The 144,179-nt window shown below is 33.7% G+C and overlaps 1 protein-coding gene across 1 annotated transcript; it reads left to right on the top strand.

Moving 5' to 3' along the window:
* The first annotated feature begins 37,865 nt into the window (after positions 1-37,865).
* LOC106614848 (uncharacterized) lies at positions 37,866-79,727 on the top strand. Its single transcript, XM_036371050.2, has 10 exons — positions 37,866-38,665; positions 47,043-47,114; positions 56,984-57,081; positions 59,041-59,248; positions 62,502-62,660; positions 64,322-64,450; positions 67,107-67,241; positions 69,281-69,430; positions 74,499-74,588; positions 78,920-79,727. Exons 1-10 carry the CDS (start codon positions 38,200-38,202, stop codon positions 79,150-79,152), a joined length of 1,740 nt encoding a protein of 579 aa, XP_036226943.2. The 5' UTR covers positions 37,866-38,199; the 3' UTR covers positions 79,153-79,727.
* Positions 79,728-144,179: the final 64,452 nt, after the last annotated feature.

Genomic DNA, 144,179 nt, shown 5'->3' with positions numbered 1-144,179 from the left:
GAGTTGAAATCCAGGTGACTGTCTGTCCGTCCATCTGGGTACAGTGAATCAACAAAGAAAGCAATAATAAATACAGCAGCAATAAATGATGCTTTTGATTCGAGAATTAGTACCAACTGTATGTCCATATACTTGCACAACACTTGACGTTGAATGTTGGTGGTATGTCAAGCAAAATCGGCGCTTTTCAAAGTCACTTTCGAACATAATACTTTAAGGCGATTCAAAACGTTGGCTCCTAAAATTTTTACGCCTTTATGAAATTGAAATGGGCTTATATACTTGTATGGTATTTATCATTCAGCTATGCTGCCACAGGCTTGATTAGAAGGCGAATTGAGCCAGACTTCCAGCCATCCGCTTGGTATGGTGGGAGATAGAGGTTTCACAGTTTTATCACTGGCTGGCTGACTATGTTGCCTCTCTTAGAGATTGATCAGAGCACCAGAAGGAAGTGGAATATTTACTGTACCGCATACCGATAAATTTTCTGTTTTTTCTTCTCCTCTCACTGTTTACTATACCCTTCTTCGAGTTTTTTTCCTTTGTTATATTTTCTTTCATCTGTTTGAATGTGTTGAATTGTTGTGAATTTGCTTTTGTTTCGGGTATTTTGTGATTTTTTGTTTCTAGTAAAATATGATTTTTATCAAATTAACAATTCAAAATAACTTTTTGCATTTCATGTAACACAAATTTCTTAACATGTTAAATTTAAAGGCTAATAATCCAATACCTGTCCTAATTGTAGTGAGTATTTAAAAATATTTACCATATAGTTTTTGTTTTAATTGTCATCATATTTTGGCATTTTTTAAACTATACACGTATGTAAAAGCCGGTCATCATTGGTCATCATAAGGATAAATCATAGGATATAAAGGATTAATTATAGAAAATTTGTAGTAAATTTGTAAAACATATTATTATTATTTTTTGTTTTAAAGGCATTGTTAAATACAATTTTGTTTCATACATTTAGACAAACGGCCATCGAAATTAAGCTGTTCTTTAAAATTCTCATAATATGAATAACAATAAAAACTAATATATTGCTGCGGGTATTTATTTACCGTTAAGTAAGATAATTGCTACATAAAAATTATAATTCTTTTTCACAGAAATATTAAATAGCTATTATCACTTTACTTTAAAACTTTTTATGAAGGAGCTTTACAAATTTCCGAAGTTTTTGCCACAACATTTTTCATAAAAATTTATTTTTAAGAAAAATACAGTAAAAACTTAAAAAATATTTCCAATATATATACTTATATACTTAATTCGAATTAACGCAGGATTTGAAAAATTGGCATTATCAAATAAACAGAAGTTCGTGGATATTCAATTTCGTTGTATTTAATGTGCCATATGTTTTCGCTTACATAAACTTAGATATACGCCCCGAGTTTCTCGTTTTGTATAAAAACCTAAAACTTAGCTTTAACATACCTAAATAATACTTTAATTCCTTATATATTGATTTCTTTTATTAATTCATTTATATATGCCCCATACCCTCCATTGTTATTATGCACTAATAAACTAAGCGATAAATACTCTAATCTATCAAAGTCTCCAACTTTTTGCAATGAAGGACAAAAATATTTTTCGGAAAACTCAGCAATCTGTGAGGAAAATTCTGAGATAATTCCACGCTATTACATGCTATAGATATATATATCTTCAACTTGACATGTGGCTAAACATTAAAACAAATATTCGAGTAAATCATCTGTAGCCAAACTGAATGGTTGTAATTGAAACAACAATGGCAGGCAGTAGGCTCACTATCTTTATAATAATAATCACGCGAAGAAAGTGCTGATGAAAGGCATAAACTTATTAGTGGATAGTGGTGACAATTGTCATAGACAATTAAAACATTCTGAAAAGTTGGAAATGGGCGGTAAGTAAAGACATACACTTTTTTAGTGGTCTATTGACAGTTTTCAAATTCGTTAAATCGCTTAACTTGGCACAAATGGCTGGCGTATGATATTTTCATATTTTCAGGCATCTGTAAATAATGTTTAAACTTCGCAAAAGCTGATTGTTGATTTAATATTCCAAGCCAACTAAACAATTTATTTCTTTCCCATCATTATAACTCCAAAAATATACTGCCTTTAGAACAGCTTTCGAAAAAAGAAATTGCACAGTTATGAAAAGTTTGAGCAAAATGTATTTTTATTTTTACATTTATAATAAATAAGTACTGTGTAACTAATGCTTGAACAGGGATTGTTAGATATCATACGAGTACAACCCATCAACAAGGTAAGAGGTTAAGTGCATATAGGTATGTATACTTCACTTAAACTGTACGAGAATAATTATATAATTAGTCAAAACTAAATTAATTTCATACCAACGTTTCACTATTTAATTTTATTTATTATTATTATAAGATATGTGTGCAATAAAGTACAAACGTACGCACACAAATTCCGGTATTATCGTAGATACAGAGTGGCATGCGATGCTGTGAAGATACAATATATGTATAATATATAAATAATCATTAAATTGAGTGCTCTCACCAAACTGTACACGCGTAAAGACATTAATATTTCATGCCACTATGCGTTCTGCCAAATCACGTTTGTGCACCTTGCAGGTACCCAACTTCTACTTATTTTTCAAGTAGTTGCTAATTATTAAAAATACCAAACGTTTGCGCCTTCATTAATTGTTACTAGATATCGTTTAGTTGGCACTGTAAGTTTGCTCCACAAGTATACATGAGACTACTATTACTCATACGCCCTGTAGCATATGCGTTAAGTAAACAATCAAGTGTTTGCTATATTGGAGCATAAATCGCGTGTTACCGCAATACATTCTTCACTTCAAATGTATTAAGCCATAAATAATGTAATAAAAAAATGCATACTTTTTAGCAAAATGTTGCAAGAGTATAAAATGAGTATAAAAATGTGTTATAATATGTTATAATTATTTTGCTTTTGTGTTTATCTGCTGTTATAAGCACGTTGCGTTATATTTCAGCATTCTACTAAATTTTTTTAGCTAACATACAAATATGAGTACTTATTCACGATATTATATCTTTCGAGTTTTACGCTGAGTTTTTAAGGCTTTATTTAATGACGAAAGGATTTACTCACGTTTGGAGCAATATTGTTTAAGCTTAAACCGTCGCCTAAATAAAATTGTAGAATACATTCGCACATTTAATTTTTATTCTTATGCACTGCGTAGTTTATGTTAATTAAAAAAATTAATTTTTATAGTTTCGGAATTTTGTTTGAAGGTTACATGTTTATTAAAGAAAAAACAGAAAATTGCAGTTTAATGGGGAATGTTTATTATCATTCGAAAGAACATTCTTTGGCATTTATTTTTTCAAGATTCTCTTTTTCAAATGTTGGCCTTGACTACGTCTCAGATGGTCCGTCTATTGAGTCCCATTTTCGAAGACTCATTCGAGCATTTCTACTGGTAACTGGCAAATGACATGCGCGATGTTTTGCTCTAAGGTGTGAATCGAACCGTGATTATTCGCATAGACTTTAGACATTGCATACCTTCACAGGAAAAAGTCTAACAGTGTGACATCACACGATCTTAGTGGCTAATTGTCCGACCGCCCTTGAATCTCTTCAGGTTGCTATTCGTCCCAAATGCGGCAATCTATCTTATTTTCATACCCATTGAGCCAGAAATGGGTCTCATTGCTGAACGTTATGCAAGTGTTAGACTTTCAATGATGAAATGCCAAACAATACTGAACAAAAATAACATGACAGCTTGACACGACTCATACGTGATCTGTCAAAAAAAAGCTATTGAAAAAAGTACCTTTACTTAGATCACTCGTTATTAGGTAACAAATTAAGTGCCGACCGATTTCCAATTAGGAATAAAAAATGCTGGGCTTGCATTGGTAGCAAACAGTATAATATTTTAGGAAAGACCTTGCATCAATCAGAAACTGACAGAAACTCATTTGTGAACTCGAGTCACAATTAAACTCAACTAATACAAAATGTCTATAGCCTTTTATAAAGGAACCATAGGTCTAACCTGTTTTATAGTGTACAAGTCCTACTGAGCTTTTTAGCTAAAATACTGATAATATTCATGTTTTGTACAATGTAGTGTCTGCCCTAAAAGTTTGTGATGCTCAATCAAATTCAGAGATAATAGGTTTACGTCATGCAAAAAAAGAGGTAGTTAATAGGTAAGAATATTGATAATAACTTTCGTACTCAATATTACACATTAAATATGCATCTATGAAAATAAACAAACTCAACGTTTAATACTTCGCCCAACATTATCCCACATATATCGAGATATACGCTGCACACGTTGGAAAACCTAAGCGCTGAGAGTCAACCGCCAAGTGGGTAAAACCTAATAAATGTATTCAACCAAGTCCATTCAAAGTCCATAGGATGACGCATAGATGACGATTTTTTTCATATTTACTTTTGTTATTTAGTACTAAAGTAAAGCAATTTATGTGTGGGTGCCCCTGAGCTCACAGTTGACTAAAAACAACAACGAGTTGATGCTTCAGAGGTGTCTTTGGTACTGTTAAACCGCAATAAAATCGAATTTTATCATCGATATGTGACAAAAGATGAAATACGGCTTCACTACACCATAATCTAGAAAAGGGTCAGCTGGTTGGACGAACCAAGTCCAGCGAGCAAAGGCGCAACAGTCGGCTGGGAAGGGGATGACAGCTAAATTTTGGCATGCAATCAGAATAATATATATCGACAAACTCCTTAAAGTAACCACCATAAACAGCGATTATTACTGTGGACTTCTGGATAAATTTTGTCTCACCTATCTTACGGGACTTTTACATGTCCTGTTATTTATACAAGTATACTACTTATTTTGAGGTAGTGAAGTGTTTGTGTATTCCTTTTCAACAGCTTAGAGTAGATTTGCTCACTGCGTTCAAAGTAGTTTCATTAACTAAGTAAAGTTATACTTTTCCTCTATGAGAAAAAGCAAACAAAACACTTTTGTGTATTCAGTTGAAATGTGTGCAGGCGATTGTTTTAGTATGAATCATCTGTTGTTGCTGTAAGCCACGAACTATAATATATACAATAAATTTATAATAGTTTCCGCTTCGTGCGCTTCCGTTCTATCATTACTTTGTATTATTATTGATATACCTAAGTATTGACTGTGTGCTACGCCTTATTTATTCTATTGAATATGCTTGGGAAAACCAGAATTTAAAGTCCGTGAAAAGCGGTGCAAAATATCTCCAATAATTGAAAAATATGAAATATTTTTTCGCTCAAGTAAATTAAAAAGAAATTCAAGCGACCGGAAGTGACTCAAAGAAAACATAAGAGGATGTAGTTTAAATAACCTGGATATTCCAAAAAATCTTTCACACCATTTTCTATTAAAACAAAAAACAAACTATCAGTGACAAAATACGCCTATGTCTTGTCTTTTCCTTGTCGGCCATACCAACAAACTACAAATATTATATTTATACTTGTAATGTACTCAGAACTGTTTGTATACATTTTAGGTTTCTTCATAAATATCTACTGAATATATAGTTTTTCATTCTCTTCTTCTTAAGTTAAAAATACCAATTACAAAGATTGGTAATAAAATGATTTTGTAAGAGTTTATTCTAGGATTATTTGGACATGTAAATTGCCCTATAATGAATCAAAAACATTTTTTTTTAATACGAATTAAATAATATTCATATATAAAACCAGTAAGGAAGGGCTAAGTTCGGATGTAACCGAACATTTTATACTCTCGCAAAGTCAAATGGTATACTCGTTTGAGATTTCTTTGTGGATTGACTGATATTTTCGGTAGAAGGTCAACTATAGGCACTGGGGTCCACATATTTAGTACTTAGGGGTTTGAACAGTTTTGGTTCGATTTAGACAATTTTTGGCCGCAAGGTGGCATACTTTAATTGCATTATTCACGCAAAGTTTTACCCCGATATAATCATTGTTACCTGATTTGCATAGTGGAAAGTGAAAGAATCAGATGGAATTGAAAATGGTGTTACATGGGAAGTAAGCGTGGTTGTAGTCCGATTTCGCCCATTTTCGCACTATGACATAGAAACATAAAAAGAACGTTACGCACCGAATCAGTTGAGCAGATCTCAAGATATGGGTTTTCACCTCAAAGTGGGCTGTGCCACGCTCACTGACTAATTTTGAACGCGGTTCCTATAAAGTCATCTTATACCATCTCAAAGATAAAATTTAATGTCTCTGGCGTGTTTAGTGCTTGATTTATCGCGCTTTTAGTAGTTTTTAACAGTACCGTTATATGGGGAGCGGGCGGAGTTGCCACCCGATTTCAACTATTTTCACACCGTCAATAGAAATGCTAAAAACATTTGCTTCTAGTGAATTTTGTTATTATAGCATTAGCGGTTTAGAAGATATGCACATTAAACCTATTAGAGGCGGGACCACGCCCACTTTTAAAAAAAAAGTTTTAACTGCAGATGTCCCTCCCTAATGTGATCCTGTGTACCAAATAACAGTCTTGTATCTTATTGCGGAGCTTAGTTATGGCAAGTTATTTGTTTTTGATTAATGGCGTTTTGTGGGCGTGGCAGTGGTCCGATTACGCCCATCTGCAATACCAACCGTCTCACGGTACCAAGAAACATGTCTACCAAGTTTCATAAAGATATCTCAATTTTTACTCAAGTTAGAGCTTGCACAGACGGACGGACGGACGGACGGACGGACAGACAGTCACCCGGATTTCAACTTGTCTCTTCATCCTGATCATTTATATATATATAATCCTATATCTAACTCGATTAGTTTTAGGTGATACAAACAACCGTTAGGTGAACAAAACTATTATACTCTGTAGCAACAGGTTGCGAGAGTATAAAAAGATGAAGAGAACTTTAACCGCTGCTCAACACTTCCTCTTGGGTATATTAAAAATATTTTTCATTTGTTCACATTGGTTTTTGCCTACCACAACGTACTGAACTTGTACAGTTTTCTACACTTATATTCTGGGTATATTTTACATCCCCATTTAGTACTCTGCAAGCTGTCTTCCTGCGCAAGGAGAAAACCGTAATAGGAAATGTCCAGGGAAGCACTCACCATTTGCCTGTCGAATACTCTTACCACGTTTGCCAAACACCATTCTGACGTCTATACGATAATAATAAGAAAAAACATTAACTTCGATTGTGCCGAAGCTGGAATACTCTTCACAATTTAAGAAGTTTCCAAAAACTTGAGCTTATGTGCCAGCTATATGACATAGAAGTCTGATCTAGGAAAGTTTGTCAAATATTATACCGCCGCCTATGACAGCTAAAATATATGATATGGCGGTCCGTACTTAAAAATTTGTAAAAAGATTGATGTAGAGAATAGATTTATTACCATATTAAGAAACACAATACATTTTGATACAGTTAGCCCTTATAAAAATCAGGAAATTTGTGCACTTGAGTTCAGTGATATGCAAAATTTAGACTTAAAGCATTTAAATCCCGAAAAAAGCCAATTTATAAAAAGTTTATTACAAGAATATAACGATTTATTTTTTGAGGAAGGAGATAAACTTTCCTCTATACATGAAATTAATCATAAGATAATTACAACGGAAGACAAACCTATATATTCAAAAATCTATAGGTACCCACAAGCTCATAAATCGGAAATTCAGAGGCAAATAAATGAAATGTTAGATCATAATATAATAAAAGAAAGCAATTCTGCTAATAACAGTCCTTTTTGAATTCAGTACTCCGAGACTATATAAACAAAATACGTGTCGTCTACTTAGATGAGATCCTGATTTTCGGTACTTCTTTGACAGAGCATATAGAAAATATGAGGAAAATCTTTGGAAGGTCAAAAGAAGATAAACTGAAGATCCAATTAGGAAACTGTAGTTTCTTACAAAAGGAAACTGACTTTCTGGGCCATATATTAACGAGTAATAGAATAAAACCAAACCCAAAAAAGGTGAAAGCTATACAAAAACTAAAGTTGCCCACTTCCCAAAAACAAATAAAACCGTTCATAGGTATTACAGGTTTCAAGGTTCACCAAGGACTATTCTAAAATCGCTTACCCGATGGTAGCATGTTTGAAAAAGAATGCAAAAGTTAATATTTATTTTATTATACAACTGCAACTTAAGGATATTATTATAGATCCTCCCATTCTAAGATATCTAATTTCCCCCAAAAGATTTAAATTTATTACCGATGCTAGTAACTTTGTTATTGGAGCAGTCCTGACACAAGATGATCACCCGGTTTCATACGCTTCGCGAACATTGAATGATAATGAAAAAAATTATTCCACTATCGAAAAGGAATTATTGGCGATAGTGTGGGGAGTAAAGTATTATAGACCTTATTTGTTCGAGAGAGTGTTCGATCTAAAAACAGATCACCAACCACAAAGATATAAGCCAAGTCCCAGACTACAGCGTTGGCTAGTACAATTAGGAGAGTACGACGTAAAAATTAATTATATCACCGGCAAAGAAAATAAAATAGCCGATTTCCTAAGTCGAATTGCAGGCGCTGAAATAAATATGGTTAATTCCGACTATTTGGGAATGACTATAGAAGAAATGTTACATATTAAAAATTTAAATACTGGGGAGTAATAAGATCAATCAATAGATTCCATGGAATTTTAAACTAATCACTCTTAAGAGAAAAACTCTCAAAACCACTTCACAACCCTTGACACAGTTGTAAACCGTTTTAAACAACAATTAATTTTAGTTGAAACGAAAAAAACGAATCAGAAAAAATCTTTAATAATAAACGTGTTTTTGTAGATAAGGAGGACGTTAATTGTGATAATGTAATTAATATAGTGAGAACATATTTTGAAAAAGGAAAGGTCGCTATACAAGTATAATCTGAACTTAGTGATACTGAATATAACGAATTAAAACGAGTATTCTAAACAATCAGGATATCTCTTTTGTAAACTTTAGTTATTTTCCCAAAGATATTGAAGAAAAATATGTACTGAAGAGGCAGATATCGTTTTTTCATAAAAATGAAGTAGGACATTCAGGAATTATCCCAACTTACAAGGGAATGAAATACAAAGTTTATCACCCTCAGCTAAAAATTAAAATTCACGAAATAATAAATAACTGTGACATATGTAGTGGAGGCAAATATGACCGAAATCCTATCAAAGTGAAATTTCAAATTGCGGAAACACTCAACACAGTAAATGAAATTGTCCATATAGATACCTACGTTAACAGTTAACAGCAGAAGGCTTAATGACTATGATTACAGATCCACTGGGTTTTACGATGATACACTATACAACATATGGTAAAAACAGAAGAGATACAAAACATTTTAGAAGATTTCACAAAAAACCTACAAATGTCAAAGATGGAAGTATTTAAAAAGAATATGCTTTTCAAAGAACTAGAGTAATTAGCAACAAAAGTTAAATCCACAACCCCGAGGAAAATTCATAGAAACAATAGAGAATATGGTATCGAAATTCATAAAAACTAAATAGTAAATGGAATCGGATCGGTATACAACTGATTATTCGATTTGATGGATGATTCAGACAAACAGGAAATCGAGGAAGAGGTGAATAACCACAATTTAATAGAAAGCTCCAATATACAAATTATTATCAACAGTAATTTTAATAAGCCCATGAATACTCTTAAAACAGTAATAGAAGACTATAGGAAGAAAATCTTAAACGCACTTAACACATTTAGTAAAGAATGGGAACAAGAAACATTATTTTACGATAGCTTACATAAACTTTCATTTATAGAAAAAGAGATAGACCAGATTCAAAACGACGTGGCATCCGCCAAATATAATAAACTATTTCCAAATATTTTAAGCAATGAGAAGATCGAATATTTTGAAATCGATTTTTATAAACTGAAGTTGGCTAGAATAGGTCTAGTGATCTATAATAACAATACTATTGTCGTTTGTGTAAAAATACCACACAGTTGTGTAACTGCAGGCTTGAACTTAATATCGGCACTACCGAATAAAAATTATATAGAAATCAATCAGCCAAATGAACTTGTAGTACATTTAAACAATATAAACTATATTAAAATATAAAAAGTAAAAGATGTATCTTTTCTAACACATTTTCAATACTAATTTTGTAAATACAAAAAAAGAGTTCTATGAAAAATACCAAATTCAATTAGACAAAAATAAATTAAATTAAGTGTGATAAATATGGAAAAATTCGAAAATGTAAAGGAGATAGAAGAACTTCACTTCCATAAAAAAGTTTCATATGGAATAAGTATAACAATCATTTCAGCTATTGTAATATTTATAATTGTAATTTCTTTGTGAAATTATTAACAAAATCACTAAAACAAATTCTGATATTGAATTACTTCAAATTAAAGAAAATACGGAATTAAGTAACGAGATCCAGGAGAATCTCGCATTAAAGGTTGGAAGTCGTCGGATACTCGTCACATTCCACACAAAAACTCAAAGCACATTTCCACAAAAAAAGATACGTATCTCAGCATCAAATTGAACTAAAAGTTTACATTCCGACACATCAATAAGCATATGCACTTACTTACAAACACAAAACATTTATCAGAACACACAAAATATACACAATTGCCTATTTGGCATTCAACATTAAATTTAGAAATAAGCATACAAAAATAGCTCGTACGAAGTCAGTCTTCAATTAATGGAATAAACACGGTAAAACTTAGGCTCGTCTTTTAATTTTGTTTCTCACGCGTCGATAAAAAGCTCACTGCGCTAGCCGCAAGAGCTACAGACATAGTTTCAAAAAATTTTCAATATTCCAATTTTGTACGGTCTATTCGGAATTTTATAAATTAGTATCTAAAGACCCTAACGTACATTTTCCATTGTAAAAACTAAATAGTATAATTAAAAAAATTTCTAACATGAAGTTTTTCTTATCAAAACAAGGCACAGGGAGCAACCATTTAATCTCCACTTCTTTTGGCTGACTCAATTCATAAGTCCTAATATTGCAAAAAAATACTAATATCATTCAGTCATTCAGTTCAGAAGATAGTTTTGTTTATTGAATGTGAAATTATCTAGTTTTGGCAAACGCTAAATTAGTAAATGCTGCAATTATAGACTTGTATATTTTATTGAGAAAAAGTAGAACGCTCGCAGTCTATGGGCAACTGTAATGTAGCAATCTCAAGTTTATGTGTCCAAATTGGCGAATAAGTGCAGCTATTAAAATATGTATACGCTAGATTTTCAATCATCAACTTGCCATATTATTCAAACAGACCTTCGAAGTTTTTAACTTCATATGTTAATGTATAAGAAAGAAAACGTGACGTATGAAACGTGCAATATGAAAAAAATATTGTTGAGTATATGTTGTATTATGTGATACACTGTTTCTTGTGCCATTCAACAATATACGATTGCACAAAACTTATTTACCATATGTACGCGAAAATTTTCAAATGTTGATTTACTTGCACGTAAACCTGCACAAAAATAAAAACAAATCAAGAGAAAAGAGTGCCCAGAAATAATAAAAGGATTCGTGTTTAAGTTTTATCTATACGGCAATATAGGAGTATGAACAATAACAACAAATCATATGCTTACTAAAAAGGGAACAACAAATAAATAAAAAGGATACAACTTTAAACACTCAAAACCTATATATTACACCAACTAAATACAAATTTATTAAGAAATGCCTTAAATACATAAAGTTCTCCTGAGATTATTAAATGGTTCGTCCAAAATTCACTGCATCTTTAATCCCACCCCGACTACACTCCGTCAGTTTTGTCTTGTTTGAATGAACAGAACTATTCTACACTTTTTAGACATAGACAAAAAGCAGCAAATGCTTTGTATCTAAAGTAATATGGCGCGAAAATGCAGCGTAACAAAATGTAGATACGAGGTTTGAATAACCCTTTCCCGTTAATAATTTAAAACATTAACTAAATTCATAATATGTCATATTGTTAAGGCGATGATTAGTAAAAAGAGAAGAATAGAATAGAAATCGTGCAGTTTCAGAACTTAACTCTTTCTTTAGAGTTAATTAGAACATTTTTCAGAAACAATATACAACACCCAAAAGTCGACAGCTACATTTGTAATATATTTTTTATACATATTTGCAACAGCACTAGCAACGTGTATAACGCAATGAAAACAAAAGACAGATAATATTAGGTAAAGTAAAAAGTTCGTTCGGTTTTTTATTGATTTTTTAAAAGATGATAACTTTTTGTACATTTGTCCGATTTAAGTCAAATAGGCGCCGTTTTGTTCGTAAACTTGTCGCCCCCTCGTATACCCCTCTCGTAGAAGACTGCGTTCCTATTGCCAAAAAACTCGGAGAGCCAATTTTCACAGGCCTCTCTTGAGGCCAACTTCTCACCATTAAGCGCGTTCGCCATGGACAGGAAAAGGTGGTAATCACTTGGTGCCAGGTCCGGACTATAAGGTGGGTGCATTAGAACCTCCCATCCGAGCTCCAGGAGCTTCTGGCGAGTCACCAAAGACGTGTGTGGCCTGGCGTTGTCCTGATGGAACACAATTCGGCCTCTGTTGATCAAAGATGGCCTCTTCTGGATGAGTGCTGCCTTCAAGCGGTCAGTTGTTGGCAGTAGAGGGCCGAATTGAGCCTTTGACCATAGGGGAGCAGCTCGCAGTAGTTGATTCCTTGTCCATCCCACCAAACACACATCAAAAACTTCCTGGCCGTCAATCAGGTCTTGGCCACCATCTGGGCCGCTTCCCCGAGCTTCGACCACGGCCGTTTGCGCTCGATGTTGTCATAAGTGATCCATTTTTCATCGCCAGTCACAATCCGCTTCAGAAACGGGTCGATTTTGTTGCGATTCAGCAGCGATTCGAAGATGGAAATTCGGTCCATCATGTTCTTTTGCGTTAGTTCGTGTGGCACCCAAACATCGAGCTCCTTTTTGAATCTAAGGTTATGCAAATGGTTCCAAACGGTTTTCTGGCTTATCTTTAGTTTCTCAGCAATTAAATAAGTGCTCACGTGACGGTCTGTTTCCACTATTTCCATGATTTTATCATCGAAATTACCGGAACGGAACCTAGCAAATCACATTTGTGCTACACGTTCAGGCCCATAAACTAAATTAATGTTTTTCGCCGCTTTGGCTGCTTTTTCGCTTTGATCGAAGAAAAATTGTAAAATTTAGCGTTCTTTGTTGGTGTCCATCTTTGACGAGCGCTCACAAAGAACTGAGTAAATCAATCGAAAAACTGTCAAAGACAAACTTTTAGCGAGAATAAACGCGTTTTCAGCGCCGTATAGTATGACATGATGCGACACGTAACTCTAGTACTGTGGACAATAACGCCATCTCTTAGATAAAAACCGAACGAACTTTTTACTTGACCTAATATTATAAATAAGCTTATAAATAACTTAAAATTGTGTACACATATGTAAACTTTACGATAATAAATTGCTCTTAGTGAAGTTTTAAATTTTCGTAGAAGCATATATCTGCTTACTTGACAACCATAACAGTGTCATGAAATTTATAATTTTCGCGCCCGCATAGATATTTTTCTCATCTCCTTCCCATGTTATTTTCTGTTTTATTTTCTATCTTAGTACCAATTGTTTATCCACTGCTTTACGCGCGAAATGACAAATTGCTTTCTAAACTTTCCATTGTATATGTATATCTTGTTCTACCTGTGATATTATTGTGACTTTAGCGCCACAACCAACACTAGACGCCTGCGGTGCCATGAAATGACAAATGCACGTTTGACAGCCGGCGTGAACTGTGAAGTTGTACTAGTTCACGCTACGCTGCAACTAGTTTGTTATTTGCTGATACTCTCATACACAAACTACACAAATAGCACATAAGATTGCAGACGTTTTTTGCTAGTTTGTACTTGTGTGTATTTGTTTCCATTTCACATCTAATTACATTTTTAATATTTTTCTTGATGGGAAAAAGTACCGTTCAGGCCAAGCAATGGCTTAAAAAATTTTTTGAAGATTCAGCACCAATACAAACCACAATAAAACGTTGGTTTTCTGAATTAAAACGTGGTCGCAGAGACACCAATATTGCAAAACACAGTGGACGTCCAGATGAGGCTGTAAAACGAGAGACATAAAAAAAATACTTGTGAAACTCGCGTACTGCCACGGTAAAGCTTTGCATAGCATTTTTTATCAACTTATGCCATTATAATTATTTATTAATTTTTATGCAGTATTTCTTTTTTTCTTTGATATTAATTCAAGTTACACTTTTTGAGCGTGGTGACCAATAAGAAAACAAATTGTTCTCTTTTATTGAATAAATGCGAAGTTAATATTGTTCAAAATATTTTTATCATCTTCCAATACATGTGGGTTATTCAGAAATTTTTAACATTGAAACTATAGGTTTATGGTAACTGAAATAAGAAACATAAGTTTGAGAGTTGATATCCTCCAAATATCTGGAAAATACACCTACAATGGTGGTCCCAAATTTTATTGTCAATTCTTGTGGATAATTATTATTGATGTTGAAATCGCCGTCCGAGATAAGTGGAAATTTATTACCATAGATAATCTGACTGAAATACATAATTTCAATTGTATTGTCAATTCAAACGAGATACTGTTTCCAAAGGTGGGGTAGCTATTTACCCAAATAATAAAAATGTTACTAATTTTATGACTCCGAATAATGAATAATTTATCTTTTGTTAATTAAATTTGTATCAAATTCCATATTTTTATTTATGGAGATATGCGAAAATACGCCTAAAAGTATGCAAACCAACATGCGCATACTTTGTGATCGTGTTAGGTTTATTTCCGTTACGAAATTTCTTGATTCATTCCCCGCGCTCAAAGTCCGCGATAGAAACTATGCAATAGCTTAAAAACCACAAAATCGTTCTGAATGATCAGAAAGTGAAGTTGCTTGATATAGTTGACATTGTAAGGATTTAAAAGAGCGTGTTGGCTTTATATTGCATCAGCATTTTTCCATTAGAAAGCTCTATTCAAAGTGGTTGCCGCGTTTTCTGACTGTTGAACAAGGACAGCAACGTTTTGATGGTTCTGAGCACTGTTTGGCCATGTTTAAACGTAACAAACTGGAAGTTTTGAGTCGATATGTGCTATTGGATGAAATTTGGACCCATCACTTTACTTCGGAATCAATCCCGAAAGCACAATATTAAGTTGGAAAGGTTATGGATATGAAAGGTGTAATATTCATCTACTATCTCAAAGAAAAAAATGTTTTTTCATCAAGACAACGCACCGTGTTACAAGTTAATCAAAACAATAACAAAAAAGCATGAATTCACTTTGAATTACTGCCGCAACCATCTTATTCTCCAGATTTATCTCCCAGCGACTATTGGTTGACCGACCTCAAAATAATGCTCGCCGGTAAGAGACTTCGCTCGAATAAAGAAGTTATCATTGAAACTGAGGCCTATTTTGAGGCAAGAGACAAATCCTTCTACAAAAGCAGTATTGAAATATTAGAGCGGCGCTGGAATGATTGTATTGCTCTTGATAGACATTATATTGATGAATAAAGCCAATTTTGAACAAAAAAAAACCGCGTTTTCTTCGTTAGGCCTGGCTATTTTCAGCTCTACTATTATATCTATATATATGCTTAAAAGTCATGTTCTTGTATTAAAAGTATCTATAAATTTTACAAGACTCACATAATTTCTCCAAATATTCTTATGGTTATAGTCAAAGTATTAACAGATGGGTATAACTTATAAAAAAAAAAACCTTATTGCAATGATCTGCTATTTCTTAAACTTGTTATGTGGTTGATCACTTAATACAAAATTCAAAAGTTTAATATCTTTAAGGTTTCATACAGCCGTAAATAATTCTCGAAAATATAATATTTTGTATCGTTTTCCAACTAGTACTACCAACAACATGCAATTATAACACTTTTTTTACCTTTTGTGATTGTCGTCTAATAGTAACTTTAGTTAGCCGACCGTTTAATTGTAGACGGTGATGTTGCTGTTTCGTTCGCATGTTAAATAGTGTTTAATCAAAAACTATAAAAAAGAGAAAATTCTCACACTACGGTATTTCCACGAGCGAAATTTGAATTGCCGGAAGCAGCATGAAGTTGAGAACTGGCAGGTATTTTTCGCCCACTTACCATGGCGGTGTGTAAAAATTTGCAGGATACCATTTTCGCAAGGCAAAGAGCGCCTAGCTGCCGGAGGCATCATGAAGATGAGCTTGCATTTGCTTTTGCATTTGCAGCGACATTTGTGGTTGGTTTAAACTCCACTTGATGGTTCGTGGTTACGGTGCAGCAAGTTTGTCGTACAACTACAGTATAACTATAAAAGTGCATATTTGTGCGCATGTGTGTGTGAGTTTTCCTGCATACACAAGTTAATATTTGCATGTGTAAATGTTTCTGTCGAGTCTGTGTTTTAATGAGCGCGAAATAAGGTATTTCACACTCGTTGGTAATTTGTTTGCCAACAGCGAGGAGGCGTATTCATATTGTTTCGTTGTTTTACCATTTTTCGACGTAAGAACATACGATTATATACACATGAGTATGCAGATATATTTCTAAAATTTAATTTGTATCTTTTCTATATCAGGCGTTTGACTCAGATGGAATCTATTAATGGGACATTTTTAGATAAACTCAATACCGGGTGGCAGGTAAAGTGTTTTTGAACTCGAAGTATCTTTCGTCCTCAAATCAAAAGGTACTACAAAAACTAATTAAATTATTCAAATGTTACCATAAGTGGTACACTTGCGGTAGGTACTTACAGGAATCTTTCAGATACCCAAAGATTTTACCCACATTCAAAATATGGCTTCTGAACTTGCAACATATGCAGAAAGTACAGGCAATAAATTCGGGTTGAAAAAATTGGAGCATTTTAATGTAAAATAAATTTAAGAATTAAATACTCATTATGCCTCCTATAAAGTTAATGCCGTGATTATACCTACAACCTCTAGTGGAATGTTCCTACTGAACCTGGGTGATAATACCATTCCTATCGATCATTAGCCATAGTGTTTCAACTATTCAAGATTATGCTCTTCACACACATGTATATGGAAACATTTATGCTGCAGTCATAAAGTTGCATGAATCAACAGATTCCATTGTTGCTGTATTTTTATTTCTAATGCCACATTTTATGTTTGATCTTCAACTTTAATTCAATTTTAAGTTTCCTTCATCTTTCTCTTCCTTTTGCTTTAAAGTTTCTTCTTGAGTGCTGTCAGTAGTTTTTAAATTCACACGGGTCGCATTAGCACCGCCAAACGTAGAACTTCAATTTCACAATTTCAATAATGCTCCTGCTCGTTATTATTTCTTCTCCTCAGGATGCAAGTCTTCACCCTTTCTCCCTAGAAAAACATTACACAACACAGTAGTTAACTTCTTTAGCTATTTTATCATCCCATCAACAACAGCTACAGCAGCAACAAGTATACCTGAAGAGGTTATTTTTTATTCGGTAATATGGGAGCGGCGCTTGGCGGTGACAAATTATTTAACCCAGCTCCATATGTGGTGCCTTTTTGGCTTGTCGCTGATGCCTTCCCTTCGTCATTTAACATTTGATTGTTTAAGTTATATGAACGATAATGTTGCCATATTTATATTTTGGACTATTTTCATAAAGGGAAATGACTTTACACTTGTAACTTTACATCTGTATGTATTTTTTACAGGAGTAAGTGCATATCTGAGTAACTGGATCGCTAAATCGATATCTTAAGTGAGTTTAGCAATAAATTTTGTCACTGGCATTGCGTTAGAGTTTTTCTTTGGCTGGACACTGCGAAAATGTTCAAAATAGCAGAAAATCTTCAGAAAGGGAAGCACAAAATTACGTTTTGGTACGTGCTTGCAAACAGATAAAGAGGAATATTCAGCTTTAGTAAATACAGAAATTTGTGAAAAGTGAATACATATACATATTTATAAGCGTAAGTGGTAATTTAGCCTTGATAGTTATGTAAGTACATCTTAGCGCATAAATGGGTGTAATTTGGCTAGTTGGCAAAAAGCTGTGAACAGTTGCCGGCATACGCAAGTAGTATTGAATTGTTTTGTGAAAATAAGATCCAATATTTGTGGAAAATACCTTCAGTTATAACGCAAGATTCCTAAATATTATTTCAGCACCTTCTACCAAACGAGACTCAATAAATGGTGTAATAGACAAATTACTGCTTAGAAGATGTTTATTATTTTATTTCTTATTCATTTTCAATCAGATTTCGGGGACTTATCTACGATATTAAGTTTCCATTCAAAAACATTTTTTTGTGAAACTACTTGATTATCTACAATAACAGATTATAAATTTTTTTTTTAATAACTGGGTGCTTGCCATAACTAGCTATAATAACTAGGTCATTCAATTAATATGGCTATTAAAAGTTTATTTTGCTAAAGTCTAATTCGATAGACTTTATAATTTTTATATTTTCATTTTAGAAAATCTAAATAACTAAACTTATAGATCCCTTACGAGAACTTGATTTCGTTCGTTCAGTTTATACGGCAGCCATATGCTATAGTGGTTCGATATTTGCCATATCTTGGGGAGAAACGGGCGTGCACAAAATTTTAGATTCATGTATGTACAGACAGACAGACAAACATGGCTAAATCAACTCAACCCTTTACGCCGATCATTTATATTTATACTTTATAAGGTCTCTAACGTTTGCTTTTGGGTGTTACAAACTTCTTGACAAATTTAATATAACCTGGAAATAAAAACCCTAATATATACCACAAAAATGTATGTGATATTTGTTGAACTATTTTCTTCCTGCATGTTGAGTAAGATATTTAATCTAAGGTAAAACCAAACAGAAAAAATTTGTCCAACTAAAAATTTATTTCCAACGACAAATTTCCGTTCACGAAATACCGTAGTTCATAACTAATTATAGCGCTGCCATATCTTATTTTGTATAAGCTCAAAACATTTGTGGGAACCCCGACTGATTGTTTTAAGTAATCAAAAATTCAAATTTTAAAAGTATTCTTTTTCTGATAGATCGTTTTTTCGTATCAATACACATTCTTAAAGTGGTAAAATTAACTTTATTAAAATTAAAATTTTCTTTCACAGGCGTTACTAATAACATTGCATAAAAAATATGTTAAACACTTATTTTCAATTTCAGTACTTATAATTTTTGTTACTACAAATCACCTTTAACACATATAGGACAAATCTTGGACTTAGAAAATATACGTATAAGGTACACATATTTTTTTTTCTGATTCACGAGCTCAAAATAATTCCACTTGGCTTATTCATTTTTATCATATCCGTTCTACCTATTGACTTTAGTTTTAAGCAATCGTTCCAGTCAAAACGCCACTTACCAAAAGGAATTTTCATTCGTTTGATTTGAGTTATTAACATTTATGCAACAGCTGCCATTCAAATCTGTGTCTAAATGTTTATGTACTTATATAATATTATTCTGAGCAGGCATACAATCATACTATAGGGCGCATAATTGTAAACAAAAGCGTGTGAGGAACGAAAGCGCATGAGGAACGAATTTGTAAAGCAACATAGTATAAGTATTGCCAGGAAGGAGAAAGCAAAATTTAAAATATAGTTATATACGGCAGACTTTTATGAGCATAATAAACTTCCTGTCACTTTGTTGCCAATATGAAAACCAGTCAATCAACACTGCGCAAAAATGTATCACCAATGTAAGTGATTTAAGACATTTTAATATTTACTTAGCTAAATTTCTTTCTTGAGCCATAAAATCATAAGAGATGACCAACTTAAGCAATTTATAGACTATTCGTAATGGCACCTGACACATAATACTTAGCACGGGTCCACGTTTTTGTTAATTTTTGACTGAAGGACTAGAAAACATAGAGATATTCAACTGTGCTGCATTGAAAATACTTTATTAGCAACAGTCAATGTGTGAGAGAATTTATGTGTCACTGCATAAGAGTGTGCTTTTTTTAAACGCAGAAAATAATAATGCCGTTAATGAAAATACCGCAGTCAACATATTCGTGTACCTATACATCACATAGTATGATGAAAGTAACAAGTCGAAGCTCTAAACGCCTTTTGAAATTTCGTTCAAACGTACAATATATACATATATACTTTATGCCTATGCGTGTGCTTGCTGAGACTTTCAGTCTCTCAATTCACAATAATAGTCAAATATTCCTTCTTAATATATTACTTTAGTGAAATCTTGATTTCTCACTCAGTAAATCATTTCCACTCATGACAGTATTGAGTTGAAGTGAACATGCGACTCACTAGAGCTCTCCCCAACTTAGCACTCTGAGAGTAATATCTGCTTTGAGGTTAGTTAAAGTTTCGAAATTCACAATTCATTTAATTTGCGCGAGTTTTCACAGTCGTACTCTCATTAAGTGTAATTCACTCCCAACGGTAATGACTTGTAAACAAAACTGACCTACATTAAGCTAATTTACTTTTACATAGGTACCTTTATGAGTAGCCTACAAATAAACTTAAGAGGGCTTTTGTATAACCGGCATATTTATATAAAACTTATCTTGCTTGATATACTTTTTTATAATCTTTTTCAGTGGAAGATATGGCGTCTACAAACTTAACAGTGGAGTGTCGAATTCAAAAGTCTAGTTAGAACAGAAATATATCAGTATTAGTTGAGGTATTACAATATTTAGAGCATACCTTTAGCAATAGATGCTAGTTTCATCTACTAATCGAGCTATCAATCAGCAGTTAGAATTTTTCGTTATACAAAAGAACTGGTACAGTGACTGAATTGTTGAGAAATTTTTACAGGCTAAAATTGTATGTCATTTAGAGGCATCAAAGGTATTCGAATTGTAAGTGATACTCAGATTGCTTTACGTATACGACGTGTGTGAATTATTCAATTCAAATTTCCTTAAAAAGTATAAATATTGTATACCAATATATGCAAAAGTTAAGTTAAGCCTCTTGCTGTGTAAATACGGAACGACGTAGGTTAGATTTCCAAACCACGGAGGGATTTATTTATTCAAAGTAAATCTGTTGGACAATATTAATATAGCGAACGGAAGAGGACTTTAGCGATGAATATATACACATGTAAATTTCTTAATCGAAATTGCTTCTCATATATAATATTTACAAATTGCTTGCAACCTTTGCTGTTATACGAAATTGATTCAATTTTATACTCAGTTATGTTAAAAGTCTCTCCACGCTCATGCTCTTAACCTTCAATATTTCAACACGTTTCATATATTTATTTGCTTGTAACCTTTGCTCTAATACAAAATCGATTTAAACTTAACACTCACAAAATTCAAAATTTTAGCATTTTTCGAAATTACTCTCTATACATTTATATATTCCAAGTATCCTTTACTCTCATACAAAATCGGTTTAAGTCTAACTCACTGCTGTTAAAAATCTCTACAAACTCTTTGGACACTCATACTGTGAAAATTTAAAACTTTAGCATTTTTCGAAATATTTCTACATATATTTATTTATTGCTTGTACCCTTTACTCTTATAAATCGGTTTAAGTTTAATTAACTTTTGTTAAAAATTGCTACAAACTCTGTGCACACACACTCTGTTAACTTTTAAATTTGAATATCTTACGAAATTAATCCCCATATATTTATATATTACTAGTAACTTTACTCTTATACAAAATTGATTTAAGTTTAACTCACTCACTCTCCACAAACTCTCTACAAACTCATGCTGTTAACCTTCAATACTTTAGAATCTTTCGAAATTACTCTGCAAACATTTATTTAGTGATAGAAAGCTAATCGGCTTAAACTAATACTCACTTGTGTTAAAAATCTCTTTATGTTTAAAATATTTGCATGCTCGTCACGTCGTACACAGTATATGATCCCAAACAGTAATATTCACTGGAGCTGTCACTAAAAACCCAACTAACCAGAAATTCATTCCTATGAAACGAATTCTAGGAGCTAACTTATCTAATTGGTGACAACGCGTCGACTTCTTGATTCGAATCTCTGAAACATCCTTTCGACAAATTTCATTCGTCGTTGGTTGTTTCCGCACACATACACCTACACAGTTTAAAATACATTTTGGTATAGGCTTCGTAAGCTCAAACTGATGCTTCGTTTATGAATTTCGAAGTTTCGTTAAGCAGCGCTGTCGCTAAAAACCTCGTTAGCAAGCGAAGTATCCTTGGCCGATAGGACGACTTCGCCAGTGCAATTTGCTCATATCATCAGTGCGTGTCGTTTACAATATAGTTTAGTTTTACTTTGGGCTTCGTCGTTAATGTTGTGTAGTGGCTCTGAACATTTTGCCGATTATTGAGAATATAAGAATAAAGCCGATGAAAATGCCGCAGTTCAAATATGAAGGTAGAAAATAAAGTTGAATTCGATATTATTGCATGAATAGACTTTTGCAGCTGTATTGCAATCGTGTTAGTTTGTTATTGTTAAGTTATGTGACGAAAGAAAGTAATATAAATAATCGTGTTGCTATTATTGTACAAAATGTGAAGTTTTACAAAATAAAATTAGAATATGCAAAAAAATCTAAAAATTTTTAAAGGTAGTTCAATAGTGAATGAAAATATGCAAAGTAAAAAAAGATTTATTAATTAAAAATAATATTAAAAATAGCAAAATAAAATACGTTGAGAAATAAAAATTAAATAATAATAATTATTTAATAAATTAATTATTTTAACTTCTTTATTAAAAAGTTAAACAATAGGAATATTTTACAATGGTACAATACAATAGAACAAAATTTCTTCAAATTATAATGCATAAAGTTGTTTATAAAATACAATAATTAAAATTACATAGCAAAAAAAAACAAGCATTTCGACAGCAAAGTTAGAAATTCTAATTCCATAATATTATAACTAAATATCTTTATTAGAAATACTGCAACTGCCACGAATCACAATTGTTGAGTACAGTGTACTATAACCATGAAATAAATAACGGTCTAGACGGTCAGAGCTTATTTAATAGAAGAGTGTTTCTGCGTACCATCAATTCTCGCCATGGCGTATACTTGTCCGCTTTATTATTAAATTGTTGTACCGCGCGCTATTCTTGAAGTTACTTGTAAAACTGCAGAGTATGGCAGGTGAGATACTTGCATAAGCAAATCCCATTCCATGATATGGTGATCATTTCAGTTCTCTGCTTTGCAATTAAGTAGTTACTGAATATATATTATAACGTTTCAAAGCAAGAAAGCAACAAGGCGTCCACTCCCTCTTGGTTTACTTTGCGCGCTAAGCGTTTGCCCAGTACTGACGATAGCTCATTAAGCGTACTTCCGTTGCGAACTTACGTACTTAACAGTTATTGACTGCAAGCCACATTTGTAGGGATTTGGTACTTTTTTTAGTTGCTAAGTTGTTCATTTCCTTGCGTTTTGCTTTCTAATAGCCTCATTTTATAGGATCGTGTTATATGTGGATAGACGGCGGCATTGCAGACTGTGCACAGACACTGTTTGAGTTTCCACTGTTTACACTGAAATGCGTCAATAACTTAATATTCATTTTAGATAGCAAATTATGTGTGCGGTTATAAGTTGTGTAGTATGATACTCCAATCGCTGTTGAAGTTGTTGCTTATGTGCCTTAAGTCATAGGAGAAGTTTCTCTCGCATTTGTAGCTGAGTAAAAACACGTCAAGTGGACCCCCCATTTTCCACTTGATCATCGAATTTGAATGTGAGTATTTTTTCATAAAGTAGTCATCATAAGCAAGTAATCCCCTGCTCAGTTTTTTTAAATTTTAATTTTAACAACAATTTTTTTTTAAATTAAAATTTTTTCTACTTTTAGTTAAAAAATTAATAACTAGAAAACTATTGGTGATTTTTTAATGAAATTTTCAGGAGTTATAGTTCAAAACTTTTACTTTGAAAAAATATGTATGAATTTAAATAATTTTTTTTTTCCAAATTGTTGATTAACTTTTAAGTTAAGAAATTAAAATTTTAATGACTTCTTCCTTAAAAAAATTAAAAATTTTTTTTTTAGGATTTTGGAATAAACATTAAAGTAACGAAATCCGCAAAAAAATTTGACTGATCGCGATTAGATTAAGCAAAAAAAATTTTTATGACGGGCGGTCAGCGCTGCCGGTATAGCGGTTCGGCAACGCAACACTTAGAGTGTGTTGCATATTTCATTTGTATGTTGGGATGATGGTCTCACATTTTGCTTGCAGTGAATTAGCATGAATGTGGTAGAACAATATACATAATACTTACCCGCTTAATAGTTTCAAAGAAATACTTAAGACGGGAATGCCCTAATCCACCAGAATGTATTGAATACCCGCTATTAAGATTTCAAGGCCAAATTTTTAACTTGAATGTCCTATTCTTTAAGTATTAAAAATCCATAATTCAAAATAATAATAACAAAAAACCGCGCTCATGATTTTAAAGATTTTATTGGGAATTATATGTGCAATTCATGTGAACGGACTATTTATTCAGGCCGAAAACCTGAAATTCTTGATGAATTATCGGTGAATAAATGTCCTGAAGTCAACAAGCCTGAGAACAAAAAGATTGGACTATCCAAATTTCAAAAACTCCGACCTCGGGAATGTATATCTGCTGGCAAAAGTGAAACTCATAATGTGTGTGTGTGTGTAAAATCCATCAAAATTTCAAATTGCAATTAGCTGGATTTAAAAATGAATTAAAAAAAGAGGGGACAATTATTTCAGAAAGCTCAAATGATTTAATTAAAAGCTCTGTTTGCCAAGAGTCTGCATCATTGTGTTACTTTTCAAAGTGTACTAAGTGTCCAGGAAGTGATAGTATTATAAACAAATTGGAACTATTGCTTAATAACCATAAAATAAATGAAATTACATACAGCCAATGGAAAAGTACTGATAGGTAAAGAAATTTTCACTCAAATCTTCTCCTTTTCTTTTAAAATTTTTGTAATTATTGTCATCAAATAATTTGTATATTCACGCCAATGAGTAATTCTTTATATTTTGTTACGCAATCTACATATTAATAATGAAAAATTAGATTTTATATGTTTAAATTGTTAATTCTTTTGATTATCCATTTTTTTATTATTATTTTATTCAGTTAATTTATTTTGAATTTTTTAGAACTGAAATCATTGAAGAAACGAAGACAAAAGAAGATTTTCTTTATGATTTAAGAGAAAAATGGCGTAAATTGTTGAGACATGATTTCCTTGCACGATCTCAAGCGTCATATTTTACTGACAAGAAAAAATCTGTTGAGGATGGAGAATTTATCGATTGCCTTGATTTTTCTGAAAATTATACTTTTACAGTTCAAAATGCCATCCAATCTCATTATTGGAATACCAGTCAGGCTACAATTCACCCTTACGTTGTGTACTATAGAGAAAATGAAGAAATGAAACATATAAACTACGTGGTAATTTCGAAAAAAGTTTGTCACGACGCGAGCTCAGTTCACCTTTTTAATTTTAAATTGATAAAATTTCTAAAGAATAAGTTTGGAGCGGATAAAATAAAAAAGATTTCCTATTTTTCGGACGGAGCTGCTTCTCAGTACAAAAATAAGTATAATTTTGTGAATTTAATAAATCATAAAAAAGATTTCAACGTGGACGCGGAATGGAATTTTTTTGCTACTTCTCATGGGAAAGGAGCATGTGATGGTTTGGCAGGAAGTTTTAAGAGGCAAGCTTTTCGTGTAAGTCTTCAAAGGGAAAGCGATAAGCACATAACCAATGCAACTTCATTATTTGAATGGGGTAAGAATGCATTTAAAAAAATTTACTTTGGTTTTTGCTCTCAAGAAGACCATGACTCCCATGAGAAGATGTTTAAATTACGTTATGGCCGATGTGTAACCATAAAAAATACCCGCCAATATCATCATTACAGAGCTCTTAATAATACATCACTCGAGTGCAAAGTTTTCGCCAAAGACATTAAAATCGTTACCAATAAAGTTAAAAAAAAAATAAAGCAATACGTATAAGTTATAAGAATTAATTTAAGAATTATTTAACTTCTTTTTTTTATTTATGAAAAACTATTTAATTTATTATCTTTCATTTGTTGAAATAAAATTAATCATAAAATAACGATATTTTTAATTAAAAAATGAAGTATTATATTATTGGATTAGGGAATTCCCGTCTTAAGTATTTCTTTGAAACTATTAAGCGTGTTATTATGTTAAGTGTTGCGTTGCCGAACCGCTATACCTGCAGCGCTATACCGGCAGCGCTACCGCCCGTCATAACAATATTTTTTTTTGCTTAATCTAATCGCGATTGGTAAATTTTTTTTGCGGATTTCGTTACTTTAATGTTTATTGCAAAATACTAAAAAAAAAATTTTATAATTTTTGAGGGAGAAGTCATTAAAATTTTCATTTCTTAACTTAAAAGTTAATTAACAATTTGAAAAAAAAAATTATTTAAATTCATACATATTTTTTCAAAGTAAAAGTTTTGAACTATAACTCCTGAAAATTTCGTTAAAAAATCCCCAATAGTTTTCTAATTATTAATTTTTTAACTAAAAGTAGAAAAAATTTTCAATTAAAAAAAAATTGTTGTTAAAATTAAAATTTAAAAAAACTGAGCAGGGGATTACTTGCTTATGATGACTACTTTATGAAAAAATACTCACATTTAAATTCGATGATCAAGTGGAAAATGGGGGGTCCACTTGACGTGTTTTTACTCAGCTGTTACATTGTCAAGCCTGACCTTAGTCACTGGAGATATAAACTTGCTACCGTAGAGTGCTTTCTTTGTTTTGAAAGATCAGCGAAATGGAATGTTGTCTATAAGCGATTTCATGACCTTAATTCCTGGGTTTTTACGTTGGCCAGAACTATCTCCAAAATCCAAACTAAATATTGACTCCAAGCTCATAAACTATTCTGCAGCTGCAATTGCACATACACATGAGTTAATAAGACTTAACTATTCTATTTACATCGCGGCTTCTTTCTCGATGTATGTAGATTTAATCAAGAATAAAAATAAAGCTCACATTAATTGAGAAGAGTGGGTATCTGAGAAAATGTCATAATGTGAAATTATTGATACTAAAGCGTAACAGTATTAAACGTTTTAACTTAGGTTTATAACCTTGATAGATTAATTAATTTCACGAAAAACTGGATCCACTTATTTCCATATAGAACCTTGTTAGCCTCTGCAAAATCTTTGAGTTCAGGACTTTTAGCAAGGAAACCGTGTCATTTCCTATTAACGCCAGTCGCATGCGAACTACCGTTGTCTAAAGAATCCATACACACACACAGTAAGACACATATAGGAAACAACATACATACCTACCAACAATTTTCCTACAAGTATTGGCTGATTCTGACTTATTCGCTGCATCTGATTTTATAGAATTGCGATATTTGACTCACAGAGTAGAAGTGAGCACAACATGCGTTATTTACTTGCATCACCAAGAAATGGCGCAAAACTTTTTTGGACATTAACAATTTACTCCTGAGAGTTTGCTTGTTATGTGGCAAATTGGTGTGGTCAAAACTTTTCACGCTGAAAGCAGCTTTCGATATTGTTATACATTTATTTGATTAAAATACGCACCTATTTTGGCATCGATAGTGCATACGAATATGTCTGAATAGATAAACGTGTTAGAATAGTGCAGAAACCTTTGAAAATGGTAAAAAGTTAAAAATCATACAAGGTTGAAACCAATTGGAACGAAAGATAAAATAACAAAAACTAAAGAACAAATAAATTTTTGACCATCTGAGTTCGAGGAGAGGAAGGGAGGGGCGTGGTTGAATTTTTAAGGGTAAAACACGGTTAACTCGATCTGACGTCTGACGTAGTAGCAGCTATTTAAACGTTTATGATTGCATGTGTACTTCAACAGTTCTTTTAACATGAATGCTATTTTAAGTAATAAAAAAAATGTACATTGAATCACAAAAACTATAATTCTATCAAACTATAATTTCACCTGAATAATCGCTAAGAAGCTTTAACCTTTTCTTACAATGCTAGAACTATCATTATAACAACCGCGGCAGCCATACCTATATACAAAACAACGGATAGGCAAAACTTGTCCACAACCTAAAACTTTTTGTTAGCAGCGCTTTTTTCGAACAAATAGACAAAGTCGGTTCTGACATGCATTCTGCCTAACTGTCAAACCATGTATATAAACTTATTAGATCAATTTTTAGTATAAAACTAAACTTAATATAAAACTATTTTCATATTTTCGCACAAAAACCTGTTTCAGCTCCAGCGATCGCCTTTCATGTTACAAATCTCAATGGAAAATGATATCAAACAAATAACGAGCTGAATGTCAGTGTCGAAAGTGTTGCATCATATTGACGCGTTGTCTGCGAAAATACGTTGAGAGATTTGATGAACTGCTAGCGAAATATGAAAATCTGTACACGCATAGTTGTGTCATTTTGGTACGAAAATTAGTTGTGATTTGATCTTCCGAAATTTAAGATGCCACTAGGACGGATTCATTCATTAATTAAAAAATAGGTTGCAATGCATGACGAATTGTTGGTAAACATATTGAATTTGGAATAATATCGAGAATAAACACCACTAAATTGGACATTTATAAAAAGTAATTATTTGACACGAAAATTAAATGAAATGTGTGGAACCAAAATGGTTGCAATTTTTATTATTGTGAATTGGAAAAGAGAGTTGAAGCTTCGGTAGCGAAATGCTAACTTGATTAGAATAACATAGGTGCAGCGAGTGAATGCGCTTTAATAGCAGCAAGTAAAATTTGAGGGAGCTACATTCGTATACACTTTCTAAAACTGGTGTGTTATCATATTTAAATACAAAAATTGCGGTAATATGAAGGGTATAATCGACTGCTAATTGGGAGTATAAGCACTATTGTTGATGAAATTGGCTAGGTCTGAAAGCCACGTTTGAAAAATATATACAAGTAAGTTTAACAAAACTATATGAAATTAGAAGGACGGTTAGTTCAATCACTTTATGTATTTAACTTTTGTATACCGAATAATAAGTAAATAAAAATATATGTTATATAATATATACACTTACAACTTTATGTGCTTTAAATACGCAACTTTCTTTTTATTTTTTAATTTGAATGTAATTACCACCTACGTGTTTTCTACTACTAACCTTTTGTATACAATGAACTCATATATCCTTACGTAGAGATTTCTCACCGCAAGGTTATTAAAGTTAAGTGTTTTTATAGTGAATTTTCATAAAAGTTTATGCACGTTTTCCGTCATACAGTATTTCTGCGCTATTAATTTTCCGGCAGCTCACAAATAAACACAAAATATACATAAGCATGTGTTTAGGACCTCTTTTCACTCCAGGCTGTACTTTTAAATTCATACCATCTTTTTCCAGCATTGAATGATGCTTTCTGACCTCCTGAGGAGCGTAAATTTTTCACCCAAGTCTTTTTCATAAAAGCATAGTTATATACCCTATGCTGAATTTAGTTTTCAATGATCACACATGCTTAAAAGCTGCTTATTTTTTTGAGTTCAGTAAAAAAAGAAAAATGTTAGCTTCTGTTGCACCGAAGCTATAATACACTTCACATATACAAAAGCTTCCTTGCAAAAACTTACCGATCGTTAAGTTTGTATGGCAGCTATATGCTATAGTGATCTGATCTAAACATTTTCTTCGGATATTGTATTTTTGTCTTGGTTAAAGACCCGTGCCGAATTTCGTGAAAATAACTCGTCAAGTCAGCAGCTTCTTGGAGAGTAAACACGTGTGCAAAATTTCCATATCGATATCTTAAAAACTGAGGGACATACATATATACAGAGAGATGAACAGACAGACGGACGTGGCTAAATATCACGAGCTCATCATACTGATCCTTTATATGTATATTTTATCCGATGTTTCCTTCTGGGTGTTATTAACTTCGTGGCACCTGTTCAAGATATAATATGTTATGTTTAAAATAATTTGCCTTGCCCATATTAGAAAGCAATAATTTGCCTTGCACCATAAATACACTTCTTGTGATATGAATATTTACAAACATGTGGTTTTGTATGCTAGTTAGCGATTAAATTGTACAGACATACTATCTTTACAACACTTGAGCTCAACATGACGTATACGTAACTTTATTATAATGCAATAATCAATGTTATGTCTAACAATGAAATGGCGCTCTAGTTCAAGGTGTCTGAATGTGGATCAACTCTTGATAATGATGCGGATAATGAATATAACGAAAATTAAATATTTTTATAGCTTTTATTAATTTTGTAAATTGTATCAACAAATCTCTGGAAGGGAGTGAGTGCGTAAATGTAAAATATATGCGTATTTACATCTTATATAAGTTATATAAATGGCTTATACACCTTATATAAGATCAAGTTGTCTGACATTGCAGTTCGTAGCTTAACATTGCTATAGCTAATTTACATATCACTTTCATACTTTGGTGCTTCGATACTTCAGTAAGTGATTTGCACGCCTGGTTGACATTACATACGTATTGTATATTTAAGAAGAGCTTAGCAGGTAAATCCAGAATATCGCGAATACAAATGTAAAGATTGGACAGATTCCACCTTAATTCCACGTTTAAATGCACCAATCAAAATTCAACGGTGCGTTTTGAAGGTGAGGACTCCTTATACATTTATATTAATTATTCATAAAATTCCTTTGCTGTTAAACCTTTAAAATTAAAGAATCTAATCAGAAAAAAATACTCTGACACGTCAATTTTGAATGTAAACAAAGAATTAATTGACAGAATGACTTGTAAGCATGTGTTCTCATGACATATGTATCAACTTGAGAAAATACTTACTTTAAAACCAACCTGTATGTATGTATTACAAAATAGTCGTCATTGGGCCACGGGACGGGAGTCAATGTCATGAAATAAAGTGCGTTGCGGGTCACTCGCACAGTAGGCTTCCTATGAAGCGGCCGTGTGCCAAATTGAATATAAATAATACTTAAAGTTCGATGTTCACATCTATTCATCTATTTGAGGTTCTCTTCCCTAAGTGGGATCGCAAATAGAGTGAGTATAAGTAGTACTCACAAATATAAAAGAAAAAATGACTAATTAGAGAAATGAATTTTAGGATATTTATTAAAATTCCTTTTCCTAACTAATCCTCTTCTTATTCATATCCTTTTAGATAAAATTTCACATTTTACATTTTAGTATCCCCTAATATAAAGCAAAAATTTAATTAAGTATTAATTATATGTAGGCTATTAGTTGTTTATCTAAATAATACAATATTAGCATATAAATTTACCACCCATCATTCAGCAATTATTTTACATTCAAAATTTATTAGTTCACTGGAACAAAAAGGAAGGAAATAGCAACCAAAATTGTTGCAATTTCTATGACAAAAATGTTAAATGCATAGAACGGAAACAAACACATTTATTTAACACTAAATGACATCGTTTAGTGCAAAAGAGATACAGACACTGCACACAGGTATTACTGCAATCACATTTATGTATATGCAAGTTAGAAAAGATAGTAGAAGCTTCAGTAGTGAAATGCTAATTTGATTAGAATTCTAAGCGGGCGAATTCAGACCGCCACCGCTAATTGATACCGCAAATGAATGAGCTTTGATATATACAAATGACAATGAAGGAAGTAGCACTCACACAGATACTCTAGCAACGGTATGTGCGCATATTTATATACAGAAAACCCAGTTGGGAATTGTGAGCGTGTAAAATGCTGCCGCCAGTGCGTATGAGTCACATTGGCGATGAAATTGGCTAGGCATGAGAGCGTTAATGCTAAGTCGTCCCTATATTATGCATTTGCTAAAAAAATACTTACTACAAGTATTGTATATAGTGTGAAGATAATATTTGACACGTGATTTGCTGAGTGTCTGGTATACATGTATTTATTTATTATATAACGAAATATATATAGATAAAACTACATTAAGACTCATGTAATATTCAATAAGCAAATTTGTATACCATGACACGTGTATATTAAGTTTATATACAAAAATAACTCGCATCATAAACTTATAAACCAAACTACTTAAGGTATTCCAAACCTTTATCTGGCTTTATCCGTTAACTCACTACTGTTAAGTCAATTATTTATATATATCATCTAGTTTATTAGTTAATAATGAGAAACTACCATTCTATAACTCTTCACAGAGGTCAAAGAATCGCATATGTGCTGCTGCTGCTTTTCAAAAATTCACGAAAGAAGATAGCCCGTTAAATAAAAAAGTTTTCCATCCAAGCACTTTATTCCGATCGTTCAGTTAATATGGCAGCTATATGCTATAGTCATCCGATCTATACAATTTCTTCGGTGATAAGATTATTGCCTTAAATAATAATCCATGCCGAATTTCGTGAAAATAACTCGTCAAATGAAAAACTTTTTTTACATAGTTGCCTGAGGAAATTTCAGATCGATAGCTTAAAAACTGAAGGACTAGTTTGTGTATATACAGACAGACGGACATGGCCAAATCAACTCAACTCATCATGCTGATCATTTGTATATATACTTCCTTTGGGTGTTACAAACTGCGTGGCCAACTTAATATACCCTGTCCAGGGTATAATCATTGAATAATTTGTTCAGATCGGACCACTATAGCGTATAGCACTCATACAACCAGACCGAGTAAAATCAAGTTCTTGCATGGAAACTTTATTTATTTATGAAGGGTTTTATAGCTTCAATGCAGCCGAAGTGAAAATTTTTTTATGGTCAGTTTCAGAAACTCAATACAAATTGATTTAATAAGATATATGAATACCAAAGAGAAAATAATATAATAAAAGATGTTAACCAAACTACAAAACAAACTCTTAAGCGATCCGAAACGCGCTACTACTAAATATAATACATCTAAATAGCAACAAAAATGCCACGCCAGTAACATATTAAAAATACTTTCGTTTGGCAACAAACTACGTAGTCGATATGCAAGTTCCTCCAATTTTCCCCATTATTTATATAAACTACCGACTAGCTTGAACAACTTACTTTTAGTTGGCTAATGTGTGATTCTAAAACACCATTTAAGCTGAAAATTTAGATTAATTGTTGGCCAAAACGTAAAAGTGTGAAATGTCAATATGCCGTTACACCCACTCACTTCGTTCGTTTGAAGGCGTCAATCGTCTTACCAAAGTGTGCCCATTTGTATGGTTTCGTATTGTTTTGTTATTAAATTGCGTCAGATTGCGTTACACAGATATAGTTAGTAAATGACTGCTCAAGTAAAATTTATGATATTTGTAATAGGCCACGTAGGACGCAATAATGATATTTGTGTTTAATAATGTTGAAATTATAAAGTACAAGTACAAGTAAAAATATTTCCTAGAAGGGCTTTCTTCGAAATGTAGATTAGTATGAGTAAGACAACTATATTATGTGAATACAATATATGTGTATGTAAATATAGAATTAAATACGAATTTTCGTTACTCTTGATTAACCATTGAAGTGAAACTACGTCGTGTTCTTTAACAAATTGATCCATTCTCGTATTTTATAAATTATACAAACAAATAATCATATTTTTAAATTTTTGGAAAGGAAATTATTAAAAATATTACACTTTAGGAATTCAATTGGTATATAATTTATAAATTTTCGACTACTCGGAATTTACTTGGTTAAATACCAAATACCTACACAGTCTACGACGTCTGGCTTAAATTTATAGCATGTTCACTTTAACGTAAGCGGAACAGAGAAGGAAATACCCACAAAACCCTCCATATATACATTTCTTATAGCATAAAAGCGTATGAAAAGATGTGTATCTTAATTTTGAAAGATAAGTTTGAACGATCTGAACAATATATTTCACGCTTTCAATGCATTCGACAAAAATCCATGCCAAATTTCATGAAGATGCCTTGCTATATAAACCAGTTTTCCATGCAAGGACTCGAGTTTAAACGGTCTGTGTAGTTGCTATATGGTATAGTTGTCCGAAACCGTTTTGAGAGATCAGAAATTTCTTGATGAGCAAAAGACGGGGTCCACAATTTCAGATCGACATCTCAACTCAGAGAGTAGTTCGCGTATATATCGACAAACCGGCATACATGCGGACATGGCAAAATTGTCTCAGCTCGTCATGCTGATCACTTATTTATATATTAGGTAAAGTAACCAGCTCGTTCGGTTTTTTATCGATTTTTCAAAAGAACTTTGTGCGCATTTGTCCGATTTAAGTCAAATATGTGCCGTTTTGTTCATAAACTTGTTGCCAACGAGATGCCAACTTCATTATACCCCTCTCGTAGAAGGCTGCGTCCCTACTGGCAAAAAACTCGGAGAGTCAATTTTCACAGGCCTTTCTTGAGGCTAACTTCTCCCCATTAAGCGCGTTCGCCATGGACAGGAAAAGATGGTAATCACTAGGTGCCAGGTCCGGACTATAAGGTGGTTGTATTAGAAACTCCCATCCGAGCTCCCGGAGCTTCTGGCGCTTCACCAAAGTCGTGAGTGGCCTGGCGTTGTCCTGATGGAACTCAATTCGGCCTCTGTTGATCAAAGATGGCCTCTTCTGATTGAGTGCTGCCTTCAAGCGGTCAAGTTGTTGGCAGTAGAGGGCCGAATTGAGCGTTTGGCCATAGGGGAACAGCTCGTAGTAGATGATTCCTTGCCAATCCCAACAAACACACAGCAAAACCTTCCTGGCCATCAATCCGGTCCAGTCACAATCCGCTTCAGAAACGGGTCGATTTTGTTGCGATTCAGCAACGATTCGAAGATGGAAATTCGGTCCATCATGTTCTTTTGCGTTAGTTCGTGTGGCACCCAAACATCGAGCTCCTTTTTGAATCTAAGGTTATGCAAATGGTTCCAAACGGTTTTCTGGCTTATCTTTAGTTCCTCAGAAATTAAATAAGTGCTCACGTGACGGTCTGTTTCCACTATTTTCATGATTTATAGCAATTTTCGACGACAGGCCTCCCGACGCGTGGTGCATCTTTGACATCGAAATTACCGGAACGGAACCTAGCAAACCACTTTTGTGCTACACGTTCGTTTACAGTATCGGGCCATAAACTAAATAATTGTTTTCAGCCGCTTTGGCTGCTTTTTCGCTTTGATCGAAGAAAAATTGTAAAATATAGCGAATTTTCTCTTTGCTGGTGTCCATCTTTGACGAACGCTCACAACGAACTGAGTAAATCAATCGAAAAATTGTCAAAGACATACTTTTAGCGCGAATAAACACGTTTTTAGCGCCGTATAGTATGACATGATGCGACACGTAACACTAATACTATGGACAATAACGCCATCTTTTAGATAAAAACCGAACGAACTTTTTACTTTACCTAATATTTTTGTAGGGTCTCCGACGTTCAATTTTGAGTGTTACAAGCATCGTGACAAACTTAATAAACTCTGTTTAGGGTATAACAAGGTCAAACATGCGTTTTTTAAAAAATTAATTTTGTCTGATTATTAATTAATCAAAAAAGCAAATGTATGTCTAGTCATAACTGGAATTATAAACAATAAGTAAGAAATTTGTATCACGGTTCTGAAGATGAAATCAATCACCAGTCCACTAAGTCACACCGGTAGTGGTGCATCCAAGACGCAACCAGGGCAGAGTTTAGAAAAACATGATTGTTTTTTTTTTTAACTTTTTAAGATTTAATCATTGAAATAAAAAATGTTGACGATCCCCTTAAATGTTGCTCAATTTTAATCAGGTGAAATTTCTCCCAGTCTCACTAAAATTTTTATTTTACGCACTCACAACACAACACCAGCGAACTCGTAAATGCATATCATGATATTAAAAAAAATATTAAGCAACTAACTAAGTGAGCATAATGCCTCGGTTCCTTTTCTAACGCTTCGGCGTGGATGCCAGCTACTACAGTGCTCTCTTTAAACTATGGCTAAGCATTCAGACTTGATATTAACAGTTTGAAAAGTTTAAAATTTAGCGAACCACCAAAATACCAACGCTACTCAGAACCACTGCGAAATTGGTAAGAACATAAGTTACCGCAAAGTTAGTCGGTAAGCAACTTTCTCAACTTAAATACCATCTTTTAGTGGTTTAGTGTTTAAAAAACATGAATACATGAACAAATACATTTGTACATATATGTATGTTTGTATGTATAATGGGAGAAACTTTTAATATATGCCAATATGCCAGATATCTTCGCAAAATTAACTGAACGTATAATATTGGACATACTATAGTTTAATTTCGATAATATTATATGTGAATCAAATTGTGTCTACGAACTACCCCCACTCCCAAATACTAAATATAATGACTTTCATTATTCTAGCAAACTTTATGCCGAATACGTCATTCAGTGTGTCAGTTATATATTTATAAAAGTGCTTTCTCATGCAAACCTGAGTAATGTCAGAGTAGTGCAATCATCCCAGACCTTTTCTGCCCCAGTATACCGTATAGAGTGATTTCCAACTAACCACCTATCTTTAAACCGTTTAGATTGATAAAAAATCTGTAATATTTTATTGAAACTAAGTGGGCAGGCTTTCGTGTAAACTACATTTAGAAAATTCCGATCCTCTTATTGGCGTTTTGCACAGCATCTCAATATATTAAATTTTCTCCTTGATTGATTTTATGTCAAATATGTCTCTGTTTAGCTAACGCAAAGTAAAATATAGCAATAAAACTAAGTCAGTCTATGACCAAATTTAAATATTTCCACTTAATCATTGTCACTTTTGTTGTTATCTACATAAAAGTGATCTCTGTGGTTTCTACTAGCTTTTGTCGCTTATTGTATTCATTGTCTATTTTCAACTGTTTATTTCGTGATCATTTAATTGTGGTTTCCTTTGCTCCTTTTGTGTAACCTGATTATATTATCCTGATTGTCCAAACTGAATGATTTTACACTATGAAAGAAAATAAGTAATGCCAAATGCCCATATTCCTTGTTCATTGTAGTCATGTAGGTTAAAATCAGCCATGAGCACAGTGACCAATCTTGACCGAGTTGAAGAAAGATTCAAAAATCAATATTTTCGTGAATAGCATGGGTAGCAGTTTTTTTTTAAAGTTCACTATTTGTCTATTAAGAGTCCTGTGAGATTAAAGTACAGTATTATGATTTAGTCCTGAGGTTGGTGTGGCATCATAACTACATTTACTAATAAAATTCCAGAGGTATGGAAAACGTTAACAACATATTTACAACCACCATTGTTGTTAAATTGCTGCCAATAATATATAAAGAACATTCTTTCCCCTATCAGATTTTTTTAATACAAAAATGTGTGTCAAATTTGAAAATCACTTAAATATACTCTTGAGAGGAGTAATTGTTATAAGAGCTAATCAATTGTTACAAAAAAATATTATATTTAATATTAAATAAGTTCATTTACGATTATACTTATGTGATATATCTTTCTTTGATTACTTTCAGATTTCAGGATATATCAGAGATTCAGAGAAAGTTAAATAAAATCACACAAAAAGTAAAAGAGTGAAACACTTTCTGCAAAAATTAAAAGGAGTTTTCAAATTCCGTAAAAAAATGTCATACCAACAAATAAGAAACTAAAGCCATTTATAAAATAAATTATAATAGCACATTTACTAAATGTTCAAAATTGCAAAATTCGGAAAAAAAGTTGTTTATTTTTCTGCAACAGTATATATTTTATATATACCGTTAGATGAATATATAGAAAAGTGTTCTAAGATGATAAAAGACTAAATACATACACAAATACATATGTACCACAACCTAATTGTTATTATTGCGGTAATTCGAAAATAAAGCTCTAAAACAGCTCTAACTCAGCGAACGCCACAGTTGCTTCTCCATACCATTTTCGCCTACAACGAAGCAGCAGACAAGTGAATTGCACTCAGTGTATGTAAATAAATGCAAATAATTGTAACGTTTACGGATATAATAAAACTAACGCTCCAAATATCATTGAAATTTTGTAACTTCGCTAAATACGCAACGTAACAAACGCTAAAATAGTGCAAACAAAACTGCAGCGACGCAAACAATAAAACGGCACGAGCACGGCTGTTTTTGCGCAGCTCAGAACGCAAACGATGCGCACAAAAGTGGCGAGAACGATAGCGAAAATAGCCAGAGGAGCAAGAGTAACATCAATGATAAATACTATCAAGATTGTAGCGCCGCCGACACACGTAATGAAAATGAAACGGATATGTAGAATACCAAAATTTTTTTTATTAATTATCGCAATTTGTGTTACCAACTTCTGGGCGTGGCTTGGCGAAGGCGGAGATGTTGGTGGTAGTTTACTGCCGCTTGCCTACTGCTCGCATATGACCGTCACAACTGGTGACGCCATCGGACGTACGTTCACTATCGAAATGCGTGGCAAAAATCATTATCACGACGCTGGTGGGGGCGGCGGTGTGAGAAGTAGCAGTTTGGAGAATATGGATATGGAGAATATGAATATGCATCTGCATAGCCTTGATCAGGAAGGTGGCGCTAGTGGTATGCCAGTGGAATCAGAAGAGCGCGATCATATCGCTCATCATTTTGGTAAGTTAATTTCTACACAACATAAATTATAAATTGGTCCTAAACGTGGTATTAGGGCAATCAAAACTGCGATGATCTGAAAGCAATATAACTAAATTTTTACTATCCACTGACTTACTTGTATCTATGGAAACTTAATGACTGAAAACTTGCAGTCACCCAACACTATAGTTTGTACTCGTGACCTCAAATTTAGTATTAATTTAAGGTTAGGTTAAGTTTGATGGCTGATCCTTATGACGGTGATCGTCTTGTGAAGTCAAAAAATAACTCCTATATTCGACCATATAGGTCGACAAAGCGCCTTGAGGTCAATACAAATCTGCTTGGGCAATTAATTTAAGGTTAGGTTTAGTTTGATGGCTGACCCTTACGACGGTGATCGCACTTGTGAAGTGCGAAATTGTAAGCTTCCAAGTATTTAAAGGTTTATCTCGCAAAGACTGGAAAATCTAAAGGCTCAATATTACATGGTGAACGCTTATAGGGCAATATCCTGTTACTACCCCCAGAATATAGGAGAGACTAGCTTTACTGAGAAAAAAGAGCTGAATGATGCTTTTGCAATCAACTTGGAGTCAAAAGGATTTTGCGACAACACAAGAACCGATGGTAGCCTAGCGCTGGCCAAGCTACTTTGAAGCCCAGCTACCTGGTAGTAGTACGCACGAAGAGTGTGGAGCACCGACCCGTTCCCATTCTACCGTGCCTCTCATTCCGCTCATTAGCATTGCAGTTACCTGCGATTCGGTTGTGACCTTACTATTCTAGTCTTATCACAAAGTGGCTCAATGGCATCGATAACAAAGGTAGAAGGCATTCCATAACCAGCCTTGAAAGCACGGTTAGTGTATAGAAGTCAGCAAGCCCGAAACTGAAGTTGAGAGAGAGTTGCTGAGCATATACCCCTCGACCAACCTTCCCCGAAACTTTGACCCTACCTACTACCCACCCACATCTCCATCGCAGGTATATGGACAGAGCAAATATCGCCAGAGTTTGGTTTGGCGAGTAAATTATCCAAAATATCCGACATGATATCGAAGCGTGCTTGGTTTACCGAATGTTCAGACACATTTTCATTTAAAAACTTATATTCTCTGATTCTGCTAGTAACGTTTACCAAACCCCTTCCGGCTTTATCTACATATGTGCGCCATATAGGTACATACACAATGGCATTAAGTGTATTATTCAAATTATTTTGTAAACAATGAGAAAGCAAATATTGTCGGAAAGGTCCGATCAGTTGGAGTTGAAGGCTCAAGAAACAAATTTTTAATCACGTTATGTAGCATATAATTATAGCAGCAAAATATAGGCTAATTCAAGAAGTAAATAAATTTCCTCTTTGCTTTAAAAATAAATATTACTTGCAAACACTTCTAAGAATACCCATTTATCACACATTTCTAAATGTCTTATCTCTAAAGCACGTTAATGTTGCTTTGCCTCGCAGATGAAACGGAAAGTATTTAACCGAAACATTTTCCTATAGTCTTCACTAAAAATCTACTTTTTCACACGACGTTTTTCTAATTTGCATTTTTCTTTTCCAATTTCTGCTATCTCCACAAGCACCTGTAACCTAATTACAATTAATCCACTAGACTGCGCAGACGAATTCCTGTGCGGAAGCAAAAAAGTAACAATGAAATGATTACACTCTCAAATTTTGTTGTGGACATACCACAGGACATTATAGTCAGCACATATGTATGTATATATACGTGTTACTTACGTACATATGCATGTACATAAAATGGTTGCCAAATAATAAAAAAGTAGACCGCGCTTTGCGGACTATGCATTTCGTTGCCCTTGTGTAAGAGAATGTGTTTAACCTTTTTTCTGCGCGCGTATGAAAATTTACTGAGCGGCGGTTGAATAAAATTAAAATTTATTTCAGCTTTTGTTTCACAAACGTTTCACTGCATATTCAATGGTCTCTCAAAGTGACTAGTTGGCTGGCCACTGCACAATGGCGTAAATATAATCAGTGAATTTCCCAGGTTTCTATAAGTGGTGGCAGGGCAGTATTTATATGCGGGAGTATGGCATTTTTGCTTCAGTATTACAAATTCGAAACTAAACTTTGTATCTCAAGACTAAAAAAACGAAAACACAAGATATTATTTGTTTAAAAACTTCGAAATATAAATATATATAGAATGCTCCATTTGTTAAGGCGGTATGTAAGCTACCAAATATTTACAACTATATATTGATATCCTGAACAGGGTATATTAAATTTGTCAAGAAGTTTGTAACTTTCAGAAGGAAACGTCGGATACTCTATAAAATATATATATAAATGATCATCATGACCACCTGAGTCGATTTAGCCATGTCCGTCTGTCCGCAAGTCCGTCCGTCCTTCTGTTTGTATATAGGCGAGAGACTACCTCAGATTTTGAAATATCGATGTGATCATTGTCGAAACCGCCGATATCAGACAACTAGAGCATATAGCAGCCATTCAAACTGAACGATCTTAATCAAGTGCTTGTATGAAAAACTTTTTCATTTAACATGGTATCTTCACGAAATTAGGCATGAATTATTGTCTAAGGCAACAGTGCAATCTTCCCAAAAATTGTTCAAATCGAGTCACTATAGCATATAGTTGCCATTACGAACTAACCGATTAAAGTCAAGTTCTTGTATGGGATCTTCTTTAATTGTGAAGTATATTATAGCCTTGGAGCAAACTAAGTTAAGATTTTTATTAAAAAAAAAAACACATACAATGGTTTAATTTATCATAGGACACGACATGTTATTTGAATCAGCAACTGTGAAAATATGACCACCACATATGAGAAAAATTTGGTGAGGGTGAAAACACCATAAACCAACATCCAACAATCTAGTTTCCGAATATTGTTTACATTGCCAATGACCATTTTAGCGCGAATTTCTGACAAAACTTTGGATGAGCAATGTAATTTTTGGAACTCGGTCCCTATGTTATTTCTCAAAGCCTCACTATTTGGCGCGTTGTTTCGGTAGGAAGGCATTCATGGTTATAATAAAACCGATTCGATTTTAAACAGGCTAACCAACTAAAGGGGTATCTTTATTAAATATCAAAGTTATTCACTGTTTCCATATATATCAATCCAAGTGTGATAATGTGATTTTTTGCGCCAAAAAATATATACGCTTGACAAACTATTGTACATCCTCGCTTCCTTAAACAAATACTGAATTAAGTGAACTTGATACAAACTTCTCCAATACTTTAGTAGCAACTGTTTTGTGTATTTACTCACGAATTTGTATTCACCTACTTTTTCATATTTATATCTCAAAGAATCAATAGCTTGAAGGGATTGCGTAGCTCTGACTTTCGACCAGTTGACGACACACACAAAAATAGATATGCCAATTTTTTTAGCAGAAGATGTGGGCAAAAGAAAATACACCACATAAGTTAAATGAAGACAAAAAAAGTGAACGAGTTTTAGACGAAAAAATGGATTTCTCTCATCAACCACACAGAAATCCTTATTCTCCGGATCCAACACCATGTAACTATTTTCTATTCCCAAACTGAAATTCAACATGAAGGGAGCATTTTTTGATGATATACCAACCACTCAATTAGCTGTAACCGGCTTTATGAACAATAGTCCTATTAATAAGATAAAAACAAGAAAAAACGTTAACTTCGGTTGCCCCTAAGCTATAATACCCTTCATAAATACAAATGTTTCTTACAAAAGCTTGATTCCGATCGTTCGATATGTATGGCACCTATATGATATAGTGTTCTGATATGAACAATTTATTTGGGGAATACATTGTTGCCTTAAACATTAACTTGTGCCTAATTTCGTTAAGATATTACGTCAAATAAAAAAGTTTCCAATACAAATACTTGATTCCGGAACGTATTTTGAATAAATTATAGAAGATAATACAATGTAAATTTTTTTATTATGATTCCTAACAGTACTGCTATTTTTGGAGCATACTTTGTATGAAAACCATTTTTAAATAAAAACAAGTAAGGAAGTTCGATTGTAACTGAATATTTTATATCTAGCAACTTGGAAGGCTGAAATCCCGGGAAATTCATTTAAGTGCTGGCATGATTTTGTATTATCAATAATGCGAAAGAATTCAACATTAATTATTTATAGTAATCGTGAATAAATTATAATGGAATGTGGGATCTTATTGACTTATATCGAAGGTCATTAACTAAGACTTTATTATAGTTCATGTCAGCTAGAATTCTATTAATAACATCTCAATTAAGATCAATGTATGTGATATCAACTCTTTCCTTTGATAGGTATTGATGTTTGACGATGATCCTAAATGCTTAACTTAATCAAAAACTGAAACACAATTTAAAATAGTCAAAATTTAACCGTTAATATCTTTTTAACTGTTAAGTATACGAAAAAAGGTAAAATACTATTTTGTAGAGCACTCAATTTCCAAAAAATATATGATCTATGTATATGAGTATCTGGAAAGCACTGATCATTAGTTTTTTATACTTGCAGTTTTAAATTAATAACCGAAGCTACTTAACTGCATTTACTTGTTAAATTTGGTCAACTCAAGGTTAACTGTGGACGTTTATCCACTTAGCTTATTATTACATTGGCAGAGTAAATATTAATTTTTTATGGGCACAGTTATAGTGTATATTTAAACACACAAGTACAATATTAAATAAAAATAAACATGTAGTATATATTTATATCAGTATGTATTAGAAAGTATTCAAAGCATGGAAAGTGACTAAAGTGTCCGCATTTTATTTATTATTTCACTATAGTTACAATATATTTCAAGTATATTTAGGTGCACAGTTTTTTTTTTATCTCATATGTCGATAAGGATGATGCAGAAAGTTTTTCAACTAGAAGCGAGTTTAATTAAAAATCGATATGCGAAACTGCTAAAACGAAACATGTTAACAGAGACGTATGGCATTTTTAGGAGTAAGCAGTTACGTATTTTTATGAAAACAAATTATACTTCTATATTTGAAGCAATATATCAAGAAATATAAGCACGAAAATAATTACACATTTATTACCGTGTAGAATTATACTTTCTAGTCGCATACATGTCATTTGGTAGCTCTATATATATATTTTACAAATTTTTTGCCTACCATTTGTACGTTTGTACCTTTATATACCAATGCTTCTTCTTGCATTTTTTGTGTTCAGATATTATTTTGAACCAAACCCTTCGCATAGTTGCAAGTTACGTATACGCTATGGATAACTGTTACCATAACACCAAAGCAATTAGACGATATATCCACTCTTTAAAAATTTTAGGTCTACAGATCTCCTCAATACAGTGATCTTTTGTATCAAATTATAGTTTTGTGTAATTTGGAGCTTAACTAGTTCTTTATAGGTTTAAGATGAATTGCATTTTATGGGAGTAGTGGTCTGTTTACGCCCTTGTACAATACCAATTTTCCTATGATACCAAATAACATGTGTACAGATTGCATGGACTGACGACCAAACGGCAGACAGTTACTCGCAATTCCACTCGAGTCATCTCCCAGATCATTTATATATATATATATATAAATCCAAGTCTATCTCGAACAAAACAATACTTTTTATCATCATATTGTGAGAGCATAAACATTAAGTAAAAATTAAAGGCCTTGACAACGGTTCGATATTTGGTCTTGTTTTCTGAAGCGGAAGTATATGTAGAGTCCACTTACTTATTGTTCGAAACCAGAGAGAGCACCTACTATGTTATAAAAATGTATGCTCACTGACATTTATGCTACTTAATAAGCCGATAGCTTCAATTATTGTATATGGACATTCTGAAACGTATAATTCTTATTAATCAGGGTTATCTGTAAAGTGCAAAGCATTATAATGAATTGTATGATTGTAGGTATAAAGGTCCAATGGTACTGTGTATAAATAAGTAGGTTTTGTTCCGATTATAAAATGTGCTGTTAGGGGATCACTTATATATATTAAGTATATTAATTTTGAATACTGAGTAGTATATATATCGAAATTCATCCAATTTAGTTCACCGTTGCCCATAGACGGAAAAAATTCAAAAAAAATATAATAGCTATAGTACTGGCTACTATTACGTTTAAAGCAATATGTATGAAAGTCAATAGCTGAATAATAAATAATAATAAGTGTAACTGGAGTTATACTGAAATATTTTTCGACGAATGCTTCAAAGGGCATCAATGAAAAAGTTTTCTTAAAATTTTTTAGCTCCAACCAATTTTTCTGGCGAAGTCGTATATCAGTTATCAAAATTTTCACACAATTTTCACTTAGTGGCATCATTTCATTTCTCGGCACGCCTTAATGTAAACAAACCATATGCACTCACTTTCAGTGCACAACCTTGCTTTACTACTCAGCTGTTGCTTGATGTTGCACTATTTTTGACTGAAGAAGACGCTGTTACTTTATGGTAAAATCAGGAGTGTGTTTAGACGCTTTAGAGAACGCTATGCCTCGCTTGCATTCATCTATGTAATATATGCATATCAAATTTATTGTCTGCCACTTAACCAAAACAACAACAGAATGAAAATAGAGCAACGAGGATACTAAAAGCATCAGTCTTTAGACAAACGGAAGGTTGGATCTGTGCATATGCTTCACTTAGTTGTGTATGGTACGTTTATTTTGTTTATTTTCCATAACACGACAACAGTTGAATGGTGCAATGCAACAATCTCGACTAGTGTTGTTGCTATATATATGTATGTGTACTTTTACGGCTGGTGCGTGTTTACAACAGCTGTGAGTGGCAGCGAGTTAAAGCATGGAAAATTTGGTAAGCTGTATTCCTAACCCGATGTGTTTCTAACGAAGCTGGAGGTTTAAAATCTCGTAATAAAAACCCCTACTCAATAGAGGGCATTGAAGTCAGTTTTATGACAATTATGTTCTCTTTACATGAACAAGCCAGATAAAAAGAGACCTACTGAGAAATCTTACATAGAAAATCGTAATCCAATTTGAATTTTTTAACTTGTACTGAACTCAACTTTCTTATATCGGAGTATTGTAGGGGAATTTTAGAAAGTATAGTTAGTGTGAAATTTCGAAAAAAAAAAGTTTTAATTTTTTGCATATTCCAGACTACTGACTTTTAAATACATAACTTTAATTGCATATAACTTTTAAGGAGCCTTTTTACATTGTATCTTTTTTTGCAGCTCAAAAAACAAAAATTTGTTTACGGCGTTGGAAATAACGGAAAAAATGTATCATGCAATTATATACTCGTTACTAATGTATAACTGTGTATATATGTATGTCCATTACAACTAGAATATATGATAATTTCATTTGCTTCGTAGATATATACATGGTACATGGCATATAGACATTATTGTGTAGTCTGGTCGTCTGCATTGTCCGTATAAGCAATGTTATGAGTTGGCACAAATGTTAATGCACCCAAACCTATTTACTTTTGCACACATTTAGACACGAGTCAGACTGTCTTTGGAAATCTCTTGACGCTTGTTAAATAGACTTGCCGACTGACCAGCTTATCCTGAGCGAAGAGCTTTGTTTAGTTGACTGATTGTGTGGGACCTGTTGTCACTAAGTTCCTTAGGTACCAAATACACAATACACACTTGTCAAATTCTTTGTTTTGCTTATATTGTGTGATTTTAAACATGTTTCTTGCCTTATATTTTATATGGGATTTTAGGACATTTTTTATAACCTTGGTGTTTTTTGTTTAGGATGACTTGTTGATTCATTTACAAATATCTGAGACATGAAATGTATGGTCGCTTACGCCCTAGACAATTTTACTTCGATGAAGTACAAGTATATATTTTTATAGCTTTTAGGGGATTGCAAATAAAATAATACAATTTTTCTTAAATAATTATTTTGAGAATAAGATGAGAACGGCTGTTATACACATAAATAATATTTATTTAATATAGGCTTGATAGAAAATAAATTTAATAATTTCTTAAATAGAGAAAATATTACCATTAAGAAGGAAATATCCATTCCAGTATGTCTTAACACTTCCATTCCTAGCCTCTGGAAAATTGATTACCTGAAATCGTACCCCGTTAGCTTGCACAAAAGTTAGATCCATTTACTTATACAAATATACTTGTCTACTATTTTCACTAATTAATTTTCTCTTCTATTTGCTTTATTTTCATTCACTGATCGAACAATAATCTGATAACCATCTGCTTGTGACAACCAACATATACGTATTGCACCTCAACTACGCTTCTACCAACTTGGACTCATCTTCTATTACATATGATGTCTTTGCGCAATTTATGGCGATGGGGTCATGACTTTACTGGTGTCAATTTATCGCTGCTTTCTTGCCATATCCGCCGTAGAGATGAAAAATCATGAGGAGTTGCTTGAGGATATTCGGGATGACGCATTTACGAATCTATTACCTGAGAAAGGTGAATATGAATTAAATAAGAAAAAAGAGCGAAAACCACTTTAAAAGTTTAAACTATAAAGTTTTTATATTATACAGTTGTGGGATGTCCACAACAATGTTCGAATTATGTGATTACGGGTTCGTCAGCATGACAGATAGTATTGGTTGAATGATGCCATATCTGCTTTATAAATAACTCTTGCAGAGTTGCATTTGTGATTGCCACATCACTCCTCCCTATGCGGGAAAGCGACAACGTACTCGTCGTCCCAATTTTTTCTGGTACTCTTTTGGCTGAGTTGTTTGATTCGACGGATTTTGGCTATCCTTGGCGACGAAGGCTGATTTTAAACGGTCTATGGAGATGTTCACGTCCTTTCCTCGGATTTTGACTTGGAAAAACTTGTCGTTGCGTTTGACTACTGGAAATGGTCCCTCGTACCGTGGTTGAAGCGGCTGGTGAATTGCGTCATTGCGCACGAAAACTGATGGTGTTGTCTGCAGATTCCTTTCCACGAATGGTGCATGAACTGAGTTATTTGTTGTTGGTGAAGGTCTCAATGCCTGCATGCGTATGCGTAAATATCCGACAAATTCACCTTTGGTGACGTTGTGCGTGTGATCTTTGGAAAATAGCTGACCAGGTAGTCGAAGAGTTTTGCCGTAAACCATTTCTGCGGGTTTAATTTTAAGTCATCTCACCATGCGGAACGAAAGCCTAAAAGACTTAGTGGGAGAACTTCGACTCACTTGTCCGTCATGTGGCATTTTATCGCTGATTTCAAGGATATATGCCGTCGCTCGATGAGCCCATTTGACGCTGGGTGGTACGTAAGTATTTTATGCCTAAAATTCTGGCAAGGTCTCGTCCCTGGTCGGTTGTGACTCTTGTCGGTACTCCAAGTCTCGCGATACAATGTGTGTAGAAATTAAAAGCAATTGTTTCTGTCGTCATATCTTTGAGCGGGTATGCCTCCAATCATCGGGAATAACGATCGACTATTGTCAAGCAGTATCGATATCCCTTGCAAGGTGGTAATGGTCCGACGATATCCATGTTGATGTGGTGAAATCGTTGATCCGGTAAAATGAATATTGATAGGGGTGCTCTGTGGTGGCGTTGTATTTTGGTCTCTGGCATGGAATGCACTGCCTGGACCATAAGCGGCAATCTTTTCGAAGACCAGGCCAAACGTACTTCTCCGCGATCTTACATCACAATCTGAGTTTGTAAGCTGGAATTCGAATTTAGTAATTCTTTAAACTCCGAGTCAAATTTTTGAGTCTTTGCAAGTTTGACGAAGTCGATGGTGTTTGGAGTATGTATGACGTCAATGCGTGACATTGTATCTGCTATTATGTTGTCATTTCTGGGGATCTATCGAATGTCTGTTGTAAATTGTGCGATAAATTTAGAATGGCGCATTTGACGCGGTGATGTTTTATCTAGCTTTTGCTTTTTTGGTTGATAAATTCTCTGCCTTCCAGCATATGTTGAAAATATTTGACTGCTTTGTACGCGGCTATCAGTTCACAATCGTAAGTGTTGTATCTCGTTTGTGTTTCGGTAAAGCGTTCGGAATAAAAACCTAGTGGTTGCCACTGGTCATTGTCATGTTGTTGTAATACCGCACCTACATTAGTTCCAGAAGCATCCACTGTCAAACTGAGTTGAGCCCCGGGTTTAGGATAGGCGAGTAAAGTTGCTTTACATAAATCGTTTTTACACAGCTGGAATGCCTCTTCTTCTTCGTCCGTCCATTCTACTGTTGATGTGTCGTTTTTCTTGTTACCTTTCACGAGTTTGAATAAAGTGACTGGTGGTGAGATTTCGCTGCTGTTTATCTTGAAACCTAAGAAATTCACTTCCGGCTGGCCTAGTATACACTTCGAATGGTTGATGACCAAACCTTACTCGCGCTGTTTTTGAACACTAATTGCAGATGTTGACGATGTTGTTTCCGATATCAAAATGTCAGGCGAAATCGTATTCGCGGAAGACGTGATCCATGAATCTTTGGAACGTTTGACTGGCATTTCTGCAACCAAAGCACATGAAAGGCAATTCAAACATGCCAAATGGTGTGGTGATTGCTGTTTGGTATATCGGTGAGTTCGACAGGAATCTGGTGGTATGCCCGGCGCAGATCGAGTGTGGAAAAAATTCTGTAACCATGCAAAGAGTGCGTGAAGTCGTGTAAGTGTGGAAGGGGTACCTGTCAGGTTCGGTGACAACGTTTAGTCGCCTGAAATCCCCGCATAGCCTCCACTAGCCGTTTTTCATTTTCGCCATGTGTAATAGGCTGGCCATAGACGACAAATGCCTGCATCTAGCATGAATTGTGTCTCAGTTTTTGCTGCTTTTAGTTCTCAGCTGATAAGCGTCTCGGTTTGGAGAAAACAGGTGATCCTTTGGTGACGATGTGATGTGTGACCAGGTGTTGTGGTTATCGGTCGTGAAATTTTCTATCGTGATCTCTTTGATTTCTCTCAGCAAATTCAATACTACTGGATACTAGATACTTTTGTCAGGATGTCTACGTTGTTGTTGTGTCGGTGGAATTACGCTGACTTCGGCTCCCGTGTCAATGAGAACTTTCATTGCAGATACCTTATCTCGAACTATTACGCGGCGGTATGAGTTGTTGAGCCTGTCGTCGACCGCCATTGATGACAGACAAATTAGTTTAACTTTCTTGTTCAGGGGCTGCGACATCTTTTAGCTTCGTTATCAAATTTTAGGTGGTACCAGCACAACTCGCTCAAGCTGTTGTTTTGCGTGCCGGAGCGTGACGGAGCACGGTTCCTGCTTCGACTTCTAGATCGACGATTTATGTTTGCTTTAATCGAGGCGATTTCTTTTGTGATCTCAGCCAGTTGTTGCTCGATGCTGAATTGCGCGTATGTGGCTGTGTGTTGGGCTTCAACCGCGTGAACATGTGGTGTGTCGCTAGCCTCACCTATTTTATCTGCGAGCAGAGCTATTTTGTCCAGGGGATCGTTGCTGATGGAAGTTATTAGTCGCATGTTGGATGGTAACCGACTTATGCTAATAGACTTGAGTATGTTGTCGTTTATTTCGCTGCCTGCTAAACTACGTATCTCACGCAAGAGATGTGATGGGCGCATGTCACCAAGATCTTGTTCTTGTAGTAGCTTCTTTACACGTTTTTGCTCGGAGTCTGCGAATTGCGTAATTATGCGATTTTTTAATGTTGGGTACAGGTTACTGTTCGGTGGATTGAGAATAATGTCACTTATTTGTGCTAGCACGTTGCTTTATATTGCGGCCACGAAAATGTGATACTTGGTCTTGTCGCTCGTTATCCCTGCGGCAATAAATTGTGACTCCACTTGTGCGATCCAAAGTTCTGGCTTTGCGTGTCAGAATGGTGGAAATTTGATGGACGCTTTAGTAACTTCCACGCTGCGAGGCAAATTTTCTGCCAACTGATTTAACACGTTCTCTTCGGCAATTTTTGCTTGCGTCGGGGTCACCAATATGTGGGATGTGCACAATAATGTTCGATTTATTTACTTTCCAAAACTTGATATCATGTGATTACATACAAAAATAGCGATGACGTGCTTATGGCTAGACGATGCGTGATAAAAAGGGAAGATGGAGGTACGTCAGCATGACAGATATTGTAGGTTGAATGTTGTCATATCTGCTTTCTAAATAACTCTATCGAGTTGCATTTGTGAATGCCACACAGTTATATGCATTCAAAAGAATTATTTGTGAAAATTTGCTGAAGCAAAAAGATAATAATATTACCAGATATTTTGATTCAGAATACTCAAAGTACTGCTATCGTAATATATATTGTTGACTGTACATTTACACATACATCCTTCTTCATCTTCTTGTATCCATTTAATATACTTTTATATATCTTTAAGGCTTCATTTTGTATACGGTAAACATTGCATATAATCTCTTGTATATTATTTGTATCCGTTAATATACATGTTTTTAAAAAGTATGCAAATAAGAGCGCAATTAGTTTGGGTACTTGCAAAGTATTCAAAATGGGGCATACCATAACTTGTGACAGCATAGCATTTTGTTGTTTGTATGTGAATCAGTGGTTGTCTAACACGAGAGCAGACATCCAGTGAGGCGGCAAAAGATATTATGCTGCAGATTACCTAATGGAATTCAATGGAATATATTGTACTTCACTGATAATTTGAAAATATCTCATAGGTTACATTAGGGTTTCAAAATTCTAAAGTTCTGTTTCTTTCTGAACATGTCCATTTTGAAATTATCTAAAGTAATTAAACATTAAATCGTGCTGCCCCGATTCACAAGGAGCTTTGCTGTGCGCCAGTCATTGAACATAGTTATACCAGCATTTGCATAACAAAGTTTATTGACACTCTATAGATTGAAGTGACAAAAAATTATATGCACCGGAAATGGAGAGACAACAACAATAATGCCAACTTCTATAAAAGAAAAGCTAAGACAGTGTTTATTAACATTTACATACCGTCTAACAAGTGGCTAAGTAATAAAAATGTGCAAATACCTACAGAACCACATAAACAAAAACACATGTCTGCGTGATCAAGATAAATCACTTGAAATATGCACATATTGATAAATACCTAAGTACTTACATAACTTAACACTTTCACTTATTAACTTTGGAACCTACATACATATTATATATGTATGCGCATGTATCAACAGTTGTAAGCTTGGCGTCATAGCCATAACAACAAAACAGAAGAACATGATCAAGCATATAGACTTGACGGAAGCTCGAATAGCTTTGTTGTTGTCAGTAATTTTCTTGTTAACGATGACAAGAATTAAGCTTGGAGTCTCATGCGTTTCAAAGCCATCGCTTGAAAAATTTTGAACTCATGATAAACAACATAATGTGACAATTCAAGCAAAAAGTAGCAACAAATGAGTAAACAAGTACACTCAGGATATTTTAGCTTAAGTTTTTTAGATATAAGTACTTATCAGCAATTTAACATAATTTTACCAATATATTAATATACAAATAGAAAAGCTATTATTACGTCAGTTAAGCCTCAAATGATAGATATTGGTTCGATAAAAAAGGCTACTTAATCATATACACTAGACAGTTAAATACTCTAATGTTATTTAAAATGAAATTATAAAGATAGGCCAAGTGGTCTAAATTAAGATGTCTCTGTTAAGATGTTGTGAACGAAAAGGCTTGTACCAAAATTGGTATAAAGGAGTTATTAAGTTTGCAACAAGCAAAAATGCGCTTAATTAAAGTTGGTGTTAAACCCATGCTCAATCTCTCGAATGTGTGTCTTATGTATGACTATTTTCTTAATAACTGTTTCTAGGGATATTAATTCAAGTTTAAGAGCTCAATTTGTGTTTTAATACAACGCTCCTTTTAGAAGGCTATAAATTAACATAAAACACTTCTTAGGTCATATACCCCATATACAAAGCATATATTATGTGATACTACTTGTAGTTCTGAAAATAAACTCACATGCCCCTCAAATGCCAATGAAAATATTTTTTTTTAACTTAATCTCCATTATACTACTGTATACTTATTTTTGTTATCGTATTTTGTTCAAATTAATACCTTTTGTAACGCGTATATTAGTTTCAGACAAAAAATTTATTTGTAAGTATCCGAGGAAAAACATTTTGCTACCTTCAAGATTTCGTGAAGATACCTTGCAGAAAACAGTTTTATATAAGGCTAGTTCGGGTATTTACAATCTTATCGAATCAGCTCTTCACTCTGATTATTTATATACGAGTAAATACTTTATAGGGTCTCCGATGTTTTTTTCTGAGTGTTACAAACATCGTGGCAAACTTAATATACCCATCTTCATAGTAAACATTTTGATATGCATAAGCGTATATACACTTATGTGTGTGCACCAGCTAATCGCATACAAATTACTGCATATAATCTTATTGCAAATCTTTACGTTTTTGTAAATCGCTTTTCAATCTTATTGTCAGCTCGTCTCGCAGTACTTGCTTGAGGTTTTTGATTGACGCAGTGTGCATATATTGGTGAATTTATATATTATATATTTGTGTTCAGTCGAATATGCGTTTACGCAGTTTATCATTCGCTTGTGTTACGTACACATGTTTCTATGGTGTTTCCACCGCGTGAGTGCACAGAGAGTATAGCATTAAACACAAAGACGACTGCACGACAGCGAAATTTTCTTTTCTGCAAATGTCGTCTTCAAGCCAGCTTCTTGAATATTGTGAAGACGGCAACGACATATCACACATCTGATGTACGCAATTTCTTTGCTGACGTACTAAAGCTCTTCATTTTAATGAAATTTAAATATTTTGTTCAAAGGGAATTTTTTTTTGCAAAAACTAAGTAAATAACTCGATTAATTTGTTTCAAATTATCAGTTGTTACTACAAATAATATATCTAGCTGTTTTATGCTTCCGGTGATAAAAAAACGTTAGACTTGTTAGAGTTTTGAATAATTGTACATTTCACATATTAGTGGTATCACTACAGCTGCCCATTCGTCGGCAATGGTTTTAATTTAGCGACAGCGACTACTATAAGACTGTGGTGAAGTCGTGCTGTTCCAAAGAGAGTCTCCACCAAGTAACAAAACTGTTTAAATGTTTAACTTTTGTCAAATTGTATTAGGGGCCGTCCATATATTACGTCATTCTAAATTAGGGGGGGTTGGTCTGCGGATGACGGTAAATGATAGATGGGGGGGTGTTTCGAAATTGACGTCATTCTTATTTACTTATTTATAGTTTATTTTTCACGTACAAAAAGATTATTTCTAAAAAGAAATTTCTTCCAGCACACCTAGTAAAATACTAGCTGCCTGCCCCGGCTTCGCCCGTGGTACTTACATGTATTATACATATAAACCTTCTTTAATAATCAGTCTATCTATTTAAAAAAAATCGCATCAAAATCCGTTGCGTAGTTTTAAAAATCTAAGCATACTAATAAACACAATACTTAAATATTACATATTAATACTATACTTATACTTAAATACATGCCTCATACTTTTGCAAGTATTTAATGGTATTAATTATTGAACTCATTATTTATTTATTCATTTATTACAAGGTCAAGGCATGTCTACATTATTTTTTGAAACTATAAATAACATCGTACCTATGAAAATAGTGTGTATGCGACACTGTGTTTATTAAACGAAGATTGGCGGCGACTCGGAGAATAAAAGAAATCGGCGCTGTTTAAACAAAGTCGGCTTCCTTTGTCTTTGGCGCGCACCGCCACCGCTGCGGACCTGGGCCTGCGCTTGGGGTCATTAAGAAATGACGATAGGATGATTATAGGGGGGGGAGGGTCTAAAATCTGAAAAAATCGATGACGTAATTTATGGACGGCCCCTTATTTGGTTTGTCATGCAACAGTGCGTCGTTTATATCATGTGGAATTTAATGTAATATATGAAATTTTTTGTTGCCAAACACCTCCGAAATTGCTATTCCGATTTTGAAGAAATTTGGTATGCTAATCGGATAGGTTAGAAAATCGGCCAACACTTACTTTTCATACAAGTAAATGGTAAGGGTGCCACAATGTTTTTTTTTTCTTTTTTTGGACACAATTTTTTTCCCATGAATCAGAGTTACAAAACACATACAATTCCAAATTTTCACAATTATACGATCAACCTCTGATTTTTAATCGCAGTTTTTGCATTCGTTATATTGCCTGTTCCATCTGCAGATCCACAAGACAGTTATCCAATATAATATTTGTAGTACAATATAATTTTCTAGCATCAGGGAGTAGGGATGAAAACGAAGCCGGCTTCCATTTCTTGGTTTTACTTGTCTTCCGATAACATTTCAATTAACAGTGCAACGCGTAAGTTAATGTTATTCTCATTGTGAATTTAAGATTATTTCTTTGTGCATCTCAAAAACGACCAATGTCTATTTTTCATGAACGAAACAGCACTTGATCGTGCTATAAATACACCAAAAACTACGCTCACCGAATATTTTTTTAATTGTATAATCGTGCTGAGGTTTTGGTGCCTTTGCACAAACACTTCTCTGTTCAGAAGCACCACGCTACTTTACGGCTTGAACTACTTAGGAACACAAATTCGTCAACTATTTGCTATAGTACTGACGACATGTTTCCTGTCCCGATCACAAATGTTGTGGCATAATCAAAAATATTCGATGACTGATGATATATTTTATCGACATCATACAAGGCGCAACGATCTAGCGATATAATTCAGTCACACAATGTACAATGAGCATTAACTGCTATTCGGTATTCGAAGTGCATCTGATTTAATCAACACAAATATTAAACGTGAAATGAAATATGATACTGTCGAATTGGCATTGACTGTTTCCCGCAATTTTTTTCTACTAAACGATGAACAAAAAACAAAATTCATTCAGATGCACCAGGTGGACTGGAAAAACGTTGCTTCTTTCGTTTCTGCTTGCAGAGCTACGATCAAAGAAAGGCATCACATTTGCCGTGGTACCATCTGGCATTGCACCAACTTTATTAGATGGAGGTAGCAAAGCTCATTCCGCATGCAAGCTGCCATTAAATATTCAAAGTAAAGCTAATGTAGTCTGCTTTATTAAACAAATTTATATATCCATGGCCACAGTGCTGAAAGAGTGTCGAAACTTTCTCAAAACCACGTTTTGCCAATACCCAAGGCAATGGATAAGCTGCTGCACAAGAAAATATGCAGAAATTGACGTATTTATGCACAATCATCAACTCATAAAATACTCTCATTGACAATATATTTCCCGATGTACAAACAAATCTTGAGGAACTGGCAGAAAGAACGAATTTGGCAGCAAAAAATGTGGACAGTTGTTGCCAGGGGACTTGGTGTCATGCAAAGCTCTCAATGTTGTTTGTGACGCCAACGAAAATGTGAATTGAGTTTTTAAAACATTGGTTATGCCGGGCATGCTACTGCACCATTTACAACTAAAGGTTGCATCGCCGCTTATTTTGCTTGTATTTAAATCCATTATGGCTTAACAATAATACAAGATTAGTCATTAAAAATTAATCAAAAACATAATCGTAGCCACAATTTTGAATGGGAAGTTTAGAAGCGAAAATGTATTGTTGCCACATATTTATTTGATTCTTACAGATGTTCCAATTGAATTCCAACGCTCCCAATTTCTAATTAGACTGGTATTCGAAATGAAGATCAGATTTAGGTACATCATTTCTCATGGACAACTGTAATTGACATGTGCATATATTTGCACATTTGCTAAAGACGGGATGACCAAAAATATTTTACACATCATTGCGTTGAGAGAATTATATTTGTTTATTTTAAATTGCCATAATTAGTGCTAGAGATATGAAATATAATATGAAAAATTTTCGATGTATAGATCAGCTCAATAGTTATAATTTAATGTACTTAAATTGGTTACCTTAATAAAATATAACATATTGTATATGGTAAAACAACGTTTACCGGGTGTGTGAAAATATATACCGAAAATGATTTCTTGTATCCTAAATATAGAAATATCAAAAAAAAAATATGAATTTTATTCATATATATATATTTTTTTTCTTTATTTATATGAATTTTATTTATATAGTTCTTTACATATTTTATTTAAATAAAACTTTCAATAAAAGTTATTACCACTTCCCAAACCTATCTCTGCTATAGTAGTAGCATATTCTTTAAAGTACATAATCTGTTTAATATTAACACTTACCAAGCAGATAACAGGTTTATCAGAATATATTGGAAATATTCTAATAAAAACCTCTATAAAACTCTTTATTTTTCTTTAGCGCCTGTAAGTGTGCATTTAACTAAGGAAATATTTTATTTTTTCATTTGCTAACAGATTTACCAAAATTTGGTGAGCCAATACAAAATGTTACAGTACCAGTGGGAAGAGAGGCGGTACTGCAATGTGTTGTCGATAATTTGCAGACCTACAAAGTAAGTCGTTAAAAATTAAAACTAATAAAACAAATACATATAAGTATATAAATGTGTACATCTGTAGATATGAAGTAATTGAAAAACCAATTTTTTTCTATGAAAACTGACATTTAAGGATTACTCCATATTTTTAGGAATGGTAAGAGGAAAAGGTTCTCTTAGCTTGTTTGTTATTTCCTAAGCAGTATTTACTTATTGTCATACTTACTCTCACGTATATAAGCCCTGATACTGCACACATATTTTAGTGAAATTATAAAATATAATGACGCCTGACATCGAGTGAGATTTTTATATTGATATATGTGCCTAGTTTTATTGAGGAGCGATATATGTATGTAGGTTATGCGTGCTAATTAATTTCTGTTTAGTGTTGGTTCAAATGCTTAAAAAATTGAACATACATTTTTTTTTTGGGACGATATCATACGATACGAATATAGTTATTTGAATATAAAATCCGACATGCCATTCTTAAGCAGCAACATCCGACTTCTGTATTAAATCGCTCCTCTCCTTACTTTTCACCTTTCACCTCTCTTACTAAAGGCTACAACAAATACGGTAATAAGAATCAAAATCATGTTGTTGTAAAAAAATCTTTTGTGTTGAGGTATTATAGCATCTGTGCAACCAAAGTTAAAGCTTTTTCTTGTCTCCCTATTCCCAAAAAAAGAAACGCGTACTCGACCTTAAATAATTCATTGAGAGATCCGAAATGGTCACAAGCAATCAAGCGGATATTAAGATTTATAAATATTACACTTATATATTCATCAACATATGTCCTTAATGATGCACATAGTGTTACCTTGATATAGCGAATTTGAAAGGAACTAGAAAACTTTCGTTATATCGAGTTATTCGTTATAGTAAGGTTTGTTATATAGAAGTTAAATTGAACTTGGTTCGTTATAACAAGGTAGTTTAGGTTTACTAAAGGATTTTCGTCTACAAAGTTGATTATTTTTCGTTTCTCTGCAACACTTAACGAACACCTTTTACGTTTTTCAGCTATTGCAACTGAATTTACTGGATCAAAGGACGAAGTTTAGTTTTTATAAAAACTGTTTTACGGAAGATTGTAGGTAGTGATCGTAGTTGCAGCGAAAGAGGAATTGAAAATTAAAGCTTTGCATCCTCAGCTTCTTGGAAAAGTCGCAAGTAGCTGCGAGCCAATCAAATCATCAGCTTTTGCCAGCTAGTGGAGGGAGTGGGCAAACTATAGTCAAAAAGCGATTAACTGAGGTGGGGATGTTTTTGACTACAGTCAAACAGCTGACGAGAAAAGCAGTCATTCGTTATATGAAGGTAATAGATCAAAAAATTCGTTAAGTAAAGGTCAAAAATAGTTTCGATCTATATTTTGCTGAGTCTAAAAATTCGTTATAGTGGGGTTGAAAAAAAAAAATATTCGTAATACGAATTTTACACATTTTACATGAGCTCTTATGGGCAGTGCTAGGGGATTTTGAAAAATTCGTTATATCAAGGAATTCGTTATATCAAGGTTTCACTGCAATCATATTTATCCATATGATGGCAAGGCATGAGTATACTTACATACAAACTCAACAAATTACTGGCTAACTCAAAGTTCAGCCATTAAACCTAAGGCAAACAAACAATTTAAAATAAGTTTTCTTCTCTATTTCCTTTTCCTTTCTTACGGATGCTAACCTACACATACACATTTACACGTGGAAAAATCATCACAACTACTGGAACGTCCCACGGATAAATGAACAAACCGACAATACGCGCATCCGAACTCACAAAAACAAACTATTGAATGAACTTGTAAATAAATGTGTGCTTGTTGCGGCATATTATATGCCAATATAAAAATGAATGGGTTGCGTCAAACGGGTTGACATTATGACCTACCCATACACCTACATATACAAACACACACATGTCTTTGTGGCCCATATAATTACGTCGAATTTTGCCTAGATTGCGTGGCTGCGTGTCGATACACAAACCATACTGACGATACAAAATCACGTTATAACGAAAAACCATCGAATGAGCATAACCCACGCTGAGAAACGTGCTTGGATATTGAGAATTCGTGACATCAATGAAGCGGACAAAGGCTGGTATATGTGTCAGATCAATACAGATCCGATGAAGATTCAAGTTGGTTACCTAGATGTTGTAGGTGAGTACGAAAATCGTAATTGAGTCAAATAAGGGACGTATCTCAAATACTCAAACACAGTGATTACTAACATTATCAGTATACCCTAAGGTAACTATAAGCTACTGGGAAATATATAAATACCAGCAGCAATCTAGATGACCAGCAATCTAGATGTTAGGATTTATATTTATTGGTTTACCTTACACATACTATATTTAAATGCACTCAAATTAAAGTACAATACATACACCTTCTACTTAAATAATGGGCCACTCGGCTGGAATTTATTTGAGCCAGCCACGGTAGTCTCTTGTTCCGATATAATTTTTAAAACCTCTATATAAACTTTTATCTTTGTAATAAAGTTTGGACATAACCTTAAAGTATATGCGTTTTATTTTTCCCCGAAATCCAACTTTATTATAGAAGGGCAATAAAGAAGTATTATTATTTTAAAAGTAACCTCAATAGTCATATTATGAAAAAATCAATTTGTGACAGCCATTCATCGGAATAGAGGATAACGATATGCTCATGGTATTCCCAAATTGATTTCTTAATTAATATTAGTTCAAATATATAGACATATACCTGAGAATTCTAGGAGAACACTCAAAATGATACGTTCATAAAAATTTAATATATATGATGAGTACTATTAGTTTGCTTGACTTAACGGAAACTTTTATGAGAATTTTGATAACAGGAAAAGAGACTTTAGTATTCTAATATTCTATAGGGTATACTGAAAAAACTTTTGGACCGTTCAAGGAAAATAGTTATATCTGCTTTAGTGATTATGTTTTAGTGAGATCGTAGCAAATAACTAAAAAGAATTTTCGCATTGTTTTCTGATAATTCTTGTTTTGGCCAGTATATGCATTCAATTAGCGTATATTTACCGTTATTTTTAGTAGTTTGCTTGTTGGCGTTTCTTTCGAACATACCCGTAATATTCATGCAGGTTGTCATATGCATTGTAACACCATATGCAAAAGTTACGTGTACGACATGCCACGTGCATCCCTTTTAATTTATCGCTAGATGTTTTACGTTTTTTACGCAATTAGGGCTTTGAGTATGCATGTATGCACGCTTAACTCATCCATGTCTAACCTCTTATTGGTTTAAAGTTGAACAGCAGCTGGAACCAACAATGTTGTAAGTAGTGCCGATTAGAGCAAAGCTTTCTTTTGAAACTGTCTTATCGGGAGCCGCATCAGTTTTGCTCTGCTGTAAGTATTGCGTTGTTTTAATTGGAAATGCTATGAAAATGTGAACTTCAACTTCAGCATATAACTGGAGGGCCTTTTAAGGAATGCACATTTTTTATCTGAAAAAATTACTGTAACATATACTTGAATAAGCATTTCATTATTAAACACAGAGTTTTCTGCGATGGGTTTTCTGTCTTCGTATTGAAAAAAATATTAATCCAATTAAACCCTGTTTCCTTTGCCATTAATAATGTATTGTAAGGTAAAATATATTTGAATGTGTTTAAACAGTTTTTTAGGGTGAAGCTATTTGTGGAGTTTTCAATAAAAATAATTTAGTCTTTACTTATATTTAAAAGTTGGTTTAAATTTTATTTTCTCTTTAAACAAATTTTACATTTAGGAAATATGAATTTCCAGAACAATAATGTTAAAAAATCAATAATTTTAAAGGAATACCACGAGTTCACATATTACGGTAAAAACGCGTCATATTCGACAGTAGCGAACTGAAGTGACAAGTGCAAGTGAACTTCTGTCCTTTACCAAAAAAATATATTTCCCAATAGCACATATATATTTTATTGTCCGCTTGAAAATTTTATATATGTATATTTTTTTGGATTTTTTACGTATATACTGCCGTCCACAATTACGTAAATGTTTTCTATACAAGTATAGAACTTTCCATTCCATGGTGATACGTTTTTAAAACTCTCTCTTTCATAGAAATCAACTACTCGCGCATATGTACATAAGCCAGATTTATATTCTGGCGGCAAAGTATTTATTAATATTAACATATATACATGTATGTATTACATATGCTGCAAGTTTTTAAGATTTAAGTGTATAGTAATGAGAGAAACTTTTGTGAAAAGGCGTTTAACACATTATTGCCTGAACATATTCCGCCGTATAATTTTTGTGAAAATTTATGAAGAAGTTTATATACATACCTAGGTCATAGAGGTTGCCTTGCGAAATTTTGGGTTTAAAACTTTCAGCATACCTGAAATATGCAATGGGTTATAAAGTACCCAATGGTCTTATAAGGGTTATAAGTGCACATGAACTTTAATATCTATGGTAACATGTTGATTCGCTGATCGTCAAATGTTAATCAAATTAGTTGTGTAAATGCATTGAAACTAAAAGTTTTATGTGCAAAATATGGGATCTCTAAAGTTAAGAGTCACTTTTCCGCGTAGAAATTTCAGAAGTTTTAATAGCTCAACCCGTTCCACGACGATCTGGTGAAAGGCGTAATACCGCTATCGACAATATCACTAAATCAACTTAGTCATAAGTGATGGCTCTATGGCGTTCCCTATTGACTGTTATATTATGACCGCTTTATTTTTTCAAGAAATGCGGACCAATGCACATATAGGTATATTATGTATGGTATATATATATTTACTGTAACGTTATACATAACACAGTCATAAAATAAAGAAATTATCAGAACAGAGGTTAAAAGTGTGCTTAGATATGTTATATTTTACAGTTAACTAGTAGCTAGTAGAGATATATATAATATTAACGAGATATTTAGCTAACTAACGAAATATGTTTTCTCTTCTCATACCCTTTTGCAATTTTCTTGTTTTTGCTATTCGCAAAAAACAATACTAAACATCAACTGATGGATCTGGTTTATAATCCGAATATTATTTGTTATGCAACCGTATTCCTGACAATTAAATATAATAATGAAATGAAAATCTTTTAAATTTTCATTGTCACTGGCCAACAACATCTTTATATGACGTGCTAATCCACCTTCTGGCAAATTTTAACATTTCAACGCTGCTGCTGCTGGTGCTACTCACAAATCACGTGTCATGCCAAAATCATTTGTTGAATCATGATTGTGTCAACGATGATGACTTCGCTGGACAACATGACAATGACTGTGAACATTATGTCACCGCCATGCAACGTCATACAATGCAATATCAACACTACAATTCCCATTGTTTGGTTCATCACTGTTTTATTTGTTTCGTTGTTGTTACGTTATTCGCTCTTCCCACATTTCGCGTAAGCAGTGCCACCTGATATACTCGATTATCCTACCAGCACCGATATGGTGATACGGGAGGGCTCCAATGTAACACTGAAATGTGCAGCAGTTGGCTCACCAACACCGACCATAACGTGGCGACGTGAAGGTGGCGAACCCATACCTCTGCCCAACAACACAGAACGTGAGTAATATTTTAACTATTTATTAAAAGCAAAAAGAAAATACAATTATCATTTATATTACATATAAAGTGATTAGTAAAAATTATATAATTATTGAAATTTAATATCATTGTAGCTTAAAGTGTTGAATCGTGTATTGAAACTCGAACTAGCAAATACAATTGATTCAACAGTAACGATATGATCTTTATGTCTTAAAAAATGTCGTATTTTCTAGTGGTCGCCCTTATCATTTAAATTAGATTTGCTCAAAGTTTAATAAAAAATAAAGTGATCGCTGCTATATGACATTCCTTTGTATGGAGAATATTATCCTGTTATAATATATGTATATAATAAGATCTAACTTTTCCATAATTCAAATTACATCGTTATTGTGAAGTATCTAGTTGTGTTTTAAAGAAAAATTTTAACTAAAATTTTGAATTAGTATTTTTATTTGAATGCAATTTTATGTCGTAAATTCTGCAAGCAAACTTACAACACGCTTAGCAATTGGTCTTCAATTATTGTGACTACAAACGAAATTAATTTGTGATCTTAGTTGAAAAAATTCTATGAATATTGAATCGAATTTAAGCAGTTTCAACTAGTATTGAATTTAAATGTGTCTTGTAAATATGTGTTAAAGTAAATTATAGCTTTTACAAATTCAGTTCATACCTCTAAGAAATAAATTAATACTTTTTGTATTTTAATCAAATAATATATCTAATAAGAAAGAAAATTATATGGGTAAACAGGAATGTACCTAACCTATGCCTGCATTCATGATATTATATTATTTAAGATAAAACTTTGACGATATATTTATGCATTATTAGTTAATGTACACAGAAAATTTCCCCGAACAATTATTGTTTAGCGAAATATTCGCCGTTTTTGAAGTTAGTTAACAAGTCCTCCATTATTGCGGCCTTTAACGTGGTCAAAACGAAAAAATTTAAAAAGAAAGGTCATTAATCTGTAAGGTTTTGTCTATGCAATGACTTGCCATTGTTGAAACATAGAGATCTAATATAATGACAGAATTTGAAAATGTTCGCATTTCGCTCGAAAATAAGATTTTTACCCCACCAAAACTATACTTTTATAACATCTAGAAAAAGAAGGTTCTCTATACAAAACAAGCAAAGAGTTCGGAAAATTTGCCTTCCAGTTACAACTGTAGTAAATTTTGTGACAGAAATGTAGTTTTAAGAAAAACGCTTAATGAGCTGAGTGGCTACACTTAAGATCATGTAACTCAAAAATATTTGATATCATAATTTAAGATTTTAGGATTGTTTTTGAAGTATAGTCAATAGAAATATGCAAAAAATTATTACAGTGGGCATTCCACGATATAGGTGCTCTTTTCAAATATAATATTACAAAGTTATTCATATGCCCTCTACACTGAGAAAGTTCTTCAAAAAAATTAAGAAATAGCAAATTCAATTCAGTTGGTTAGAGGAACTAATAAGATCTAACTGAGTAACACATATATATACATATTTTTAAAACTTAAAATAATAAACAAATGGACATCAAATAACAATGTTCTATAATCAAATAATCTCTCTGCCATACATAAACTTATAACAATACTAGTTCTTGGCTTTGTTAGTAATTCATATTAAATTATTAACACGCCTATTTTCTTCTTCTATTCTTCTAGTCATCGCCTCCTATGGATCCTTTCTGACGATCACTAAGGTACAACGATTCAATATGGGTGCATATTTATGCATCGCTTCAAATGGCATTCCACCGACGGTCAGCAAACGCGTAATGTTAGTTGTGCACTGTAAGTCATTCTATAAAAAAAATTTAATTTTAATAAAAACTAGACTTTCTTGGAAAAGCCAAGTGTTCATTATTTTATTACAATCATTACTTTATTATAAACTTTATCTGTAACTAAGTAAGTAGGTACAAACCAGTCAATTTCGACCCACCTAGGCCTTTAGGAGGCCCATTGTGATACCAGTGGGACTGTGGCCCCCTCACTCTACTGGCTCCTCTCTGAACCACCCCGTACTTCTGATGAACTTTATCTCTAACTAACACTGCAATGTTTTTCATCAACATTTTTCTCTAACAGTTTCTCTGACTAATAAAAAATATTCAGTAATTTTTTGTTAGTTTGAAATTCATGACTTTTGAGTTACATTGAAATATTTTGTTTGCATAAAAAGCATTAGAAATTATTTTAAAACGAGGTACAAAATTTTTGTTTCCACTGAAATAGTCTGAATTTGTTTAGGTGATTAAGTGGGGCCAAGTTAATACTAAATTCTTAGAGGTGAGGCCCTAGGTCTACTTAAGCATATTGCAAAAAATATATATACAAATATAAAAATAAATGTTTAAAACAACTTAAGAAGCTCAAATTTCGGATGTAACCGAACATTTTATACTCCCGCAACTTGCAAGATCAAAGACCGGGAAATTACTTCAGGTGTTGGCAAAATTTTATATTAAAGGAAGCACTGATCGGATTCAACCCATTTTTGACACAAAGACATACTATTATTGAGAGTTTCATTTATTGATTTTATTACTATATGAATTTCAATTATATATCTTACACATTGAGCGATATTTTCGGCAAAAGGCCAATTATAGGCACTGGGATCCACATACTCAGTACCTTGAAAAGCTTTGGTTCGACTTAGATAATTTTGATCCCCAGGTGGCATACTTTAAACGTGTTATATGGGAAATAGGCGTGGTTGTAATCCGATTCCATTTTTGTGCTATAACATAGAAATATGAGAAGAATGTTATGTGCTGAATTTGGTTTAAATCGGTTTAGCAGATCCCAAGATATCGTAAAAGAGGTGCTTGATTTATCGCGCTTTTAGTAGTTTTTAACAGAACCGTTATGTGGGGAGTGCCTATAGTTTACTTTTTACCGAAAATATCGGTCTACAAGAACAAGGCGGCAAGATCCACAAAGAAATCTAAAACGAGTATACCAGTTGACTCTGCGAGAGTATAAAATGTTCGGTTACATCCGAACTTAGCCCTTCCTTACTTGTTTATTTCAAAATATATTTGTACGAAATTTTGCATGGAATATTGTGCAAGCAAAAGCAACCGAGCATTTTTTTCCGATTGGAACGACACAGCAAATAGCTGCCCGATTAAATTTAAGATAAGGATGCTCAAAAAAGATCTTGTTCCTTATTAAGTAATCTTTCATTTTATGAAATTGAGTGAAAGAGCTGGAGAACGTTTCCCGTTAGATGCAAATAAATGGCCAGTTACAGCTGCTTTAAGAAATGCCTTTGTGATATTATAGGATTCTTTTATTTGCGCTTTGTTACAAATTAAAATTTTAACTTAATTTCTCGCCAGCAAAAAGCACAAATTCACAGGCAACACTTCTTTATTTTGTTGACGAGAAGTTCTTGCAGAATTGAAGTAAAAATAACATGTAGGTTACAACTTGCTGCCAGCTAACGGCACGTTGTTGCAAGTAATCTTTATGCATTTGAACTTGTTTGGTCTGTTGAACTTTTCCTGTAGCTCCAGGCTCACTACCAAAGTGAGCGCAACAGTAATGCAGCGGTATCTTATTTCCTACGGACTACTACACAAACACTAATGATCTGCTAATTATAAAATTGAAGCTTATTTTGTGGTGAAACGCGGTTGTGGCAACTATTGAACTTTTCACGTAATGAGTGCTGAAGGAACAAAAAGTATACTTGCAAACACTGAATGCTAAAAAACGAAAGGTATATTTAAATAAGAAGTTTTTACAGGGGACAAACCCCATTTTTAACTCTCCCTTGTTAAAGCAACTCTTTCCAATAACCGAATCATTTAAGAGTGAGTTAAGCTATCAAGTTAAGTTAAGAATTAATGACTGATCCTTGACCTTCTTTGTGCTATATGCAGTATTTTTTAAGTTGGTTTAAGTTGGCAGAGCGCCTTCACACCAATTTGTTTTATTAATATTCCTACCAGTTCACAGGGATTTCTATGCCCATATGTCTAAGCCTTTATCTCACACAGGTGGGACAGTCAAAAAAGAAGAGTTGAGATATTTCTAGCTTGTATTCTGCCAAACAGCTACAATATCTAGCATATGGTCAGATTTTCAACCTTGATGCATGGGACTGGACAATGACTAGTTAGAACCCCTGTAACTAGAGAAATGATAGCCTTACCAAAGGCGAAGAACTCATTAAATCTCTTGCGATCCACTTTAAGCTAAAAGAATCCCGCGAAGTCCAAAAAGCTAAGCTTTCTTTTCTTGCTGTGCAGTTTTCTGCAATTCTGCTGTAGCCTGGTACGCTCATTAGCCTTATCTAGACGGATCTTACTTTGAAATATTTTTAGTGAAACTAGATTTGAGAGATGCAATTATTTTAAGGTATGCTTCAACAGTTTTGTTATCGTTATATATAATTAATACTATTTTATTTTATTCCTATTGTTTCTTCTTAAAGTCCCTCCATTGATTTGGATTCAAAATCAACTAGTTGGTATAGCCACTGGCCAAAATATAGCACTTGAATGTCAGTCGGAGGCGTATCCGAAGTCTATGAATTATTGGACGCAAAATGACACGATCATTGTGCCGGGTAAGAAAAAAAAAGAATATGATGTTTTCATTTTATCAAATTTTATAAATTATTACAAACTACAATAACAATATTATGCGCTCTGTGAACTTCAAGGCATTAGTTCAATCCTATTTAATTATCATCTGACTTATGGTGGTATTTTAGTCCAGAACTCTGAAAAATTTTTGGGAACTGATAAAAAAATGTTAAACTTTGAAAATATTATAAATTTTTTAAAATACTTATTTTAGAATATTTTTGAAATCTAAACTATCGAAATATAAAAAAATTTTAAATCTCTTAACTAAAATTTCCTCTTGAATTCCAACTTAATTCGATTAAGCTAAGCAGTATTTAAAATTTGACCTAAATGCGAAATTATTTTATCTCCTGTAAAACCAAAATGCGCCGAGGTGTGTTCCTTAGATTTCAATCTAATGTAATACAAGTTATTTTTATATAGATATTGGCATTATACATTATGTCTGTATTAATGAAAATAGGATGTTAAGGACAAAAAGTAAATACCAGAATTTTATTTGAAAGTTTTCTAAACTGAGCTTCAAATTCCTTACACATCAAGAGCTTGAACTAAAACGTATTGTCAATCAAAATATATACTGTTTATGGTATGATTTTTATCGGAAAGTTGGAAGATTGCAATACAGTTTTTTCTCTCTTCGTCATATACCACATAAACATTTAGTAGCTGTGTAGATATATTTCTGACTTTACTTTTTGGTTTTTGAAAACCACTCGGTAGCAATGCAATAAGCAGTATTTCAGAACTGATGCTTTTACTATTTGATTATATTAGTTTAAGCAATCGCATCGCTCACTGATGAGCTGTCTCCATACCACTTTCTCCCTTTGTTTTGTTTACTCTCCTTGAAATTATTTTATTTTATAGTGTTCGTACACTTGCTTTTATCTGTGCATCACTGTATGAGGACTTTTTTCCCCTCCTCAAATACTTTCACTGACTGTTTGTCCGAGTATTCACTTGTTTTTATTGCAATGATTTTCTTTTGGGATGTAAATACGTGCTGTTTTCCATATGTCTCTCATGGTCACACTGCCACATGTTTTGTGGTGGTTTTGGAGTCATATGCAAATAAAGTCGACAAAAATTCAAGAACTTAATGCATTTTTGTGGTTAAGTGACGCACATGCACGCAAATAAATTAAAATTTCAAACTGAATTAAGCTCAGACGGAACGAAATTTGAAATTTTAATTTTTGACTATACGAACGCATTTCTTCTACCTAAATATGGTAAAAACGAATAAATATTTAACATAAAATATTTTTAATTTCTTAAATATTAACAATTAAATCTACTTTGAATCTTGTTTTAAATAAGTATTCGAGATAATTTTTAACGTTTGATTAGATGAATATGAAAACAAATATTAGTAAAATTACTTCGGTAGCCGCTGTTGTAGTTGAAGTCATATAGAAAGCTCGTCAATGTTGCGACTTGAGGTAATTTTTTTGGATTCGCCAATAAATCTTCCTTTATCTTATAAATTTTTATTCCTATCCCAGCATCAATTCATCATACCTCAACCTTTTAACATAACTTTATCTTACATCGCTATGTTTCAATTAACTGAAATACGTTTACTAAAAGTCAGGAATGGTCAGAAATTACATTTTGTCCCTATATTTCTATTGAAATACTCCAAAATAATCATCATACCTAAAAAGTAATTTTTTTGGTGTATACAATAACTATTTATGTCCGTAGGCGGGTGCTATTTACCTGTTTCCCATATATATGTTTGTGTACCTTGGCCCGGAAAGATCAATAGTTTCCTTCAATAATGTAGTACCTGACATAGAGTCGATTTTAATGTAATCCTTATCAATTTTAAAATATCTCCAACCTTTGATTGAGTGAAATGTACTAATTTGAGGCAAATAGTACAAGCTGCTTTGCTCAAGCTAGCTTTGCGAAATTCTATTATACCTAATTATACAAGGTATAATTTCAATTAGACTTACCTATTTAAAACTATCTCATTAACACATTATACTTCGATTTTGTTTCTCAGGTGAACACTTTGCATTCGAAACTTTTGAAACTGGCTACAAAATAACGATGCGATTAACCATAAAAGATGTTGACACTGCGGATTTTGGTTTTTACCGTTGTGTGGCGAAGAATTCTCTTGGTGATACAGAGGGCACAATTAAACTTTATCGTAAGTGAATGATAAATATGAAAAGCAAATACTAGTAAACAAACATGTAAGATGATGACAATAAATAAGAGCGCTTCACGCTTCATGTGTGTGTAAAAATATAAGAAAAAATAATTTAAATTTGACAGTGTGGTGGCTATAAACTAGGTACCATCTGATCAAAATTTACCCGAACTGACAAAAAAACTACATTTGCACATTTTTAATAAAAAAATTTTATTTCAACTTCAAAATAGTATCCTTATGCGCTAAAGCCTGTCAATACGTATGGTACGTGTCAGAAGTGTTACACTTGTTATAAGTCTCTGCTGAAATGGCGTTCAGTGCATTCAGAAATTTGAGGTTTTCGATTTCTGCTCATTTTTGAAGCGCTATTTGATGGATTGTTTAAATATGTTAAGATATTTTTCCATGGCTCGCAAAAATCTGCGTCGATATCTGTATATGCATTCTCATACATAAACATACATACGGTGCGAATCGGCGATCGTTCGTTTGTTTTTTTCGACACAGCTTGGATTTTCTGCCAACAATACAATGTTGTGACGCTTTGTCGTCGCGTCAGTTCTTCGACACATTGACTTTTTGACATGAAAACAAAAAACGGGAGTTTCACCATTGGTTGTCCGTTTCAACGGAGACTTCGCATAAAGCAATTAGTGTACATATTTACATACAAACATATTTTGCATGGAGACAGATATACAAACATTATGCGTTCTTTCATATTTGTTTACATGGACACATAATTATATACATACATATATATGAGCAAATGCTGGGTATTTTCAAATGTTAACAAAACTTTTAATGACCAAAGCAAATAAATATATTATTTATAAAACATATATAAATTATATATTTAGATAATAATACAATTCTTACTATATTATATATTATATTTCAAGGGACTTTATGGAATCCATCATGAAATAGCTAAATTTGAATATAGATATGTACTATATACTATTGTCCTATGGTACCAAATATATACAGATTATCTTTAAATTATATGCACAGTAATTCGCGGATTGTCCATAAACGAATCTGTAAGCGTACATTTCTTAACATTGTAATTAACATTATTTTTCTCTTTAACAGTGAAAATCCTTAATTCTGCTATTTTTTAGTTTTAGTTGAAGTTTTACCATGAAAAATTGGTTACATTTATAAACTCTGAAACTCATGATGAAGATGGAGTTGATAATAGAATGATTGAAAATAATTTAAAAACAGAACAAAATGACCCAAAACGATGAGATGACTCGAAGCTCTTTTCAATTCTTCTCATTTCAAGCAACAACATTTCGTTGTTAAAGTTTTTTTCATGGCAAACAAACTTATTTACTACAAAAAAACATAAAAACGGTTGCATTAATCTGGATTATTTACCGATTTTCTTTTCTGTAAACGTAGTTTAAATTCATCCGTCCGGGTGAAATTTGATCATAAATAAAGCCAAGCTTCAGCTTCTGATAAAAAATTATTTAGTTAAGACTGTCCAACGAATATGTAAATGCAAAAATGTAAACAATTTTAAACGAGCAAGTACATTTCAGATAAATAACGCTTCTATAGTGAAAAGTGCTTTTGTTGGATGCGAAATATTTTAAGAAAGCTTATATTTTATTGCCCATGACATTGCGAACATAAACATAAACGAATATTGAACAGAACTTCCCAAAATCCTTTTAACGCCACCCTTAGAAGGTCTGCCTTGTAATGATCTATACGTGGGTAACAGAAAAATAGACTGGCCAATAATTTTCGCCACTTCGAAATGTATTATATAATATAATCCATAACCTTAAGAATGATCCAATGACCCCTATTGAATACGGCTTCTAGCGCGAGTATAGTAGCCGATAGCTTAACATGCATCAAAATTTGGGTAACGTTGCCAATTACTTTAAACAGTATTATTCAAAAATGCAACATCAATCATTTTTGGTACGTTTTCAAATTTACTGAAATCAGTGGCTCTCCGCAATTCTAAACGTTGATATACTAGCCAGTTGCTTGATAAGTTATATTTCGCCCGTATTATGTAAGACTAGTCACAAAATGAAATAAAACCTCCGTATTTTTGTGGAAAAGAGTATGTTGCACCAGAAAACAGTCAAAACAAAACATTCATTGGTCACTATACAAAAAAAGGAATAATAACTGACTTTTTTTTTTGAATAATACAACTGCTGAAATACTGTGACATAATGTGGATTGAGCCCACTAAATTTTTTGGATAACATACTGAAATAAATGCTTGAGAATTGTATAAACCTCGGAGTAATTCAAGGCCACCCTACATATATATGTACACCTACAATTATTATAATTACTTCTTCAGAAATTAACAATTACTGAGGAGAAATGAGATGTTTATAAATATACTAAGATATGTATAAGAAATTACTAACATTATGCCTCTCTTAATATTTTCTGTAAACTGTTCAATATTATTATAGTATATATTCTAAACTATAAAATTGTTTAATCACAAACAATATTTCCGAGGTAAACAATGAAATTAGTAGAACAAACAGGACAACGTTCATTCCTCTACTGGCAAGCTTACAAATATATAAACAAATGTATTATTAAAGTGTTTATATAAGAGATTATTGCATTTAGCTTAAACCTTATGTGACTGTTTGAATGTTTAACAATAATAGATTTTTACATATTTACAAACGTAGTTGTGGTGTTTGGCGAATTTCTTATTGTATAATCTCTAGGTTTATTTGACTGTGCCTTAGTTGGCAACAATTTAGTAGTATTGCATAATTAATGTGGCACTAATTGTAATGCAGTTGAACAGGTGGTATATGGTAGATATGAACACACATACACTCACAATCAAAGCACACGCTTAGGTGTTCAAGTGCCGGATATGTTGGCCAGGAGCCATAGTCACTTAGGTCAGCAGTCAAGGTATTGTGTGGCTGGCCAGTTTCAGAATTGAAAGCATATTTTAATTATTTAGTTCATTGTTAGTACTCAAATCGAAAGATTTCGCTTTAGAAATAATTGAATATATTTATTTGATAAGTTAATCAATAAACATATTTCGTTCCATACCATTTGAAACCATGTAGATCTAACTTATTTGATTAAGTAGTAGTAAAAAAGTAACAGAAAGGGATTACTTATTAAGACAGTTTTGCATTCAAGTTCTCCTATGAATTTTGTGGTCAATTAGAGAAATGAAAATTCAAAATTCTATAGCGCAAAATATGAAACAAAATTTTTTTAAATAATTTGAGTGGCTATAGAATATATGTATTTAATTAAAAAATCAGCCAATAATTTCAATCAGTAATACTACCTACTGTAGGTATTGAGTTAAATATGCTACAGGAAAAAGAAACCTTTCAAAATTTAGTTGCAATAGTATCAATATTATTATTTTAGTAGCGAAAATGTCAATGAAATAAATCAATATTTTATAAAATATGTATATAATGTCTATTAAAAGCAAATCCATTTTTTTCAAAAAATGGCATAAGTAATCTATATTTACATCAGTTACGTTATACGGAGTTAGAAAGATAAGGTTTCGTTAGATAAGATAAAAAAAACTTCATAGATAGGTTTGTGATTGGATAAGCATCAGCACAAAGAAAGTACAGTGGTGTTTTTGGTTTTTCCTTGATAAAGGCGAAAACGAAAACTGCGCAACTGCAAATGTGAATAATAGTTTTGTATAATAATATTTCCTGATTCTGTAGGAGTCAATCATGAGCATTTTTGGTTTCGTCGATTTTATTCCAGTAATTTTAATGTTAAAGATGCGCTCTAGAAGGCCAATTGCTGATATTGTCGAAAATATGGAAATCGTTCAGACACAGCAGTGCCTAGGAACTGATCCTTGCACAAAAGGCAGTTTAGAACCTGTTGTAGATTCGGGCCCAACCTAATATTATACTTAATTTCTATGTTTATTTTACAGTTGTATGTTTCAATTCCAATTTCTTTATATGCTCTTGAATTGTCTCGCATTCCATTTACATACATACATTTATCGCTATACAGTTTCTGTTTTCTTGTTTGTGCGATTTATATGTTTGCCATTCTCCCTTCGCATAAACAGGTAGGCACAAACTACATATGTTAAGTTATCTACATGCTTGTTGTTTGTAAACTGCAGTGTGCAGTTCCCCTATTCTCCTGTGCTGATATGTACGGTAAATGACAATATTTGTGCATATAAGTTCTGGCAAATTATATTGGAGCTTTGTCATCGATCAGTCAGCAAGGAAGGTGGAAGGACACACTGCGGTAAGTGAAATATATAATAATTCTTTGTAAGTGAATAATTTAAATGCTTGTGTATTTAGAAATAAACCATAAACCAAATATGCGCCACCTCATCGGTGACAGAACCATTTACCATAAATAAGGCTGGTTAAAAAAAACAAACCCGATGGATGAGCGCCACAAAAAACCTGAGTGCCAGAAATTTTTTCTATGCGTTTGATGAGGTTGACAAGGGAATATCTACTATGAACTGCTCTCCCACGGGCAAATTCTTAGTTCGGTCTTGTACTGTTAACTAATGAAAAACAATATCTTGGCGGATAATTCTGCTGATGAAAAATTCGCCTCAAGAGAAGCTTTTGAAGATGAACGTTCCCAATTTAGTGTCAATATGGACGAGGGTTTGTATAAAAGAGGAACTATGAAATTTTCTCAAAATTGCAACAAGTTATTGAACAAATCGGTGCATATTTGACCTTAATCGGACCATTCTTACTATGCTAAGAAAAACTTTAAATTTTATGCAAAAATAACGGATAACTAAATGAGTTACCTTTATTTTTAATTTTAAACATCCGCTTGTACTTAAAGGTTTGCTTTTAATTAAAGTGAAGTAATTATAGATTTTTTACAATTATTAGTTGGATGAATTCCCCAATTGGTTGAATTTTATTGTTCTGAGGAGCTAAACTCAAACTTTGCTTGGACTTAAATTTGTAAAACAAATTTTTGTAATCCCTAAACTCTACTTCTTTTTCTCTCTATTCTCTCTACTTGCCTCTGTTCTATATTCTTCTATGTTTCATTACAGACATTCCACACACAACGACAGCAACCACAATAGCACCGACGGTGGCTCTAAATACCGTGCCAGTGGTGGTTGCGAAATACAACAACAAAGGTGTGTATAAATGCAATGTACAAAAACATATAAATTTATACAAATAAATACTTAAACGCAACTATTTCTTACATTTGAGTTAATTTCGCTGCTCCAAAACTCCTCGCATGTCCTCCTTCTCACAACAAGCCATCCAGATACAGTTAGGTCCATAGCATCCTGTTCAGATCAAAGTCCTTAAGCTTCACTTAACATTCATTAGTTCACTCTGCCTGTTCTTCATTTACCTCAGCAATCCCTTCAACAATTTAATGCATCCACTTGTTTCATTTACTATTCCGTTGCTATGTCATTTTTTCGCGTGTTGTTCTGGGAATTGTCTTAAATTACACTTAATTGGATGAAGTGGATGAGAATATTATGGGACAAAGAGAGGATGTGCCACTATGTACCCCCCTATTTTTTAACTATGAATGAATGCCACTACACCAATATATTAGTATGCATACGATTTTCTAAACAATGTGGACTTATTGCACATACATATGTATTTTATATATTTACAAAATGACAACAATTACAACTGTAATGGGTTGCTTGCCTCGAAAAAATCGATCAAGGTTTCAGTAAAAAAGTGTATCGTACAAAATCAAATGTCGCAGATACTTCACCGTCATCATCATTGAATAATAATGTTTATATTGGTGTCACATCGAGCTTACGGAACTCACATAATCACAGCAAGGGGAGAGAGCATAATCAATGTGAGTACATAAGAGAGAGATTAGAGTATATTCGTATTTTGGATTTTGAGTACCTTTATAACAGAATATAGTAAATTTTTTAGTTGAATATCTTTTTGGCTAGCTTAAAACTCAGACGACAAACATATATAAGATATTTTATTTAATTATTTCCGACTTAAAAAAACAAAGTTAAAAGTACCAGTCCGAATTAAGTGCTTACAAAATAATAGGATTCGATGATTTTAGCTTCAGAGCGTGTTATCCCACTCCTTTATCGAAGAAAACCTGTAGGATATGGCATATTTTCTTTTGCCGATGTCCATCTCTAACGTATGCCCAAACAACATACGACGCCTCTTTCACAGCTTCAATCGCTTAAGATCAGAAAGTTTACAGAAATTGTTAGCCCACAATTCCGGCCGTTTACGTAAACGCTCAAATAATAGTCTTTATTGACCCGTTGGAACGAATTCATGATGAAGAAAACCGCAAATATCGAAAAAAATGCAATTTCCGAAAACTTTCTGGTCTTAAAGTTGGTCACGTAGCTAGAGAGCATAATGACAACATTATGCCTACCGACGAACTAAACATATTTAGCAAATACGTTATGATTGTGATAAACGTAACTCATTGGTGGACCTTACCCGATAAGTATTGACCGCATTACTCGAGAGCTCAGTAACTCTGTAAAATATGAATATTTATTGAAAAAGTTATAAAATATTTTGAAACAGAAAACTTTTGGTCTTATTGTCTAAATTCAAGCCGGACCTCAAATTTTAAAATTTGCTTTCAAACTAGGAGAGCTTGTGTATATATTATATATCTATGGTATATGTGTTTAATGAAGAGAATAAACATTTTGGCTAAATGAACTATAAGCCTTCCCAGCGAACATCCCTGAACAAGCGCCACACACCATTTCACAAGCAACACTGATACATTCCAACATACCACAACAATACCATCCACACCCGAAAACACCACACACCAATACATACAACTTCACACAACTCACCGAGGGATACCAACACAATCTACCCAACCAACAAAAGGGATCGACGACGGGATACGGCCCCTTCTTTTCGATCGATCGCCGTCGCATGTGGATCAGCGGAGTCTTTTTCTGCGCCACCCCGGAACTCTACATCGTTTTTACACGTTTTTCAAATCATTTTCTAATTTCAAAGACTTTATAATAAAACTGCGGATTTGAAAATCCTTTATATACATTTTTCATATCATAATTATTCTTTTTATTCGGGAGCAAGTGAAAGTGAAAGTGGTGAGTGTTTTTTGTGCAACTTAGCAACAAGCTAAATACATTTGTTGCTTCTAATTTTGTTGTACTCTCCAAACTATTTAGTGAGAAAATTAACGGGCAGACAATATATTGTACGTTATATATTTTGAATTTTTCTCAACCATATTTTTCACCAATATCTTTAGTTTAAATGTTTTTAAACACGATTTGCATTCAACAAAAGCGCCACAGTTTTAACGATGGCAATATGACAAACAATTATCGCACTTGACATAACAATCAGCACTTTCTCTCGGGTGTCGAGCACTTGCTCTCTTTAATAATTGAGCCATACTCAACTCTACAAACTCACTAGCACAGGATGTCAGTTACAACTGTAAATGCCAAAATCGATCACACGACAAAGGGAACAAAAAAAGCAAAGGTAATTTGCATGTGGGTAATTGCAGACTACGATTAGAGAATCAGACAGCCAGACAGACCGGAAAGTAGCAATACACATACAGTTAAATAGAGCACGCAAGTGTAAATTATAGAATACATTTCATTGGATAAAGCAAAAGTATAGGTATATATACAAGCTGAGATTATTCTAACTTGCTCCTATTGGCTTTTGTGCGAATATGCCTGTTCAAATAATTAGAAAGAACTTTACTGTTAATTGGCTTGGAAGTTAGATTTCAGCAGCATTCTACTGCCAATGCAATCTGACGTATAAAAACAAAAGCTGCTAATATTCTAATATTCATGAAATTTTAAAAATGAAATTAGAAAATTATGTTAGGAAGAGGATACATGCATTTTTGATTACTTATTTTCAATATATTTCACTTAACTTCGACTTGTGTGATTTGAGCTTAAACTTTGCTCTACTCAAAACTTTCTGTACATTTCTTAAATGGTCCTTTTTTGATCATCATTTGATTTAATCTAGCAAAATATTGTGCGGGGTTTTGAAAGGATCAAATAATATCTTGCAGAATGTATTTACGAAAATGAAATCGGATTATGAAGAATACGACTACTATACGGATTTTATAAACAAGGAAATACTAATTGTAACTCGGTGACAACTGACAGCTTTGACTATTGCAGCACAACCGCACTTCCAAAATAATGCATCAGGCAATGAACAGTTAAGGCGCTTAGTCGTACTTGAACACTGACCGCCAGCCTTAAGCAATGAGTCACTATGCTCGTCGATTGGGTTTAAGCATATGTACCCGCTTCGTTGTTACACTTTATTTATTGATACTCTCTGGCATTTACTTAAACTTTCCACATTATTGCCAACAAACTTTTATATGTTAATCTTTGATATAAAGAATGAAAATTTCGGTTGCTCTGAATAAGAATAGCTTTTATAAATAAATATTTTTGTTGAATCGTGCTATAAAAAGAAACCGTAAAAACTTCTTGTCTGTGTGAGTAATCGAGGCACTTTTTATTTATTTTAATAAAATAAATGCTTAAGATACCGAAAACAGGGTTTGGATAATGCATCGGTACCATTCTTTGCCGGTTAAACCCTCTAGATATGCCTATTCGCTTGACATTTTGCCAAAAAATGATTGAAATGGCCGAAGAAGACAATAACTTGATAAATTGCCTGTTTATATCTGATGAGACCCATTTTGATCTAAACGGAAATGTAAACAAGCAAACCTCGACGTATGTATATGGAGTGAATCAAACCCAGAAATAATCTACGAGACGGAATTTCACCCAGAATGAGTCACTGTGTGGTACGCAGTTTTATCAAAGTGTATTGTGGGGCCATCCTTCTTTGAAGAAAACGGTGTTACGGTAACTGTCAAAGGACACCGTTGTTTAAAGTTGTTGAATGAGATTTTTACACAGAACTGCGGCAAAGACGTATCACTTTAAATAGAGTTTGGTTCCAGCTCCAACGAAAATTTTAAAACAAATTAATATCAAGAAACTCCACTTTCCGCTGGCCCCCAAGGTCATCTGACCTGACTGCACTAGACTTTTTTTATGGGTTAATGTCAAGCAAGAGGTGTGCAAAACAAAACAGGAGCATGGATGTCACTTTTGGTCCATAGTTTTTAAAAATAACTAACTATTTAAATAAGACAAAATTTTCAATACAATAAAAAATACAATAAAATTGTTGTTTGTAGCACGATTCGTGAGCCACCCTGTATAAAACTATGAGCTCAAGATCACGATTATTACATTATGTGCTTAAAAAACTAACTGGAATTTTTGTTTTTTGAAAATAATATTTATCCAATTCTCTATTTTAATGTTTTCGCCTTCAAAGTAGTCTCCATTTGATATTATGCACTAATGCCAGTGCTTCTTCCAAACGTCGAAATACTTCTAAAACTTAATCAACTTTTTTTTTGTTTCAGCTTTTCCATGTAAGTCCGTGATGACTTCCAATTTACTCTGTGGTACAAATTTAGCTGGGCAACTGGTTTCAACAGCAGTAAATTCATCTGGCGCCTTGTCATCTAATCATAATTCACGTCTTTATGTGGGTTGCTTGGTATATCTCACACAAGGATTGCACATATTGCTCAGGACGCACGAACGTTGGCAGGTGATTCGCTATTTAATATGTAGAGTGCAGTCACCAAAGTAGTTCCACATTGCCGCACCAGGATATCAAATAGGGACAACTTCCGATAATGTAACTCTTTAAGTATCTGGTAGATTGATTCAAGGAAGGTGATTGAGCAAGCTTGATCACGTCGCTGTACAGCTCAAAATGTACTTTATGCAGTCTAAACAGATGTAACAAAGGAAGAAGCATTTATAACACTATCTGAAAAAACACTTACTTTCCATTCGCGATTGGTCAGCACTTAAGTTCTTAATACAACTGTTACTTTGCGACGAATTCGTCTGAATTCAATCACAAGAAGATGAAGACAAACATTTCAGAATTGAAAAGCAGTAGTAGTTATTAAAAACCATTCGTTTTAAGAGGAATTAAAAGAGATATCTGCGAGGTCTCTTAAATTCTTAGAACGTGCTTTGGAACGGAATATTTAATTCATTTTATTTCCTACAGGAGTAGGCAAAGTGTTCGCTGAAATAAAATGTCAACTATAAATCATACAATGTGAGTTGTACAGCCAGAGCTTAGTTTAGAGCGCTTATTTATAATACAATAACTTGGTTAGTTTTAATTTTAAATCCAGACAAGCATTTTGAATAGAAAATATGTATTTATTTTTATACTGAATTGTTATTAGAAATAAAAATTGCAATAAAAAATTCAAAAATATTTGAGTTTCAATTAACTAGTAACTAGTAACAATTAATTAGAAATAAACCAAATTACACTAAGGTCTAACATTTAAAATCTGGCAGATTAACACCCAGAAAGAAATGTTAAAGACCTTATATAATTATATGTGGATATAGATGACCAGCGGGATGACCTGTGTCGATTTAGACATATCCGTCTGTCTGCCCATATCTCTGTCCATTCGGCAGCATTTAGCTGCCATTCAAACTGAACCATCAAAATCAAGTTCTTGTACAGCAAATCTTTTTATTTTTGAAGAGCGCAGCCGAAGTTAACATTTTTTCTTGTTTAGTTTACGTGTAAACATTGTTTGGAACTTATTTGCATGAATTACAGTTTATATAAATTCTTGCGATAAACACTCTTACTGGGTTTTTTTGCCCCACTGAGATTGCATGCCGAACATATTTACATCTTTGCTTTAAAGATGTCAAAGCTACACAGCATGAAAAGCTTACGAAATAATAGACATAAAAGTTAAACCTAAAAAGCTCGAGTAGCTTTCCAAATATTATATATTTAGTTATTTGCTTAATAAGTTATCCAAACAGAACTTTTAAAATAGAGTCCAATGGCAGTAAAACTATTTAAGTTGCCTTAGAACTTTTAACTTGTATCCGTTTTTGAATAACATTTTGTTTTATTTACCATGAACTTAGCTTACTTTATGAAAATGAAAGTAAAGCAACAAATAACAAGGAATTATGTTATCTTATGAAGATCAACAATTATTGAATCTAACTTGCAAGAAAAGTTGCAAAAATATCTATTTATCAAATTAGTTTCAGTTCTGTCGTATGCTCACATAACTGCGTTAGTCTTGGAATTGTTTCTCAAATGGAAATTATTTGATTTAATATGTAGAACAGTTCAACAATTGAAGGAAGCAACGATTGAAGGAGCGGCTCATTAAAATCGGTCATTGAAAAACGATTTAAGGATAAAAAAGCTTTACTTTAACTTTTTCGATAACCCTTCAAACGACCGGTGAAGCGGCTGTGTTATGTCGTGCATGAACTCATGCACTTTGGATAAAGTTCGAAGGGCGGGAATTTTATTTCAAAACAATTGCTGTGAAATAAAGAATTCGCCCACCAGGGGTGCCATAGACACCCGCAAACTTATTTTTAATCAAAATATTGCAATTTTAGCAAAGGAATAGAAGAAAAAACTCGTACTCAGTATATTAAGACTGTAATAGGCAAGGTCGGATGAAAAATAATAGAGTATTGATTTCCTATAGCGATTTTTAATATCAGAAAAATTCATGAATTTTAATTTAACCTAGCCTGTAGTTTACGTTTAAATTTTATATATCTTACTTCGACTGGAAGGAGTAAGATTAAAAAGAGTAAAAACTTTTTCAGAAAGATTTCCATCCTTGCCAAGGTACTTGACGGTATTCACATACTAACAATATTTAGCATAATAATGTAAACGCTTGTACTATTTCAGCCATGGTATAAGAACTCATTTGGCGTGAAAATGCACTATCACTTTTATTCACACGTTACATGCTAAACAATACATTTTTTACACCTTGAATAGGGTATATGAAGTTTGCACGATGTTTGGAACACCCAAAAGGAATAGTCAGATAACATATAAAGTATATACAAGTATATATATCTGTCTGTCCGTCCGTCCGTCTATCCGTGTGTCTTTGTGTAAACTAGTCCGTCAGTTTTTGAGACATCGATCTGAAAATTTTCACAATTCTTTTTTCCCAAAGAAACTGTTTATTTGTCGGAACCGCAGATATCAGACTTCTATGGCAAATAGCTGCCCTAGAAACAAAACGATGGGAATTAAGTGTTTGTATGGAGACCTTTTTTGTTTTACGAGATATCTTCAAAAAATTTGGCATGATCGCTTTTAACACAAGATTTTTTTCACTTCCTTATCCGTCGCTTTTGTTTCCAAATTGGTGCGTGGCTCACGTAAGTACATTTATGCTAAATGTTTAAGTACACGGAAATGGGTATAAATAGTTGTTAGCTGAGAGATGTGGTTGACTGAAAGGGCTTTGTTATGAAGCACTTGTGCTTAATTCGGAATTAGTATGGACGATATACAGGGTGACGAACGAATTGTAATACAAAAATCAACCGTAATAACTTTTAGTTTTTTTAATTCGTGACATTTTTTTATCAAAAATTATTCATCGTAAATGACCTCCATGCTAAGCCACGCATAGGCGAAACCTAATTTGAAAATTTTTCATTGCGACCTGAAGGATTCAGATTGCCTCAGTTAGATTCGGAGGAAGTCGGGATTGCCTCAATTATTATTTTAATGGAATGCTTCAATGCAGTAAAAAGAACTCTGGTGCAGCCAGGTCAGGTGACCTTGGGGGCCAGCGGAAAGTGAAATTTTTTGATATTTATTTCATTTTTTATTTATTTATTAAAAAGAGAAATATTTTAAAATATTTATTATACTTATTGGGTTGGCAACTAAGTAATTGCGGGTTTCACTCATAGATGGCTTCAGTTGAATTTTTAGGTTTGCTGGCGTAGTCCAAATGTAAAACACAAAATTTATTATTTGATAGTTGGCAGTTCAGCTGTCAATCAGTAAAAAAAAGTTTTTTGATCGGTTGCGTAGTTTTTGTTTGGCGTTCGTTGAAAAATGGAAGATCAAAAGGAACATTTTCGTCATATTTTGCGTTTTTATTTTCGCAAAGGGAAAAACGTATCGCAAGCTCTCAAAAAGTTATGTGTGTCAAAATTGGTTTGCCAAACTTCGTTCTGGTGATTTTTTACTCAAAGATGAAACGCTGTGGTTGTCCAGTTGAAGTTGATGACGACCTAATCAAAGCAGTAATCGATTCGTAACGTCACAGTACAACACGTGAGATTGCAGAGAAGCTTCAGGTATCATTTACATGCATTGAAAATCACTTAAAACTATGTTCAAAAACTCGATACATGGGTTCCTTACGAACTGAAAGAAACGCATTTAACGCAACGCATTAACAGCTGCGATTTGCTAAAGAAACGTAATGAAAAGTATCCATTTTCAAAACGAATGATAACTGGCGATGAAAAATGGGTTGTTTACAACAATATCGAGCGGAAAAGATCGTGGAGCAGGCAGGTCAAATAACATCAAAAGCTGGTATTCATCAAAAGAAGGTTTTGTTATCAGTTTGGTGGGATTATAACGGAATTATTTACTTTGAACTCTTACCACCCAACCGAACGATCAATTCTGTTGTCTACATTGAACAAGTAACGAAATTAAACAATGCAGTTGAAGAAAAGCGGCCCGAATTGATAAATCGAAAAGGTGTTGTATTCCATCATGACAATGCAAGGTCACACACATCTTTGGTCACTCGACAAAAATTATTGGAGCTTGGTTGGGTTGTTTTGCCACATCTACCATATAGTCCTGACCTTGCACCATCGGATTACTTTTTGTTTCGATCTTTACAAAACTCCTTGAATGGTAAAAATTTCAATAATGATGATGATGTCAAATCGTACTTGATTCAGTTTTTTGCTAATAAAAACCAGAAGTTTTATGAACGTGGGTTTATGATGCTGCCTGAAAGATGGCAAAAGGTGATTGATCAAAATGGGCAATACATTAGAGAATAAAGTTATTTACAATAGTTCCATTAAAAAATTATCTTGATTTAAAAAAAAAAATCCGTAATTACTTAGTTGTCAACCCAATATTTATATATATAATATAAAGCACTGGCTGCTAGGGCAGTCGGCAGAATTTAAATTTACAAATTAAAATATTCCAATTATATTACTTAGGTCTAAGGCAAATTTAAGATCATTTTGTTCTATATTTATTTGTATAATATATTAGATATTTAATTTGCAGATTTGAAAGTTTTTTACAAAACGATTAATGTTATTAGTCATCTGTTGTGATTTGTTGGTGCCAAATATCGAGATTGTGTGTTGTTGTAAGAGTGGGCAGCTATCGAGGATATGAGGTATTGTAAAGTCTTCCGAACCACAAGAAGTACATATGGGTTTGTTTGCACCATTCAAGAGGTGTCCATGTGTATCCAATCCTAATGCGCATGAATATTTTTCTTTTTATAATAGCCTTAACAGCAGATGCTTCAGAATTTACGTTTTCTCTAGAGCGCCTAGTAGTTGGATAAACTTGCTGAAATATTACTGAAATATTTCGGTTAGAAATTTGGTCGTTGGCTTAACATTATAATATTTAGAGACGAAAAAGGATGTGATTATAGTAAAGTGATCGATAGTGAGAAGGTCATCGATTGTATGAGATGAGAGTTTGGGTGCTAAGGTGAATGAGGCAAAGATAATGTCGGGATGTGTAAAGGTACTACATGTAAAGAAGTGAGTTGCTTTACCGTCGTTTTTCACGATGAGATCATTTGAAAGGCCTATATCTTCCATAATTTCGCCTCTCTTGTTCACTGTCGGTGATCCTCACAGTGGACCCCATATGATATAGAATAAGAGATCATTGCGTGGGTTTGAGAGTCATCGATAGATGCTGTTGTTGTACTTGTTATATTTCCTTTGGCGTAATTGTTTTCGTTTATTTATTTTCTTATGTTCCGTTATAGTTTGTGGTAACTTTGTTGGGTATAAAGGTGCTTAAATGAGATAAGCTACCCCTACATATACACATCACTCTACTCGGATAAAACTGAAACACACCACACCGCACTCAACATTTGAGAACACTACGCATGATGACAGCACCACACTCAACCTCTCCTCATTCGCTAACACACATTCGCTTATCGTCTACGGGCCTGAGCGCCACCTCACCTCTTTCAATTATACCACGTCGTTCAACATTGCCCCGGACTTTAGCTACTGCGAATTCCATTCGGACAGTTACTCGATCATTCTATATTTAACAATTTATAATTACCTGCTTATTTAAATAATACCTGATTGTTTTAATCTTTCTCACGAAATAAGTGACATTCATTTAACTAATTAAAGCGATTCTAAGTGACGTGAATATCATATTCAAAAGAAAAACACATTTTTTGTAGAAAAATCCTTTTAATTGTTAGTAGTATTTTTTGTAATACCAGCGAATATAGCGGAGTTTTCATTGAGAAAAGGAGTAAACTGAACTTTTTGTATTTTTATTGCTTCTCGCATGGAGCACTTTTTGTCTGTTTTGATGGTTATTATACCCTGAACAGGGTGTATTGAGTATGCCAAAGTAACACCCAGAAAGAAACGTCGGAGACCCTATATATCTCCCTTCCGCTTTTTTGCTCTTCAATCAATGCTTTATAAAAAGTGTTAAAAGTGTGGCAACTTCATAATACCTTCCTCGTGGAAGTCCCCCTCCTTATTTGCGAAGAATTCGGACAGCCACTTTTCACAAGCCTCTTTTGAGTTCAACTTCACACCACCAAGGGCATTCGCCATGGACAGGAACAGGTGGTAATCACTTGGCGCTACGTCCGGGCTATATGGTGGATGCGATAAAACCTCCCATCCGAGCTCCCGTAGCTTCTGACGAGTCATCAACGAAGTGTGTGGTCTGGCGTTGTCCTGGTGGAACACTACACCCTTCCTGTTGGCCAATTCTGGACGCTTCTGGTCGATCGCCTGCTTCAAGCGGTCCAGTTGTTCGCAGTAGATGGTAGAATTAAGCGTCTGGCAATATGGGAGCAGCTCATAGTGGATGATTCCCTTCCAATCCCACCAAACACACAGCAAAACCTTCCTGGCCGTCAATCCCGGCTTGGCCACTGTTTGGGACGATTAACCGGCCTTCGACCACGACCGTTTTCGCTTGATATTGTCGTATGTGGTCCATTTTTCGTCGCCAGTCACCATCCGCTTCAAGAATGGGACGAGTTCGTTCCGTTTCAGCAGCATATCGCAGGCGTTGATTCGGTCCAGAAGGTTTTTTTGCGTCAAATTATGCGGCACCCAAACATCAAACTTTTTTTTGTATCCAGCCTTCTGCAGATGGTTCAAAATGGTTTGGTGACTAACTCCCATCTCCTGGGCGATGTCACGAGATGCCATATGCCGGTCTAACTCGATGTATTCCATGATTTGATCGGTATTTGTCGTCACAGGTCTTCCGCCGGCTGACTTATCCCTGGTGTCGTTTTCACCGGCTCTGAATCGTCGAAACCATTCCTCCGCGATTCGAAGTGATAGAGTACCATCCCCCAAAACACCATTAATCTCACGGAACGTTTCTCTAGCGGATTTGCCTTTAACGAAGGAAAACTTTAAAATAGCGCGAATTTCGGCGTTAGTGAACTCCATGCTTACACGTCTATAACTGTTGAACGCAATATCCAAACTAATCATGCATAGCGTTGTTTTGTAGGTTATGTCAAGACCTTTCAAATTATGTATAGTGTTGCCAGATACGAGCTCTGTAGCGCTTTGTACATAGCCGCGAAATTCAAAAGACAAAGAAGCGGAAGGGAGATATTTGAGAACCTTGTATATATCCATAAATGATTGGCATGATGAGCTGAGTTGATTAAGCTATGTCCGTTTGTCTGTCCGTCTGTTTGTATATACACAATCTAGTCCCACAGTTTTTATGCTATCGATATGAAATTTTGCACCTGTCTATTTCTCACTAAGAAGTTGTTCATTTGTCGTAACGGCCGATGTCGGAAAACTATAGCATATTCCTGCGATATTAACTGAACGATCGGAGTAAAGTGCTTGCATGGAAAACTTTTTTAGTTGAAGAGGTTTCTTCACGAAATTAGGCACGGTGTTGTTTATGTATTCTCTGCAGAAATTGTTCAGATCAGATCAATATATCATATACCATACAAACTCAATGATCGGAATCAAGTTCTTGTAAGGAGCCTTTGTATTTGTGAGGGGTATTATAGCTTTGGTGCAACCGAAGTTAACGTTTTTTCTTGTTATTTCTTTTGTTTGTATAAATTTGGGACATGTTTTATCAGATAATGAGTGATTACGTAAACAATTATAGCAAAAGGAACGATTTCAAGGAGTGGGTTGGTAAGGGGGGAGAGCGCAAATTTCGCAAACAGGCGCTTTAGTACATCGTTTGTTGTATGAAAAAAAGTTGGCAGCTCTTGCACCTCACGGGGTTAGGATAGTATGGCCTTACATTAGTTGTGTATCAAGCCACTTAAATTTTTTTTTAGGTATATGATGTTTATCAAAGGTAAGGGGAAAAACTCCACTAGATACTGGCTTTTGGTTTATAAATTTATAGAATTTGAAAATTGATACTTCATTCAAATGTTCAATGATTTCATCATCTGGAATTTCATTAATACATGGTGCATAAATTGTGCATTTTGGGTAGTTAAGGTTATGGTGGAGTTTTATTTCTACATCGCATTTGTCATGTAATGTTTTTGTTATTATGAATTTTTGAGCTTCGTTGTTGTTTTTTTTATCAGTAATAATAGTTTTCCGTCTCTTAGTTTAGATACATTAATTATTTCACTGCTAATGTTGTTTAATGCTTTGGGCACAGCAAAACACGAATTTTTGTTTATAGATTTTTGAAAATTCTTTGCCCTTAGCACTAAATAAAGAGAGTGTCCTGGGGCATATCTCTTAAAGTTCACTGTACTATAATACAAACACAATTTAACACGTGCTTCAAACAAAACTTTTTGAAGTAAACGCACTCACGAAAAAGAAGGTGTGATGGAATATCAAAACTCACCAATAGCACAAAACACAACCGTTCGCTTTGAGTATCAGCCGATGACTGTGACTATAATTTCTTTTAAAATTTTTGTTGGAGCTCCGCAATAACCACTCTGACTATGTGTGCAATTGCCCCATTTTGCTGGAACCAAACGCCATTGAAAATTATACGTTGTCTGCGCAGGGTTAAAAAACTCATTCAACAACTTTAAACAACGATGTCCATTGACAGTTACCGTAACACCGTTTTCTTCAAAGAAATACCCCACAATACAATTTGATAAAACTGCGCACCACACAGTGACTCGTTATGGGTGAAGTTCCGTCTCGTGGATTATTTCTGGATTTGATGCACTCCATATACGCCAATTTTGCTTGTTTACATTTCCGTTTAGATCAAAATGGGCCTCATCAGACATAAATAGGTAATATATCACTTTATTGTCTTTTTCGGCCATTTCAATTATTTTTTGGCAAAATTGCGGGCGAATAGGTTTAACCGGCTTATTATTTGAACTTTGTATGGATTCAGAATATCATTATGAATTGTTTGTTGTAATAAGCGTCTACTAACTCCAAGTTGCGCCGATAAGTTGTGAGTGGAAACTCTTGTATTTGCCAGAATTGACGATGCAACAGCCGCGATAGTTTCTTGAACACGAACATACGGATATCGATGGTATCTTCTTCTTGCAATAGTTCCACATTGGTCAAACATGTTTACAAACCTCATAACCGCCAAAATCTCATCTGAATTCCCTTTGGACGGAAAGGACGGATTGCAAAGAATTGTACTGATGCACTATCCAAACCCTCTTTTCTGTATCCCAAACATCCATTATTAAAAAATCTAAATGATAAGCTGCCAAATAAAAAAGAAGACAAGTCGATTACTCGCACAGAAAAAATTTGTTTACGGTTTGTTTTTGTAGCACGATTCATAAGCTACCCTGTATATATATGTAGATGTAATTTCACAAGCAAATGAAGTTAAAATACAGGGGTGGTTTGATAATAATGTAGTATTTTAAAAACTACCTTCAGTTAATCTTATTTGAAATTATCGCCATAATTATAATACTTGAATTTCTTTTAGTCAATGTCAGACTGTCCCTTTAACAAACCTAGAGGAGGTTTGATATACAATAATCATATTTTAGGCTATCAAAGTTTATAGTTAGAAGAGTATATTGATTTACCTGGTTTGTACGTGAATTTCAAATCACTATGGCTGATACATTGAGGACATGGTACAAACAGCTGAGGCCATAAGAAAGAATTTTCATACCCTGACGAAAACATCAAAAAATCATATGAACCACGGTAAGTGTATCCAGCTAAAATGGAAATCTATATTAAAGTCAGTTATGAACTGGCAGAAATTGGATTGAGCAGATTTAGAAGTTAATGAGACACGGTCCTTTATATATATATATATATTATAAACTTCACTTTCTCAAAAAATTGCTAATAATCCTAGCCTTTCTTTGTCAAGTTTGTAGGTATAAACCAACCAAACTGAAAAAAAAGAACCTGTATCTCTGTCCTACATTTTGTGTTTTTCAAGGTACAATTCAAAAGTTCCAGGACTTTTTAAACAACGCGGCTTCTAGTGGCGCCATCTGTCTGAAATTGTTAAGCCTCAATTGTGTATTCTTCAGTGTTGTCGTATAAAATTTATGTAACAGCTGACTTGTATAACAGCTGAGATATCGCGCTACATGTGACATTACATTTGTAATGTCGGTCGGAAAATGAGCATCGAACAAAGAGCCAACATTAAGTTTTGTTTTAAACTTGGTAAAACTTTTACCAAAACTCATAAAATTATGAAACAAGTTTATGGCGATGATTGTCTATCCCGTAGCCGTATTCCCGAGTGGTTTAAACGTTTTCAAAGTGGTCGTGAGAACATAAATGAGAAATGAGTCGAAACCCAAAAAATCGCGCCTGGAGAAGTCAAAAGTGAAGACAATGCTGATTTGCTTTTATGATTACAAGGGTATTGTCTACAAAGAATTTGTTCCACCCAGCCAAAACGTTAATGCGGTATTCTACCTTGGAGTTTTAAAGCGTTTGGTAGTACTTATTCGTCGCATTCGGCCCGAATATCGCGAAGATGGAAGTTAGCGTTTGTTGCACGATAATGTGCCGTCTCATCGATCGACGCATGTGGCCGATTATTTGACCAAAAATCAAATTTTAACAATCAACCACTCCCCGTATTTACCTGATATGGCCCCATGCGACTTCTACCCTTTCAGAAAACTACATTTGGCCATGAAAGGAAACTGCAATGCTGACGTTGATGACATCCAAAAGGCGATGACCGCCATCCTCAAGGCTATACCGGCAAATGACCTAAAAAAGTCATTCGATAACCTTCTTGAACGTGAAAAACGTTGTATTCAGGCGGAAAGAGATTTGTATTTTAAAGGCGACCAATAAATTATAAAAAAAAAAAAAAAAAATAATATTCGTTTTTTAATAAAAGTCCTGAAACTTTTGAATTGCTCCTTGTATTTTTCCATCCAATATATTTTACGTATTACCTTGTTTTGGTGACATCTATACCTTTTCACTGCCGGTTGCTTCAATCCAAATTGTTTACACTTGCATATTATTAAATAACTTTACTCATATGAATACATATATGCGTGTTTATGTGTTTCGCAAGTATATTTTAGAAATGTATTGCTGTTTGTATTGTTTGTTGATACCACTGTTTTAGCCAATTGCCTTGTATGTTTGTAAACAATTTGTTAACAATTTCATTTGGACCAGTAAATAACCGCTCACGTTCGTAGAAACTTAAATTTATTGTACCATATACTTGTATATATACGCAATATAAGGATGCAGAAATATACCGTATTTACATTTAAGTAACAGTTTTCTTTTCTACATGTGGTGTTGACAACAGACAACAGAACAAGCGTTTTGATTTATAAATCTTTTTATCAGAGGGGACTCAGGCACAGTCAGAGAAGACACTTGATGAAGGTAAAAATAAGCTCGATTCCTACCATATGAACAACTGGCTTCAGTCAGGAAGGTTCTAAATAAAATTTGAATTCATTAAAATTAACCATTCAGTCGTATATTGTCGAGTATAAGTACCTACGCGAGTATGTCTATGCCCAACAACGTTTGTGGTTTTATGAATAAACTTTATATTTTAACATATGAATATACGTGCCATAGTTTCTTCACGTAAATGTATGGTTAAAGGGATTTTTAAATGTTGCAACGAAAAAAAAAATATAAATATTCATGCAACTTGCTACTTTTGTGCGCATATGTGCACTTCGACACCACACAGTAGGCTTGCCACTATCTGCTGGTTGCCTTGCAAATAAGATTGTTGTTGTGTTCCAATTTCTCAACCAGCCAGTTTTGCTGGCACGTTGTTTTCGTTTTTGTTGCTATTTTAAAATGATTTCAATGCTTTGTTAGTGTCGTTTTGCGTTGCAGTAAATCAACCATTGTAATTGTACTCATACTTTTGCCATGTACTGTATGTTTTACCTTGAGGTGCTTCAACGTCAGTGTTTTATGCTCAAAGTTTATGTAGAAAATGTATTCTATTTTCGGTGATTACATAATAAAAATTTTTTACATATTCGTCCTTTGTTGTTGAGTGTTAAAAATTATAAGTCGTGTTGTCCCATGCGTGCCGAAATTTATTTTAAAACTTAGAGTTTGCTTGAGTAACGGCTATTGCATAGTTTCTATCGTGGGCTCTGAGTGCGGCGACCGAATCAAAAAACTCCGTAACGGAAATAAACCTAACATGATCACAAAGTATGCGCAAAATGTTTGCATACTTTTAAGCGCTTTCTCGCTTATCTCAAGCGGAACAAATCTATTTAAGAGCAGGGTGATTCAAAAATAATAAAATCTTGGCTGGCGATTTCAACATCAACTTTGCTGATATAAAATCAGAGCGGTTAACAAATTTTCTTTCGGAAATATTGGATTTTAAATTGAATAATGATCGACTAGAATTCACAACAAAATACGGAACCACCATTGACGCGATATTTTCCAAAATTTGGAGGATATCAGTCTCAAACTTATGTTTCTTATTTCAGTTACCATAAGCCTATAGTTTCAATGATAAAAGCTCCTGAATAACCTACATGTATTGTAGGATAATAAAAATATTTTAAACAATATTAACTTCTCATTTATTCAGTAAAAAAATACTTTTGTTTCTTATCGGTCGCCACGCTCAAAAAGTGTAACTTCAAATAATATAAAAGAAAAAACTTGAATTAATATCAAAGAAACAAAATAATGCATAAAAAATAAATAAATAATTACAATTGCATAATGTGATAAAAAATGCTATGCAATAGCTTTACTGCGGCAATCTTCGAGTGCCACACGTATTTTTTATTATTAATATTATTGGATACTTGTGTGAACCCATATTGATACCCTGAACGTACATACATACAAGTATATTATGTTTGCCAAGGAGTTTGTAATACCCAGAAGATACAACATGCCGATTAGTTAAGGATAGCATAGGTATAATGGTTAACTGATAACATTTCTTTTTATGTATGACGTAGTCGAAGTTAAATTTTTAAGGTTGCAGCAAGTCATGTGTCTGTAGAAATATGCAAGCGTATGTAAAGTTTATCCGCTTGAGCTGAGTGTGATGCAAAACTTTTGCTACCAAAAATTATCCTAGAAAACTTCCAACTTACAAACAACACAAGTAAAAATGTGGCACGAATTTGTAGAAGCATAACATATTTATTGCTTACTGGTGTGATGTAAGCTTGTGGTCCGGCGTCACCAAGTTGCAAGTGAAAATATTAAATGAATAAGAGTTTATTTTAGCTTTTGTAGTTTCAACGCTTGAGATTCTGCTTGCGTGTATTGTGGAAATATTCAGCTGGAGTAGTCACTCTTATTATTATGTTCGAATTTTGATATTATTCTGCCTTAGTGTATTAGTGTTTTGGGCATCATTTATACCTCTCCGGAAAAATATACTCTTTTATAAATATATGTCTTACTATAATAGCTGCAGTATCATCGTTTTTACAGTTTCTATTTCCCTCTCTAAGACTTCCCTCACTCTAGGCGCTATTATCGCTAAACGGTTCTCCACCTTCTTACACTCTTTACCTACTCTATAAGTAGTATTATTGTAGTAGTATTCATCTTGTGGGGAGAATTTTGTTGATTTTTGTGGTGTTGACAACTTAGTTTGATTGGTTGGTTGCTCAACTTGTTTTTGCTTGTTTTGGCTTTTCTTGTCTCGGTCAGTTCCAGGTGCTTTAGTTAATTTTCATTGTTATGAGTTTGTTTCTCATTTCTCTTGCTGTTGTGTGAAGTGTTGCAGTTTTTGTTATTACTTAGGTAATTTTGCTTCAAACAACCCAACCGCAATTAATTTAGTTAACACTTAACTGGAAGCTACTTACTTAAGTTGTTATAATTTGTAATTATTGCTCACCCATTCATCAGGCTTAATTTATAGAATTATTATTTATATTTCTGTGGAAACCTAATTATGTAATAACTGATTTTGATATGATTTTTAAATACTTTATAGCCGTAGCTAGTATCTAACTAAGTAGTAGCATCTAACTAAATACTTTTATTATTTGACCATACTCAAAGTCAACGTTAATTTGGGAGAACTTCTGCACACAATCTGCTCAATTGTAGATAGTAGCCGAACAGTTTCGGCGCTTGCGAAATTTTGATGCTAATTTTCGAACGTTTTTGCAACAATATATACATACTCGTATAAGCCTTGATCAGTTTATACAACTATCTACTCTATCTGTTGATGTTGTTACTCAGAAGCAAACAACTAGGTAATCGAAAGATTTATTGTTATTTTGAAGCTTTTTCTTTTACTTATTAATTTTCTTGAGTAGAGATTCATTCGATCGCCACAGCTTTGTGACAAAATTTTACATATACTCGCATTGCTTCAACTATTAGTCCTCTACTCTCAAAATAGTCAAATATTAGTATAAGATCCATAATTTTTATAAAATTCTATTAATTACAGCTACATCTATATCGTATAATAAGTCTTAAATATCGAAAGTTAATACTAAACTTCTCCATTGTTACCGAATTCCATTATGATTAGTACCTCATTTCTTGATTTCCAGAAGCGTCTATTAATAGGGATGACGTGACCGATAAGAAAACAATTTTTTTTCTTTTATTGAATAAATGAGAAGTTAATATTGTTTAATCTTAGATTAGATATAGGTTTATGCTAACTGAAATAAGAAACATAAGTTTGAGACTAATATCCTCTAAACATCTGGAAAATACCGCGTCAATGGTGGCCCCATATTTTGTTGTGGATTTTTGTGGCTTCTTATTCATTTTTAAATTAAACATTTGATGTTCATGTCGAAATGTCTAGCCAAAATAAGTGGAAACTTATTACCATTGATAATTCGACTGAAATACCTAATTTCAATTGTATTGTTCATTTCAAACAAGATAATGTTCCAAAAGTTGGGGTAGCTATTTACCAAAATAATAATAATGTTACTAATATTATATTATGACCCCGAATATTGAGTAATTTTTTTATTTTTATTTATTAAATAAAATTAAATTACATTAAATTCCATATTTTTATATGCCATTAAAAAAATTGTAGCTTAAATATTTTTATTTTAGAAAAACCCTGCTCTTCAATTGATTTGTTCCGCTTGAGATATGCGAGAATACGAATAAAAGTATGAAAACATTTTACGCATACTTTGCGATCGTATTAGGTTTATTTCCATTACGGAATATCTTGATTTGGTCGACGCTCAAAGCCCGCAATATAAGCTAATGCAGTAGTTAAAAAAAAAAACCAGAACCCATTCTACCAAATTTAAGTGTTTTATTTTATTTTATCAATATGTCGTTCTTGTTGATAGACCTTGTACGTACGCGAAGTAGTATCGCTGTTTTTGAACAATCGATCTTAAATTGTGCCTACTTTCTTTTCTCCTGAAGAAGCTACTCATTTGTCGAAAACACTGATAACGGACCACTAGGTTATACAGCTACCATACAAGGTGACTGATCAAAATGAAGCTCTTGTAAGGTAGACTTTATAATTTTATAAGTTACATTCACGAAATTTGGTACAGATTATTGTCCAAGCCTATGCTATAATCTACAATTTATGTCTGTAAGTAAAAAAAAATTTTAGAAAAGTAAGAAAAATGATGCTAAGTACTATACATTTTCACTCAAAATAAACACAATTAACACAAATGAAATAAAAATTGAATTAAATCGAAAACATCTAGTTTTAAGTAGTTGTGCGGATAAATAAATTTTTAATCAAAATTCAAAGCTTTTAATTAACTTGAATTGCTTGAAGCGTGGGAGTGTTCGACATGCAGTCTAACCGGAAACCAACACCTACCCATTTACATGATCTGCATGTGAGCATACGCATATTTATTTCAATATTGGTTTTTACAGTAACAATTGTGAGTGTATATGTAAGAGTGATTGTTTTAAGCAATTTCCCAAAAACATATCTACGTACGCCTGTATGTGCTTGCAAAACTGTTTCAGGCCCTATTTAACTCAATTATACATATCTACAAAATCATATCTAGCAACAAGCAATACTCCTCGGAATTCCACCGCTAAATCCACAATAAATTTTACTATGAAAAGACAGCAATAATACCCCTAACCCCTTCAAACTTGTTTGCTTACCGATTGCTGCTTGCACTCTCCTGCGTAAGAGCGGAGAGGTAAGCTCTGCTGCCAATGCATTTGCCAATATTTAAATGTCAACACCAAACGACCAAGTTTGCATATGGCTGCAGTTTTGTTGCCAGTGTTAGTCTCTACGTAGGGGTGCTTTGGCACAAATATTTAAGTTCGAACAACTTCAATTTGAACTGCTTGCCTTACATTTCAGGCAGTTTGCAAAAGTGATACTTGTTTCCGATACGGCAATTTAAGTTCAGCACCAACTGCAAATACTTCAACAAATATATTTAGTACATGGTATTATGCATTCTACTATTCATAGTTTATCTAAACACTTCATTTATGTAATTAAATGTTGCAAACACATGAATACCGTTGTAGTCTTCGTCATGCTGTATGGGTTACATTGTGAAATTTGTGAAATACTAAGCAGAAGACCTCTCGAATGCAACCGATTTCGGAAATATCGCAGATAAGGAGCAATAACTTTTTGATGGAACGCGAATAATAATTCAAAATGTCGTGAGTCTCAGTGCGATTTACTCTAACTCAAACTTTCTTTTTGCAATCAATCAATAATACACTTATAAGCATATATAAAAGGTATAAGGCAGAATTTTGCATCAGAAGGTACGTTAATGTTTTTGTTTCTAGTCTACGGGCACGTTTGCGAACTTTCTTACAGACAATCCAATCTAAATGTAGCAGGCTATGCTAAAAGACAGAATTTGACAAAAAAAATGTTGCTTTCGATCTTAGCCTATTGTCCCCGAAACACTTACTTTTTCAATTTCAACAGTAAGTCGTGGAGAATTCTAAAGATTTTTACATAAAAATCTGGCTCAAAGTCTTCAAAGTTTACCTATTCAATAGGGTCTAGATCTAGATCTTTCCTGTCTTATTAATAAAGATATCCATAATTTAAATAAACTATGATATCTTGGAGTCTAAAGGACCGTGAAGACGGCAGGACCTTTAGCGTTACCAAGGATGCACCGCGCGAAGGTATCATTAAGATATCAATTGGCTTCATGCTTTCTAGCACTGCGGCTGCGAAATCCTTTTGGCATAGAGTAGAACGCCGGAGATCTACTGAACTACTTGTGTTTAGCAAAGTTTATCTTGCCGCAATCGTAGAAGTTCTTACTGAAAACTGTTCAGTAGGCATTAATTCGGTAAGGCTAAATATCTTGTCGGATGATGGTTGTCAAAGTTGCATGGAGGAGGGTGAGGTGAAAATAACAAAGTACTTCCTTCTCCATTTTCCAGTCTTTGCAAGACTGACACTGAAACATTTCTGTAGTCTTATTTTCGGCGAACCAGAAGACATAGCCGAAACTGACATTAGCCTTCGCCACAAATTTATGATAAGCTCAAAGCGCTTTCTCAATTTGTAAAGGTTTATGAATTATTATATAGGAGTTTTTAGGTACCACAACGTACCGGCGGCTTAAGCTATCCAAGCCAATCCCTCTTAAAATCGACCTCTTAATCTAACCTAACCTATGATACCTATGTGCAATGAATTATACATGAGTAGCAACAGAAAAAATATTGAACATCTCTCTAAATCTAACCTCCATATCCGAAGAAATTTATAACTACTTGTCTACTTTTCGTTCCGCAGTCGGTTTGTTCGCTGGAGAACAATAATTTAAATACATAGCGTTGAAACTCCATCTTTACAAAATTTTGAAATGAGCAAAACTTGAACAAAACTCTTCAATAACAAATGGAGAAATATGACTCAAATAACAAATTGGAAGAATTATATTATATTTCTTATAAATATAGCTGATTGTATTTTGCCATATTTAGAGTGCGTTGAGCCATCTCTGTCTATAAATATGTTTTAATCTTTGTCACAGTCATATGTAAAAGCCTTTTGAAATTGTTAGAGAGAAGAAGAAAACTATTTTATCGGATGAAGATGTAATATAAGACCTTATTTTTAAAAAAATTTATATACAAATTTAAAGGTAAAGCTAGGAACTGTAAAGGTATACAGTTTAGATTACCTAGCTTATGTCTTCAACTAAGTAGGCCTATAAATTTACACATTTTCGCATATTCATATTTGGCTGCAAGTACTTTTACGATAATCCGACTATACTTGTACAACGTCGGAACAGTCTGTTCGTATTCGATATAAAATTAGTCTCTTGCACTCAATTTATTTAATTCTTGATATCCTATTAACTGTGAACTACACACAGATAATACGACACATACATATAGTAATACACTGATATAGTATGGGTCGTACATCTGAAGTGATTTCACTAATATTCATATATTTTTGCTTATCTCCTACTTAACCAATTATAAACATACCTACGAGTATACGAAAATTGTAAGTATTTATTTGTGCAGGTGGCCTTCCTCTATATAGCTATCTACATAGCAATATTCCAAAGTAGCAACATGAAGACTTTATCTTCACACTGTAGGTATAAATATATGCATACGTATATCGGAGTGAAACAGCTGAGGAAACAAAGAAACCGCCCTTTCGTCCGGTTTGACATTTTATCATTCATATATAGTTATTTCTATTTCGCTCTAAGGCAAACATGCATATACTTGTACTTATCCCTTCATTTTAACACTACAACTTGCAATGATAATTACAGACCCGCAACCAACGATTCTTAAATCAAAATGAGGAACATTATAGACACATTGTCTTTCGTAATGACTGCTGTTGCGGCTCCATTTAGTGTCTTTTTTTCAAGAGCTAGTGGCATTGGTTTACCTTGTCTTAAATCAGCTGTGAATTTGTCAAAAGAAGGTTATTCATATACACAAAATTCGCGGAACCGATAATGTTGTCGTGTGAAATTTTTAAACTTTACATTTTCTAGATATACATATTTCACTGGTATACTGAAGAATGTTTAAAGTAAGTAAAGGGAAATATACAGCTGGACGGGCAACAACATTTATAGAACAAAATTAAATCTTTCTAACAAACATGTTCCCCATAAATTTCAAGATTATGAGAAACATTCTAAAGAGATATATTACATAATATTATATTTGTATACAAGTATACGGGACTTGACAAAGATATGAGATTTTGAGATATACCTAAATTTCAAATATCGATATTACAGACTAACATGGGGTAAAGAAAAATTTTGTTAATTTATATATAGAATTTATTGCTACGTAAATAATAATATATAATATAATATTTTTACTTTTTTCGGTTTTTTGATATATATTTCACTACCAAAGGATAAGAAGAACCATTTATGCAGAACAACTGCGCGTTGAACATACATGTTTAGGCATTACTTTAGTTTAATATATTATACATAAGTTGGAGAAAATTATGGAATAATGAATCTACTGTAGAGATTTTATGGCTTTGTGAATTGGACTGTTACTAAGTGAGCCTGTTAGATGACGCAAAATTACTTGGTCTAAAGTAAGTGTTTAGTAGAGTAGAGTGCACAATTGCTGCCGGCATTGAGCAGCAACATAAGCTTGCAGAGTTTTTATTGCTGTAGTATTTATTATTGTTTGCATATATTATGCCGCGTATACACTCAGTAATGAAATACTTAACTCAAGCTGACAAATTGCATTTACACCAGCGCCGTATTTATTCGTACTAAAGACCCGCATATCAAGGAAATCTTACTGTACGTTCCCGTGTTAGATATATATACTGCCTTCCTTATACTACATATACACACTTGCTTGGGTAGAATGAAGCGCACTCCACAATCTAACATCGCACTCCAACGCGCTTCAATCCAGAAAGTACTTGTCAAATTTTTGCTGCAAATTTGTCTACAATAATTACTTTGTCTTTGTAAATTCCGGGCAACTCAACCTTTGCGCTTAATAGACAATCAAATAGTTTACTACTTGTTTTGCAACCAACGGTGAATTTGAAATCATATTCAATACAAATCGTAGTGAGCTCAAACATCAGAAGCAGCTATAGGCGGATTCTATTTGCAATCATGAGTTGTTAAATACATGCACCTCTCTTATCTTTAGTTGTCATCATGGTTGTTGGGCCGTCATCGGCATTCCACTGCATTATTGCAGTCATTAGTGCACTGTACATATCTGCTAATGCAAACTAATTTTGAGAGATATTATTTAATTGATACAATTTTTGGTGGCAGAAAGCATATTTTAAGAAGAAATTTGGAAACTGTATTAATTATAATTATTCGCTCTGTTCGACCACTCAAATTGTTAAACTAATTTAATAATATCAACGTTTATATACCAATATATATTTAGTTTCGACAGCTGTTGACTTATGAGATACCATATGCATCTCCACTGGAAAAGTTAAAATAGCTAATACATTTTCAAAGGAAGTTGTAGTACTAGTAGTAGAAATTTCCGAACGGGATATACAAAATCTACTAGCAACCGCGGGATAAGAAAAAAAAAAGAGGGGAGTGCCATGGTAAAGCTATTGCATAGCATTTTTTACCAACTTATGCAATTGTAATTATTTATTTATTTTATATGTATTATTTTTTTTCTTTGATATTAATGCAAGTTTTTTCTTTGATATTAATTCAAGTTACACTTTTTCAGCATGGTGACCGATAAGAAAAAATGTTTTTTTTTTATTGTATAAATGCAAAGTTAATATTGTTTAAAATAGTTTTATGATCTTACAATACATGTAGGTTATTTCAGTATGAGAGTGCTTCAAAATTAGCGTTTTTTATAACATTTTTCATTGTAGCCAGATCGGAAAATAAATTAAAATACCCAACAAAATTATTAAAATTAAATCTTATTATACATCCGTTAAACATATGCAGAGACTATTTAAACCCGTTTTTGTGATTTTGTAATATATTAAAACAATTGATTTTTGAACTTTCAATACTTAATAAAAAGAAAAAATGTAATACTCTCAATTAGTAAATGTGTTTTATTATTTTGAATTGAAATTACTAAGCATGGCATCACAAAAGATTACATCACATACATTTCAATTTCGCGTTTTCTTTTATTTTCATTGTTTTCCAATTTTTGTTAGTGATCTTCAATAGCAGCAACAAATCTCCCTGTTCACATATTTTTCTGTAGGATTTCAATCTGGCCGTCTCTCTTTTTCCAATTGCTAATCGTCAGACCTTCTGAACTTTGACAGTTGAATGAGTTCAGAAGGTTGCAATTCCAGTGAGAGATGGGTTGGACATACCTTTATCTTTGATTGAAACTATAGGTTTATAAGAAATAAGAAAAATAAGTGTGAGACTTGACATTCTCCATATTTTTGGAAAATATGCGTCAATGGTGGTTACATATTTTTTTGTCGTTTTCCGAAAGAAGAGTTGTCAGCGGCTCCCATAATTTATTAGCGAAGTTGAGGTTGAAATTTATTACCATTTATAATCCGATGAAATATCTAATTTCAATTTATTATTTAATTTAAACGCGATACCGTTCCAAAAGGTGGGGTAGCTATTTACCAAAATAATAATAATGTTACTAATATTATGACTCCGAATATTGAATAATTTATTTTTATTAATTAAATTTTTATTAAAATCCATATTATTATTTGCCATTACAAAAATTGTAGCTTAAATATTATTATTTTAGAAAAACCCTGCTCTTCAATTGATTTGTTCCGCTTGAGATATGCGAATATATACCTAAAAGTTAGTACAGTACAACTAACAATAACAACCCAAATAGTTATTTACTAGTAAACAACCAGCATCTCAATAGTATGAGCAGCGATAAGCATAGCTATGTAAGCAACTGGAACAATAGCCTCAGAGTCACTTTATCATTATCGACTGCGGAGTAACAAGTTACCACTTGTAACACTTCTACAGTTTAAGTGTAATATTATATATTCAATATTGAAGTGCATGTGTATACGGTGAAATATTATACAATTAAAGGATCAGTCAGACCCAATCTCATTGGCTGACTTAAAATTATATATTTATTTCATTCTTAACGAATAAATAAAATAACTCCAAGAATACAACTGGAGACCGGTCTTTAGTAAAATAAATCAACAAATAAATCAGCAAGATGACAGAACAAGCAAATTTAATTGCATTAACCAACGCAGTCGCCGATCTGCAACGATCTGAATATGTTCAAATCAGTAACACAATTTAATGGTGATTACAACGAATACAAGAATTGGAGGAAAGTAGCAACCACATTAATGGAAGACATACGACAATTCGAAGGACATAATATATATGCCCAAGCATTAATAATGATCAGAGGAAAAATTACTGGCAAAGCAGCAAATATCCTGATCAACCACAACGTAAAGAGAAACTTCCAAGACATCATCGATAGGCTAGATGACTCCTATGCCGACAAACGATCAATATACGTTCTGGAGGAAGATATGACGAAAATACAACAAAGAGAATTACCACTGCATGTATATTATGACAAGAACGAATAGTCCAAGTATTGACACAAGAAATCCAAGTAATCAGAACATTCGTCACTGGACTGAGAAGTGTAGCTATCGAGAATGCAATCTATGCACGAGCCTGCAACATTAGCAGATGCCTACAATATCGCCCGTACAATGCAACATGATTCACGCCATCAGAACCTCGAGTACATTCCACCATACAACCATCCCCCCAGTTGAACCAATGGATATCGACTCATCCACCATATTCCGTAGACCAACGAGACAAGGTTACAACAAGAATCAGCAACAACCAACACGAAATCCGCAGCCTCGACAGAATTATCAAAATCCTTTTAAGAAAGTAGCAGGAGCATTGGAATACAAACGAGAACGAGATAATACAAGTCATGCTAATATACAACCGAAGAATCAACGGATCAACCAAATTACACACGATCAACAATCAAATACAGAATATGAACAGGAAGAATATTTTTTATTCTAAGGCATGGGTTACCAACGCTTGTAAGGACCACAGAAGAAGGTAACTCAGTGTATATTTTATTTGATTTTATTTGAATTATGTAAATCCAAAATTCCCTTACGCAAAAAGGATAGAGGTAGAAAATAAAAAACAAGCCGCTACTTTACACGGTAAATCATTATTAAATATAAAAAGAAAGTGAATATAATAGGATTCAGTATAGAATTTTTAGAACTCGATACCTTACAAGATTTCGATTTCTTGATAGGAATTAAAGGTTTAAATCAAATGAAAGCAATGATAGATACAGAAAGAAATGTATTAATTGTGAAAAAGAATAAATTAACAAGAATAAATTATATGATAAGAGAAGAAATGTATAAAAAAGAAATAAATGAATTAATGAAAAGAAATGAGCAGAGTAAAACATTACCCTACGTAACTACGAGGCAGAAATCAGAACAGAAACAAATAATCCTATTTGGGTCAGACAGTATCCATACCCCCAAACGGATAGAGCATTTGTAGAAACTGAAAGCCCGTACAATTCACCCATATGGACAGTTTCTAAAAAAGGGAATGACGAGCAAGGCAACCCAAAAAGACGCATGGTTACTGACTTCCAGAAGTTAAATGCGCAAACAACCGCTGATAGATATCCCATTCCGGACATCACCATGATGCTCCAAAACTTAGGAGAAGCACAGTACTTCCCGACGTTAGATTTGGAATCAGGATTCCAACAAATTAAAATAAAAAAAGAAGACAAGGAAAAAAGCAGCATTTTCAATAAATAATGGCAAATATGAATTTCTACGACTACCATTTGGACTGAAGAACACACCGTCGATCTTTCAAAGATGCGTTGACGACATCCTCAGACCATTCATAGGAGTATGCGCATACGTGTATACAGATGATGTCCTAACATATTCAGCTAACTCTGAACAACATATGAAAGGTATCACCAATATAATACACCCGTTACACGCAGCCATCATGAAAATCTCGGATGAAAAGTCAAAATTTTTTCAAAAACAGACAGAATTTTTAGGACATATAATTAAAAACGATAGAATTACAGTAGATCCAGGAAAAATATAAGCTATAGATAGGAACAAAACCCCTAAAAATTTGAAAGACTTTCTTGGGAATGACCTCATATAATATTATAATAAATTTATAAAAGGATTTGCATTCATAACAAAACCATTAACACTCTACAAGAAGATAATGGTAATACATTAACGCGAACTGAACAAAATTACTCAACAAACGAAAAAGAAATGTTAGCAATCGTTTGGGCACTCAAGAAACTTAGGAATTATCTGTATGGTCTCACTAGTAATACTACTATTTACACCGATCATTAATCCCTAATTTTTTCAATATCAGAGGACAACCCAAATTTAAAATTAAAACGATGGAAAAATTTTATAGAAGAATACGGAGCAAAAATTAAATATATTAAACGAAATTTAAATGTAGTAGCCGAAGCACTCAGCCGTCAAGTAAACGTAACTACGAACGGCTCAATACACTCGCAGGAATTATCCTCGTCAATCAGAATTAAAGATGTCAGCGCTCCACTGAACCAATTTAAAACACAAATTGTGATAAAAAAATGTGAACAAAACGCATTAGAAAGAGCAACAATTTTTCCAAACCACGAGATATTTTATGTTAATTACGTCACACCACAAGACTTGATAGATACACTAACGAAAATTATCAAACCTAATATCACGACCGCATTTCACAATACACTAGAAACCTGGTATGAAATTCATGATATTATAAACTCTTCATTTAATATAGAGAAAAAGGTTTTTTGTCAAAATCTATTAAAGGACATTACGAGTGAAGAGGATATAGAAAATATAATTGCATGAAAGAGCACATAGAAACGCAAAAAATAATACATTAAAGATACTAGAAACTTGCTATTGGCCAAATATAAAAAATGATGTGATCCGATTAACTAGAAATTGTAGCATTTGTAAAGAGAACAAATACGAAGGCCACCCGACAAAATAAGTTTTTGCAAAAACACCCATACCCGAAGGTATATCTCTCATGCATAGATAGATACTCAAAATACGCATATATGAGAAAATTAAACGATAGAAGAGAATTCTACCGACTTACAAGATCGCAAGTACGTGTTAATCGAGACTGATCCATAATTTTTGTATCAAGAACATGAGTACCTATTCCATATAACGAACTTAAGCAAAATACTTAAACCATACTACGAGATCGACGAACATAAAGGAGAGATGCCTAGTGAAGACGCAACAAAAACAGCATTGTTCAACAGAATAGAAATCCTCAGAAAACAACTACTGAATAATGGACGAGCCAGACGCTCAAGACGATCTCTTAATTTCCTAGGATCGATTTTGAAATTTATACAGGAGTCCCAGACCATGACGACCTGATTGAAATTAAAATAATACTCAACGACATAATTTAAAATAATAACAAACAAAGACAAATTAATTCCAACTTTGAAATAATAATGAAAACATTTAATATTGAGACGATTAAACAAAAGATTATATTGCAAGAATTATACAAGGAGTTATTTGACTTAACTGCGCCAATTAATTTCGCGAAGAACGGAAATTTTTATTAGCAGCAATAAATACGGACGAGATTGAAAGGATATTAGAAAAGGAACAAACTGGTATACCGGTTATTGACATACTCGAATATGCAGACACGCATGTAGGTAGATTAGACGACACTTTCAATATAATTTATAAATATCCAGTCATTGAAAAGAAATGCACAATAAAATTTACTGTATTATCCTATCGTCAAGGCATTTTGGATATGAATAAAATCGTAAGTAAATGTGAAGATAAAATAATATTAACATCTAAATGTAAAAATAATTTAAGTAAATATATTTGTAAACAAGAACCTAATGACAACTGTACAATACCAATGATCGAAGGTTACGAAGCCCATTGTAATGTTATCCAAGAAAATAATGCACCTATTATAGATTTAGAACATGGTAATGTCTTAATACAAGGAAAACATATTTTAAACGAAAAATCAATTAAAGGATTGAATTTAATACAATTTAAAGAAATAATTATTATTGACTCAGAAATATTCCACAACCAGGAACAAGAAATTAAAGATTATATTATAGATAATGGAAACGAAAGAATTCACATTCTTGAAATATTGGAATTAAAAACGAATATCAATTTGACAACAAAAAAAATTATATACATTTTTAATACCATTTGAAGAACACCCAATCAAGAATATGTTCATAACTATAGGAGTACTTGTAGTCCTAGGATTAAGTATATTTGCAATATTCAAACTATATATAATTTATCAAAAAACTGTATATCTGAGAAACTACAACGCTACCATAGAACGTGTAGAAATGACTCATCTACTCAAGACTCAAGTAAAGATCAGGAGATCTATTTTTCACAAGAGAGGGGAGAGTTAATACTTTAACCTTTAACCACAACCATATGTTTCAGTAAACATTAAAGAAAAATCATCAAAACAACTATACAATAACAACCCAAATAGTTATTTACTAGTAAACAACCAGCATCTCAATAGTATGAGCAGCGATAAGCATAGCCTATATAAGCAACTGGAACAATAGCCTTAGAGTCACTTTATCATTATCGACTGCGGAGTAACAAGTTACCACTTGTTCAGTTTAAGTGTAATATATCTATAATATATAATCTTATTGGTTGACTTAAAATTATATATTTATTTTATTCCTAACGAGTAAATAAAATAACTCCCGCGACAGAAGCTATTCAATAGCGTAAAAATTCACACATGGATTCTTGTTGATCATATTGTATCAATAACAGAAAAAAACGTTTACTGCTGTTGCATCAAAGCTATAATACTCTTTACAAATAAAAAACTTTTATATGCAAGAGCTTAGGTTTGATCGTTTTGTACGTCAGCTATATATATCTATAGTGTTCCAACAAATGAACAGCTTCGTCTACAGAAAAGTAGGTCTGCGAAATTCCAGATTGATATCTCAAAAAATGAGGGGATAGTTTGCGTATATACAGACAGACAGACGGACATTGCTAAATCGACTCAGCTCGTCACACTGAACATTTATATATATTATATGTTTTATAGGATCTCTTTCGTTTCCTTTTGGGAGTTACAAACTTGCAGAGTTAATAAATAGGCTGTCAAATTCTCCATGTTCTTCTTGTTTCCAGAAAAATAAATGAAGTAATAAATTCAGGAGAGAAGACCAAAAGGCTGTTAAAACAAAAACTCTACCTAGCGTTTACTAGTGACATATTATATTTATACCTATAATTCAGATATTATACTTTCTGATATATCATTAACTTAACTAGAAAATAACCTCTTTCCTCGGCTAAAAGAATAAGAATGGAAGATGTTCATATATAAGTATAATTACTGGTAAAGTTAACTTTGAATTGATGTTACTTTTTCTTCTGCTATAGTCTTCCCCAAAGGCCCTACATTTTAGTACTAATCACACGCATAAATGAATGTCGGATTAAAATCGTCGTAAGATTATTTACACAGCCACAGACATGGCTAATCCGTAGTTAATTGGCTTAAGGCTGGTAAAGGCTGGTAATGGTAATGAGTGAACTCAAAAATTGAGGAACCCGAAAACATAAAATTCACCTGGAGCAATGTGCGAGCAATTGAGTGATGACAACAACGCTGAGAACGTGATCGCACGAATATGCAGACTAAATGGTATCATGAAAGAAATGTTTATCACGAAATTTTTAAAAAGTCCTGATTTTTAATTATGTTTATTAATATGCAATGTGATGTTATGCGAGAATATTTGAGATCTCTTGTCGGTCGTAATTAACATATTTCCGAAAAAAGTTGTTCAATAAATTCCCTCTATTTATCGATAACCATAAGATCCAGAGTTAACAACACGTATTTACTTTACAAATCCATCTGGTTTACCCAAATTTCGACCAAAATGTTATTTGCTTATAGAGGTTACTGTTCAAGTCAATTTACTCTACCCATTCCACTTAGTTTAATTTAATTCCAGTTGCTTATTACCACGTTTGCCTATTGAGTATGCATACAAAGCACTTGTTGCTTTTAGGTTTGGTATTTATTACGTTTGTACATTTTGTGGTTGGTTTACTAGCACGTATAGGTATAAAGCATATGTGTGTATACAGCGATCTATCTTCATTTCTGCGGTTAGATAAAATATAATTTATAAATGTTTATGATGTCAGATCACGCATGAACCATGTCAAACTGTCATGTTATTTTTGTTGAGTATTATTTGGCATTTCATCGTGGAAAAACTTACACTTCAACAATGTTTACAATTAAAAACAATATTATATAACTTTAATTTGAAAATTCGCGTTCTTAAAATAATATGTTGTGCACGCTTCACTCAACTTATGGTCAACATAATCGGCCGCCACGAGAACCGACTTTTTGTTGCCTGAAATTGAAGCTCGTAATCTCGGCGGCATTTTGTTGGCGGTTCTCATGGCGCGATAACTGCCAACATTAACGGTGTCAGTTCTTGCAAAGGCTATTATTTTTACGCTTTCCATCGAATCGACTCTCCACGGATAATATAGTTTAACGATTTATAAATATTGTTCACGCTTAAGTCTTTTCATGATAAAATGCCAAACAATACTGAACAAAATAACTATGACAGCTTGACGCGACTCACGCATGGTCTGCCAAAGAAAAGCTATAGAAAAGAACAAGGTACTTGTATTTACCGGGCAAGTTGACAGAAGTATGGGTTTTGGATAATTCTTGGAGTCTGTCTCCTAATGCCCTAATAACTTCTATAACGAAGGAAAGGACTGGCGCGTTCAGTCAAGAGTCTGCTAAATTATTTCGACCTATGAAAAAAATATTTATTAGTATGTTAAGTGCTTTCTCATAACTGAGTCTTCAGGTCGACCATGCCATAGATATATAATATTTATTGAAGTGTTTCCGGTGTACTTTTTCAAAGCTGGTAACTTCTAGTGCTAACCGCTCATCGCCTAAGCATCACAAATATGACTTTATGATACATTTTTGGAAGAGCTGTAAAAATTAGCAGTATTAATGAACATACACAGTTGTGAAGAAATATTATTCAGAAAAGAAAATTCCCTATGGGAACAAAATTGAAAATGATTGAGGTTTATACCTGACTTTTTTAACTTTTGAACTGCATTTTCCACCAAACTTGGAGTTTTTAACTATGTTTTATTTTTATACAATATCCATTTTAATCGTTGACCACATTCAAAAACTATTTTTGAAAAGTAAATATAACTTTGAAAAACGGAGAAATTACTTTTTTACTTAGCACTCAATCTCCTAAAACAAAAGATGTTTTGTGCCAATACTCAGTGAAGTGTTTTAGTAATTGTATATTGTATTTTGAATCATTGATGGAATTCTAAAGTTACTTTTGAAAAAAATAGATATATTTCATAATAATAGGGGGATATAAATTTTCTGTGACAAATATTCCCTGGGACGGCGAAATCGACTCTACTATGCAGCATGCATATATTTTATTTTATTTTATTGCACTTTTCACTAGAAAAATCCGATTCCAAGCCACTGTAAAAAGTAATTTTACCACGCCAGTGTATGCCATTTGCATTCATTTAAAATTTTTTTTATTGCCCCTGGGTTAATTGATAATCTTCAATATACCTGTATTCGATGTTATACTTGTAAAAGTGATTTTTGAGAGGGAAAACTTTAAATTATTTTATTAAATTATACTTCTAAACAAATTTAACCATTAATTAATTAAGAAAAGCTCTAACTAATTTTAAAATTTTTTTAATTTTATCACTATTAGAATATACATATATATATATTTTCATTTGCACAACCATTTCTTTTTAAACTGGCGAGGTTGTGTCATTCGTGGGCAATAATAGAGAAACGTTATAAAGAGTGATCCATTTTGAGGTTCCCTACTTTTTTAAAGAAAGAACATTCTTTGGCATTTGGCCGTCGCTACGTCTCATATGACTCGTTCGAACATGTCGACTGGTAACTGGTGAATGACACGCGCTATGTTTTGCTCTAAGCCCTGAATCGAAGCGGGATATTCCGAATAGACTTTAGACTTTACATATCTCCACAGGAAAAAGTCTAACGGGGTAATATCACACGATCTTGGTGCCCAATCGATCAGCCCTTAACGTGAAATTATGAGCTCACCGCAGTGTTCTCTCAATAAATCCATTGATTGCTGCGATATGTGGTAAGTAGCGCTTTTTGAAACCAAATGTAGCCGAGATCACTAGCTTCAATTTCAGGCATCAAAAAGTTGGTTCTCATGGCGCGATAACGGTCGCCATTGACGGTTACGTTCTCACCGCCATCACTTTTGAAAAAATATGGACCGATGATACCACCGGCCTCAAACCACAACAAATCGTTGTTGTTTCTGGATGAAATGACAGCTTTTAAATCGCAAATGCAGCATACCCATTGAGCTAGAAATGGGCCTCATCGCATTACAAAATTTGGCTCGGAAACGTCGGATCTTCTTAGAACTTTTCTAGAGCCCATAGAGCAAAGCGATGTCGTATGGGAAGGTCAAGCCGCTTCAGTTCTTGCACAAGTTGTATTTTGTGTGCTTTTAATTTAAGATCTCGACGTAAAATTCGCCAGGTCGTTCAATAAGTCAGTTATAAGTTGCTGTGAACGGCGCCGAATCGACTCTCCAAGGTCGTCGTGTACACTCTCAGCTACGTCCGCTATATTTTCTTCACTGCGTGCTTTATTTCACTGCGTACTTTAAGCTTAAGTGGTCTATTCGGTCGAATATTATCCAATAACGAATTCTGGGTCTCAAGATGGGTGATGGTGTTGCAAATATGACTATGTTGACCATGATATTTTTTAAATGGCCCCACTATATCAAACAACAAACATAGGTGTGTGTATATTATATGTTATTAATATATATCATACCAGCTTGTATCTGCACTTGTAATATGCTAATGCAATAGCATAATGAAATTCAATGCCACCGTTGGGTATATACATACCATATATTCATACATAAATTTAATATCATATTACCACATAAGAAATATCTCATATTGTTTATTAAATTATGCCGGGTCGCCAATGTTGAGAAACACGACTCACGTTTGACCTGTCAAAGAAAGGCTATTGATATTCTTTACTCTATGGTATTTTATCATAAAAAGACTTACGTCTGCACAACATTTACAAATTATTCAACTTAATACGAAAATTCACGTTCTGTAAAAAATTTGTTTCGCGCGCTTCGCTCAATTTATCGTCATCATGGCGAAAGGACATTCCGCGTAGTCGTCTTGAGTTGATCCGTCGTTTGGTAGCATTGTCGGGCGGTTGATAAAAACTGAAAAAAATGCAATTGTTGTACATATTTAGATTTTTACATATTCCAGCAAGCGATTTATCCATCCATGTACCCCATTGTATTGTTTGGTTGGTCGCATACATGCAGTTGTTGAATTTCAATGAGTAAAACTTACTCATACGCCATGTAGTACCATGTGCTGTGCATATCTCCAAATGCGTGTTGACATTTGTTGCGAATTCCTGACATATACTATATATATACAGATATATACTGATACTGTTTGCTTACTGCTTATAAAACTTTAAGTCGCTTTAACCTCGCTGCTCTTGCAATTCTTGGCATTGCAGTTGCGATCTCAGCCGCCGTCTTCGCATGTGCGTACCTGGCATTAAAGTCATAACGCTGAAATTGAACAAGCGTGTTTAGTTTGATTTTAGAGTTTTTTACGTGCAATATTTTTTCGGTTAATTAACTTTCAGATTCGTTTAATAACAAGTTGCATGCGTGAGAAAATAAACGGCGTACTTATACGGTTACACATATTGAAATTTCATATAGACTCAAGAGAGTTATTATTCAGCTAAAGCAGACTTAGTGGATGCCGCAGTAAGCTGGAGTGTGGCTGCAATATATTTTATGGTATATTCGAAACACAAGTTGATATCCATATTAATTTCTTTCTAATTAAAATTTGGCTAGATCACCTAGTCGTAGAAGGCGAAAAAGAGAGGCTTATATCGTTTGAGGTGAGTAACGGTGTACCCAAAAAAGGTATTAATAAAAAGCCATCAGAGATAAATTATGAGTTAAGACAAACAATTTCCAAGCTGCATGCAATCAAAGTCTATTTGTTCTTTGCTAACGAATTGATGAGCTATTTTGCAGCTATTTTATTAAAATAAGCCTACGAATTATTTATAATTATTTCTGCAACTCTTAGGTATGTGCCTATTGATGTTATGTTACAAAAGGAGACAGACAGGGATATGACTGATTCATATGTTCTAGTCCAGAAATAAAAAAAATAAAAGGAAAAAGTAAAGCTGCACCGAAACAACAATGAGCTTCTCAGGTGCATTTCTTATACCAACTAAATGTATAACTTAATCTGAAAACGTAACCGGCCAATGGTTTGCATCCAACGAAAAATATTTTGCCTCTTTTTAGTCCCATTATTTGATATAAGCAACCTCAAGTTGAAATAAGGTTATTTGGTAAGATATCTGGTTCAAAAAAAATTTGGTGGTTCAAACTTCCTGCCCAACTTAATATACATTGTTCTGGGAAAAAAATCGAATTTTTTTTAGTCACTTGCCAATTTCGAATATGAACTGGGATTAAAACTTAAGTTAAATGCATTTTTTTGAAACCGCTGTTTCCGAAACCTTGGTCAAAAAATCTCAAAATTATAGTCATCTGATGTACTTAAAATTCGCATTCTTTTGTAGCGGGAAGCAACATAAAATTAAAAAGTTTTTTTGTAGTATTTAAACAAAATTTGGAAAAGTTAATAAACAGACTGAAAAAATCTCATATTTTTCATGTACCCTTCATTTTGGAAGACAATCTCTTATGACCGTCCGTCTGTGAAACCTGTAACTTGAGTAAAAATTGAGATATCTTTATGAAACTTGGTACACATGTTTCTTGGTACCCTAGGACGGTTGGTATTGCAGATGGGTGTAAGCGGACCACTGCCACGCCCACAAAACGCCATTGATCAAAAACAAATAAATTGCCACAACGAAGCTCCACAAAAAAAAACCAATACTCTTATTTGGTATACAGAATCACATTAGGGAGGGGAATCTGCAGTTTAATTTTTTTTTTAAAGTGGGCGTGGTTCCGCTCCCTAATAAGTTTAATGTGCATATCTCCTAAACCGCTAAATCTATAATAACCAAATTCACTGGGAGCAAATGTGTTAGCACCTCTATTGACGGTGTGAAAATGGGTGAAATAGGGGGACAGACCCTACCACTCCCATATAACGGTACTGTTAAAAACTGCTAAAAGCGCAATAAACCAAGCACTAAACACCCCAGAGACATTAAATTTTATCTCTGAGATGGTATAACATGATCCACGTTCAAAATTAGACGTTACACCGCCCACTTTTAGGTGAAAACCTATATCTTGGGATCTGCTTAACCGATTTCAGTATGCAAATCGAACAACAATGATTATATCGGCGTAAAACTTTGCGTGAATTATACATTTAAGTACTGAATATGTGGACCAAAGTACCTATAGTTGACTTTTTAACGAAAATATCGGTCAACATAGACCAAGGCGGCAAGATCCACAAAGAAATCGAAAACGAGTATACCATTTGACTTTGCGAGAGTATAAAATGTTCGGTTACATCCAAACTTAGCCCTTCCTTACTTGTTTTTCTTTAAAGTCGTTACGAATTTTTGAACTCTTGTTGGGTTCTTCGGAACCATCTGTTTTCAGTGTAATCGAGAAAATCAATTCATTTAAATGTTTGTTGTTACAAGGTATGGAATGTTTTGTTTCGATCTTTCCATATTTTCACTTTATATATCTGCTTTCTCAAAACATATTACTGCCCATTTAGACTCGATCCCAAATTATAGCATACTTTTAGGAAGTTGCTATTGAATATGGTACAATAAATAAATGTGCTTTAAATTGAATTTACTTCTTCGTGTGAGTTTTTCAACTGTGTGGATGATTGCAAAGGGGAATTTTTTCCCTTATGTTCTTGGCTTCTCATAGATTTTGGAAAGTGGACATATGACTATCAAAAGTGGATTAACATACTAACTTTAAAGTAATTCAATTGACATTGAAGCTTTAATAAAATTATTGATGTGATTAAACAACTATAAACAAATTTCGTATCAAAAAATCGTTGCTGTTACGATAAAGTACAACTACAAAATAAAAAAACAGTAAGGACCAGGTCACAGCGTAACACAGCGGCAAACAGCATATGATTGTAATATAGAAAATCTGACAAAAACTGATAAATAAAAATTCACAGGAAACTTGATTAAACAAGAGGAGCAAACATGTACGTTCACTGTTTGGGGCATGTAGTGTTAAGGAAAAATACAAAATCTTAAGCATTCCAAAATATATTATTTTTCGTTAGGTACTAAAACGCACAGAAACAATGTTCGGTATATTTAACGTGAATCCCTGCACAGTGGATCAAATCAATGCGTTGTTCAGCGCCCTGAAAATGTCGTACTTTGGGTCCGGCACCCGGGTGCAGTTCAACTTCACATTAAGTGATCAAAACACTCTTACCGCCATCGGGTACTAAACTACAGCCACCATGATATCTCGAGGGGCCAGCCCGATGAACAAGTTGGAGCCAACTACAAGGGCACTTGCTACCCGTGGTACCAGAATAAAGGATCCGGTCAAACCTTGTAGCCGAAACTACTACCAGTTGATTTTCCATACTGCTCTGGACTGGTGACCAGGGATTGAACCCCTACCTCTCATCCAATACATACATTATTCTGACTAGTGGAGATCACACTGCTAACATCTAGCTGTCCATCAATCCAACTAATCTCCATTCCCCCAAGCGTCCTAATGTCCGGGTACATCGAGCATGCCACTATAACATGCGCCCAATCCTCAACACGCGCCTTACACACACACTCCGGCCTATCAGAAATGTGCCTCTGATGCAGAAATGCATTCAGAGGTCTATGCCCCGTTAGCAGGAAACCCAGGCTTAGACAGAATCTGAAGTCTGGGTTTCCTTCTACAAACCTAACGTCCCAAATGTACTCGTAAGTCCCCCTACCGTTAGGGCTATTATCCTAACTTGCCTTATCTTATAGTTTAGAAGCCTCTTGCTCCTTCCCTCTCCACATCAAGATCGGAAATCAAATCATTCTGCAACAATGACACACTCAAGCATCGCATAGAAACAGTCAGAAATCCGCTATTTGTTATATGACCTAGTGTCAGGACAGAGGGATTTTTTTCAGTTTGAAGGGAACGTTGTTACAGCCGAATAATTTTCATTAAGTATAAGTGTTTTTATTCACCAACGTAGATTTATATATGCAAGCATTTGACCAATTTGCGCTGTACGAAAACAAAACAAAAACAATCTGAACTGCTTCCGTCCGGCAAATTTTTAAGTGTCTCAACGGTACTATGGATATCTGGCAGGAAATTCCAACCTTTAAATGTAAGCGTGTGCAAATGCAAATACACATTTATATTTTTTGTTAGCGCAACATAAGTTTAAATGTTGGCCCTAAAAACAAAGCTTAAACGTAAACAATGTTTTAATTTTTAACTCCATGTATATAACATTGGTTTTTTGGCAGTAAGGAAGTAAATCTAAAACTTTTAAGAATTCTATATTCTAAAAAGGTGTTTTCATACAAACATTCCCTTAAAAGTTATGCGCTGTTAAAATTATATATCAATTGATCTGAGCACTCATACAAGTGATTTATACATTATGTGTTGCTCATACGACATGGTGTACCATATGATGGATAACTTTAGCTGCGTGTAACTTTTAACACAAATCCTTACTATATTTAAGCGTTGTTTTGTCGCTTTGTATGTGTCTGCGCTGTGTACAAAAATTACTGCATTTAATCTTACCCAACTTTTTACTCGTTTTTAAATCGCTTTTCACTCTTATCGCCAACTCTTCCACTTTCTACACCGCTTTTACGTAGTCTCACAGTATTCGCTACTTCAGCTTTTCTATCGCACGCTGTGTACCGACACTGGAGATGGTATACCTATGTGCTTATATTCGTATGCTATTGATTAAGCGTACACGCAATTTGTTGACAAAAGTGCACATATGTTCCTTTAGTGCTTACACCGCTTTTATTTATATGTATGGAAAATCTATGACGATTGTGAGGTTCCAAAGCACACGCATTTTTTACCTTTTTCACTTTTAGCAAGTTTTTTGCGCAACTTTTCTCAGAAGACATTTATAATGTCATCGTGTACTGTGGCTTAAAGCCGCGGAGCGAAATTCATTGTATTTGACATATTAAGCTTCGTCATCAACTAGCTTTTCTTTATTCCGGCTCTCTGAGGATCGGAATTCATTATATCAGGGATGTGAGGTTTAGCTCAAGGTATAGACCAATTCCATTGTAATTCAGCGCTAAACCACAAAATTTTTAAGAAAACTCGTCCATTAAACACAAAACCTAAACAGTTTAAATACAGGGGGAAAGACGAAAACCATTTTATAGGGTAAATTACTATTATTAGAAAGAGATAGCATTAATTTTGGCATTGCTCGGGTATACTCGAGAACACATTTTGAATCAAGTTTATATATAAATAATACTCACTGAGCGACGCATTTACATATTTTCACACTGTTCATGGGGGAGCTAAATACATTTGTTCTGAGTGAGTTTGGTTATTATAGCTTTAGCGGTTTAGGAGATTTGCACATTAGACTATTAGAGGGCGAGACCGCGCCCACTTTTTAAAAAAAATCTCATATTACAGATGCACCCCCCCCAATGTTGATCGTTACATCAAATAACAGTCTTGTATCTTATTGTAGAGCTTATTATGTATTATTGGTTTACGATTGATAGCGTTTTGTGGGCGTGACAGCGGACCGATTACGGCCATCTGCTATACCAACCAATGCGGCGCCAAGGTATTTTTTACTAAAGTCACAGCTTGCATAGGCGGACGGACGGTCGGACAGACAGTCACCAGTATTTCAACTCGTATCTTTATCCCGATAATTTATAATAAAATAAAATAAATTCAAATTACCGCGTATGTACCTACTTCAAACATAGATAATGGGAATGGTTGCTCAACTCAATTAAGCACGCATACAATTTATGTATAAATGTGTAAATAAAGATGTGTAAGTGTGCGTGAAATAAAGCATTTCGCATGTGGAAAATAAGAATGGCTCGCGTTTCCAGCACACAACGTGTGCAGACTGAACGAGGGTAAACAATGCAGGACAACAACAACAACTTCGACTAACTAACTCATTAATCACTCAAGATAAATTAAAACTAACCAGTAGCAAATGGTGACGAAAACTTTTGTGCTTTCCGAAAATTGCAACAATAAAGAATTTAAGTACAATTTTAATGAAAATAGTCGTAGTGGTCAAACACTATCAACAGTAGCAGAGTGGATAAACAGCACACAACCAAGGTCACATTGTTAATCGATTATTAGTTTGACGCAGTTTACCTGTTCAATTAAAATATGCTTTTATTTGTTGTTAATAGTTTGTTTATTTGCGGTTGTAACTACTTGCTAAGGTCACGTATACGACGTGAATGTACGTCATGGACATACCATGTTAAGTATTCGTTTTGGTGAGCAACTAAGTTTTTGCGCAGTGGTGTGTGTGCGTTCAATTAAGTTACGTATTGTCTCCTGTTATCCTTATCGATATTGCTTTCAAGAAAACAATATTGTATGTGATGCCAATTAGCGCAAAGTTTTCTTTTGAAAGTATGATACTCTTTTCAAAAATTATATATTTAAAAACTCAAATAGGAATTTTCAATGTCTTACCGCTGGTTTATGTGTGAATATATAAAACTTTAAAATTGTATGAAGTTTCCAAAATGAAATGAAAGTTTTGCTTTCCTGTAATAGACTTTTCTCTCTCATTAAAAAAATAACCGACATTTCCATATTTACGCTATGTCCTATGACATTGTTTCTATATTATGGTAAATATTTTTAAGGAGAACAAACAAGAAACAAAGAAACGCTATTACGTATACTAGCTAACATATCATAACATATAGAATCAACCCTATATTACGATGCAATAATTATACGACTTGTAAGCTTTGCATTTTTATAATAACAACATTGTTTAATAATTGCGTATGCGCTCTTTATCACCGCTGCATAAATAAGCCGGAAAACTATATGCCTTTAGTGTTATTATCGATTGCAATTCATGATTTTTGACCTACCGTCTAAATTATTTTAAAGCAACGCTTGTTTTCAATGTGAAATTTCTAGTACCACCAGAAGAGCTCATAGCTCATGTGCAAGCTTGATACGTTATATTTTTAATATTTTACCTATATTTTGCTTTTTCTGCTGACTTGCGATAGGTCATGTGGCGCACGTGACATCGCATAAAAAGGTTCTACTTCTACTAATCAATTTCACCGTAGTTTTAAGGTCGATGGAAACATCGAGTAAAAGGGCATTGAGGGCGTTTACATGCTTGCGTACAGTCACTCAGTCACCTTAGCGCTGGTTACATGTTGCCGCGTGGTTAATCACATAAGCATGCTAAAAATATGACACAATTTAAGGTGGAAACTTAAGATTGTCAGCAAAATTAAAGCTATGGAAATATAATATAAGAACTAAATATTTGTGTTATACTCAATTGAGAGTAAGAAGAAAATAAGTAATTGCTTAGCTTATATTCTTATCCTCGTCTCCTCAAAAAATATTGTACTAGAATAAAGATTTTCTTTTGAATATCCGGGTACGTTAATTAAAGAATACATTAATTCGCTTTTCTGCTTCAGTTATTTATACATGAAATGGTGACATTGTTCCCAACATAAAATATTTATGTACAAACTCTTGTAAATAGTTCACTATGATTATTAAGTACTGAACTATTTACAAGAGCTTGTACAATAATATGTTATGTTATGGACCCTGTCTACTTACACATAAGTAACAAATAAATTTAACTAATATTTTTTTTTACGGTGATTGCTATCTAAAAGTACTGGTCATATACTTATATAATATATATAAAAGTTGTATATTGTCAATTACAATTTTTATTTTTTACCATTACAAGGATACATAAGTATAAACATAAATGGAAAGTATAATTAAACATAAAACATTCGTTAAATAAAGTCGAAAAACACAAACAGTTTTACGTAACTCTCAATGACAATAACCAGTGCATGGCAATATGTAAACACTATTCCAATCACTTGGCCTTATCCAAGGGCATATTAAATCAATATCAGTCAATGTGGCATTGTTGTTTTAGATGTGAACCATCACATATGCGGACAATTTGAACACCACGTTGTCTAAAAGTATATATACCTAAATGTTGATGAAAAGCCGAAGTTCTTAGCTAAATGAGATGCTTAAAAGGCTGGCGAAAGTTTATATATGATAAATAATAGTAGTAATAGCGAATAGATCAAATACTCTAAGTGACATATTTAACATTAAATATCATTATCATACAAAAATACATTAAAGGAAGTTCTTAAATGCATAATGTTTTGAATATTTTTTCAAACTTAGATAAATTGATTTCCATGTCCATGTGTTTTTTTCTGCCTCTGTAGCTTTGGTTAGTCTTTCACCAGAGTAATCCTTCCACACCCAAACAATCGAACTTCTGATTTGTAGAAAAATGCAAATATGCAAAAGTGAACTTGTGCAATGATTGAAAAGCTAACTTAAAGGCATTCGTCAGTTTAAATGTGATTTCGATCGATTGGAAGCAATACAATATTCATTGTGGCGTTCATCTGCAAACCTCTTCAAATATTATAAATGTAAGAAATAGAAGCTTATTCATTGAAAAGGAAGCATACAAATATCTATGAATGAAGTTTTTCACGTATGATGTCTTGTGTTTGTATTAATTACAGTTCAAACTAATATTTTCTCAACCAATAAACTGAATATCGATCTACTTGTGGCTTGTAACTATTCATTTGTATTGGTCTATAGGTTTGCTTTTGTTTTTAATGGTGTACTTTCCACAATTTTCAATTGTCTCCAAAATTTCTTTATATGCGATTATAGATTACGCATACGTTCTGTTCTATCATTTAATTTGCATGTACATACATGAAAACTTTTGGTATATAGGGAACGGCGAGTCATCAAATACTCAAAAATTTTCACCTTTGCGATTGAATAAATACAAATATATAGACCAACAAATTTTTATGACAAAAACCAGTACAACAAGTAAGGAAGAGTTAAGTTCGGGTGTAACCGAACATTTAAACTCTTGAAACTTGCAAGGATCAAATCCGAAGAAATACCTTCGTTTAATTATTTAATTCCTTTTATAATATTTAACTCATACACCTTGACCCCAGATCTTTTAAAACCCTCAGATATCATTTTGGATGTAAAATTTAATGACTCTGGCGTTTTTATTTATTGATAAATCACGCTTTTAGCAGTTTTAAATAGTACCGTTATATGGGGAGTGTGCGATATTATGATCCGATTCTATCCATTTTTATAGTGTAGTGGAGCTTAAGGGATTTTTTCTGAACGAATTGGGTTATTATAGCTTAATTGGTTTGGGTGCTATGTACATTTCACCTCTGAGAGGGCGGGGCCACGTCCATTTTTCAAAAATGTTGGCCCACAGGCGCTTCTTGCTGTGATCCCTTTCACCAAATAACAGTTTTGTATTTTAATTTAGTGCTTCGTTATGACACTTTTTTGCTTTCGTTTAATGCCATCTGCAATCCCAACCCCCTTGGTTGCCAAGGAAAACTTGTACCAAGTTTCATCAAGATATCTCAATTTCTACTCAAGTTATCGCTGCACGGACAGACAGACATTCGGATTTCAACTCGTCTCGTCATCCTAACCTTTTATATATTATATAAATAACCCTATATCTATCACGATTAGATTTATATGATACAAACAATCACAGGTACACCAGGTGAACAAACCTTTTATGCTCTGTAGCAACATGTAACAGGAGTGTAAAAATATGTGATTTAAAATTTAGGGTTTCTTATTTGGCATTATAAGACATATCTACATATTGGTTTTGAATAAATAAGCATTTGAATTTTTATTACGTAACTTCTGATTATGATCACAATAAACAGAGGTGGTCAAAAGTATTTACACAATGCGAGTTAGCACGTATTCTTTATTACGATTTTACTCAGAGCAGTGGCTGATTACTTTTGCTTTCATAATAAGCTAATCGTCTTTCAAATTTTAAAAATTTTAAATAAAATTACGAAAACAAAGGAATTATCGATTAAAACTAAATGGAAGATTGCCACCAAGTTAAAGAGTCGCGTTTCAGTCTGAAAGTTATTAAATAGCTATAAATATCCAAGTAGAACTGTTTAGAATTAAGTTAAAAAGTAACAGAAGAATAACTGTTTGGACAATTTAAAGATAACTGAACGAAAACCGGTGATGACTCAAAGAAAAGGTCGCAAATTAATAGCAACAGTTATACAAAATACCCTTATAAGCCCTGTTAGAATTGCAACAGCATCGAATAAACTTATTGGAAAGAAAAAACGTGATGTTATACTTCGGTGGAGATTAAAAGAAATTAACATAAACAACTACGTTGTACGCGAAGTGATCGACATTTCCGAAATTAACAAAGCCGCCTCTAGTTTGTCATAGAGTACATCAAAAAGCATATACTTGTACAGTCGTGGTACAACGTTTTGTGAAGAAATGAGGCTGAAATTCAGTTCCAGAGCCCATTTAGTAAACGCTTTAGCAGTCCTGCTGCTAAACAGATTCGTAGATGGTACGGTGATATTTTAGTGATGTTTGTCTTACTACGGCTTTAGAGACTTGACACCAGTTAATGCATAAAAGAACTGGCACTATATTATTTTTGCAGTTGAATATTCTCGAAACCAAAGGTCGTCCCTATTAACATCCACTATTTCAGGCACAAAAAGTCATTACTCGTGGCATAGAGCGTTCCACATTGACTGCAATATTATGCTCGGCTTTATTTTGGACGAAATATGGATTAATGATTCCCATAATATTTCTTAATAGATTGGTTATGTTTGCAGTATAAGTATCAAAGGTATTAAATATTTTATAGTACTAACCAATAATCAAACAAAATCAAAGTCATTCAGTGCAGTGTGGGCCCTTTACGAGCCGTTCATTTGTATTCGAATTTATAACAGTAAATGTGAATCGTATATAACTAAACAGAAATCAACTGTAGAAACAAAAAATGAAGCGGACGTTTAATTAACATTATGTCTGCCATTCATTAACCGCATTCAGACAAATGGACAATAACACAGGTTAAAATATACATTCAAACAGATAGCCATTGCTACAAAATCGATTAAATACTCGAACAAATAGTCAGTGAAAGATGTAATTTTAGGAGAAAAAAGTCACATACATATGCAAGGACATGATAAACACAACAAATGGCAAAAACCGACAGTGGTTAAATGAAAAGATTTTTGCAAACGGTTAAATGGATGTAGTGAACTTCTCATATACAAAAAGTGGCAGATCAACCAATGTTTCAAAAAAAAGTATTTTTGTTAAAGTTCCATTTACTATCCAATATAGCAGCCGTCCAAACCGATAAACCAATTATTGTTATTTATTTATTTTTCCGATACTAAATTATACCTTGTTTTTATTCACAATAGGACTTAGCCTAGGTGATTTAATTCCAGCAAAAATTCTTTTCAGTTCTGACGATCAAAGAAAGCTGTGCAAACTGGCTTCAGAGAACGCTGCAGTTGTGTAAAAAATTTAATTTATGCAACTTTCATCTAAAATTCTGTTATGCAATTTATTGGACGATTTAGAAGGCAACAGCCTCTTTACAGATAATATAGTCATTTAATCCAAGAACCAGATTTGAAAAGAAACCTAAAGTTCCAATACAGCTCAGATTTCGCTCAGTGAAGCTATACTGCAAAAACATAGCTACATAGCTAAATTTTCTATACTGATATATCTGGCAAGGATATAAAGGCACTTGGATTCGTGACACCCAAAACTCAAAATGGCTCTACGTTCTATCTTTACTTCTTAGACCAATGTAGTCTCTGCCAAAGAGACGAGTCGTATGTAATCATTGTCCATTTTAAATCAACTATAATCCTTGAAGGAGTGATATGTACTAATTTGGCATTTTTATTTCATTGCGCAAACACAGAAACGACTTTCTCCCTTCTCGAATGTATAAGCCAGCTACGGTCTCTCTTTCGAAAGTTCTATGTGTGTAAATTTATAGAAATGATACACGCTTTATCGCCACAATGCTTTCGGATGTTCCTACATATATATGTACTAACTATTTGTGTCTTTTACGCTTCTGCTTTCATACAATACGTGAAACAGGGTTAACGAGAAAGTTGTGAGGGAAGAAGAGTGAATATGGTGTCACAAGCAATTCAATTTATCTAACCCCTTATTCGTTTCGCTCTCACTTGTTGTTGTAATTTAACCGCAAAACCTCTTGGGTATGTGGCAAAATTTTCTGGATGTTATGCGACGTAAGTTAATTTACACTGGTCAGTGGCTCTAGCAATTTTCTTCTTCCCATGCTCTAACTTAACTTTTTTTATATTGCGAGCAATTGGTAGATAGGGTACGCAGTAAAACGATGAAAAGACATGAGTGACTTAACAATTTCCTGCAATTTTCCAATTAATATTCCATTGATCCCCTGCAGATACCAGTTAGTACCGGCTGAGAAACTATGATTCAAATCTTTCCACAAAATTTGGAATATTTTCTCACTAATTGCGACACATAAAAGGTACTAAGTAAAAAGTTTTCTAGGTATAATTGGTTACTAATATAATAAAACTAAATTTACAAATTATTCATGAACAACCATTACATACACTAAACCTAACAGTTTGGTGTGGGTTTTGGTCTAGTGGAATCATGGGTCCGTACTTCTTTCGAAATAAAGATAGATCGAAGATAACTAACATTTTATGGCTGCAATTAGAAGAAGTTGATCTATCTTGACGACATCTGGTTTCAACAAGACGGCGCTACGTGCCACATAGCAGGTGCAACAACCGAATTATAGCGAGAAAAGTTTGGAATTCGATAATTTTAAGAAATGGTGACAGTAAGGGATTATCCATATATAAATGCATACTCAAATGTATATACATATATATATATCTACATATATTACGAACAAAACACATACCTAAGTGTTCGAGAGGCTTCTGAGGTTCCTGGCTCCTGGTTACAGCTACTTGTATAGTCAAGTAGCTGTGTGGATTAAAATCATGTAGTAATTATTAAGTTGGTGCTAGGAATTAAATCGATAGTTTTGGTTTGCCAATAATTCAATTGATTCGTATTCTACCTAAATATTTTTTTATGTGGATTATAAGTAATTTCTTTCCTCGAAACCAAACAGAAGTGAAATATTGCCCAATGTGTGACCTGTTGAAAGGGATTAAGAATTAACACAGTTATGCACTCAGGCTTACAGAGAAATTTTGTGGTTAATTTAGAAATTGGATTTTGGAAACTGGCAGTGTATGAAATCAAAATATTCATTGAATATACTAAGTGACAAAATAATAGTCCTAAATAAATATAGATATCTTCGAAGAGTTTCATTTTCTGTCATTTCAATTGGTTTTAGCGAGTAACAGAGCGAACTGTAGTCTCTGATTAAGTTTTCTTGTAACCTTGTTGACACCTGGTTGGTGAGGACGCATTTTGTTCATTTGTATATGGTATCACTGACATCAAGTTCAAAGTTCTTCTAGTTTTCTGAGGTTTAAAGTAGTTTAGTGCTTTAAAGTGCTTAGGTGCCTGTAATACCGAACTATTGAGTTCCAAAAAGTAAAATAGGTAGCGCGACGTCCTTAAAATGCTAGCGAAAATGAGATAGAGGAGGGAGACCCTGTCCTGGCCCCTTGTCTTTAATTCTAGTGCACTGTTGGTTACGGTAGTTTCGAAATAAAACCGAGCTACGGAGAGGACCCCATCACTCATCAAGTAATACAGGGTTTTTTCAAGATAAAGCATTAGCAAAACATTGACAAACTAAAAGGCATCGTTGAATGAATCAGAAGTGATATCTAGAATATATATGGGATCCTTTCAACAACTTAATGCATCCTACTGTATTATTTATTATTCCGTTGTAATGCCACTTGCCGCTTCTGTTACTGCATTTGTTATTGTTTTTGTGCGGATCATTTAAGTGATACTTAAGCGAGGAAATTGCATGATATGCACTATTGGATATATAAGGCTTAAGTATAATACACCACTCATGCATCAATTATTTATTATTCGACGAAATCGTGAATGGATTACAATCAAATCTGGTATTATATAATATATAATATATATATACTCATCATAAAACTTTTACCAATTTTAAAACAAAATTTCATGTTGGCTCTTTATTCGAAGCTCATTTTCGCTCCGATGACAAAAACATACTGACACTTAAAACTCAATAACTTCACTTCCAATGGATGAAATGTCATGAAATTTTTACTGGAAGCAGATTCGACCGCACTAGTCGACATATAGATGGCGCCACTAGAGTTAACTTTGTTATTATAAAAAGTTTAATAACTTCTTTTAAATACAGTAATAAGCAGACATATGTTTGTTCTAGAAAATATATACTTATTTTTGTAAGAACCAAGAAAGTACAGAATAAAGTTTTCTAGAAGTAAGTAAGACTATAAATGTTATAATTATACGAAACGTTAATACGTATAAACGTTATGAATTCATTTAAGCCAAAACTAAAAATTAAAAAAATATCAATTACAGAAATAATCATCAAAATTCGCATGGGTGGGCAAAATTGTTAGTTGTATTTGGATTGACTGCCAGATAGTCCATAGTATCATTGGTAATAAATTTTTTTATTCCTGTGCCTGCATTTGCTTGTGCTGTTGCAATTGCGGCTGATATTTTTGACTAAACGGGTGCACAATGAAGTATTGTTCCAAGTTTTGTTGTTGGCGATTCTATTGACAGAACATGTACTGAAGATTCTTTGCAACGCCATTTTCTTAGAATGATTATTTTATGGGCTTATCGCATACAAATCGCTGGAGCGGAGTTTGAAAAGTTTAAAATTAAAACTTACTAATATTGAATAAATACCGAACGTTTCAATGAAATTTATGATGGCATTGCACCAAAATTCAAAATTTCCCTAGCGTCTCTAGTTTCTTTCATTGTTACCGGCTATTTGCGGCTTGCAGTCAACTGACTTTGTCAAATATACACGTTGAATGTATACATAGGTGTAGCGATACGCTTTGCTTCGAGTGCTTTCGCCAATGTCGAAATATCAAACCAATTGACCAACTTTAAAGCAGTTTTTTCTGCAGCGGCGTTTGTGTGTTTGTTGTAATGTTTGCAGACATTGCCTCTGCACAAATACCTATGCAAAGTTTTAGCCTGCTTGCCTTATACTAGTTCAAAGTACAAAGAAGTGTTACGTTCTGGATAGAACAACTTATATTCTGCAAATTTTTATATATTTTATATTATTAAATATCACAAATCCAGCAATAACGTCGATGTCTTCTAAATGGAGCAGTAGTTTTGAGTATGTCGAAATTTGTGAGACATAAATATCATAATAAAGATTCGTAAATAAGATTCGTTTGCTTCGGATAGAATAGTAAAAATTACCCTAATATTAAATATCACCAAATCTAGTAATAGTTCAGAATTAAACATGATGTCCACATTTAAACGATTGAAGCGGGCCTTAAACATATTAGGAGATTTTCTTTCCAGTGAATTTTTCTTCTACCATAAGTTCACATGCTTACTTTTATACAGTCACGATTTAGGTGTTGCAAAATATGCGAAGTGATAGAGGATATGGCGGATATTTTTGAACAGTCGCTTGAAACCCCAAATTGTGAAGGATCACAAATGCTATCCAAATTGTTTGAATTTTAAATTAAGCTAATGAGAAGTGCTTTCATCTAAATGCAAGACATGTTCGCAGCGTGATAATGAAAATTGGTGTCTGGAAAATATCTATTATTTAAAGGCATATTTCTCTAAATTTAAGAAAGACCTATTTACGCTTATAAGTTCATTCGGTCAGAAATATCTTAGATGGAATGTTTTCATATTTTAAAATTTAGCAGTTTGCAAAATTGCCCCAGTTTGAATCTTGAAAAATAGGCAGATTTTTCTTATCTCATTTATAAAGATATTGATAGATAGGTATGTTCAGTAAACATACTATAATGCTCTATGTACAACAAGTCACGATAAGGTAGCAATAGTCAAATAAAAAACAATAGATAATAAATTGTTTATAATATTATTTAAATTGAATTGCTGCTAAATTTAACTATATAGAGGAAATATTTTATCTTTACTTCTTGCACGCAGATTTATTTCAACTCATTCAATGCGATTTCTTCAAAAATCAAAAATTATCAAGAGTTGCTTGTGCAAGTGCGGAAATTTATCTTACGATGACTTCTATATTAGAAAATTTGTTTGGATCCAGTCATTGAATAAAGTTCAGGGACAAGAAAAATGCATGCATATTTCTACACCGTTTTGTGGCTGAAAGCTACCACCTCTGTGAACAGCTTGATTCAGCTAATTCTTAGTGCGCTAGATAATATAACACAAGCGGAAGGAGCACATATAGGTATACTTCAGTATAAATTAATATGGCACCTTACTTTGCATCTCGTAAGGCAAATAAAGACAAGCCAAAATTATGGTTTAGTTGGAGGATAGTAGTTAAGAGCGCAATTTCAATTTCTATATTACCATATCACTCTCAAAACATATAACGGCAGTAAATTAAACTTAAATGAGAGTATAACTTTATTTTGGGGAGCGGGGGTTAAACTAGTCCTCAAAGGTTTACCCATTTATTATAATGATACATAAGCCTCCTTTGAGAAGAACACATGGAATGTATTTAACAACACACTCAAGATCAGACAGACGAACATGGCTTATCATTTTTCTTTATAGAGGCTCTGACGTTTTCTTCTGGTTATTAGTAAAATTGTGGCTAATTTAATATATCCTGCTAAGGATATAAATAAAATTATTTCAGTAGACTCCAAATACCTAAATACGGTTTGCTTTAACTCTACCCTCTATATCTTCTCTCCCACCACTATTTTTCTACTGTGGTAGTTGTATCGCATTAAAATTTATATTAATATTAATTTCCTAACCAAACATTGCTGGATCAGGTTATAATTATTGAAAACATTTGACCCTAAGGATAACAAGAAGCTTTTATACAGACCAGAAATTCGCTGCAAACACACCCACATGCTTAGTCGAGAATTAATAGAGCTTTACGCGTCCGTTGATGCAGAATAACTTGGATTGTTGTATATTAATAGATGTTTAGTGCAAAGGGAGCGTTTTTGAGCCTGTTTACATTAGATATTATGTACTTATGCCAGCGCTTCTTACAACCGTCGAAACACTTCTATAACTCGATTTTTGGGATAGCCTTGCTTGTAAAACGACGGCCCTTTATTTTTTTGATTGATTTAGCCATGTCCGTCTGTCTGTATGTATACAAACAAGTCCCTCAGTTTTTAAGATAGAATTTTGCATTTTTGAATTGCAAAAAAGCTGCTCACTTGTCGGAACGGCCGATATCGGACCACTATAGCATATAGCTGCCATACAAAATGAACAATCGGAATCAAGTGCTTGTATGTTAAACTCTTTCATTTGACGAGGTATCTTCACGAAAATTGGCATGAATTATTATTTAAAGCAATAATCTTATCGCCGAAAAAATTGTATAGATCGGATGGCTATAGCATATAGGTGCTATATTAACTCAACGATCAGAGTAAAGTGCCTGCATGGAAAATTTGTTTATTTGAAGAGGTATCTTCACGAAATTAGGCACAAGTTATCGCTTAAGGCAACAAATTATTCTCCGCAGAAATTGGTCAGATAAGATCACAATATCATATAGCTGCCATAAAAATTGAACGTTCGGAATCAAGTTCTTGTAAGGGGCCTTAGTATTTGTGAAGGGTATTATAGCTTCGGTGCAACCGAAGTTAACGTTTTTCTTGTTTTTTTTTTCAAGAATTCACGAACAAGTAGCGAAGTGTGAGCTTTTAACGAAAATCGCTACGCTCATGAAAACACGTTTAAACTTAGCGGCTGTTACCGACAAAGTAAGCAATGAATGCAGCTGAAATTTGTATCGACTTCGGGGGCAAGTATATTAACATTATAAAAAAAATTGACAATTGGACTCTCCGCAGCTGCGAAATTTCATGTTCTCGTTACTATTTTAACACACCTCGTATTTCTGAAATATTGAAAGCTTATTATTAACGAGATTAAAAACTAAAATTTCGAGCTTACATAATAATATGTGATGTTTTGTATTATAATATTTAAAGATACTACAAAAATATCGGTAATTTAGCTGAAAATTAACAATTTAGTGGTTCAAAACTTTAGAAATTGTAGGTATATTTTAATCACTGTATGAAAATCGGAGAGTTATTTTAAGAGACGATGGCTATGTGTTGTTAGAAATTAAAAACATTGTTTTAAAAGTACTGACTAAAAATTTAAGTATTATTATAATATTTAAAACTGTGTCAGCCCTACTGATATTTACTACGTTTCGGAAGACATTCACGATTGAAGGATACGAGCAAAAGTTGGTAGGCCTTGCGGACCCTTCAGTATCAAGAGACCTCATAGCTTTCAATTTTCCGAAAGCAGTATTATTACAGAATACATCGAAAATAATGAATAAAAATTATGCAACAGAATTTATTAATTTTTATTTTACATGACAGTATGAATGCACATGTATATATGCAGTAATAAAACACCCAACTCAAAGCCAATTAAATGCATTTGAATCAGTGCTTTTTGTGTCTGGCACGCTGTCAAAGAATTTGTGCTTTATGTGTTCACGCTAAATACCCGGATTTAAAATGAAATCTCGCAACATGTGCTCTTGCATATCCTTTCTGAGTAAAATGTTCCCTCAAATTGCATGCGTTCACACATATTTCCATAGAAAAATTGTACTGAACACTCAACAGTCTTATCAAACGATTGTGTAGAGTTGAATAGTGTTGCTTGTCAACGATATTTTCTTCGTCCTTGCAAACGTCTTAAAACTCAATACTTGCATACAAAGGCAGTGAAATCACTTACTCCTTCCTACACAGACAACGATGAATTTGAATGCAGATTCTATGTCAAAAGGACTACTTCTCCTTATTCATGATTTTTTGTTGCTTTTTTACTCATTAATTCACAGAGGCACAAACAATCGTTGAGTAAAGGAAATGTGTACGTGGTTGTTATAAAAGAGTAAGTTTTAACTCATCATTACGTGATTTGCTCTATATAGAAACGAACTTCGACACACCTTTGTATGCCAATAGTGAGCTATAAAATAATTGTTGCGTATACGCTCGGCAGCATCTTTATTCGTATCAATAAGCCAATATCCTTAAAAGTCAAACTTATGAAGATACTCGCTTAATTTAAAAAGAACAAGTAAAGAACGGCTAAGTTCGGGGGTGAACGAACATTTTATACTCTCGCAACTTACAAGAATCAAAGCCTGGGAACTAACTTCAGGTGCTGGCAAAACTTTACACCAAACTAAGGAAAGTATCGCCGTGATTCCTTAATGGCAATCGGTTACACTGTTATTAGAAAGATATTATTTCTGAATTTCATTAAGGTTTCTTACACATTGACCGATAGATGCGGAATGAAGTGAATTGGAAGCTCCGAAATATGTATGATAGGTGTATGGGTGACCCGATTTGATCCATTTCTGGCTCAAGTAATAATTCGATTTCTACAATCTTTGAACACAAGATAACATAGCTTGAGGTCCCTATTTGTGCAAAATTACTTCATTGATATATGATTTTTCAATAAACAAATTTGTTAATAGGCATAAAGAAATATTTGGAACACTTTGGTTACAAATGAAAATATTGAAATATATTGGTTGTGCTTTTCATTCAACAGAAAAATTATAAGTGCTACTAACGTGTAATTTACAAACTAAGGTCGGATTGTTATCATCTCCAATATTAAACATTTCCCCTTATTGTTATTGTAGTAAGGCACGAAAGTTACTCAAACACAACGTATGAAAGTAAGGGCAATTGCCAAAATCATGACGTTGATCAAAATGAAAGTAACGCTATCAGGCATCAAATATATAGCAAATCTGCCACAAAACAGGGAGTATGTAATTTGTATATATATTAGGGTGGGTCGAAAAAAACTATTATATTTGTTTCTATTAGTAATACAAAATTGTAACTGTAACTGTAACTACAAAAAATGTTTTGTTAATTATTTGCATAAAGATATTTCTTTAATTGCTATACGCAGTTAAATTTATACATTAAATATATTCATATGCGATCGCTCAGTTTCTATATCAGCTACGTATATATATGCTGTAGTATAATTGAGATCGATATCTCAAAAACTGAGGGACTAGTTCGCGTTTATTCAGACGGACGCAGACAAAAGGATGGACTCAGCTCGACACGCTAATCATTTATATATATATAGGTAAAGTAAAAAGTTCGTTCGGTTTTTTATTGATTTTTCAAAAGATGATAACTTTGTGTACATTTGTCCGATTCAAGTCAAATATGCGCCGTTTTGTTCATAAACTTGTTGCCAAAGAGATGCCAGCTTCATTATACCCATCTCGTAGAAGCCTGCGTCCCTATTACCAAAAAACTCGGAGAGCCAAATTTCACAGGCCTCTCTTGAGGCCAAGTTCTCACCATTAAGCGCGTTCGCCATGGACAGGAAAAGATGGTAATCACTTGGTGCCAGGTCCGGACTATAAGGTGGGTGCAGTAGGACCTCCCATCCGAGGTCCCGGAGCTTCTGGCGCGTCACCAAAGTCGCGTGTGGCCTGGCGTTGTCCTGATGGAACACAATTCGGCCTCTGTTGATCAAAGATGGCCTTTTCTGGATGAGTGCTGCCTTCAAGCGGTCCAGTTGTTGGCAGTAGAGGGCCGAATTGAGCGTTTGGCCATAGGGGAGCAGCTCGCAGTTGATGATTCCTTGCCCATCCCACCAAACACACAGAAAAACCTTCCTGGCCGTCAATCAGGTCTTGGCCACCATCTGGGCCGCTTCCCCGAGCTTCGACCACGACCGTTTGCGCTCGATGTTGTCATAAGTGACCCATTTTTCATCGCCAGTCACAATCCGCTTCAGAAACGGGTCGATTTTTTTGCGATTCTGCAGCGATTTGCAGATGGAAATTCGGTCCATCATGTTTTTTGCGTTAGTTCGTGTGACACCCAAACATCGTGCTCCTTTTTGAATCCAAGGTTATGCAAATGGTTCCAAACGACTTATCTTTAGTTCCTCAGCAATTAAATAAGTGCTCACGTGATGGTCTGTTTCCACTATTTCCATGATTTTATCGACAGGCCTCCCGACGCGTGGTGCATCTTTGACATCGAAATTACCGGAACGGAACCTAGCAAATCACTTTTGTGCTACACGTTCGTTTACAGTATCGGGCCCATAAACTAAATTAATGTTTTCAGCCGCTTTGGGTGCTTTTTCGCTTTGATCGAAGAAAAATTGTAAAATATAGCGAATTTTCTCTTTGTTGGTGTCCATCTTTGACGAGCGCTCACAACGAACTGAGTAAATCAATCGAAAAACTGTTAAGGACAAACTTTTAGCGCGAATAAACACGTTTTCAGGGCCATATAGTAGGACATGATGCAACATGTAACACTAGTACTATGGACAATAACGCCATCTCTTAGATAAAAACCGAACGAACTTTTTACTTGACCTAATATTTTACTGGGTCTTCGATGTTTCTTTCTGAGTGATACAAACTTAGTGGTAAACTTAATATACCCAGCTCAGAGCATTAAAATAGAAACATGTAAGGCTGTGGACCTTCTCGTTACAATTAAGAACTGATACTTGTAGAAACTTTCTTAGACGTGTCTAAGGACCTATTTTTCAGAGTAACAAGCGACAAAAAAATATTTTTTTTAACCCACCCTATTATGTATGTATATGTATTTTGTATGTAGATTAGATTGGTAGCAAACTTTAAGCATATGTACCACAAGACCTTCCTAGTATATAAAACGGTTAAATATATAAAAAGATTTTTCTCTAAAACTAAATTCTTTCTTTCGTATGACTTTATTTAGAAGAAAAAGTAGACATAAATGTACCATAAAGTAAATATATATGTTAACGCGCAATGAATATTTAAGCCAACATTTAGAGCTTATTGAACCACTCGAATTTGAACGTGCGAATGCAATGCAAATAATTTTACAAATGAGTTTTAAATTCAAATATTTTATCGGCGGCACGTCGTAACAACATTTTTTAAAGCAGACACTTTTTTTTACAAATTTTATAAGTACGAGCTTACAGCACTCGTTTAGTAACTTCCTCGCAAAAAATTTTTGGGCGCAAATACCACTACAGTTGACAACAAGGTGCTATTTTTGCTGATGTCGCTTCTTACAGCAGACAGCAATGTCCCACCAATTGTGTCAATAGCAAAATGTTATGTTAAAAACACATATTTTAGAAAAATGTGTGGTTGTATGTTCTTTTTAACATTTCAATATGATTGTACGTGTCTCTGAGGGAGCTTACCCCAACGGACAAATATCAGCGATAACAATAGCAACAGCATTGAAATACTAATATTACGAAACAGTAATAACAACTTCAATTACAACAGATTCTACTTTAACTATGACTACCACCTCCAATGTAAAAGTTGGCGCAACTCAGGAAGTTTCCAGTGCCGACAACAAATACTATTGAGCAATAAAAGCAGTAGCAACAAATACGCCTACAAATTCTTATGTTTTCCATTTTTGTGTGAATAATAAAAAATTCCAATCACAAATCGGCAGGAAAAATACGCGACCAGTTTTCGAATTCTCTTTTTCACATATTGTTTCTGTTGTTTTTGTTTTTGTTACCCCGACATTTTTGTTGTTGATGTGCATCATGAGGATTTGCCAGTTGGTTGCACGTCTGTCAATTTGGGTTTACTTTACGACCAATTGAAAATTTTATTTAATTCAATGGTGTCGATTGAATTGGGATTAAATTGTTTTGTGTGATATTTTCAGTATAGAGAAATAGTTTTTAAGGGGTGTTACTATCACATTAGTCGAATTTTTTGGGATTTTTTTCTACAGCTTTTTTGAGCAGTTCAGATAGAATAAATGAGGAGGAACTTCTAAGGTAAAATCAGCCTTTATTCAGATATTGGTAAGTATATATAAAACGCAGAAATGATCGTTGACAGCTATTACTGAAAACAAAATTTATATTATCACATTTTTTATTGTTTAAGTTATTCCAATACTGCTGTAATTTGTGAACAAAGATTAGCCAAATGTATAATCTACTACTTCAAGGATTTTGGGTATGCTTGAGTTCTAAAAGAGGATTCCAATTTATTTAATGAAGGCAACCGATAAAAATTAAATATTCGTTGTATAATAAGAGAACATTTAATCATAATTTGTATCTGAAGTAAATTTTATTGAGATTAAATATTCTTCACTATAGATAAACATGTGCATATATTGAAAAAGCGATCTTATACCTCTGTAATATATAATATTCATTCTACATATCTTACCCCATAGATAAGTTCTGGTAAAAATTATATACATAAGTTTTTATTTAGCATGGTTAGCTTCAAGCTTCTCTCCAGGCAAATTTTTCACCAGCGAAATCAAACCCCCGGAACTTCTGGCGAATCAGTGTCGATGTGTGTGAGACTTTCCCTTGTTGACAAACGTATGCAAAGGAAATATTTCTAATACGTGGGAATTTTAATTAAAAATTGATTTTACTGCTAATTGTCAAAGTACCGTACAAAGAGCGACAGAATTGTTGATGTAAACAAAGGAGTTAAACCATTCAACATTTAGAAGGTTTTTAAATTTTTGCTCCTATTTTGTTTACCGCTACTTGATTTTTGGAAAGTGTAAGCTGGTATGTGTTGAATGTATAAGTGTTTATGGTTGTGGGTACGCAGTAAATAAAAACTTAAGTACATTTTACAATTGAAAATATCTGCATTAATTTTTAAACAAATTGTAACACATACTAATATAGGTTTTGCTTCAAAATGCAGAAAAAACGCAAAAAAGAGTAGTCCTTAACGTCCTTGCTACCAGAAAGTATGCTGTTAAATTATAATAAAAGTTTAGGAATGCACTGCGATTAGATTACAACTATTTAAAGTAGCTGCACGTCGTACTTACCAAGCTTACGTGCAAATTTGGGAATATCCTTGTTTTCGCTGTGACATTCTGTTAGAATTGAGGAGTCGGAGTAGTTTCACACGATTACCGTACCTGTTGGGCCATTATTTCTCGTGAATTAGCAACTAGCTGGTCACTCTTTCATACTTTTTTTGCACTTAAGTTCAAATTTCGTGTTTGCTGCCTTCTTTCTCTTCCTCGTTACTGCTTATTTAAACGCATTTACATCTACTTATACATATACATATTTAATACCATACGGCGCTGCACCACGTCAGTAGCTCAGCTTCTTGGCATTTATAGTGACGTTTAATATTCGCATAATGAAAAGCATACCAAGCAGCAAAGTGAGTTCATGCGCATCAAAGGTAACTAATTGCGATAAGGCACCTTAAACAAAATATATATGTCATGGAAATAAAACTCCAAGTGCAGATATATGTATAAGTATCGTGTTTGTATTTAGTATACTTGTATAATCTACCCCACTTTCTACTACTGGCTTTATATCCCTTTACATCTTTCTTACTTACACTAACAAAGAATCCCGCATGCTTTTTACCATCGATTCTCTTAGGGCACACAGCGCATCTTTCGCTGTCCCTACATTCAATTCGGTTTATTATTAACGGTGAGTGAAAACAAAAGGTTAGTGGTTAAAACATGGTCCTTCGGAGTTATTAAAAAAAAAAAATTATTTTAGAATAATAACGTAAACAAAAAATAATAAAGTGAAAAAAAATAATAAGTGCCAAAATTTAACAAACAGAAAAAGGTGCAGTGAAAGAGGGGTGGAGCTAAAAGTTTAACAAAAAAAAAAAAAAAAACAGAATATACATATATATGCAAAAAGTGCAGTTAAGAGTTGAGTACATTTGTGTATATGCATACTCACAACAAACACACAAAACAAATTCAAGCATACATTCATTCGCAAAAAATATTCAAATTGCATTTACCGATATATCTCACAAATAAAACTTCATTCATAATCAAAATTCTTCCGAGTATATTAACATAACCGCAGTCGGTAAAATACCTACCTATTATAACTTTTTTTTACACCTTCTCCCACGACGAAAATATCACGCATTCACCTTTATACGTAACATATTTGTACATACGGTGCGGTTAAACGGTGCTGTTAAATTATAACAACAAATAAATAACTTATTCAAAAAAAAGAAAAAATTGCTAAACGAAAGCTAAAAACAAATCCCGCGATTTAATATAAATATTAATCAAATATGTATACTTACATATCTCTTCAAAGTCCATTTTGGCATATAATCCGCAATACCCCTTGTTCTTTGGCAAACAAAAACAAGCAGGATTGCGCACAAACATTTCAGCACAAATAATTCATGCATACCTAGGTAAAAAGTGCATTGATCTCTTTAACGAGCTCTCAATTATACAAGTACGTAAATACATACTTACAAGTCCACGCATTAGGACATAAAAACGATAACTAAATAAAAGTTCGATTGTTAATAAATTAAAAAATAAATACGACCATTAATTGTAAAAAACTAAATCCGCGTATTTAAGAAACTTTATTATAAAACTCTTATTAACTAAAAGAGTGTGCGGTTATACACATATACGGAAGTTAAAATTAATTTTGTCGAAAAAAAAACTCTATTTACTTAAAAGAGTTTCGTTATATACGAGCATATAGCTTGAATTCCATCGGTCGACACTGAGGAATTTTAAATTTATTTCAATAAATGTTCAAAATGAGCTCAGATTCACAATAATCCAAAACAACACAGTCTCTAAAGGTACCTATAATGATTTCTGAAGAAAAGAGTCCATGTACCCCTGCAGAAGCTACACCCTCAAAGCAAGGTGCTACAAAACAAAAAAGGGTGAAAGATATTTCATAAACCAAATCTATCTCTGCGAGTGACAGTCTAATACGATACTGCACTCGATTTTCATCTTCGCCGATTCCGGACAATTCTGAATCGGCATTAGAAATCAAAAAGGAAAATCTTGATCATTTCTGCACACGTCTGCAGCTTGGAGATGCATATGACGCAATAGTAGAATCTGAAGACTCAGATCTACCTGAAAATTTTAAATCCTCGGCATACGCAAAGTACGAAAACTGCTTAGACCAGTTTGAAGAAACAAAAGCAATGATTTTTGATGAATTAAAATTAATTAATGCAATTGCACTTACTCTATATCCGAGAGTAGAGCTGCCACAAATTCAATGTCAAGAGAAAAATTCAGGCATCCATCTCAAGGTGCCCGCATGTGACACAGAAATATTTCATGGTGGTTATAAACAATGGCCGTCCTTCCGGGACATGTTTACTGCCGTTTACATAAAGCACCCAAAATTATCAAATGGACAAAAATTGTATCACCTCCGATACAAAACGAAAGGTCAAGCAGGCGTCATAGTCAAACAGTTCGCACTAAATGACGACAATTTCAATTTGGCTTGGAAGCTCTTAAATCTAAATATAAAAATAAAAGAATATTGGTCGATAAATAAGTAACGTCACTAATAAACTTGCCTAAAATTCAAAAAGAAACAAGTAAAGAATTTAGTAGACTACAATCCACTGTTTCAAATTGTTTGTCGGTTTTATCGACACCAAATATTCCCACAAACAGCTGGGACCCTATACTGGTAAACATATGCACTGCCGCATTACCAAAAAAATCGTTACTTTTGTGGGAGCAATCGCTCTCATCTCGGAAAAAATGCCCAAACGAAATCGCAGAAAGGGTAGATAAAAAAATGGTCAAAACAAAAACCGTTCAACACGACCTAAATAGAAGCTTCCACAGACCCCAAGCCAGTAGCAACAACAATTTAAATAGAAGCTTCTTCAGAAATCAAACGTTCACATCCGAACAGTATAAACAAACGTCATGCGAACTGTGTAAAGGAGGGCATAAACTCAAATCTTGCGAGAAATTCAAAAAATCAAATATTGTCGATAGGAACAATTTTTCGAACACCGAAGAGAACTCTACAAACTTATGGCCGTAATAGAACAAGGATCACAACGAAACTAGCCAATTATGAAATCACGGGAATGGGCGGAAGAGTAGTCCAAAACTCAAACAAAATCTGCCTCATTACCCTAACTTCCCTAAAAACAGTTTTTTTTCGTCAACTGTGCTCCATATTAAGAATTCGAACACTTCACGAATTGGCAAAAAACACAAACTCAGAATTTCCTCTGGCAACCCAGGTATTAAAAACTCAAACGTATGTAGACGATATTCTATCTGGAAGTCACAGTCTTCCACAAGTGGTAAAAGCCCTCAAAACCGCAGGGTTTCCGTTGAAAAAGATAACGGCGATTTTAAAAAAATATACGAAATGAAAATTTGTTACAAAAACTCGTTGTTAAAAATTCTATCCTCTGTGGCAAAACTTTTCGAACCCGCAGGATGGCTTTCGCCAATTATGAGCCAAGCCAAAATCCTTATACAAGAATTATATTTAGATGGATCCGACTGAGATGAACAAGTTAAACCACTTCGTTTAGAAAAATGGTTCCAGTTTGCGAGCAATGTAAATTATATCTCACAGATACATATCTCACGATGGGCAAATTATGCCCCAGAGCACAAAGCCAAACTACACGGCTTCTGTGACGCCTCTGAAAAGGTATATTGCGCAACTATATATGTTCGCACACAAAGCGATACTGTACCTCAAGCCACTTACTAGTAGCAACAGTAAAAGCAGCTCCTCTAAAAACAATAAGTCTACCACGACTTGAGCTGTGTGGAGCGCTACTACTAGCCAATCTAGTACCCATGGTGCGAATGCATTTAAACATGGCAAAATACAAATTATATATGTGGTCCGATTGCGTAATTGCACTAGCATGGTTAGAAAAATCACCATATGCATGAAAAGCGTATATTTCCAATTAAACTATGATGGAATGGCTCGTGATGGTTGAAAGAATCACTCGATTCTTGGCCGCAATCGCCCATACGTAACATAGTTGCCCCAGAGAGTCGAAAAATCGACACTTTTCATACTACACTGGATAATACCGACATCCTTGAGCGATTTACATCGTTCCCCGAGCATTCAGAGTAGTTGCTCACGTGTTCAAATGTATAGAGCAACTCAAAACCAAAGTCAAGGGATCAGAAAACTCCCAATACGATACACTGACGCACCTTATCTTATATATATAAAGCGCGCTACTTCAGCCGCGATAAGTTCCTATTAAGAGAATCAAACCCTATGGATAAAAGGAGTCATCTCCTAGTTCTAAACCCATTCCTCGTGTCACATTTCTTATCAGTTAAATCCACATACTAATGCCGAACATCGCCTCATGCATATGGTCCGACAGGAATTTTATATTCCCCGACTTAAGCCCCAAATAAATAAGTGCATTTTCCTGTGCAAAATCTGCACTACTCACAAGCAGAAAATGCGAACACAGATTATGTCAGCACTTCCACCGGAACGCTGCAACTTCGCTCCGCCTTTCTCCATCACAGGTGTCGATTTTGCTGGGCCGTTTCTCAGATAAAGGCTTCCATGTTAAAGTCTTCTACTCTGATAAAAGGCTATGTGGCTGTCTTTGTCTGTTTAACGGTAAAAACAGTGCACCAACAACGACAACTGTGCGGTCAGCTATCAACGTGCCACTTATGGGCCTTCCCCAACGCCCTGAGCGACAGCTGCAACTACCCCTGCAACAGCACCTGCAACGATACCAGTATCGGTACCCGCTCCTCGTGATGGCACGCGACCACCACCAACGCTATCATCACTGCCTTCAGAGGCAAATCGTACACGATGTCCCATATGTCGGCGCCCACATCGCCTGCAACATTCTGGGATTTTTAGAAGTATGCGACCGTTGCAACGACAGCAAGTTGCCCAGGCACACGGGCATTGTCTAAATTGCCTATCGCATACGCATGGGACTCAAGAGTGTAAGTCCACGGGTCTATGCCAAATTTGCAGCAGACCACATCCTACGCTACTTCATAGCATCTCAACCCTCAACTCGTGCTTGGAGCATCAATACGGCGTCGACAGCCTTGACCGCAACCACGTCGTTCCACGGGTCTTAGCATCGTTCTGGCATCGCTACAATAGCTGCAGCGGCTACTATGCTGGCCGGGAGGCCGGGATGGCTAAATGAGTCTCAGTACCCTTTCATTATATGACACTGTCACACCACATTCACCACATCAATTCATATCCAAATCACCACACCTACTTATCATACATTCCACATCACTACACCATGCACCAACACGCACACAAATACAACACCACCACGATCACACCACCATGAAGACATCACAATAGATGTGTGCGCTGCCTGCTGACGATTTATTGAATGAAAATTCAATTACAGAATACAAGTCGTTCTATATATTGTCTGTATAATGCATAAAAATGTGGACAGGCAGATTGTCGCCTAACAGCACGTAACCAAATATTTTTTTGGTCTTCAAAAAAAAACAAGAATCATTTCCACAATCTCGAATTTTCTGAGTTTTTCAAACGAGTTCAAAGTTCAACTTAGCAAAGAACATATCAATATAGGCGTGACAGTATGTGGCTGCTACGAATTGTAAAAAGTTGCAAGAAACGTATGCTGAGCAAAAACAGTGTAAGCAACAACACTTTTGTGGTCACGATTTGGCAGCCTCGAGAGTGAACTAGCCAACTTACATAACCAGAATAAGATTTCGAAAGTCGGAAGTATTTTTTTGTCGCTTATGATTTACATTTGCCACATTAGAACCCTTCGACTACTTTTATATCTTTACTTATAATCATTATTTCATAGTTTTTCGATTTAGCTCATTTTATCTAAAAACGACGCTCAATCGGTAATCGTAGCAGTTCAAAACAACATAAGTCAATTTTCAATAGCAAAGCACTTTAAACAAATTTTGTCAACTCCGCGACGATGTGTACAATTCGGCGTCAATATGTATGCGAGCTCGTATTTATGTATGTTCGTCGGCAAAGTCGTTATTTGGTTTTTTCGACAACACAATGTCCGCGAGAACTCGCCGTTATTTTGTTGGCCTGTCACCATACACAGAGGCGTTTCAACTGAAGACCCATAATATGTTATTATGTTGCTTTTTGTATTGAAAAATATAATAATAATATACGTAAAAATATAAATACACATTAATTCATACTCGTAATCGTTTTTAAAATAAATTCGATTAATTAAAATATATCTGAAATAATTATGTGGCAGTGCGCCCCTGTTCGCTCCTTGCTGCGATCGTTCAACTTGCTTCTCGCAAAAAGCAAAAAGTGATGAAAAAGTCTTTGCACGGGGCAAGAAAAAGCAAAGATCAGCGTACGTGTACTTATAAATGTATGTGTGATTCTCATTGAGTAAAATATGCTATTTAAGTAACTGAACTGATCTGCTAAAATGTAAAATAAAAAAATAAATCCAAACTAAAAATTAGGATTTATGATTTACAGGATTCGATTGTAAGCGTTTGTATTCGGAATGGCTTAACTTCTTCATGCTTACGACCTGAGCCACCACAAAAGTAAAATCACTGCCGCTTAGCCATTGTTTTATTGTTATCTTTTGCCTATATTTAACGCACAAATATGTGTTGAAGAATTTATCTATTAATTACTTATTCTGGGTCTTTAACCAATAATCCACTTATATACATAATTTGAAAGATTATTTTAACAAAAATTATGATTTTTTGGTAATATGCAAATGTATATCAGCAAGCGCCAAATTCATTTAAGAAAATTCTTTGTATCTATTTATAGCATTTTCTCTGTTTCGATCATTGTGTAGTGTATTTCATGAGAGTCGAAGTTGTATTTTTCGATGTTAACTCTTGTAAAAAGCTCAAATTAGTACTTTTTAACATTTGCGCCTTCTCTATTTATTACAACATCGCTGACCCAATGTCACCATTTCGGCGATTCGACGTAATTTGGGATCAGATGAGAATATTATATTGAAGAAGACCCTGAAGCCGTTCAGAACAGTATCACGACAGTCCAGTGGTTTTAGGAGATCGAGCACGATGGTCACAACATGCCACCTTTTTCTTCCGCAGAACGATAGATTAAGATTCTATAGAGTTTAAAAAACCACTTTCGCAGCTCTATCAGTTATTTTCATATTTGGTATCATACGATATTGTTTCAAATATCGTGGGACAGAGCAAATTGTATTCTATACATTAATTTTTACTACTGCAATTAATGCAGATAATAATTTATTTATTAATAAAATTGTGATTAAGTTTGTTGGAAAATTGTACAGTTTATGAAAAATTAAAGAATTTTCAGGTCGGAATAAATTAAGATTGAAGTACGAGTGTATGGTGTTTAAGTTCATCAGCAATCAACCGTCTTACGGTACCAAGAAACATGTGTACCAAGTTACATACAAATTTTTAAATTTTTACTCAAGTTATAGCTAGCACAGACGGACGGACAGACGAACGGACGAACAGACAGTCACCCGGACTTCAACTCGTCCCTTCATCCTGATCATTTATATATACCTACATAACCCTACATCTAACTCGATTAATTTTAGGTGATACAAACAACCGTAGCAGAAGCGAAGAAGCTAAATTTAATTTAATGGGTTGATGTGAAAACGTCAAGCAGAGGATCGCAATTACTTATTTTAGGGATATAAGGTTTTAACAAAAGTGTAAACTACAAGTAATTTCATCCTTATACCTACACAATTTTAAAGAAAATTTCTTCATTTAATTTTATTAAATTAACATGTTTTACATTTTGTCAGGTGGAAAGTAATAAATTATTATACAGGCTATATTGGAGACAGAGAAATAGATGGGCTGATTGAATTTATTTTGACAATTCTGAGGTATACTTGGGATAATTTTTTCAAGCAAATAATAAATATATAATACACGTATTGAGCAACATGTTCGGCATAAGGTTTGTTAGAATAACGAAAAACATAATAAGTAGTACTTGGAAGTTGGGGTATTCGTAGACTAAATTCGCATATTTTCGGCATTAAACTATAGGTACTTATGTATATATATGTAGAAAACCACTGTTAATTTTTAAACTTTTATTGTAATAAGTTTCCTTTTATTAACACACTTCAAACTTTATTGATTTATTTACAGTTACATTTTTATTACTTAACACATTTTGGTTAAGTTTAATTTTACATATTTTTTTTAAACTTCCTACATTCGGCCTTCCTGACGCTTCATTCGGCATGAATGATGACTTGGGTTCAACTGAAGGTATCCACTTTTTCATATACTAAGTGATTAAAATGGCTTTGTCCTTCGTGATGACCTACCTTTTGTACCTTATATCCTCCGTGTGGTAAAATCTTATTAAAAAAATCTAAAAACATCGGCTTTAGTTTTAACTCCGAAGTTTGTAGCTGCTTTTCAACCTTTATTAAATGTTTTGCGGTTCTCCGCCTCAATTTTGCCGATACTATCCCGCACTTCTTTACGTATATCTTTACGTTTTTCATTTAACTCTTTTATAACTACTTCTTCTAATAACTAACTCAATCTAAGGTCAGTATCTGTTTGCATTTCAAGACCTGTTAAAAGTTTAAAAGGTGTATATATAATACGTCTTGGATTCCCAAATACCGAAGCTTGGTGCTTAAACTTATAACTAAATCTAATGCGGTAGTTGTTGCTGGGTATAGCCAAACAAGTTTTGTCTACTACAGCGAATAGATAGGCGTATGCCTTAGCGGTGTGTTACATCGGGCCTAAATGATATACATGGTAAGTGCATAAAGGTATATCTTCTTTTTCTATTGGTATAAAATATCCTTCCTTGTTTCCACCTTTGCTTTCTCCAATTATGCATGGATGCATCTTTGGTATTATTAATAGAAAAATGTCTTTGCCTATGCGCCATTTTGATTACATCATCTTCCATAGTTGAAGGAATAACTATAAGTTCCTTAATGGAATTCTTGCGAAGGATGCCATGCTCAAGACATGAGTCTTCAAAATTATTTTCTTTGAAGCTTGTTTCAACCGATGTACAACCGTATCTTCTAAAATAAAACATGATATCCTACTTAAAGCATCCACTTATCTCATGTTGGATCCGTTACGATGCTCTATCTGATATTCATAATCCTGAAGGAACATGACCCATCGATATACCCTTATCGGAACATCCCGTTTTTTTGTAAACTCGCCACTTTCTAAGTGCTTCTACTATTGCTAATTTTTCATGCTCATATGAATGATATTTTCCTTGAGACCGGTTTACACTTTCTATTAATGTACTGTACAAGATGATAATCCTGACCATCTACGTCCTTTTGCAATATTACAGTCCCGTAACTATACATGCAAGCATCCGCATGAATTTAAGTAGCTACTTTAGGGTAAAATTACTTCAACACCGGTGCTTTTACTAAGGCTGATATCAGTTGTGGGAATGCTGTCAAATGTGCATATGTCAATTCAAATTTTAAGTATTTTCTTAATAGATCAGCAAGTGGTTTGGCTATTACATCGTAACCTTCTATAAATCTTCTAAAGAATGATGGTAATGATGTGGTAAAACAAAATTTGACACAGCTCTTGGAACATAACAAAATGTCTTATACTATACTTTCTAGGGTAGACGTCTACTTTTTCTTATGCAATAATTTCTCACGTCAAAATTTCTCAGCAATAATTTACTACGCAAAAATTTCTCGAG

This window comes from Bactrocera oleae, chromosome 3 (assembly GCF_042242935.1).
Source record: "Bactrocera oleae isolate idBacOlea1 chromosome 3, idBacOlea1, whole genome shotgun sequence".
NCBI lineage: Eukaryota > Metazoa > Arthropoda > Insecta > Diptera > Tephritidae > Bactrocera > Bactrocera oleae.
Note: the sequence above shows the minus strand (reverse complement) of the source record. Positions and strands in the feature narration are given on the sequence as shown.

What these genes read in the sequence shown, in the direction of transcription:
- LOC106614848 (XM_036371050.2), top strand. Translation starts at nt 38,200, where the DNA reads ATGCGCACAAAAGTGGCGAGAACGATAGCGAAAATAGCCAGAGGAGCA. An exon ending in TGGTTACCTAGATGTTGTAG is followed by an intron (nt 59,249 to 62,501) that starts GTGAGTACGAAA and finishes TCGCGTAAGCAG; the next exon opens with TGCCACCTGATATACTCGAT. An exon ending in TGCGAAATACAACAACAAAG is followed by an intron (nt 74,589 to 78,919) that starts GTGTGTATAAAT and finishes TTTTTGTTTCAG; the next exon opens with CTTTTCCATGTAAGTCCGTG.